Source organism: Sceloporus undulatus, chromosome 5 (genome assembly GCF_019175285.1).
Source record: "Sceloporus undulatus isolate JIND9_A2432 ecotype Alabama chromosome 5, SceUnd_v1.1, whole genome shotgun sequence".
Lineage (NCBI taxonomy): Eukaryota > Metazoa > Chordata > Lepidosauria > Squamata > Phrynosomatidae > Sceloporus > Sceloporus undulatus.
In genome coordinates this window covers 118,383,299-118,527,477 of record NC_056526.1, presented here as the reverse complement: position 1 = coordinate 118,527,477, position 144,179 = coordinate 118,383,299, and the positions used below count along the sequence as shown (strand labels likewise).

Below are 144,179 nucleotides of genomic sequence, written 5' to 3'. Positions count from 1 at the left end.
CTGTTCTGGACCCCCCACCCCCCGCATAAAAAAACGCCTATGCTCGAGCCCCATTGCAAGTAATGGGGTTTGTGCATGCGGTGGCGGAGCGGTGGCAAGGTGGCATGGTGGCGCATCAGTGCACATGCACCTCAGGTGCACCCCATTCATCTAAATGGGATGGGCCGCCCCTTGCGCCTCGTGCGGCTCCCCTAAGACTCCCTCGCGGCTTTCAGCGTATGCTGAAAGCCATGTACAGTGAGTCCGCGTATAACGCAGGCGCACTGTATATGAATTTTCAGGGACTTTTCCACCTCTGGGCAGCCTTTCCCAATAACACTCAGCCTAAATGTCCCCAATTAAACTTGTGCATAGAAAGCATGGTTGCCATAGACACAAGCAACGGGCTATATTTTCCCCTGCGGCTGAGAAAGGTTATATGACACTTCATTATGACAAGATGATAAGTTTTACTAGAGTTTCATAATGAAGTTCAGATACATTAGAATGTACTAAAGTGTGAAGAAGGATCGTTTTGTTGCCATAGCAGCATGAGAATTTTGGATAGTTATCAAGGTCGTTCCTTTCTTCCTTTTGTTATTTTGGCCGCCATGTACCTGGAAGGGGGAAAGAATATTTGGCTATCTGTAGAAGGAGGCTAATGTCCAGAGAGACTATAAGGCTTCTAAACTAGATCAAAACTGAGGTGTTCTCATCATTGAGGCAGTTTAATGTATTAATTCAGTTCTTCTTGGCACCTGGTGTATATACTTACAGAAAGGGGATATGCACTGATCTTTCAGAGTCATTTCAATCAAGAATTCAAACTATAATAACACTTCCTTCATTACGTTTTGCTTGTGTGATATGCAGAACAAATCCCCTGTGTCCATCTGAATCATTTTTTTCCACACAGAGTAGTACAGATTGTACTTTAGAGCCAATTTAAATATGGTGAGCTAGAAAAAGGATGTACAATTGATTAGGGTTTCATGTTCACCACCATTTGGACTCATCCTAGACTGATCTTGTGCATTTCCGCCAATGGGGGAGATAAATCCTGAACCCACACATGAATGATGAGGGAAGTTAAATGAACTGTGTTTCCTATTTCCCTCCATATTTAGAGCTCTTTGAAATACTTTAAAATTTCATGACATGCTGATTATAAAAAACCTCTGAATATGAATTTGCTTGGTTTCCTCCCACTCCTCATCCCTTTTTCCTTTTATGTTGTAAACTTGTGGGTAGAACTATCTTGTTTTGTTGATCTTGCATAAACCCTACTGGGTCCTTGTCATATAAAGACCAAGAATAAAATGCTTTAAATAAATAAGCAGACTTAATACCCAATCTCTTCCAAAAAATATGCTCCTTTGCTGCAAAATCCCACCAATTGGGGAGAGGGGCTTCACTACTGTACTGAACCCATGGATAAATCCACAGATAGAAAGCTACTGCCAGTGTACTTCCACTACATTAGCTGGTAAAAGATGTTCAAGATAAGGCATTTTGGCAGTGATCCTTAGTGCGGATGGTTTCAGATCCACTGGATCCCAAGCCCAAGCTTTTGAGATCTGTCAAACTGAAGGCCTAGTAAATGTAAACATGTGCACACACATACCTTCCACACCACCTTTCATGCTTTGGCAAGACTTTGAGAGAGAAAAGGATCTGCAACTTCATATTCCCCTTCCCATAGCCCCATTTAGGATTGCTTTCTATGGCGGGGTACAGACCGCCAGAAAGAGGCACCAGGGAGGCACCTCTCTTTGCTGTGCAGAAGCACCGCAGCATACAAATTGTGCAGCACTGCTGCACAGCAGAAAAGGAGCTCCAAAAAGCAGCTCCTTTTTGTGGTGCTGCAAAGCGCCAGAAATGGCGCGGTTACATCGCAGCTGCGCAGCGCCGTTTGGAGGCGGCACAACTGTGTAAGTGTGGTGCATGCACGATGTGCTAGGGTCACGGGGCATGTGCACATGCCACCCTGAGGCAACCCTAGCACATCGTGGACACACCGCAAAGGACCCATCTGTACAGGGCCTATGGGACCTAAAATGCAATATCTCAACAGTTCCAGAAAAACTTGTTACGAGGGCATTAGCAGAACTAAGAAAAAACATGTTAATTTTAACTTACTTGGTAACAAGTGCTGTAGGCAGTAAGAGTAGCGGTCAGTGCTGTAATCCATTACTTTTCAATGTAAGAATGTAATTGCGGTTTTGTCTGTTATTCATTAGTAAGTGTATTTTGACAACGTCTAAGCAATGAGAGGGAGATGAAGAAAGGTCATATGATGGCTACCTGGCTGCTTCTTTGTGGGCTGCTCTGTAGCTAGTGAGGAACAGAAGTTTGCAACAAGGAAGAAATGGGTGAGTGAGTGACCTGAGGAGACATTGAAATCATGAGCTATGCTAGAGACTCAGATTAGTTGGAAGAAAGAAAGAAAAGAATCAGTATGAGTTCATGCATGGGAAGAAGGCTGCCTTGCCAGGCTGGCTGTTCCAAATGGCAGCACAGGGCACACACTGTGCTGTGCAGACTTAGTTGATGTGAACTTTGAGAGACAATATAAAGGAGAAAGAGGCATTTCTTCCCATGCCTGAGGCTGACTATAGAGGAAGTGGCTGGATGAGAAGAAGATGAAGAAAGGAGAGGCATTGAATGGATGATTGCTTCCATATAGTTTCTCAAAGCATCTGCACATAGTGCACCTAGCAATGGTATGGTCCACTGGGATTAATTTGTGCAAGTGAATGGAGGGAGCAGGAGAATCCATTCGGGATTCTAATTTTCACAGATGGAAGTTAATGTACGGAGGTAAAGCATCATTGTCTCCCTTTCCAAGTGATTTTCCCTCCTCTTCATTTCCCTCCCTTACCCACCAAATCAACCTAAACATCCATAGAAAAACAAGGTTGGTTTGTTGTCATTTAATACTATAATGCTATGCGCACTGGGAATAGTAAATTACTCTCAATGAATTGAATTCAACTGAATTTACTTTTCTGTATACTTAGAACTATGGCTACACATAAGGCTGTGTGAAACAAATTTAGGTGCTTTGCTTAGATTCCAATACTTTATTACCTTGAACCTGATATAGGCAGAGATGAATGATTTTATACCTTTTGTTTCAATTTTCCTTCTCAATCTGAGCTGCAGCCTGAATGCAATTGAAATCTACATCTCCTGAAGAAATGTACATGTATGTGTAAAACTCCAGTCAACCTGGTACTTTTCTTTTTAAAATGTTGGGTTAAACATCCCATCCCATCTCCATTTGGCTTGCATGTGGTGGAAGACTGTAGTCCAAGGGATCTGAGCAAGAAGAAACAACTAGGGAAGGATCACTTTATAACTTTTTTTCATCTTTATAATTTGCATTTTTTTGGCATAATATCCAAATAATATCTGAATTAGCCATTTGGGGGAACCAGAGAGCATTTCCATGTATTTTCAATGGTGCACTCACAACAATAGTAGTAATGCATTAGTAATGAGTAATCCAGTGAGGCACTTTCTGAGCTGCAGTAACACTGTCAAGTAATTATCTGCTGATAGGTGATCAGAGTTTCAGCAAAGTAGCCTGTTCCTTTTTTAAAAATTACCAGCTGTGCTCCTTATTTGCTACTATAAAATCTTATTCTTCGCCCCTTGCTCTTATTCAATCCTAACCTATGTCTCAGTCTGTAACAAATGTCTCTCAACTACTTTTATGCTTCATTTGTGTTGATTATGCTTTTAGTCAAGCGCTACCACTCTGCGCCTGTTTTATCTTCTTGGTCTCTTTGACAGCAAACATATTGAGGCCAAGAAGATATATTTACAAATCAAATCTCTGAGGCAGCTCTTGCATTCCCAGCTCATGGCAGACACTGAAATCAATGTAATGAGTCAGAGACAGGGTCACTGCGCTGAATGAAGAGTAAAGGTACTGCAAAAAATAACAGTGGTGAGGGATAGTGGTGGAAAGAGATTTTTTCAATGAATAGGATCTGTTGCTAGACCAAAAGCACAGCTTTTCATGAATTTATTGAACAAAGGCAAAACCAATTGTGCTTTTAAAAAATTACTTTGATTTACTTCACTATAAATAACTGGCTAACTTAAAAGTGATGAGTTCTGTCAACAAATCAGTAATTACAGGAATCATATACTCAGCATGTTTTCAAAACACTGGACTAGACAAGTCTTTGGTCTGATCCAACCTGTCTTATTTGATTTGATTTTGTTGCTTCTAGTCACAAGAAGGGCAACAGTAGAAACTCAGTACCAACTCAGGTGGCTTGGAGATTTCAGTAGACATCAAACATGGCTCTTTCAATAAGGCCTAGAAATTTGTTCTATTTAAAATTAAGCCTGATTTCCCTCAGAATACTTCATCTAGTGCTGCACTTCTAGGCCCTTCTGCACAGAAGCACTGCCACATAGCTTAGACCACAGCTACTTAAAGGGGTGGTACCTGGATCAGTGCCTGTCCCTGAGCCATGACTGCTGGTCCTTGGCATGTTTCCTGGAAGAAGAAAAATAGTTGCATCCAATGGGCATAAATATAGTGCTGGTCCCTGTCACACCAGGAGAGGGGAAAAGAGCCTTTTCACACAATTCCACTTTAAATGCCAGGGCAATGTCTTATGCTATGGGATGAGCTATTTAGAATTGCAGTTTCAGAAGTGATTGAGGCTCTGCTTAGAAACGATACAAATCACATTTGTTGCCATCAAAAATGCCACAACTTTTTATTGGTTAAAGCTGTGTAAGGCTGGGCTCCAGCACGGGTGCAGATCCAGAAACTGGTCCATCTCTGTCTAGCTGCCAACCAATGAGAACCAATCATACCTGCTGGATATGGAAACCATCTCCCCCAGCCCACCTATGTGATAAGCCTTTGGAATATTACCCTCAAGATCCCATTACGAGAGCCACAACTGGGTCTGAGAGGAGCCCATGCCCTGTTTACCTCCCAGGTGGATCCAGGCCCATGTTAAAATACATCCAAAGTTGAGACAAAATTAAATATACTATAAAGATTCACATACACTACAAACAAAGCTTCAAAATGAACAGGTATACAGAGGGACAGAAGGAGTGCAAAGAGGAAGCTCTATGTTGACTGTTGAAGGAAACGCAGAAAGGGCCCTTAAGATTTGTTCTACAAACTACAATGATCAATCACAGCCAAATAATCCAGAAGTAGATACAGCAATCTTTCCTAATTCAATTGCATTACACTATTGGTGTTACAATGTGAACTATAATGACTTTTCATGGTTAATTACACAAAATAATAGCATATTGCATTTTGTTTATTAGGTAGTTGGCCTGGGATGTTCTTTACCTAACTAGTAATTTTTCAATCTGATTTGGAGCAAAAGAATTCATTTTTCAAAATTCGGATAATTATATAGTGACACTCATTTGGACAGCATTGCTTTTAGAAGGCTCAATTTTTCATTTCCACGGAAGGGGAGGAACACCCCCAGCATTATGAATGGGTGGGTCTCCAAAGAGATACATTTGTAGCAAAGACAAATGCCATCTGGCCAGAACTGCAGTGCGGTGTTAGTAGAGAACAGCTTTACAGGAACAGAGCTGATGCAAGCCAAGCTATGAGGAAAGGGAATATGTGCAGGGAGAAACCAAATCAAGCCAATGCCAAATAGCAGATCATTTTGCTAACTCAGATGATTGTGCTTACTCATAAATGTCTGCATCTCCTCTCCCCTCCATCTCTCAAAATTTAACACATAAAAACAACCCAACTTATTTGTGCTCGCAAGCAATTTTGTTATTAAGATACTGTTTTCCCCAAACATACTCTAGACTGGAACAGATGATGATGAGCACATTATCATGTGGGAAATAAATCATATTAAGACAAGTACTGGTGCCATTTCATATTCACTATCTCATACTGTAATGATCAGGAAATGTTCCTCCACTGGAACAATTCTGTCTTGCTCCTAAGATGTTATCTGGATATCATGCTATTGGGTCTTTGATATGTATCAAAGCATGAGGAAGTTACTTATTTAAACTACAGTACCTAGATGCCTCTATCTATGGCCGTTATACATATCAGAATGTTGCTAAGCTCTGATGCATACTATAAGGGAGCCTGCTGAGGAAACCATTTTTTCCTACCACTAGCTACAACTTTTTCTCCAAAATTATCCAGCTTCTTTGAGTCCAAGGCACTTAGAGAGGAAGTAACCCAAACCATGCTATAATATTGCAAGAATCAGTACTGCAAGAATCAGTACTCCATTTGCTGAGTGTAAATCTGGCCCCAGGATTAAGAACCTGGCTTCTGTAAAGTAAATGTCCTGGAAATACATTACATTGGATTTGCCATAATCAATAACACTGTTAGGGTTGAGCCATATGATAGCCAATGAGTCTCCCCCAAATGATCACTCAGAGACTGGTACATAATGGGAATATTAAATTGATTTAAATGGGTTTAAAATGTGAACGTGTGCATGCTTGGAACATTTACTTTTTATAAGGCTTAAGAAGCAGTGTTTTCTTTTGTTTTTTGTTGCATCATGTCAGGAGTGTAGAAACAGTAGTCAAACATGGCTTCCTAACGAAAGTAAAATGTGTGGCTGTCTAAACAGTGTGAGTGCACACGTGTGCGTGTGTGTGTGTGTGAGAGAGAGAGAGAGAGAGAGAAGACCACTGAATCCAGGGGCTAAAAATACCTGGTTAACACTACTGAATGGTATTGGTCTATTTTAATTCAAGGCATATTTCTTGACATCCCTTTCACTAAGTGTTGACAAGCAGGAAAAACCAGTCAAAGGCACTGAATTGTAGCTTTGCGGAATATTTGGGTTGATTTCTTGTGGCCAGATATCAAAAGATCAAAATAGGTTTTAAAGTGTAAGACTGGTTTAAGGTAACCTAGCTGATGTCAGCACTTGCATTAGGACAATAGTTTTCAACATTTGGTCCTCCAGATGTTTCAGACTTCAGAGCTTCTCACTCCACTTAAATAACCCAGTTTACCTCATCCAAATTCAAGCCTAAATTTGGAGGAAGCCGGGTGCTACCGCAAGGATTTTGCCACCGAAGCCACCAGGCGAGTACAGCCCAGCTGCAGCTCAAGTTCCAGGCAAGCTCTGGTGGCTTTATTTCAAAGCTGGGAGCTTTCCGACTTGGAAAAATGGTAGCTGGAGACCGCCTGGGATGCACTTCAGTGGCAAAATCCTTTTGTAGGACCTGGCTGCCTCCCGATTTAGTTTTGAATTCATATGAGGTAAACCACGTTATTTAAGTGGAGCAATAAGCTCCTTCAGTTTCCAGAAGCTCCAGCTGAGCATGAACCATGGTAAGAGAACTGAAGTCCAATGCATCCAGATGCCAAAGACTGAACCACTAATTTAGAACATAGTGTCAGGTAGTTGTCTTCTGGTTTGGTTATACAGTATGTTTATCAGTGATTTAACAAGGATCATATATATGTTAGTTTGACCAACACAGCAGTAATCCATCCAGATGTTAGTTGCAGTACTAAAATAACCCATGCACTAGAGTAGGGATGGGAATCATGTAGCCCTCCAGATGTTTATGAACTGCAAATCCCAGCAGACGCAGCCAATAGTGTGGAGTGCTAGGAAATGCCACCCAACAATATCTGGAGGGATCCATGATCCCCATCTGTGAACTAGAGAAAAGGAGGGAGGGAGGGAGGGAGGGAGAAATCACAAAACAATAGCACTGCAAATAAGAATATATACAAGAGATAAACAGAATTTTGCTTGGGGCTTATTTCTCTCTAATGAAGAACAGAGCAGACAATTTCCTGAGGTTTCTGGAGAAAACAATTCTAAGATATTGTCAGGCTCTTGGCAAGATTTACACAAGGCTTGGAGTGGAACGATAAGGGGAGCACTGCTTTATCCCTTTTGAATTATTAAACTGTATTGTCATCATGAAACCATATCAGCATTATATGAGAAATTGCTGGTGATCTTGATGGCCAGACTACAAGCCATTATGATAAAATCATAAAAATTCAAAATGAAACTCATGATTTCCTCTGTCTACAAAATAAAATATATGCATATTTGAGTACAAACTATCATCCTTTTCACAAGATCAGGGATATAGAAGACGTAAAAGGCCAGAACCCAAGAATGTGGGCTGAAACAGAAATATATCTTGCTCTAATAAACAACAAAGTCAGGGTGAATTAAAAAAAGAAGAAGAAGAAGAAGAATTCTTAGCAAAGTTTAAAAAAAAATGAAAGTACAGACCTTCCACAAGTACATAACAGCAGGGGAAGAAAGAAGACAAGGAGTGGCAATGAGGTAGGTCTTGTGGAATCCTGAGGTTTGCACATTAGTGAGAAACTACAGTTCTCTGACTGAGAATTCTAAATAACCCTTCCTAAACTGTAAATCACAGGAGTCCATAGGATGTTGTCATAGCCATAAAAGTGGAATCTTGGTTTTGTGTGCATTCAAATTGTTTTCAGCTTATGGTGACTCTAAGGTAATAATGAAAATAATAAAAATGCAAACCTGCACTCTAAGTTTACAACTCCTATTCCCAAAATGGATTTACAACCCCTGAAATCTCCATTATTTGGAAGTGAGGCAACTAATTACCCTTTGCTTCTCACACCACTGTCTTTGTCCTGTGTTTAACATATAGATAAGAAAGGGGGGGGGACTTCCTCCTTGATTTACAAGTGTTAATCTCTTATTTACATGTGTTAATTACGAAATTCCTTGTTTAAGTCACAGACACTTTGTTGTAAACCTCCAAAGTTCCTGTTGACAGAATTTTACATACTATTTACTTTGATAACCAGACTAGAACAAACACAGCCATCTCTGGGACACCCCAAAAATATTGATGAATGGTGGACAGAGAAGATGTGCTTTGATTTAAAAAGTTTACCAAGTTGTAAAAGGCAATAAAAGCTAGATGGTGAGAACTATTCAGTTGTCTCATTTTGGACCTTTCATGGTGGACCTATTACTTCAGAAATAATTCCCCTTCCCACATCTACTAAGAAACAACTTTCACTCTCATAGAATCATAATCTCATAATCTCAATAGAATAATAGAGTTGGAAGAGACCACAAGGGCCAACCAGCCCAACCCCCTGCCATGCAGCAACAAAGAATGGAAGCACCCCCAATAGATAGCCATCCAGCCTCTGTTTAAAAACCTCCAAAGAAGGAGACTCCACCACACTGTGTGTGCTGTCTTGTGACACCTATCACAGGGTTTTCTTGAAAAGATTTTAGAGTTTTGACATTGCCTTCCTTTGAGGATGAAAGAGTGTGACATGTCCAAGGTCACCCAATGGGTTTCCATGTCTTAGTGGGGACTCAAACCTTGGTCTCCCAGACCTCCAATCCAATATTGAAACCCCTGCACCATCCTGGCTTTCATAGAGTCAAGTTGCTATGATTGTGTAGTATCAAAGGGCCCCTGGAAAAAATGAGATATGTAAACCAAGAAATCTTTCATGCTGCTGCAGAAACTTTTGGACACAGTGCAAAGTAATAACAACAGTGGCATTGGGGTGGCATGCCCTTTGGCAGTCCTTAAAACCAAGACATGGTCACCTTCACAGTCCCTTGGAAACAGTCCCTCTAGGAACTCTACCTCTGAGAGAGCAGCTATGGAGCTCTGTCAGACAATTCCCTCTGCCTTCCCACTAATCTACAATTGTTTGTGAGCAATCATAAAAGTTAAACAAACTGGAACAAAGATAGTCATTTTCCACATGATGTACATACAGCATGGGTACAAGCTGTAGAATGTGTGTCCTACCAAGGTGAACATAGCTGTATATGACATCTCACAGAGTAACTCTATATCAGTTCTGGTCTCTACATCCACCATGTAAGGGACAGGGTAACTATCCCAAAGTACACCAATTAGCTTTATGGCTTAATAGTGACTGAAACCCAGGTCTCCCCGATCCAAGAGCTCCATCAGCCATACCACAATGGTTCCAGTCACATTGTTACTGGCCGGCTTGAACCATCAAAACAGAGGGGTTATCAAATGACTGGCAACCCAGAGAACATAACTGGTGCTTTATGTTGGCCTGGCACAGACATTCCTGTCAACTTTGTTTGCACTGTCTTCAAGCCTCCTTTAATCTTAGCTTTTCTAATGCATTTGTTTACCATTTTGTCCCCAACTGAAACGAGAAAATTCAATAGACTCAGGACTCCAATGAGCAGGCCATTTTTGTAGCCATATGTCTGGTAAATGTTACTGCTGTTTTAAAGTCTGTCAGACCAAATTGTCTTGGGTGCCTACCGCCCATTTATTTTAGTCAGCAGAAGGTCTGCGGGCGGATAGATTGCAAGACTGAATGGTGTAAAGAAAGCAGATAGTGTGTGTGGGAGGAAGGATCTCTCTAGACAAAAGAAAGCAGTTCTTCACACAAGAGCTAATAAATAGGTGGAATTTGCCACCTTGCAACAAGATGATGGCCATTTACTGTAATGGCTTCAGCACTGGCCCAAGACGTTTTGCTGCCTGAGGAAAGGGACAACATTAATTCTGCCAATCCCACATATAATAAAAATAATAAATAATTTTTAAAATTACATTTCCCACCTTTCCCAGGTGGATCGAGGCAGGATCACAAGCAAACCAGACTAGCTTCTGAATTTTGTTTCAACACTGGCATTAGGCCAGTGGCCTCCCCTTCCTCCTAGACCAACAAATTAGTTTAAGGCAGGAGGTGGGAATTGTGTTGCATGTGTGCCACATGCATCTATTGGAGGTTGTGTGATCCTTAGGAATCCCCCCCATTCCCTTCCAAAATGGCCCCAAAAATGAAAATAATAATAAGTCTTTTAATATATGTTTCTGGGGTCCACCACCCCAAAATAGCAAGAAACCCCCACCCAGTGCCTAAAAGGGTAAGCAAGAGTGAAACAGCATCACTTCTGTTCATCAAGATGATGGTTGCTATGACATGGCTGCGGTCCTCCAGACCTCTGAATGCAACAAAAACCAGTGGGCACAGCCCTCTGTACTCTGCCACTTCCCCTCCCTTAGTTTAGGGGGTGCCGGACAGGTTGTGTGCCACACACAGTTCTGTCCTCCAACGGAGGACCAAAGAAGATGGGAAGGAATAGTGGAGAGGGCTGCCACTGTTGCCACCCCGCACCCTCCACCTGAGACAGTTGCCTCATATGATAGGGCTGACCCTGAGTGACCTGAGAAAATTCTGAATGTGTAGCAATAAAACCATCACCTTTTTAAGAATTATGTTTGTGGGCGTCACCAAGAAGCATGATTTTCTCTTTAAAAGGTGTTTTGCACTCCCATGCTTTGTTTACATGTTTTTTAAATGTATTTTTGTGCCTGCTGCCAAATTTGCTATCGTAGTGCCAAACATCACTTTTTCGCATGTAAAGAAGAAGTGGGAAAACATTGTTTTTACTGAGAATCGTGCTTCCTGGAGGCTTCTGGGTGTTCAGATCTCCTTATAAACAAAGTTTGCAGTCCCCACATACCTTGCTTGCATCCCAAATAGCAATTTCACTGGGATTCACATCCAGTTATGCAGTGAGGGTTACCAGGACCCTGACAAGCTTCTTGTTGTGTCCTCTTCCCATGATATAGGATTGCACCTTTAGCAATGTATGATTCTATAGATTTCTGTTTTAAATGTTTGATGCTTTATTGCAATATAGTTTTGTAAGTTTAAAATAACTCATTTTAGGCTTTCAAATAGTACTAGTAATCATTTACTGATGCATATTCTCAGCAGTGATACAAACATCTCAATAGGGTTGCCAGATCTCAGGGCCTGGTGGCGAGTCTCCCATTTTCATAGGTCATGGGTGATGAGGGTGCAAATTCTCCAGTTTTGATGGGTTCAACTTAAAGCAAGAGGGAAGGACTGTTCGCAAATCTCCAACTTAGCTAGTAGAGCTAGCGCTTGCCCTAGTTCAAAAGGCTTAATTAGTTCATAGCTGCAACTTGCAAGTCTTCAGGGGATCTATGTATTTGTTTCCCTCATCTTGCCTAGTTGTGATGCCAGGCAGGGCTCATGCTCCTCTCTGCTCTGCATCCACCTTCTGGCTAGAAGCATGTAGACTAGGTTCATTTTTCCTTACCACATCTCTCAAAGTAAGTGAAAAGGCATAATCTCTTCATTTTATTTCATTATCGGCACATCCCTTTTAAGCTAAGATTTCTCTCTTAATTCCAAACATGTAAGGTGCATGTGTGTGTGTGTTTGAATGACCAGCTATGAACAATTATGATTCATACTTAATGCATAACACTTAGTGAAGTCACCAGGGGCTGTCACTAGCTGTCAAGCTTTGGGCTGGGAAACCTCAGAGCCTGGGACCATCCTGAGCTGGCAACCCTACATCAAAACTCTAAGATCTTGATGCTTGAATTTTAAGAACAATATAGCAGTCATTGACTTGGACTTAAATTAAACTCAGATCACTTCAGTAACTTGACTTGTACTTGACTTGGCAAAAATGACACATTGACTCGATGACTGGAGACTTGTATATTTTTCGTGACTGACTTGCTGGTGCAATTCACTTTGAGCAGCAGGCAAGACCCATCCCCAAAGTGAAGGGTGCATTTCTAGGAAGGTAACAGCAAATGAGCTTGAAGTGGAAAGATCCTTCTAAAGCTTTTCAAAGGCTTTAGAAGGCTTGTCTGATGTGCAGTGGGGACACGCTGCCAAGCAGATCTCAATTCCCGGCTCAAGACCATTGCCTAATATGCTTACTGTTCCCCTCAGAAAAATGCACCCTGCCTTCTTTTTTCTGTTAAAATTTGACTCCCAGACTTGACACTCGACTTGAAAATATCTTGCAAAGACATGAGACATGAGAGTTGAAAGTAGAGATGGAGACCTAACTTGAGACCTGGACTAAAAGATTTGACTACATCACTACAATATAGTGTAAAGTAACACCATTTTACACAGAAGGGAGTTGGGCACATTTTGGAAAACAGCAAATTCTCAAATCTTGCAGTGCTTTGGAGAGTGAAGTTGTTATAAAGATGCTGCTGTTGGATGAATTCTTAGTATTTGTGATCTATATAGGCAGTGGCCTGTGGCAGTGAAGCCAGTAGGGGTATGCTTGCCCCTTTTCCTTAGCTGCTGCCAGGCTTCCTCCTTAAGAGGGAGCCTAGCAGTGGCAAAGCTAAGAGGAATGTGGTTGCCCCTCCTCCTCACACTTCTTCTCTTGCCTGTAGGAACAACATACCCTGCCCTCCCTCCCTCCATGCTCACCCACTGCTTCACTCACTCACCTGGCTGCCATCCGCCCAGGGCTACCAGGGGTGCCAACGTGCAAGTAAGGCAGCAGAAGGAGACAAAAGAGTTTATACTGCCCCTCCTCCTCTTCCACTGTCTTGGCTTCCTTCTTGTAGAGAAAGCCAGGGCAGTGGAAAAATAGGGGCATGTGCAGCAGCAGCACACCCCACAGTGGGAAGAGGGCTTGGTGTCACCCAGTGCAGACTGCACCCATTACTCTACTAGTGGCACCACTGTATACAGGTATACCTCAGGTGATGAAGCAGATGTGTTCCTAGGCATTACCTCTTTAAGAGAAAATTTGGTACCTGAGGAAGAATTAACATGGAAAGATCAGAGATAAGAAGAAGAAAAGATCAGCAATTCAACATGTTTCAGGAAATTTTTTATTCAGAACTAATAATATGCACATGTGAAATAAAACAACCAGGTCTGGTAAACCTTATGTAAGATTTAAAATAATAATACTATTTTGATCCTTCTACAGAGCTATACATTTATTTATTTTTTTAGCTTGCTGGGGACAGCTGGTGGGACAGACTTTTCTAATTTCACCTTTGTCTCTGGTTTTCTCTTCACACATGCTTAGGAAGGGATTCTGGAGGCAGTGGCTATTTACTTTGCCTGTTGTAGGCAGCCACATGCAGCTACCATGGGATTAACTAGAGCAGAATCCCATTCTTTCCTTGTTTAAACTTTCTTGCATTGATTCATGCAAACATATTGCTACAACTTGATACTGAAAGTCTATGTTTCTCCTGCCTTACTTCACCATCCTCCCAGTATCAATGTTACTAAAAATCTTCCAGCTAGGCAGAGCACCAGGAGGAAAAGAAGGGTTGGGCTGGTTAATAAGACTTTATAAAAAGAAGCTTCTTTGTCAGAAGCTTTGTTAACTGAGGCCCAGTCCAGACAGACGGGATAGGATGCCCTTGTCACGTGTGACGGGCGGTGCTTCTAGACGCCCCTTGCCCCTCACATGTAACAAAGGCATCAAAATGGTGGCACCCTGTACAGATGGGAGCCGCCATTATTACGTGCTGGACGCACAGCGTCCGCATGTCACGGTGCCATTATGACATCATGACTGCGCCATTGGCGTACTGGCATCACAAGAAGAACCCGCTTTTTGCGGGTTCTTTTTGGTCCGCAGGGAAGTCCGAGGCTGGAGTCTGGAGGCGGCGGCTTCCCCGCGGACCGAAACTAGGTGCCGGGAGACCGTCCTTTTTGGACAGTCTGACCCACACCAGAGCCATGCCTATAAAGTTAAATCACTACCTAGAAGTAGAAGCAATAAGAAAATGTATTAAAGTTACAAAAATGGGTGTCTGTTGCCTAGCCATCTGTCTATATTCTTAGCAGCAACATGATGCAACTCGAAAAGCAAACAACTAATGCAGCTTCCCTGTTTTATAATTGCTTCATTTTATATAAGGATAGAAATATCCAAGCTTGGAAAAAATATATCAGGGCTTGGAAAAAATTACTTTTTCAACTAGAAATCCCATAACCATGCTGGCTTGGGGATTTGGGGGATTCTAGTATGAAACGTAACTTTCTTAAGTCTAGAATATAATAGGATAAAGGTAAGGTAAAGGTGGTCCCTTGACATTAATGTCTAGTCATAGGTGACTGTAGGGGCTGGTGCTCATCTCCGTTTCTAAGCCAGAGAGCCAGCGTTGTCTGAGAACTGCTCTGATGGGCATGTGGCCAGCATGACTGCACGAAACATTGTTACCTTCCCACTAAGTAGTGGTACCTATCTATCTACTTGCACTTGCATGCTTTTGAACTGCTAGGTTGTCAGAAGCTGGGACTAGTGATAGGAGCTCACCCCTTCGTGCAGCACCCGGGCCTCGAACTGCCAACCTTCTGATCTTCCGATCATCAGAATTGGCATCTTAACCACTAAGCCACTGCTGCCCCCATATATAATTGGATATATATATAGATAATACAGAATACTCTCTAGTTGTTCCAATTTGATAGAAACAGTCCCAGTTATTTTTCAGTCATTTTGCTCTTCCAGCTGTTTTACAATGTCCCACGTTTAAAATGTCTCATTTCTTTTCACTTTTCTCCTTTGTCTTCAGCTTAATCCAGGACTAACTTCAAAGTGCAGTAGTAGTTTGCACTCAGTTAATTCAAGATGGGGGTGGGGAGAGAAGAGAGTGGATTTTTCTCCTTCCCAGTAGGCTTAAACAAAAGCAAATTGTTGCAGCCTCTCCCAGCCTATGTGTTCTTCCTCATTAATAACTTTTGCTATGTTGAACACACTGAGGTTGCTTTGCCACATGTATCCCAGCTTTCATCTGTGAAATGTTGGAGGGTATGGGATAGATTGTGTGGAGGGATAAAATGATAATATTGCTCAAAGAAGCTGTCCTTTATGTTCACATACTTACCTTAAGCAATAACCTCAACAGTCACACTTTGCCAACATACACTGAAACTTTACAGTCACCAAGAGGCTAACAGATATAAATCCGAAGGTTGTTCTGTCTTTGTTGAGAGATCTAAAGTAAGTGGGGTACATATCATTTTAGGCAGAGAAGACCAATAAGTCTGTAAAAACGACCTTGAGAGGATTTTTTTAAATCCCATAGTAACAGGTTTATGTTGCCTTTGCTTTCCAAGCAGCTAATCAAAAGCTTCATTGATTTTCAGTGATTCATTAAGAGAGCTGTCAGTCTGAATGCTACATTACTATCAGCACTGGACACAAATCATATGAACAAAAGAAAAACCAAACGGAAGCATTAGTTTCCCTTTGTGACATAACACCAATTGCAGTGGGGCAGGGAGTGGGGGAGAGAGGTGAGTTTTTCATAGTTTCATCTCTCTCATTTTCCAAAAAGCTTACAGCAACATTCATGGGCTTTTCCTGTTTTATCTTCACCACAATGCAGTAGCATTGGAAGAGAAATAAGTGACTTTTCCAAGTCAGATTTGTGGGAGTGAAGAAACACGCAGAGGTCAGCATGCTGTAGTGCTGGACTTGCTGGAGAGACTCAGTGGAACACACTCCCTCGGAGTGTAGTGGAGTCTCCTTCCTTGGAGGTCTTTAAGCAGTGGCTAGATGGCCATCTGCTGGGGATGCTTTGATTTGGATTTCCTGCATGTCAGAGGGTTGGACTGGATGGCCCTTGTGGTCTCGTCCAACTCTATGATTCTATGATTCTAGGTTCAAATTCTGCTTCAGTTATGCAGCTTACTAGGTGACCTTTTGACTAGTCTGGATTTTTCTCAGCCTAACTTAATGTCACATTACACTTATGAGGTTAAAAGATGTACCCTCCAAAATTTTTGTAGATGAAAACCAGGATACGCATTGCCAAGAAAAATCAGCCTGTGATCAAGATGGGAAAAGTTATTAATGAGGAAAAAGAGACAAGCTAGGAAAAGCTGCAACAATTTGCATTTGGCAGAGCTTACTAGGAAGGACAAGATTCCACCCTTCCTCTTCTTCTTATAGAAATGACTTGAAGGTGTGCACATGTACACACACACACACACGCACAAAAGCAGCCAAGAAAGTGGTACAAAGGAGGATTAATAAGGACAGTTGGGTATGCCACCTGTACCATTAGGCAAACTGAGGCAGCTGCCTTGAGCACCCGAGGTGGGGTGTCACGAAAAAGCAGCAAATTGTTAATTAGTTAATTATCATATTTTACTGTGAAGAAGGGGGAAATCTGTGAGATTTTCTGCTTAAAATGCCAACAGTAGTGCCAACAGGATAGCATTTGGGGTCTCGCTGAGCAGAATGACCAGGTGGAACCCTACAAACAATAGGGCTGGATTTCCACATTTTGAAGCAACACACAATAGTATTTATGTGACAGAAGGCATTAAGTCCAGGGTCTAAAACAATCTAGCCATATCACTGGATATCAGAATGTGAACAACAAAGTCATTCTAGGCCATTAGCGCCCTGAATATATTTACAGAAAATAATGGCATTTAAATAAAGAAACAGCAAATTAAAAAAAAAACCTGGGAAATTATAATAACAATTTAGGGGCTGGACAGATGGGCAGAAAGGGGCGGTGAGATGACAATGCTTTCTGCCCCGGATGGAGGCCGCAGCAACCAAACACCCGCTCCCAGTGAATTCTTTTTAGGCCGTGTGTGGGGCGCCATTACCACACTTGTGCACCATGATGATGTCCACATGGATGACGCTGTTTGGGTGCTGCACCACACGGACATCATCATCGCACATCCCATCTATGCAGGGGCATGCCAACATGTTGAGCATGTGAACCCTCAGCCCCTGTGCACCCCTACTTTGGGCCCATCTGTCAATCCCCTTAGTTATCTATACTTTCTGACATATTTTTGTTTAATGTCACTTGCATACTTAGTTGTCAAACAATACATTTTGTTAACTGCTCTCTGAAGATGTGCAACTGGTTGACATCATCAGAAACAGCAACAATAATGACAGCAGTAGATGACGATGAACCTGGGAAAAGGGACCAAATGAAGGAGAGGATTTACTTGTCTTGGCTAAGATACATGTCTTTCATACTGTGTGGGAAAGTAGCATGCGAGGAGGAATATATGCTGACTGCTGAGTTATTGCTTTGATTGTTTTTTAAAAAAACATTTAGAGCTAATAATGTTTGAGTAATGGTTGAACTTGCCAGAGCTGAGAGTAAAACACAATGAGAGCCTATTGTGATTTACCAAGGGGGAAAGAAAGCATGCGTACAGCAATTCTGTAATTACCTTCACATTTAAATAATACATGGTTTGAGTAATCTCAGCACTGGTCGCTGTTTACTTTATTCATTTATTGGTTATGAAAGTTGTCAGGGGAAATAATGACATTTACTGAACTGCTGTCAAACATATTTTAGCACAATGGGATAAATGTAACTCTAATACAAGATTTATATTCCATATCATGGTCTGTAATAATCTCTGTTAACAATTGGAGATATTTTGAAGAGTGTCATCATTTCTGTCAAACAGATTTATTAGACAAGGCAAAAGAAGAAGAGAAAAAAGCTGTAATCCTATACTCATCTGAAAGTAAATTCCAGTGAATTCAATGAAATTGAATCAAATTGAATTCAGGAGGATTTACTATTGAGAAGATATACATAAGATCGCATTGTAACTTGCCTAATGATGATCATTAACATCATAATATTTTCTAGGACTACATTAGATGTCAGTCAGCTAGAATGAAGACAATTTTCTCCAAATCATACCGTGGTTGGTTTTTTATTTATTTATTTATTTATTCTTCTGAGATGCTATAGTTTGGATTATTTTATTAAATATTTCTCTCCCCTGCCTCCTTTTTTCAAAGATAGATAGATAGATAGATAGATAGATAGATAGATAGATAGATAGATAGATAGATAGATAGATAGATAATTGAAACAAGGAATCAAGCAGAAAAACCCATGTAACTTAAACTTTATTATAACTAATAAAAAGCCAAGTGTACCAACAAAGAATCAATGATCTTTTCTTTCTCTCTTGAATGCCATTAGATATGTTCTGATAGACATATTTCTTGGACATTATTCAACAATCCCAGGGTCATTATTCTATAACCAATTACATTCTACAACCTTGATGCTGTTAAATGTTGATCTTCTCTATTCTGTAACTCCCAATTTTATTTTATTTTTTTAGAAAAAATAAAATCTAATCCCTTTTCTAGTCTATTCTGTTTTGTTTTATTTCTGCATAGTTATTACTGAAAATATCCAGCTTCCTAGAGATGTCAACATTACCTTCAGCAATTATAACATATGACAACTGAGCATCTCATGGGGTGGGAAATATTTGAGTTGATGAGGTCACCAACGTAAGTGGACCTAAATCCATTAAAGTACCCTTCCTAGACTGCAAATTCCAAGTTGCCATGGCAGTTAAAGTGGAATCATGACACTATACCTGTATAAGGCAAAAGGCCTCTTATTTGAATGAAACATCTTTTTTTTTAAATATGGAGGAGCTCAGTAGCAAGTACTCCACATTAGTGAGATTTTTATTTTATTTTATTTTATTTACAAATCACTTTTGCAAATAATCAGAATATTCCAGGCAATTACACTTAGGACCACTTGATCTATGCACAAACTATTCATTTCCCATACTTGTTTCCCATAGTCAAAATGACATGACAGTTTTTAGTGTTTGGGGGGGAAATGCAGATTTATTTGTTCTGACTTAATTAATAACTGATTTAAAAGATTTAGATTTGTACAACATACACTTTACGTGTTGATTTACAAAAACAGAACATTAAAGTAAATAAATATACAATAACGTAAGATCATATGGCTGAAAAACCATTCTTCAAGGCCCAGCCTTTGGTGCTCTGTAAAGAGCCACAGCTCACTGGCAATGTTACATAAAATAAGGACAACAAGAACAATTCACTTACTTTTCTTTATAAACATCAAAGGGCATGCATTCAAGATGTCTCTGATCAGCACTCTATAGAGATGGCATGCTCTTTGATGATTCCCTTTATGGTAAATGCAAATCACAAGGTTCCATTAAAATTCACTCTGCACAATGTGTGTATTTTAGTGTTTCACTTAGTTCCAGACTAGTGTGCCCTTTGGGTTATAAAACATTTGGGAAGAATGTATTTTAAATCTTACAGAAACTGTCTTCATGGCACTGCTACTGTTAGTACAACTGATATTAGAAATAATCCTGGCTGCAACTGTCATTTTAATTAATTTTTTTCCTTTCATAGAAAGGAAGATTTTGTGCTTGCATACAGAAGGAAACAATCGTATTCTGGATGCACTTGACAAAATGTTTATAGCTAATAAAATACATGTAGACGTGTTCAGGATCTGTGAAGCCAGTACATTCCAGTAGATTAGATTAAAAGAAAAGTGTGGATGCTTTGTAGCACAAAGATGCTTTAGACATAAGATGGTAATAGCTTTGGGGACAATGCCACACTTTATTTTAGTATTCTGAAAATGCAGGCTGTGTTCAGCCCAGATTTTAAATTAGGCCTCCAGATATTGAACTGGTTTGCAGAAATGGGATTTTGCAAACTGCCTACATCCCAGGGGCCATGAGTGGAAAACAACAGACCCTTTCTGTCACAGATTGTAAAAATTCTGAGATTTAAAAGCCTCAATGCATGAATTATAGACAGTATGCAAAGGGATCTTGTAGCTGCTTTCAGACTAACTGAGAGAAAGATGTTGGAAGCATAAGCTTTCAAAGTAGACTTACACACAAGAAACCTTATGCTACCAGCTTCTTTTTCTCAGGAGATTATCACACAAGGTCTCTACAGCACAGAAATTAGATTTTTGAAACAGATACATACCAGCATTGAAGAAATTTTTGCACCTTTGCTTCAGTACCTATGGATGCTACTATCCTACCATGTTCCACATTTTACCCTCATGTGATAATCTCCTCAGGACTTTTACCACATGAGAAAAGAAACTGGTTAGGGCATAGTTTTCTCCATGGCGCTCCACTTGCCTTCATAACACTTTTGTTTTCCTGTCCAGCAAAAGGCACACTTTGACAATTGCCTCTCCTAGGGAAGAGAATGGAACTGCTATGACATCATGAAGAGCGGTAAGGAGAAATTGTTACACTCCCAATTGGTTTCGCCTTTTTTTCCTCATGTGGTAAAACCCTTTGTCTCAGAGGTGCTACAAGATCCCTTTATGTACTGATCCAGACTAACACAGCTGTGTCTTTAAACTGTAGACAGTTCAGTACGTTGTTCAGAACTTTAAAAGCAGTACAATAAACTATTCAGAGTGTGGTTTATCAGCTGAAGTGGACTAATGTGAAAAGGAGGGGAGGGTCCATTTGCCACAACTATAACTGTGTCCCAGTCCAAAATACATGTGGGCACGTCTCATTTTAAATCAATCAAATTTCTTTTCAACTATGCAGATGTCAGTGAGTTATAAAAATTACTTTAAAGTATCATCCTCTACAGGTCTACTCAACATCCACTGAGTTCAATAGGGCTTACATCCAGATAAGAGATATAGGATACCAGAAGCTATTGGAGATGGGAGAGAATGTTTCTGCCTCTCAGTTTCTTGCAAAGTCTTCCATTGCTTCTCTGTTCCCCTAGTCATGTAGCTTCATGTTAGTTTTGCTTTAGCTGCTAAGCTAGAATAATATACAGCAAAAGTGAAGACAGCAGAGGTTACCGGCACAGGATTTTAAAATGTTCCATGGATGTCTCTCCACAGTAGCTGTTGTGGTCTTCCTAATGTTATTAGTCTATGACTCAGAGGGATTTGTTGCATTAGTGAATTTTGGCACGTAGTGCGGCCCCAAGGATTTCCACAGTGAGAAAAACTACTCTTGCAAAAGAAACAATGGGGAACACTATGAATCTGCCAGACAAAAAACAGCCCATAATGCATATTGCAGAAGCCATTTTGCAAGATTAGTGTCATTTTGAAACCTGCAGATGCATACACTGTAGAACAAGTGGGTTTGAATGTGTTTAGGCACTCTTCTGTGCATTACAGTTAAAATAATGTATATGTAACTGGTCTGAGAAGTTTGGGGGAAGGAATAGAATTGTTGCATAGAATTCAGCTTGTATGCTTGAAAGCTCTTGCACTGATACTTTTTCCTAACAGTAGTTTGTATGCTTCATGGGAAAATAACCAAACCAGTAAGAATTACATTGGGTTCCTGCCACATTTTTTGTTCCATCAAAATGCTATTGGCGGCTCACCCACTGGTGGAATATTTCTCATGCAACATGTTTCCCAATTTCAAATTTGGTCTTCAGGACCAAAATGTTCCCCATCCTTATACTCCTTCTGCAAATCTACATTCATCACTAAAACTGACGAAGGACCAACAAATATTTCCATTAGAGGTCTATACAAAGGAGGCAGATGCTAAGATCTCAAAGATTTCCAAAGAGCTCAGCTGAGCTTCACATTCCCCATCTAGCCACAGTAGAGTAGCTTTTTTTTCTTTAGAAGTCAGCTTAACATTGCATTTTACATTTTATTACAACTCTTATACAGTACAAATTATGCTAACAACTTATGGATATCATAAATCATTTTTCCAGGTACCTAACTCAGTACATTTAAGGTTTTTTGCAAAAGATTTATGTGTCAAGTTAGTAGAAAAGTGGTGCCATCTTTTATTTATGTACAGTTTAAATTGGGTTGACCTGTATAGTTTCTTAGAGGAAGCTTTCAACTCTATGGATCTCAGTTTATACAATTATTTGATTATGTCCAGGTGATCCTAGTCATGTTGGTCATGATGACCTATAGATCCCTGTACAGCTTAGGTCCAAGCTATTCATCCTCACAAAAACCCATTCCAGGTACCTTTATTTCAGATCACACCACATACATTTAAATATTGAATTAACAATAGATATATGAAGGTTAATAATACTGATGGCTCATATAACTCCAGTATTTAAATGACGGGGGAATCAATCCAGTTTGAACTATCAATTTTAGCTTATCTGTGCTTTTATAGTTATTCCTTATGTCCCTAAATTTCTCAGTGAGGGCAATGAGAGGACATGGTTTTCTTAACAAAAACTCCACAAAAAAAGAATTGTATGTAGGGGCCTAATCAAAGGCCAGTCTGTCCCTAGATCACTGAAATCTTTGTACTCTTAATTTGTCTGGACTGTACTGTAGCATGTGTATACTACTACAACACATTCTTCTATTATTCTAGAAAAACAATAATAATTCCAGCTGGACCTTGTTATAGGCAACATAATGAAACAGAGACCTCATTCATAGATTATGGTTTCCCGATGGAATCCAGTCATATTAATTTAGAACAAATAAACTATGAGATGCAAGTAAAGAATCCCAAGTGAAATGTGTATGCTTAGCCTATATGGGGAAAAACAGATTCAGATGGCTGGCACATAAAAGTGAAAGACTCTTGCTAATATCAGCTAGAGCAGATGATACATTCATAGAGTTTATTAACTAATGCAATACTGTGAAAACAACAGTAACCCAATAGTACTGTGAGCACAACACTTAGAGTTTAATACAGGTTATGACAGTGACCCCTGCAACAATTTATTCATATTTTGATCCAGCCATGCAGAGGGAATAAATTTTGTACACTATGTATAAATATAACACTCAACACTGAAAAAGTCTTGATAAGGCTATATATCACTGCTGAGCAGCACCAGTATTATGTGAGTACTGAAGGGCACAGTATTTCCAAAACACAAAGAGGCTTTATCTTCCTTCCTCTCTCAAAAGGAAAAAGAGAGAGGGAATGCCATGATCTTTGACAAATGATTGATTGAAGAAGCTAAGAGCTTGCTAGGCTAACAAAAGTCTTGGCTTGGCAAGAGAGAAGCCCACACACTTAGGAATTTGTTTGAAATGATATGATTATGCTTACAGCTATCAAAAAAGCACAGCTGAGTTACTGTGAGTCAGGGACCAGTAAATGATACTGCATCCCCGATTGGGGGCTATCAGGATGAAACTGGCTTGACCTTATTGCACCATATTGAGCTGACTTGCCACATAAAACTCAGAGGGAGTTTGGAGAGAAAGGAGGATGTTCAAAGGGGAATGTGAGGCCCAGATGACTTGCATTTTCAGTATATGGAAAATTTTAATGGATGCAATGACTTCCTCCCATGCTATACAGGTCCTAACAAAGCCAGGTGCCATGCATCTTAGTACCATGTAATAAGCAACCACAAAGCAGTATAACATTTGCATGATGTCATTACTCACTCTCAATGAGAAAAGAAAGAGGACAAGGCTGTTCAAACAAAGAGGCATTAAAATGTGGATAGGGATGCCATAACCCGGTGGCCGCCGGGAAAAGCACGCTTTTGGTTTGGCCCCCAGCAATGCATTGGTCCTGGCCCCACGCACAGGCCTCTGAAGCAGGAGCTCGTCCCCTGCTTTGTTGCCAGCCGGCCATTGGCCAGCTGGCCAAAGGAGACGGGCTCCTCTGCGCACGCCTCCCAGGTGTCAGCAGGGGCCAGGGGCAGCCATCACGGCCGGCCCCCGCGTGCCTTCCTGGCCTTTAAGGAGGCCTGGGACTCCTTAAAGGCCAGGGAAGAAGAAGGAAGCCGGCGGCGATTGCAGCCGGCTCTCCCTCTCTTTCCTGGCTTCTAAGGAGGCTGGAGCCTCCTTAAAGGCCAGGGAAGAAGAAGGAAGCTGGCGGCGATTGCACCCGGCTCTCCCTCTCTTTCCTGGCTTCTAAGGAGGCCTTGGTCTCCTCAGAGGCCAGGAAGGAGGGACACTTTTTTATGTAGGACACTTTTTTATTAAATGGAGGACGCCCCGTGCCCCTTCCTGGCCTATAAGGAGGTCTCGGTCTCCTTGGAGGCCGGGAAGAGGCATGGGGTGTCCTCCATTTTTTAAAAAAAGGAGAAAAAAAGTGTCCAACATTTGAAAACGTTGTCCTACATTTGTCCCGGTCTGGTGGTCCTGAGGTATGGCAAACCTAAATGTGGAGCAACAAAGGGTTCAGCCAGATTGCATAAAAGCATGGAGGATTTCCAGTTCTTTTTGTTTTGGTTATACCTGCATGTTCAAAGGTTTTCCTGCCCCAGCATTCAGTCCTTTATAATATCTGGGGTTTCCTTTCTCCCGCCTCCTTATGTCCCTCTCCTTCCCATTTCCCACTGATCATGTGGCACATCTACTATTGTGCAACGTATCAAACTGATTTTCACCTGCTTCCACTGAGTTGCTGCTGCTGGTGTTTTTGTTATTTCTTTTTTTCAAGATAATAGCTAAAGTGCTATACAGTAGTGCTAAAGTGAAATAGCAATATTACACTAGTCAAGTTCAAACATTCTGCTTTCCCTCACTTGATTTCTATTGAATCTTGTCCTGGAAACAATAACTATCTTTAATGACAGCCATCTTTATTGGGCCCAACACACAGGCAAAATTAATTTCATTTCATTTTGGAACAAACTACATTAAAAATAAACCTATCAGGAGAGTGGGAATAAAAATCCTTCAATAATACGTGGAGTTCATTGCAAATATGTTGGAACAAGCAAAAGGCAATCTGGATATCAGAAATAAAACTGAGTTATACAGGAACAAAACCCAGCATTCCCTTGAACTTTTCCCTTATCTGGAGGGGCTTAAAGAGAAATTAAACAAGAACACTTCAACATAATCAGTTTCAGTTGTGTAGACTCAAGACTAGGTGACATTCACAAAGAGAAACTGGTCAAAATCCAAACAGGGACAACACCAAAGTATCCAGGGGATTATTTTGCCTCAGGATTAGGTGACCAATTATCTCTGTTGCTGAGGTATATATTTGGTAGCCAAGAACAATGAATATTTGAGGATTATCCCTTTTGTCTACTAAATTGTTATAGTTGATAATCCTGTAGGCAACATAATAATACTAATATGCAAAGGACTCTTGTAGCATTTGTGAAATGACAAAGTGAGAATAGGTGTAGCATAATCTTTTGTAGACATCAGCCTGAAACACACAAGCCAAAAGAAGTGGTTTCTGGCCGCCTTGGGGTCTTGGTGTTTAGATGGCGCATGCTCCCAAGGCGGCCCGAAGTTGCTCCAACACCGTGCTCCAGTTCTTTGGACCAGAGTAAAAAGGAATCAATTTAAACTGACTCGTGATGGTGCAGCTTGAGACCTGCAGTGGTGGCATGCTTTGGGATAGGGCCATCCAGTGACTGTGGTTCCAGCCCAATCACGGTCAGAGGCTGATCCTTCCCAGCTATCTTCTTCGCCACATCATCTACTTTCTAAGATGCATGGAGTGAACTAGTCAGTAATGCATTACAGAATACAACTGAGGTGTATACTTTCTGTTTTTGTGATTTGGAATTTTGTTCTGGTTAAGTATAATACTAACCTGTTACTTATATAATTTCCCTTTGTCAATAGTGGAGACATGTCAATGAAAGAATAGCCAATGAATTCCTTCTAAAATAACGTGCTTACTTTTCTGCAAGGAATGTAGTAATAGACAAAGAGGAAATCCAAACAGGTGGTTTACTTTGCTGTATGGCTATCTTGAGCAGATGGATACCTTGAGATGATGCACATGTTGCTCTGTGGTGTGCTTGAATACTTCCCATTCTTCCTTGGGTTATTTTGCCCCAGAAATAATCCAGCTAGTAAATCTATTACTATGAAATATTTGAAATTTAATAAAGAAATGTATTTTGTTTTGTTTTGTTGTAAAAGAGCCACATGGGACAGGGAAAGGAGAGGGACTGCAAGGCCCTCAAACACAGGGTGCTGAAAGGGTGGCCATTTAGCACTTGTAGATATTGGCTCATGAAATGGAATATCAACTGTTTCTCTGATTGGATATTGCAAGTGGCTTGAACCACTATGTTGTGGATAAAATCTGATTTCAAATAAATATGAAATGGCAGGTGAAAAACAACTGCCATCTAGACTTCCTCAAAGAGTGTTAATTATGAACTTGAAGGCTGGTATATCCTCAAAGCCTCAGTCAACCTTTTGCAATGATTTGTTTTACAATTTACAAGTTTTGTGTGACTGCAACCTACACAATTTATTCTAGGTTTAAGACTAGTGCACATCTTTAAAGCCACAAATCCCAGATTCCTGCTTTGTTCCAGGCCACATTTTGTCAGTTTCCAGTCTCTGCACTTTGCACTCCTTTTATTTTTCAGAGGAACAATTAAAATAAAAGCAAAGTGATAACATCTCTATTAACACCCAACTATTCTTAACTATTCTTGGCAGGGATAATCAGAATGTAATTCCAAATCTCTGCTTGAATAGGCAGTGAAGTTGCCTCCCCTTTTCCTGTTGGATTCTATTTCTGTATCAGGGAGGGAAAGAAGGGGTTAAAAATAAATAAAGGCAAGTTTGGTTTTGTGAAGTTCAACTGAGACAGGGGGGTTGTATAAGGAGGGGGAAAGGAAGGAAAGAAAGAAAGAGAAGAAAAAAGAGGTGTAAACATGAAATATCCACTTCTCTACACAGTATAAGTAAATATATTGGTCCAAAACACATTGCAAAGATAGTCCAGTTTGAGACCGCTTTAACTGTCATGGCTCAATGCTAGAGAATTCTGGGGATTGTAGTTTTGTGAGACATTCAGCTTTCTCTGCCAGAGAGCTCTGATGCCACAGCAAACTACAAATCCCAGGATTCTATAGCACTAAGCAGGGCCGTTAAAGTAGTGTCAAATTGCATTTTTTCTACAGTGTGTTTTGGACACTCCTGTTATCTTCAGTTCAGGTGGCTTAATTTATGGGATGGTGTTTTGGATTTTTGGATGAAGAATAGCAGCGATGGGGGGAATCCTCAAAAGAGGTAGAGACAAGAATCCGGGGGACGGGGGAATACTTCGGGACAAGTCTGTCACCTGATTTTTGACACTGTCTATCTCCCTCCAGAATGAGCAAATGAATAAATACACCACAAACCTACATAGGTCTACTGAGTTTGCTAGGATTGGCCTTTGAGGATGGCATTGGCAATCCCCTTCTGAAGAAACTTGTCAAGAAAACCCTATGAGAGGTTTGCCTTAGGGATTTGGATCTCTCTGTTCCAAGTCCAGCATTTTAACAATGGTTTGTACTGTTTCTGTGAGACCAGTTCTAACTTTTAAAATGGTACAAATGATTAAACATTGCAAAAGAAAAAAATGCAACCATTCATGTGCTGAATTTTTCATAATTAGAATGTAAATGACAATGATTTGCATAATTAGAATATTTTCATTATATGCAAATTAAGTGCCCCGATTTTAAGAAGTGGAATATGGCAACTTTAGTACATGATAACTTTCAGTATTATATAAATGAAGAACTGCACATAGTTACAAAAGAGCAAACTCTATGGAACTGTTAATGATGTTCAGAAACTGATGGCCTCTAAGCATCAGCAGAAATCATTAGGTAGAACATTTAAAAGAAGGGGCTGGGAACAATAGTTTAAATCCATTAAATCACATTTCCCAGTACGTACATCAGAATTTGTACAATATGCCATGTTTACAGAGAACCAGTCTAGTGTAGTGGTTTGAATACTGGCCAAAACTCTGGGGATCAGGGTTCAAATTCCCACTTGACCATGAAAGCCCACTGGGTGCTCCTTGGGCAAGCCACATTCTCTCAGTCTCAGAAGGAAGCAAAGGCAAATCCCCTCTGAACAAACCTTGACAATAAAACCCTGTAATAGGTTTGCCTTAGGATCACCATAAGTCAACTTGAAAGCACACAATAGCAACAAGAAGCCATGTCTACATGGAGAGGAACTTTTTGTTCTTGTCATAAACAAGCTTGAGAAAGCCAATGAAAATGTTTGATCCACTGCACTTCATACCATTTCTTTAAATTATGTGACAGAAAAAAATATAACTTTTGCAGTAGAGGTATCAAAGGACATTATATCACATATTTGAAGATCTATTTAATATGCTCAGTAACTAGATTTCCTGTTTTGCCATTGAAGATGAGTATAAAAAAATTAATTAGCTATATAGTGATTCACAGTATTCCGCTGATTAAATTAATGGACGTTGCCAAGATGCTGATAAAATACCATGCTTACTGGATGATGCAGGCAGCCAAATTAACTATTTGCATTCTTGCAGCATAAATCATCACTGGGTACTTCAAAAATATTCTCAGCAGTAATAGGATTTACCTTAGCTCAACTGGGAAATTTGCCAGTTCAGTAGTTTCTCTAAACAGCTGCCACTGGGAAGGTTTTAAAATTAGAAATAAAAACAGTTCTTGCAGATGTGCTATTGCTCAGATGTTGCTGACAGGTATAATGTGACCAAATACAGGTTTTTCCTACAAATGTGGAATCATCAGTACTTGGAAAAGTTACTTTTATCTACAGTTACAAGAATCCTGCATCCAGTATTCCCACTGAACAAACTGACCGGGGCATTTGCGGAACTTTCATTGGAATGAATAATCTAATAATAGTTTAATGTTTAGGAAGCAGGGTGCTCACAACTATCAGAAGGCCATCTAGTGCAATACTTCTGAAACATCACATTTCTTTCCCCTGTTCTCTGTTTCTGGGAGAAACATAAGTAAATCATATTAGTTTATGTTCTTTTCACACTTGGGTATCTTTTTCTTATTTCCCATTAAGGATTTGAACAGAAAGTCATATGCAATGTCGAGCTCCATAGACTAACTAGACACAGAATACAAAATACAGCAGACTAATAATGCAGGAAAGAATTTATTACAGTTCTTCCTCCATTCTCACGTTTTGAAATTTGTTTACCTTGCTTATGCGCAAGGGACAAACGGAGGGAGAAACAATAAGGCGCGTGCCTGGGGTACCTGCCTGTGCGCTCCTGCGGTGGAGCGCTTAAGCGAAACTCTGTTTTCGCGAGGGGGTCCGAATGGATCCCCCACAAAAAAGAGGGGTGACTGTATTTCCTAGCAATAGGCTATTAACAGGTTTTCTGGCTCAAGGCCTGGGTGGAATTCACTTTTGTCTCTAAACCATGAATCTGCATTTCATACTCTGTAGCACAAAAGTTCTCCCTTCGTGATATCTAGAGATTATTTTTTAAACAAATCCTGAGCCTCCAAAACCATTCTCAGTATAATCTTTCCCTGCACACAGCAAGCCAAATCAGTTTCCTTAGTTGATTACGAGGTGAGTTAAAATTACATTTATTAAAAGGTATTCCCTTCACCAGTTAAAAAGAACACACAATATATCTCTTACATCTGGTACTGCAGCTGAGTTTCTGTCACAAAGTACATTTAATTTATTCTGTCAAGCAAAACATTTCATATTGTTTGTGCAAACGAAACAAGATTAATTTATGAAGGTCACAGTGTCAGCCTTTGTAGGGCATAACTAAGTAAGTGAGATCAGGTTCTCTCGGACAAAAGATGCATTATTTGTTTTATTTGTTCGGTTTTGTAGAAGCAGCCAAAACAGTCACTGCCTTATCTGTATAGCTGCTGAGCACCACAGCATCAATAAGCTCTGCAGTATGAAAATTTTAAATTACCCTAGCCCTCACTGCTTGAATTGTAAAGGTTTTATTTTATGCCTCTGACATTATGAATCTGCTTTTCTTTGCCTATTAAATATCCTATACCTTGTCAGTCAAAGTAAGTTGGAAAACAAAAGGTTGCTACTGCATTTTCACCCTGGAACAAGCTACAGCCTGAACCTCCTTTTTTAATCAACCCACAGGGGAAGAGTGGGTGGGTTTTAATTTCACACAGATGTGGACTTGTCAAATGTGACAGTTTTGTGTTTTTTAATGTGATACTTTTGAAAACACAGATGATATAAACTAATGAAGCAGATTAACTTACACAAGCATAGTACTGAATAAAATGTAGTTTTAAAACCTCATTTGGACTAAACTCTTAACATTATACTGTACATTATACATCTAATTGAAAAGCAGGCCAATGAAAAATAATTTTACTGCCTAAGAAATTTGAATTTTCATTTCCCTCATTTCTTTTTGAATTAAGGTAGATTGCAGCTTATTTTTTTTAAAGCTGTCACCTAACTTCAACAGAGTGATTGTACTAGCGCAAGGTATGTTTCACTAGCAGAAATGAATTTCTAGGGTAGTCCAAGGGAGGTACCTAACATAGGCAGGATACAGACCACCTTTTGGGGCAGCTTGCACCTGCCCCTTTCCCTGCCGGATTGGGGCCTGAGCAGCCCCAGAGGCCCCAATCCACCGCTTTTCCAGGCCTTGGGGAAGCGGCAAAATGTCGCTTTCCCCCCCCCCTCAGCCAGGAAAGGGGTGTCCTTGGGGCTTCATGCCCCAGGACACCCCAGGGAGCCGCTGCCAGGAGAGAAAGGGGCCACTCGGCCCCTTTCCCTCCGGCTTCGTTCCCGCAGCAGTTTGGTGGCTGTGGTAACAAGGTGCTCCCCAGGAAAGAGCTCCGTTTCAGAGCTCCTTCCAGCATCACAAATAGGGCACCCTAAGCGCCCTGTCTACTCTTCTGAAGTGCAGTGCTGGAGAAGAATTCTACAGATAGCATGGACTACTAAAAACACAAATAAATGGATACTAGAGCAAATCAAGCCTAAACTCTCTCTAGAAGCTAAGATGGCTAAACTGAGACTGCTGTACTTTGGATATATCATGAGAAGACATGAATCACTAGAAAAGATAATAATGCTTAGTAAGAGGAAGACTGAATTCCATATGGATAGACTCAATCAAGAAAGCAACGGTATTGAGTATGGAAGACCTGAGTGGGCCTGTTGCTGAAAGGGTGACTTGTAGGTAGGGAGGTAAACTGCTGTCACAATTCTTTTCGTACCTGGAGAAGGGCATGAAATATATTTCCTGTTCTCCCTGAAGGTGAAGCGTAAGAAAGTTAAAATGTTTCCGCTCTCTCACACAGGGCAGAGCTCACCCATTTCAACTGGTGGTAGAAATTCCCATTTGAAATTCAATGTTCTGGATGGTTTTATGGTTTTATTGCCCCAGCATTAGTTGAGAAGTTAAACCGCACGGGTTCTCTTGAATCTATCTGTCTACCAGGGTCCAGCTTTGTTGTTGTTGTTGTTGATGATGATGATGATGATGATGTGTACCTTCAAGTAATTTCTGACTTATGACAATCCTAAGGCAAACCTATCACAGGTTTTACTTGGCAACAATTGCTCAGAGGGGGGTTGCCATTGCATTCCTCTGAGGCTGAGAGAGTGTGACTTGCCCAAGCTCTCTCAGTGGATTTCTGTGGTCTAGCTTGCCTGGTGCTTTTCTTGCCCAGTTAATTCATTTGCAAATGAATCATTTGAAGATTCTCACACCTGGCCAAGAAGGTGGCAAATTTCTCATCTCGTAAATAAAAATTTAAAGAGGGCAAGAAAACAAAAATTCATGTTTGCTGAACTGCAATGAAAGATTGTTACAACCCTACTTGTAGGTCTTTCACTCATAGGGTAGCCATACGTTGGAGTCACCTTGATGGCAAGCAACAACACAAACTGTTTTTAATTTAATTTTAGCATGGAATTTGTTTTAACTATTGTAGTAATTTAATTCTATTTTAATATACTGTTTTTGTATGTTTTGTTTTTTAATTTTGTAAGCCACCTTGAGTCCCAGCCCTGGGAGAAGGGCAGGATATAAATAAATACAACAACAACAACAACAAATTAAAAACAGTTTGTGTTTTTGGATGGATGGATTGATGGATGGAAGGAAGGAAGGAAGGAACACTTCACAGATTAAAACTGTGATGTGTGTGATCAAGCCGGTTGGTCGACTGACCAAACCCAATGGCTTCTCTTTATCCTGGAGAAAAGTGAGCAGTGGGGTGCCACAGAGTTCTGTCCTGGGCCCAGTGCTATTCAACATCTTTATCAATGATTCAGATAAAGGTATAGAGGGCATGATTATAAAATTTGCAGATGATACTGAATTAGGAAAGACAGGATTGAATGTGAATCAGCAAACTGATGCAGCAATTAAGAAAGGCAGTGCAGTTCTAGGCTGCATCAATAGGAGTACAGTGTCAAGTTCAAGGGAAGTACAGTCCACCCGCGCCAACCATGGACTTGCCATCCCCAGATTAGAGCTTCTGTGGTCGGAAAACCTCAGCTTTTTAAATGGGCATGCGTGCATGTGGCCACACATGTGTGCACATGTGCCCATTGAAAATAATGGGACTTAAGGTCCCATATTTTTTGCTATCTGGAGGTGATGGTGGTGGTACAGAACAGATTCCCTGCAGATAACAAGGGACTGCTGTAATAGTACCTTTCCATGTTGCATTGGTCAGACCACACCTGGAATGCTGTGTCCATTTCTGGGCACCACAATTAAGAAGGATGTGGACAAGCTGGAATATGCTTAGAAGAGGACAACCAAAATGGTGAAAGGTCTGAAAACCATGTCCTTTGAGGAACTGCTTAGGGAGCTGGGTAAATTTATCCTGGAGAAGTTTAAGATATGACATGGTACATATTTAAATATTTGAAATGGTGTCATCTTGAGGATGGAACAAACCTGTTTTCTGTTGCTATAGAGACTAGGACACAGAACAATGGATTAAAGCTACAGAAAAAGATTCCACCTAAATTGGGAAGAACTTCCTGACAGTAAGTGCTGTTCAACAGAGGAATATGCTTCCTTGGACACCAGTGGAGTCTCCTTCTTTGGAAGTTGTTAAACAGAAGCTGGATGGCCATCTGTCTGGAGTGCTTTGATTGTGTGTTCCTGCATGGTTGGGGGTTGAACTGGATGGTCCTTGGGGTCTCTTCCAACTCTATGATTCTAATCAACACCGGTGTGGTCAAAATGGCATCAATTATCAGTGGGGAAGAACCCGCAATCACACCCCACCTCTGGCTGCTCCTGGTGGGCCATCTGCTTTGCCCCATTGACTACAGTTGTGTGTACTCCTACTTAGTTAGGCATAACCATTTTGAAACAAAAGAGACCTACTTTTGAGTAAGCACACATAGGATTGCATTATGTGTTAGTTCATTGAGTAAAAGGATTTAATAACTAACAGAGTTAAGTTTTAAGTGGACACTATTCATGATTTAGTAAGAACTTGGTTTTTTTTTAATCTGTTACATTTAATGGGAATAGCCTAATGCAGAGCAGGGCTATAACTAGGGAGTTGCAGGGGATGTGGACAACACAAGCCGATGCCTCAGTGTGGGTGATGCCCAGTCAGGCCATCTACCTATTGCAGCTGCTGCTGGGGGTGAGGTGTTCATGCCACCTGGCAATCCCTTCCAGGTCTGGCAGTGCTACTGGCCATCAGGAAAGGGAGGTGCTGGTAATGGCAGTAGCAGTAGCACCATGCACTTCTCCTTTCCTCCCCATTTCCCTTCTTAACCACTGCCACCACCACCTCATGAGTGGTGCATGAGTTTTTGGTGTATGTTGCTATGATGTACTAGGATCATGGTTTTTTTGTAGGAAAAAATGTTTATGCAAAAATTGGGGGGGGGAGGTGCAAGCTTTTTTTTGTATTGTATTGTATTGTATTGTAGAAAAGTCCTGAAATGCAAACATTTTGCTCGGTCAGCAGAGTAGGTTTGCATCCACAGTGCCTTATTGGAAAAATGCTACATCAGGACCCAGAGTCACGGTTTCCAGAGGCATTGTATGAAACACATGGCAAGTTGCACTGGCCCTTCAAATTTCAAAGTTCATACCTGCCATTTGAAGTCATACAGCTCAAATATATGGTAATTTATGTACCTTCAGGAAAAACAAAGAGCTGTGAGTGCATAGTTCATCATGAAATATGTCCGCTTTATTTGATTTTTGTTTCATTCTCCAGTAAAATGCAAGTGTAAAAGGAAGAAGGAAAAACACATCCAGAATTTTCTTGTCTTACCTGTTATGCTGATGCTTGTAGGCACAACATCTGGGAGCAAGCCAAAATTTTGTGGTTTCATTAATTAGAGCTTGCGTATTCAGGATCAAAGTTCAAAGAGAAGAAAATATAACAATCAGGCATATGAAATTACTTTCAGAGGGGGGAAAATCATTCTATGAATTATTTTTCAATGAGGTAAGTTGAAAAGATTTTAATTCTTTTTCTGATATAATGAAACTGCATCTAAAATCATACATAATTTATAAAAGCAAATAATATTTTTTCCCTGTTTCATGTAATCTGGAATCTGGAAGGTTGCCCTATAAAATTGATGAGCAGCATATTTAAAACCAACAAAAGGAAACTTTTCCCCACCCATACAATGGTTTTTCCCCCCAGACTGAGGCTGCTGCGACAACTAATTATGGCTAGGATTTAGCAATAATTTGATCAATAGGAAATAATGGAGAACTAATGTAAAATCTGGTTAGTTAGACTAACGGGAAAAAGAGCCCAAGAAGGGAAGGAGTCTTTTGAAAATGAGTTACTAATGGCATTATATACAGTTCCAATGAGAAAGAAAGAAAGAAAGAAAGAAAGAAAGAAAGAAAGAAAGAAGAGAGAGATCTATATTAGCCAATGCAGCTGTACAAAAGATTTAGCAAGGAGCTGGAAATAATTTTACAAGGACATTTAAAAATAAATGAGGTTTAGGGACATCAAGGGCAAAGCACAAATGAGTTGCTCAGACTTGTAGGGATGTCAGAAAAGCTAAATCTCATAAGACTAAATTCTAAAGCAAAAGGTAATACTGTACCATCAAAGATACAAAGAAGTTCTTTGGGTGATATGCATGATGAAAGAGGAATTGAAGGAAACAGTTGCCACAGTGAGGATAGCCAGCCATTAACAGGTGACAAAGGACTTTATCACATGGGGGAAATCAGGGGAAATTGGAGATTTAAACAATTAATTTCCCAGGAAAGTCATGCAATTGCGGTGGAGATTTTAACCTGACATCACAATTAAAGAGGACTTATCCCCAGAATAACGAGAGAATAACCAGCAACAAATCATTCACAGGGAAATCCCATGAATGATTTGTTGCTGGTTATTCCCTGGTTATTCTTGGGATAAATAATCTCTAATTGTGATGTGTGAGAAAATCTTCACTGCAATTGCTTGATTTTCCTGGGGAAATTATTGTTTAAACCCCTGATTTTCCTCACGTGTGAAAAACTCCAAAGAACTGGTGGAATTGTTCAACAAGTCTTATTTTGAAGCTCCCTTCTCACCAAAGAGGAACTATGTGTTCAACTTCACAAAAGAAGTGTGGCTGAGGCAGGAGAACCAAGGAGCAAGTGTAAGGAAGGTGACTGTCTGTCACTGACACAAGAGCCCCCAGCTTATGGGGGTGAGTGCAGGAGGAATCCAAGGATTCTTCCTCCTCTTAACCCTCAAAGCAGAATACTGTTATTGGAATGGGAGGCAGCAACTTTCAGCTTCAGGAGTGAGGTGCAGTAGGATTCCAGGGATTCTTCCACCTCTTAACTCTGAAAGAGGAAAGCTATTGCGTCAGTTCTGCTTCCTGATTCAGAAGCTTGAGGCTGCTGTCTCCCATTGACACACCAGCCTCTTGCTTTAGGAGTTAAGAGGAGGAGGAATCCCTGGATTTCCATTGCCCCCCACTGCTGAAGCTGGAGGCTGCTGTCTCCCATTCCAACAACAGACTTCTGCTTTGGGAGTTAAGAGGAGCAAGAATCCCCACCACCATGGGCTCTCCAGTTAGTTAATCTGTCTCAAAATGGCACCGCTCCAAGACACCGAAGTGATGCGCTGCCTCCAAGCTTCATGAGAATGTCCCAATTGCCACTATCTATCGTGTACTGTATATTGGTGCTATTTTAACATGTAAGCCACTTTGATTGTCCTGCAGCAGAAAAGCACGATACAAATAAAAGTTTTATTTATTATTATTATTATTATTATTATTAATGAAAGGCATAGCTTGGAGTGAGCACCAAGGAGGTAAAAAGTGAGGAGGTAAAAAGTGGGAGGCACCAACACAAGAAGCAATCAGCTAGGCTTTGAGGGATCCTCAAAAGAAGTTTCATGCAAACCCCATCCTCACAATGGTTCTAAAAGCAGCTGCTTCCCTTTGTATTTCTTGTGCACCAATACTTTGACTGAAAGTGCCCTTGCCACCCCTTTTTCGCTTCACCACCCGCTGGATCTTTCCAGTGCCCCCAGGGTGGGCCTACTGCCCACTTTGGGAATATGTGTGCCTTCAGGTTGTTTCCGACTCATGGTGAACCATATATACATACACACATATAAACACACACAAATATACTTCACACACACACAACCGTCTGTTATCCCCTCTGTTGTAAACTGCCTGGATTCCCAGTGATTGGGCGGTATATAAATAAATCCTATTATTATTATTATTATCATATACACATGTTGTTGTTGTTGTTGTGTGTCTTCAGGTTGTTTGCGACTCCTGGCGACCCATACATACATACACATATACACACAAATATATTTCATATGCTTCCTACTTTTGGCTGTAATACTGCATGTTAGATGATGTTTTTATTTTCCTAAAATGTATTTTTAAGTGATGATATTTTATTGTAATCTAGATGTTATTGTGGTTTTATGTTTGTAATACCGCTTCTATCCATTGGGAGAGGCGGGAAGTAGAAATAAAATTATATATATACATATATATATATATACACACACACACACACATGCTGTTGTTTTGTCTTTAGGTTGTTTGCAATTCCTGGTGACCCGTACATACATATACACGTGCAAATATATTGCACACACACACACAAACATATATGCTTCATATTATATATGTATATGTTGTCCTTGTTGTGTGCCTTTAGGTCATTTCTGACTCATGGTGACTCATGCATACATGCACACATACACACACATGAATATATTTCTCATATATATGTGTATAGATAGATAGATAGATAGATAGATAGATAGATAGATATAGTATGAAATATATGTTTATGTGCGTGCACGTGTGTATGGGTCATCAGTCGCCATGAGTCGGAAACACATATATAACACGTGTGTGTGTGTGTGTATACTGTAATATTAAACATATATACCTGTGTGTGTGTATAATATGAAGCATATATGTGTGTGTGTGTGTTTCTGACTCATAGTGAGTTTAAGTAGAGGGACGTTAGAGGATGCAGCCGTCGTCGGTTAACCTAGGAAAGAAACCGACAACCCTGCGGTGAGCTTTGCAGTGTGAAGTTTCTTAAGTGTTTAAACGTCGGGAACTGAGGCGACGACGACATCTGCCTCTTTCCTTCCTATGTGCCCCCCCCCCCCTCTGACTCAGTGACAAATTGCTCTTTCCCGCCTCCTATTGTCAAGTCGAAGCGAAGGCCCGCCTACTGAGTGTTGGTGGCACGTCCCATTCTCATTCCCCATGGGGGAGGCCGTTGTCTGTGTGGGCATATATCTGTGAAGAAGAAGAAATAAAAAACAAAACCCAAACAAACAGCCATTTTAACGACCTTGGTTCTGTCATGTGATTCAAGGGACGCAAAAGAGGACTTGGGAGTGGCGATTGGAGGGGGGAAGTACAGTTGGTACAGTCCAAGGTGGGCAGAGGAGGGAGGGGCAGTCGGAGGAGGGGTGCGCGAGCCCTGGCACTCGGTCGCGCGCCTCCTCCTCCTGCTGCTGCTGCTGTCAGTTGGCCCTAGCAGCGGCGGCGGTGGCGGCGGCGCGAGGATCCCTGTCTCTGCTGCTGCTGGTGCTGCAGCTGAAGGGCCAGTGCAGCCCCAGACACAGCCCTCTTTCTCCTGCCTCTCCTCCGGGGACGATCGGAGGGTTTCTTATTCTGTGTGTAGAAGGAAGCCTCCGTCAAACCCGCCTCTGCTTTCACCGACAGAGAGAGAGAGAGAGCCCAGGAGGCAGCTGCGAAGTGGAAGGCACGGATTTGGCCGCCGCAGCTGAAGAGGCGACATGCCCGCGGTGCAGAAAACCGTGTCCGAGTTGCGGTTCCGGGCGGAGGGTGAGTCAGTGCAGGAGGAAGGGGAAGGGGAAGGGAGACGCTTCCAGGTCCTGACACTTCGCTGAGAGGGGGAAAGGGGTCGCTTTCAGGCCCTCCCTTGGGAGGAAGGAGGGTTATAATAATAATAACAATAATACAGTATTGTTATTGTTATTATTGTTGTTGTTATTCAAGGCGAAGGGAGTGTGAAGGGCCCTGGCCAGGAACCCCAATAATAATAACAACAACAATAATAATACAATATATAATTATAACTACATTATATATATATATATATATGAGATAATAATAATAATACATTATTATTATTATTTATTGAAGGTGATGGAGGCGTGAAGGGCGCTGGCCAGAAACCCTAATGATAATAATAATAATACATTATTATTATTATTATTATTATTGAAGGCAAAGGGAGTGTGAAGGGTGCTGACCAGGAACATTATTATTAGTAGTAGTAGTAGTAGTAGTAGAATTATTGCGGTTCCTGGCCCCAATTCTACTACTAGTAGTAATAATGTATTATTATTATTATTATTATTATTATGGGGTTTCCTGGTCAGCCCCCTTCACGCTCCCTTTGCCTCCCTCCCTTCTTCCCTTCCTTACTTCCTTCCTTTCTTTGGAGCTTTCCTTTCCTGTGAGTGACACTCCCTCTTCCTTCTTCCTCATCTTCAGTGCTGACCAGCCACCATCGCAGTCGCCTTTGGGCCCACTGTCAAACACCCCCTCCATCTTCCCTGGTGCCTCTTCCCCCTGCCCCACTTCCCTCTTTCCTTGAGGGCAGCAAGGCCTGAGTGGAGGGGGATGACGGTTCTACCATGCCGTGAATCTACACTGTAGAAATAATGCAGTTTGACACCCCTTTAAGTGCTGTGGCTCCATCCCATGGGAATCCTGAGATTGGTATTTTTATAAGGTCTGTAGCCCCCTCTGCCAAAGAGTGCTGCAGCCTCACTAAACTACACATACCCTAATTCTAGTTAAGGTGGGGTGAGACAGCACTATTTCTACAATGTAGAAATGCATATTTCTTAATACATAGAGACTCGTCTCTCCACGTTGACTTTGACTTTTGCAGATTTGATTATTCACGGATTTTGTCAATATGTTCTCTCTAGGCATTTCTATGTGCTCCAGGGCAACTCTGTGGCTAACTTTAATTGAAAGTCGCACTGAATGACCTAGGGCTTCATAGAAAGGACACTCCACTTGGCATTGGTAGATCTTCCGGCACAATTGTATGGTCGGTGTCTGTTGGACGTTGGCCACAGAGTTGCACTGGAGGACCTAGAGATTCCTAGAGTTGGGTTCTCCCAGGTAAAAACATAGTGTTTTTGTTATTTGTGTTTTTCCCACATTCACAAGGGTCCTGTGCCCATAACCCCAGCAAATGTATTTCAAAACTGAGCGGTGAAGAGATCCCCCCCTCCTGCCCACTCCTTGGACATCCATGTCATTCTCTCATTTTCGCCTTGCTCCTCCTGTCCCTTGCCTTTCACTTGCTCTTTCCTTTTATGGCCCCTTTATGACCTGGTCTCCACACTTGTACTTTGGCCACACCATGAGGAAAAATGAAGTTAGGAAAGGCAATGATGCTAGGAAAGGTAGAAGGCAGCAGAAAGGGAGGAACACAACATGCCAAATGGAGAAACTCAGGCAGGGAGGTCAAGGCCTGAACCTGCAGGGTCTGAGCAGAGAGGTTGAGGAGGGGGTGGGTCTTGGAGATGTCTCATCCACAGGGTCAACATGAGATGAAGTCCACTGGACATAGTTAACAACAACAATCCACTCATTGACAATTGAGTTTTCAGTTGTCCCTCTCTCCCCCTTACTTGGGTTGTCTTCCACAGTCATCTCACTGCCTTCCACATGGAAACAACAACACGTGACCAGTGGTCCCACACCACTGACACAATGGTAGATGTCCTTCTGTGGATTATTTAAGATCCCACTGGCTTTCTACAACTTTAGTTCTTTGCCACATCTGGTGGCAAGAAACAAAATTACAACATGGGTAGGAGAAATTAAAACCCAAAAGTCATTGATAGAACGATGAGTGTGCTTATTGACCACCGGGACTCATGGAGAGTAGGTGCGCATTGTGAGAGATTGGCCTCTTCAAGCCTTGAACAGTAAACAGTATAATGAAAAGGTGTAATAATAATAATAATAATAATAATAATTCAGGAGGGGATATTAGGGTTGCAGGATATGCAGCTGCCCCTTCCTACTCCCTTGAATCCAAAAGAATCCAGGAAGGCGAGAATATAACAGAAGTGAATAATGTCAGCAGATGCCAAAAGCCACTTTTGCACCTCCCCAGCCCCAACACAGGCTGCCCCCAAATTACCTCAGATAAAAAGCAGAACAAAAACTAGTGGGTTTGTTGTTGTTGTTGTTGTTGTTGTTAAAAGGGGGGGGGGCTTGCAATATTTTTTAAATGATAGAAATAGGAATTCAAGAAGCCAGTAAGAAATGAAAATCAAAATCTTTCTTATAAAGAAAAGGGAGGGAAACTTCCTGGAAGTTTCCAAGGGAAGCCATTCACTTTTTGTTTAGTCTCTAGAAAAAGGAAGATTTGGGGGAGTCTAAGGGTACTGTGTAAGATTAGAGTAGGGGGTGGTATTGTGTAGCTTTCCAAATGTTGTTGAACTGTAATTCCCAGCAGCGGCAGTATGGTCAATGTTGAGGCATTATGGGAGTTGCAATCTAGCAGCATCTACAATTCCTACACCAGGTTTAACAGGAAAGACATCTCTTCCTACCACTGAAGGGAGCAGAGTCTAAAAAGCCACAATTAAAAGATTTAAAAATAGGGTAAGCCTTGTGAAGCTGCGTCTTTCAACCCAAAGTCCCCATGCTCACCAGTCCATTAAAATTGGAAGGGGAAGTGGAAATGCCCCATTCTCATCTTCTATATCGCTTTAGTTTGGGACTAGATGAACAGCTTGCTCCAGACCGCAGCATGCAGTGCTGTAAAACAATTGCATGACTACAGTATCAGAGTGATGTGGTTCAGGGCTAGATGAGATGGAAGCTGCTTATCTGGCAGTTAAGCGATGATGCTGCACTAAGATGACAATTTCCCATTAAGTCATTCGATCCTAAATGGTCCTCACCTTGTATAGATTATATTATAGGAACTGGACACTGCTTTTAACAGTCAGCTCCGTAACAGCAAAACCACAGGGAAGAAATACATTCTCACATTCATTAGGTAATTTAGACTGAGTTTTTGTATTTTGTTGTGTTGGGAGCAGTTTGTAAAAGTACCATTATTTGTTTCTGTTAACACTGATGCAGTAAAGGAAACAACCTACAAATAATCTCACCCATTGTTTGCTAATAAGAATAAGGAACTGATATTGAAAAATGAAAGTAATGTTTGGTTTCATTTTGGTTTTCTGTGTACACTTTATACCCTAGCTATGGTTGTTACAATTTTACCTAGAGGCACCATATACTGTACTGTACACTTTATTGTCCAAATGACAAAATTATTGGAGTAAAAGCTTATATTGTGCTCTGATTAAATGCTTCTGGTGCATCACTTCTTCTGCATAGAAAAATGGATGTTTGTCAGTACTAAGCAGATAAAAGCAGTCACAATAAATATCACTTAATTTTTTTATCTAGGAAGTCTGAGGATAGATTTATAAAACAGTTTGTGATGGAAGTATATGAAGCCAACGACTGGCTGAAAATATTATGTTAATATTTCAAAATCCGATTGGGTTCCTGAGCCACTTGGTCTGGTAAATACTGAAGGAACTAATTTGTGGTAATAATTATAAAATATAGATTTCATTTAAAAACCAATTGATTATTTGGATATTCATATGGGGTCAAGAATGGAAGGGTTATTGTGCAAGGAACAACCCTGAATGAATGACAGTTTGTCTTTCATTTTTATCTGCCAGGTTTCTTTTTCATTTTGTGAGTATGCTTAGATATCATCATATTGGCAAACAGTTTTAGATAATTTTGTTCTAGACTTTGATAGGTCATAGAAAAGAACATTTGTCTGTCTACTGAACATAAAACACACAATAATTTCATTTCTTTGTTTTAAAGGTTATGTTCAGAATGATATTTTGGAAGATAGAACCGATATCTCAAAAACGATTATCTTCTCTCTTAGAGGAGTGAGGCTGATTGAGATTGTTTTCTTTGGAAGAAATGAGAAAGAAACTATGCTATGAAAGAGGATAGAAACATTCTCCCAGTTTGTTTGTTTGTTTGTTTCTTGTCAGAAAGCTGAGATGAGAATGATTGCTGTGACAATAGTCCAAAACACGCTGCAGAAATAATCCAGTTTGAAACCGCTTTAACTGCCCTGGCTCAATACTAGGGGATTCTGGGAAGTGTAGTTTTGTGAGACATTTAGCCTTCTCTGTCAGAAAGCTATGGTGCCACAATAAACTACAATTCCCAGAATATCCTAACACAGAGCCAGGGCAGTTAAAGAAGTCTCAAACTGGATTAATTCTGCAGTGTGTTTTGGACCTAGGATGGGAAAATGATGCCTGATTTTTCAAAAACAAAAATTCTGTGAAAGTTATTTTTCCTAGAAATGACATCTCTCTGTTCATAAAGACAAATATCCATGATAGAACTGATACTCAAATAAAGATACCATGAGTAAGTGGGCTAGGAAATAAATGGGGAAATGTTGTGGAGGGTGTATCCACACTGCAAAATTAAAGCAGATTGATACCATTTTAGCTGCCACGACTCTATCCTACAGAATTCTGGTACTTGTAGTTTGGTGAGGTATTCAGCCTGGTCTGGCAAAGAGCTTTGGGGCCTCACCAAACTATAGATCCCAGGATTGTGTAGGATAGGGTCATGGCAGTTAAAGTGGGGTCAAACTGCTTTAATTCTGCAGTGTGAATACAACTAGTGTTTAGCTTATTATGGTATGGAGATTGGACATTCAGGAAATGATTTTGTAATATCTCTAACATTGTAATTCCTCCCAGCTTCCTACTCTTTTTTATACTATATTGGAGACATTGTCTTTCACCTAAACTGAGGGTTGTAAGGAAAGAAAATGTTGTTTCCATTAGACAGATGGGCTAAAATGAACACCAAGATATTGATGGTAAAGGTTTTAAAATCTGATGACTACTGATCGCTTATAAAAGCACATAGAGGTGCAATTTTGGAATAATTAATAATATAGTGGGTATAAATAATACACTTTAAAAATGGATAGCCTTTGTAGAACCACATTAGTAGAAAATAATACTGTATTGTCAGCACATAGAATGATCAGCACTTTATACTGTAATTGTAAACCAAGATGGTAGTGAAATCAGGTCTAAAATATTATTTGATCACTTTATTAATGCAAATGTTGAAAAGAAAAGGGCCAGAAAGTAAATTTGTGCAATACCTCTGGAGCCAGGGTTCAGTTCCCTGCTTGGCCTTGAAACCAACTGGGTGACCTTGGGCAAGTCACATGCTCTCAGCCTCAGGGAAGGCAATGAAAAACCTCTTCTGAACAAATCTTTCCAAGAAAATCCCATGATAAAATCCCATAAGCTGAAGACATCAGTACTGAATAGTGGAATCCTGCTTTTTAAATGCAGCTTTCCAAGCTCTGAACTACTCTACAACAATGAATTTGTTGAAACAGGTGCACTGTAACTGAAAAGCACTTTATATAATTAGGTGGATCATTTCTAAGAAGACGTTTCATACTCTGCCACTGCAAAAAAGGCCCTGTCACCTGTACTTTGCAAAACATCTAAAAGTGAACAGAAACCAATACTACAAATGTTGATCTTCAAGCTCAGGCAGATTCATAAGTGACTAGAGAGTGTGTGTTCAGGGATGAAAAGGTCAAAATCAGTGAATCAGAACAAATGAACTTTGATTTATAATAATCCTACAACTTTCTTAGATTTAAAATTTGTAATATTTTCTTGGGGAAAAAGTCTTCAGCTCTCTACTGTGGTCTCTTAGATCACTTGAATGTATCCTTCAGGCCAGAAATCTTATCAATAAATACTCTTCATGTGGCACTCTTTCTAAAATTATTAATCATAATTTTATTATTTGCTTTAAAACTGCCAATCTAAAACAAATTAATAATAGAGTCTGATTTCAGTTTTTCTATTTTAGTCACACTTTCATCCTGGACTTTTGTAAGTAATAAAAATATTTTTGAAATATGAAGAACACCCTATCTTAAATACATGGCATCAGAGTCGATCTTTTGTTTCAGTGAAAGGTAAGGACTCAGGATATCTGTTGAGGGTTGGTAACAAAAGTGAGTTGTGATAGTGTAAATCCCACTTATGCCATCATAATTCACTAGCAGGATGACAGCCAAAATGGGAAAGTAATATGTTCTATCTATTTTATTTGTTGTTGTTTTTCATTTTAAAAGTTCATTAAGCCATATTGTTTCATACATGATCCTTTAGAAGTTGCCCAATCTAAGAAATAAACATATAAAAACTCTGGTAATGTCTCAGATGTTAAAGGAAAGCAGAACTTGTTCAGTTTTAAGGCTTTACTATCTTGCACATCTCTCCAGTACTGAATAGACTTAATAGTTGTCTTGGGAATACCTAACACTATAGCAGTGGGGTCACTTAGGCAGACAATTGAGTGGAAAAATACTAGATTTACCATATATGGGTCTACATTGAGCTTTCAAAACAAAAATGATATAAAACTTAAAATAGCTCATGTATTCCCTTGTTTTGAGGTCACATCCTTCATCTATTTTCTTCTTGCTGAAAATCAGACGTATTCCATAGGCCATGCACTGGTCAAAGGTTGGGAAACTATAATGTAAACAGTACTGTAACAATGTTCCTTGAATTCTCTTGCTTTACAGGAAACTCATGCATTTAATTTTAATTTGCAAACTTATAACTGGCTTTTTGGAATCCGTTGACATAATGGGAAATACATATGTGTAGACAATTGCTGGACTTTATCTTGTTTCCCTGTCATTTAGAAAATTAATCCCCCGATTAAAAAGGACCACATTAACGTGCCTTAAAGTTATCTCTAACTTATGGTGACTGTAAGGTGAATCTATCACAAGGTTTTCTTGGCAAGATTTGTTCAGACGTTTGAATTTGCCTTCCCCTGAAGCAAAGAGAATGTGACTTGCCAAAAGTCACCCCAGTGGGTTTCCATGGCTGATCAGGGATTCGATCCCTGATCTCCAGAGTCAAGGTCCAATGCTCAAATCACTATACCATGCTAGCTCTATATAGCATATATTGGCTTAGTTGCTACTTCTAGTGAGAATATACCCATTGAATCAATGAAATTTACATAAGTGTTGATGTTTGAGGGTCTTAGAGGTTTCTCATTCATATGGTCACTGTAAGTCAAAGACCTTGTCTGCACTGGTCAATACTCCAGAATCAGCCCAGAGTATCCTGGCCTTGCAACTGCCCCAACCGGCCCCCATTACATCCTCAATTTTTGGGCTCCAGCAACTGTCTGCACAGGTGTTCTGCTGGCCTCCCAGTGCATCCACCACCACTGCAGATCGCTTGCTTCTGGGGTTAGAATGAAAATGGTTACATGCTGAATGCCTCATTCTGCCTTCAAAACAAGCGACTCATGGTGGCCATGGACATGCTGGGTGGCCCAGCAGGACGCTTGTGGAGACAGCCACTGCTGTGTGCAAATGTGGCTCCGGATCTTCCTGGAATATTCTGAGCAACAGGTAAGTCATTTATTTCACAGTAGCCTTGCTAGGCCCCGATTCTGGTGCAGGGCATGCCAGATGCTGTTAGAACTGACCACACTAGAACCAGGGTTCAAGCCATGCATTGTTGAATAGGAGGACACCAGAATGCAGGGGGTTGGGGGACTGCCCTTTAGACCCATGCAGACACAACCACTGTTGATTTGATAGGAAACAGCAACAACAAAGTTCAATCAGTCAGTCCACTCTAGCTGGGATGTAAGCAGTTAGATGTAAATTTACAAGAGTCGTTGTTCCTGTGCCCTCTGCCATTAAACAAGGAAGAAATCCTCTGTGATGATTCAGCAGTTGATCCAGTGGGTGTACTGCAGTTGGCACTAGCAATTGAATTTAAGCCAGAGTCTTTGTTTTTCTATTATTATTATTTTCAAAATAGTATTTAAAGGATAAAATGGTAGAAAGTTTTCTGTCTCTAATAATGATCAGTCATTTTCAAAATTCTGTGTACTGTTTCATTAGAAACTACTCCAGTACTCAGGTCACAAGAGGTGCTATTTTGAAAATGTTAAACACATCAGCAAGTATGTCTTAATTTGTATTATTTTTAATTGAAGACCTAGATTTTCAAGAACTTTTATATTCTTCACAACAGCTGGAATAATTTGTCCCGAATCTAACAGTTAATCCTAACTAGAATAAATTTTATTGAATCAGTAGGCTCTACATATGTGTTGACTTACCAGGTTGTCATCATTGGGGCTAATAATTGGGTTTACACCTTTCTTTTTTAACAAGAAGTAGAATCAGCTAAAGTAATTTTGATTGTACAACATAGGTTTTGTATCTTTGACAAATAGCATCCTCTATATCTTTTAGAAAATAAGACGAGATGTTTTCTGGTTTTTATCATACAGGAAAGCAAGACCAGGAGATCATAACCCTTTGGACATAGAGACACACATATATATGTATTGCTCCTTCTCTCTCTCTCTCTCTCAATTGGGGTTGGCACCTGCAGGGAGGCTGGAGATCAATTGTTTCTCCTGCCCTTGACAGGCACACATATTGCCTCAAGAATGTTCAAACACGCCTTTTCTATCAGCGATATCTAAGCCAGAATAGCCACTGGAAATGATATTGTGTCACTTCTAGTCACCATTTTGGCCAGGATACAGCAAAAATAGATGGTATTTGGAAGTGGTGGAATGGTATGGTGATGACTTTGGAGAGGTGTGTTTTTGTTGCAGGCGTGCATTTGAGTATGGCTGGAGTAGTGGTAGGCTGCCCCAAACTTGTTCCATTTAAAAGGGGGGGGTGAAGGGGCTTTGAGTGACTGGCAGGTTTCTGGAGATGCAAAAGTGGGGGCCAGGGTTGCACGTTCCCTGCCCCCACTCTAGACATGCCTATATTTGCATGGCATACACCCACACTCATATTATTGATAAATAAAATTTTCTTATCTATTTATGTTGTTTTTATTTGCTGTCATTTCCTACTTATGATAACCTAAGGCAATGGTATCATAGGGTTGAGAGTGTGTGACTCGTCCAAGCTCACCATGGCCGAGAGGGAACCACTACACCACACTGGCTCTTCTATTTATATCCCAACCATATCCGAGATATCCAAAATAGCTAAATCCAGATCCATAATCCTGAAAGTCTTCCAATTAGCCAGCAAAATATCAATTTCTAATTGCAGAAATGGCAAATTAGGATTTGATGAAACTAGCTTGCCCAGACACCAGGCTTTGATCCTGGTTTGAAGGATTTGATTTGTTTATGATTTGAGCAAATGTCAGTTTACTACATTTTCAATCAGTGGTAAACCAGAGGAAGAGCCTAATAAATTTATTTACATAACACCAAAAAGCAATTTGGTTGCATAGTGGCCAAAGTATGTACCGTATGTATGGAAATCAAAATTGGAGATAATGAATATTTAGAAGTGGTTTTGCCAGTTACTTCCTCTGAAATATAGCCTGCATCACCTGGTATTTGTTGGCAATGCCCCATCCAGTTGCATCATTCTTTTCTAGAAAGTCTCCAAGAACCACAGTGAATGGCTGTGGACCAGTACTTGTCCATGGACTTCCACCTTGAGTAGCACTGTTCTCTAAAAGAACCCCTACATACATGTATACTCAGAAAGTGTATGTACCTGATAACAGTCATGGAATAGGAAGGAAAATGTATTAAATTCTGGAGAAGATGGGAGGGGGGGCTTTTGCAGGACTGTGTCCAATAGAAATTGCAAATGAAGTTTTGGAAGTATAAGTTAAATCTCCCTTATCCAAAATGCTTGGAACTAGATGTCCTTTGGATTTTTTAAGATTTTGGAATATTTGCATAAAGAGCTATCTTGGAGATGGGACCCAAATCTAGACATGGAAATCCTTTATGTTTCATATGTCCCTTATACACATATACACTGAAGGTAATTTTATACATCATATTTTAAATAATTTTGTGCATGAAACAGTTTGTGTGCACTGAACCATCACAAAGCAAAGATGTCACTATCTACAAAAAAGCAAGCAGAATTCAGTGACATTTATAAATACCCCCCCCCCAAAAAAACCCAATTAAAACTAAGATGTGTAACACTGGCCAAAAACAGATTGCCCAAAAGCTCTGTGCTGCCCCTTTGCTCGCCAAATTGGGGCTGCAGCAACCACATGCCACGGCCCTGATCCAGTGTTTTTGCAGCCCCAAAAGAAGTGGCAAAATGCTACTCCTTTTGGGGGTGGAAAAAAGCCACCTTTGCCACTGTGGCAACAGCTCTTCTGCATTTCTTTGGTGCAGCGTGTGTAAACACTGCAATACAGAAACATTGTGATGCCACCCGCTGTCTCGACGGGTGGGCGACGTGACATCGCTTTGGGAGAGAAGTCAGGACTTGCGGCATGTGGTCACCACACCCCACTCCACTCTGACGCTAGTGTTTCTTGCTGGTCTGTGCAGCCCCATTGTTAAAAATTGCCCTTGTAGAGCAAAGATGTCTAATGTGAGTTTCTATGTTCAGAAATAGAATGCTTCTGAGAACCAGATGCTGGAGGTAAATAGCAAAACATCTTCATAACCTGCTTATGAGCTTCTAAGAGTAGCTGGTTGAAGTGGAAGCAGAATGTTAGACTTTGAATCCATACACTCTTACATATACCTTCTTGTTTAGAATAATAATAGCCACAGGAATATTTTTATTGTTCGTTAGCTATTGGGGTGTGGGCAGGAGAAGGGAGAGGTTAGTAATCATTCTTACACTGAGCAAAGTATAGCCTAACACAACCAGGGATGTTGAAGAAAAAGCATTTCTTTCATTTAGTAACTAATATAATCTCATGTCAGAATAATCAACAATTTCCTTCTACTAGAGATATCCCAGTAAAGAAGATCACATGCATAGAATGGATCCTGACAAAAATGCTAATTGCAGGCTTATTGCTAATATCTGTCATCTTTTTATTCCAAGTATAACCTCTTGAATATAAGCCATCCTTTCATCACTTCTCTCTCCACTTTTGGTGTGCACATAGTTTTTTTTTTTCTTTAGATGTAATAGTATATGTGTGTGTGTACATGCTTTCTTTGTATGAGTTCTTTATGAGGAGATAGCATTACAGGTGTGTAGACAAAAGCAGAATACGAATGCTCAGTTTTTCCCTAAAGATTCGAAAACCAGACTGTATGGAGATTTGATTATGGTAGTTAGGAGTACATCTTTAATCTTCATGTTCAAGTTAGTTTTTATATTCAAGAACTAGTTATCATGCTTCTTCTTCCTCTTGTATTTTATTCTTCTAAATAAAAAAGTGTGCAGTGAAATGTATAAATGTTCTATTTAATCATGTTAATACTTTAATCAGTATCTTTCAAGTTGTCTGTGTCTTAGGCTAAACAATGCTGTCAGTTGTGTTGTGCTCAAAGTATCAGGAAAACCCTTTCAATTGTGTGCTTTTATGAAGCAAAGCACATAACCAGAATAATCACGAAGTTCAGCTTTTTTGGTTGCACCATTTCAGAATTCACTTGAGGCATTTTGTGAATTAATAGTACACCATATGACAATATTTCCTCTACATTAAAAACTAGTAAATCAAGGGAGCAGGCTCTGGCCTAGATTTGTCTATGACATGTGACATTTATATGAGTTTTTTTATTTTTAATGTAAACATAGTACAATAGATGTCTTAGCAACAGATACATCACATGCGCCTGTCTGTGACAGCAATCTAATTGGACACATACATGGTGTCTTCAGCTGCAGTGGGATGGTGACAAACAGAAGAATTAAATCAGACTCCTCCTTTCCAACTGATAGGTGTAGTTAGCAGGATTTTGACGAGGCTCTGTTTTGCAAGAAAATGGCCTGGAAATATGCAACCTATGTAGAGCACATATTTCCATAGACTGATCCTCATACAGTTAGACTCCATATCCACGGATTCTGCATCCAAAGAATCACATCCACAGCTTGAAAATATCCCCTCCCAAAATTACAAAAAGCAGTTTTAACAATGGTCATTGGTGGACAAAGGCAGCAAGGGAGCTGTTGCCTGCAGTTAAGGAGAGTACGTAGATGAATGTGGGAAACAGAGAGGAATGTGATGAACAGAGCAAGAGTTCCCTCATGAGGATGGGGGTTAGATAGTGTTGAAATGTGTGTTGTGTGCCAGGAATTTATCCACAGACTACAGTCCATCAGCAATGGGTTGAACAAACATAATGGTTGCCTGGTAAATGAACCTATCCCAGGATTTTCTTGGCAAGATTTTTTTTTAGAAGAGGTTGCCATTGCTTTCCTCCAAGGCTAAGTAGAGCTGTTAAAATCAATAGGATAGAAATTAGTCATGATTAAGTCCCATTGTTTTCTGTGGGTACACTCTATGTATGACTAACTTAGGAGCCAGTCTGGTGTAGTGGGCTGAGCGTCGGACTATGACTCAGGAGACCAGGGTTCAAATCTTCACTAACCCATGGAAATCCACTGGGTGACCTTGGGCAAGCCACATGCTCTCAGCCTCAGAAAACCTTGTGATAGGGGTGCTATAAGTCAGAAACAACTTGAGGACACAAAACAGCAACAGATGACTAACTCTGGATTTAATCCTTTGTCTTTAATATCACTATCAGATATTAATTTTGAAATGGAATATTGATAATAGTAAAGTTGTTGTATGATTAAAACTGTTGGCTACATCTTTGATAGAAATAAAAGCTCACAATTTCACCACTTGTATTTCTTGACATCAAACATTCCATTCTGCAAAATACACTGTAAGAGTGTATTGCTACTTCTGTCTGTCTGAAATATACTGGAATAATTGTAGAGGTTCTATCAGATTTTTATAGGCTGGTGATGAAAATCCCTACCCTGTCACACAGTCTGGATGCAATCCAACATCTTTTCAACATAGTGTAAATATCTGCATGTGGAGATACACTGTAACTCCAATGCAGACAAGGAACATTACAAAACACATTTAATGACTGGTCGTCGTTATGCAATGTGCAGTGTGTAAACACAATGTGCACCATTGTTGTATGCACAACTCCACTTCCACTTCTGCCAGCAGAATATGCCAGTAAAATAATTTACCTTGTGATGTGACTTACAAGTGCATATGCCATTAACAAAATGCCATCTCCTTTTTAGTAAAATGTTTGGATAAATACACTCCTCCTCACCCTTTAAGCCTCTCTTTGAGGGTTTGTTATGTCAAGATGTCTAACTCTTTGAAGTGTAACAATCTCAAAAATACGAAATAGATATATGGAACATAAAGAAGAGAGCATGTAAGAAAATCAGTAGAAACTATACATGTGAAGTGACAAATCTGTTTTTGGCTTGGCCAAATTTGTTTTGAGCAAGCATGTCAGTGGCTGTGTGCCAGTAATGGACAGGATCACAACTCAGAAGCAGTGTAGCAGATCAGAGATAAACCTGATCTAAAGTCAAAGTGTACATTGTTGAGTTGCCTCCCTAAGATATCAGCAGTGCAAGAGTGTTTGGGGAAGGGCTCAGTGCACTTGCAGCTCAAATGGAGCTGCACCCAGCTAATCTCACTGAATACTCAGCAGCTCTAAATAACACTGGCAGCAAATACTCTTGAGATCTGGGAGCAACATCTGTCACTTAGTGTGAAAGACACTCAAACCAGCCCAGAGACTGCCTCATTTTATTGAAACTTGGAATGGGATCGTGACTACACTTTTACATGTCCCTTTGTTGTGGTTGACTGATTCCTCACCCCCTTGATTTCTGGACTGCTAATTACCCATACAGCTTTTCTCTCTCCTCAAAGTGAATTACATCAGTTTGCTATGCTGTAAAATTTACAGGTACATAAGTAAAAATATTTTTAAAATTTCTTTGAATATAACACTGAAGCCACACTTAATTGGCCAATACTGAATTGCCCCCCTCCCACCAAATATTTCAGCTCAACTGCAAGCAAGTCTCAGTTTACACAGGGGTTGTGCTCTTCCACTTTTGATTTAAATTGAAACTGAATGGGGGGAGCCAGTTTCATAGGGAATCAGTGTAAACCAGAGAGAATGCATTCTGGTGGAGATGAACTGACTACAAAAGTCAGTGATTTTACTCAGCCAGTCACCAGCTTTAAAGACATTTAAAGCATAAAACCTCACACAGTACCTTTTCCAGGCTATAGAATTGTGCATATGTTATCCAGGGGGACCAGACGAGGCAAGGGCAATAACAAGGCTAGCGTGGATTGGCTTGCCATTAGACCACAGTTCCTCTTCAAAGGAGCACATGGGCAGAGAATAACTGGTATGAAAAACTGTGTTTTTCTGCTATATCTTCACCCATAGGGTTTCCATAAGGAAGAGAAAGAGAGGTAGCACTTCTCTTGCTGTGACTTCAGCAGCTGGTGCAGAGGGCATATGAGGAGGAGAGGCATTACATCTCATGCTGTGTCCTCTCCAGCAGACTTGACAAATGAAGAAAACACATCAGAAGTCAAGAGACAGCACATGTTCCTCTTCAGCAGAGTCAGGACTGGCAAAAAAATAATGACAGGATTCAAGTCTTTTCTTCTCCACTCCTCTAAGCAAGCAAAGAAATCCCCCTGTAACCAATAAGACTATTTGTTTTCTCTCTCTACCACTCTCCCAACTCAGGGGTTGTCCACATAAACCAAATTGCCTGTCTTCATGTTGTCTAGCTTAGATTAAGCAGACCTAAATACCTGGGGTAGGATCGGGCCTGATCCTGTCTGTTTAGACACAGATCCTGAGGATCTGGCCAATCCTGGGTAGATAGGCTTTATCCTGGGATAAAAAAAGACCTGGTTTTGCATAGGGTTTCACTGTTTACACCCCCACCAGTCCTCCTTACCTTAATACTCAGTGATCCATCTGAGAAGCCCCCCAGTCACTGTGTCTGATATGGAAATGGGGCCCCAGGCCATGTAGGTGCAGCTAGGTGTCCTGTTTTCACGTCATATTGGCAACTGGGTGCTTCTCAGATAGACTGCTGAGCATTAAGGTAAGGAGCGGCATGCCAGTCCAAGATCTCTGGGTCAACGTGGAGCCAGGTGTCTGAACAGCTGCCCATCCCCATGCTGACCCATGAACCAAACCAGGTGAGCACCAGGGCCAGGATAGCACGGGTTCAGCCCATGCTATCCTTCCCATTTGCTGAGGCCCTTAGGCAAGGAAAAGCAACCTTTTCTTACTGCTCAAAACTCCAGACAGCCTCGCCCTCTCACCTCACCTTTCAGCTTTCCCATCTTGCCTATCTGCACAGGTGTGATGGGAGAGTTGTAGGTTTGTTGTAGGAAACTTTGTTGTAGGAGAAATGTTGTAAATATAAAATATCTTAAACGAGGGAATACAAATTATGACTCATTTGTACTTTTGGTAATTGGGGGGAAAGGACAAAATAAGTACTGTGAAATCAGTTTAAAGGAATATGTTCTTTGATCTATGGGGAGCCAGTAAAGGGAAGGCTCATATCTACTGTACTTTAATTTGTGGAATTATAATGTATGATAGGACTTATACTCCTAATGAATGAGCTTTCATGGAAGGTGTGTGTGAAGAACTATAACACAGTTGAAGTGTAACTGAAGTCATTGAGCGAACTGAAACAAAGTCAATTTGTAACGAGTGAAGTGATGTACACACTGTAACCACAGGCTTTGAGAACCAACTACCAAAAGAGTAGAAGAGAAAAATTATTTTCTTCTTGCTCACAAAAGAGTGGCTTGAAGTGATTTATAACTAACAACATTAAAACACACTAACAAGCATATTTATTAAAAACACTTGATAAAAGGAAATTGAAAAAGTAGGAAGACCTAGGATTAGAGAAATAGTTCTGAGGGAATAAAAGCCTCAAACTATTTAGGAAAAGTCAGGAGAGGAATCCTGTGTAACCCAGTGGTCACACCTGTTGAGCAGATTGTCATGGTCAGAACACTTCTTCTATAGTTGTAATGCTCCCTACTGGTGTGGGGGACTCATTAAAATCATACACCTCTGGAGAGCTATGAAATTCATAGTATAATGGGATTATCCAGATACTCAGTTATTCCGTTGAGGCCTTGGTCTTACTATGGCATGGTGAGATGTAATGGATTATCAATATAATTGCTCCCAAACAACATAAAATTATATTAATTAATTTACTAATATTTTACAGGATATGAGAAGACAGATGATGTTTCAGAGAAGACTTCGTTAGCTGATCAGGAAGAAGTGAGAACTATATTTATAAATCAACCCCAGTTCTCTAAATTTTGTAACAATCATGTCAGGTATTTATAACTTCTTTATAACTTTTTAATGTGAGTAATTATAATTTAAGAAGAGAAGTTATTTGTGTACAGTTTTAGTAAACAGTGTCCAATTTGGTTTCAAAGAAAAATCTGGTAGGAACTATTGTGTTCAAAGAAGCATTTTATTTACTCTTGTCAAAAGATTTATGTATCAATTCACCTACTAAGAATTATTAAATCCTGAAAAGGTATTTATGTTAAATTCTGAAATATATGCATTCTTAATATTTGTCAGGTAAAGTAAGAAACTGTAGAGAGACAGATTGTACAGGTTGGTCTTGTTTAATCCTCTTAGTACAAGGCACCAGTGTGAAAACATTTTCCTAATTACAGCAGTTCCCTCTAATCATATACAGTACATTATTGTTATGTGATACTTGTGTAGATCAGATTAAAGACTATTGAAACATGATATAAAAGCTCTGGCCTGTAAGGCTGATTTATCCTGCCAGGCCTCTTCATTGATCCCCTGGATAGAATCCCCATCCACTCAGAGACAGTTGAGCTGGAAGGAAGTCAGCTTGGTCAAGAGTGCCTTCTTAAAGACACCTTGAAGTGCTGGTTCCTGAAGACTTAACATGCCACTAGCATTTCTGGTCAGGAGGAATGAGGAAAGAGAGAAGCTGACTTATTGGAAGTCATTTCATGGTTCCTGGCATGCTTGAAGCAGTGATTCCTGAAAGCTGCCTTGGCATTTCTGGTAATCCTAGAGCACCTTGAAAGTACAGTTCGTGGAGGAGCAAAGACAGAGCAGCTCTGGTCGTTCTGGGGGCGGGGGCGTATATGTGTGTGTATAAATGGGGATGTATTCATTTATATGAATGGAGCTGGAAGAGATATAGGGGCTGAACAGACAGGCCAGAAAAGCCGGCTTCCAGGCAGCTTGGAGGCATGGTGTTTTGATGGAGCATGCCTCCAAGACATCCAGAAGTTGCGCTGGGCAGTCACACAGGGTCAGCTTACAGCTGTTCCGGAGGCATGTCATTTTGATGACACCTGCGCCCGGAGCAGCTAGAAGCCATCCTGGGGTTGTGCTGGGACCACCTAAGGTGGCCCAAGACTAGCCCAAAAAGGAGCAGATCTTTTCCATTCTTATTTGGGCTGGCGGCAAGGTGGATTGGAGCCACAGCATGTACTTGCTGCAGCTTTGGGGCAAGAAGCTCTGGGGTGGTCCCAATCCGCCCTTTTGGGGCACTCTATTTCGCGCCATAGTCTCATTTTCCTTGTGCAACAATGTAGAGATGGTTGGAAGAAACAAGACTTCCTTTTTTTCTCCCCTAGCTTGCTGAGTGAGACAGCATTCCTTGGACTGCTTAATAAGCATAAAGAAATAAAGAGAGTTTTATCAAAAGTGGTTCAGATTCTTTCCAACCTGCAGTATAAGAGTACAGAGGCTGCTGAAAATCCTCCTTGCTAGAAGGTCTGGGGCATTTGTTCCAACAAGCTAGCAGGTTAAATTGTGGATACCTTGTTCAGGGGGGCAGTGTCTGAATTTTTCCTTACAACCTAAGTCTGCAATCTGCAATATACTGCCACCATCTACTGGAGCTTGGAAAAATAGCAGAAATAAAGATTCTGGGATACACATTTGGCTAAGAGCAAATAAGAGAAAATGCAATAGACTTTTTCAGACACCTCCAAAAATGAGAAAAATATCTGGCCTCATCTAAGCACTTTGGAGGTTGTAGAACAGAATTATCTAGAGTGATAATAAATTAACAGCCCTGAAACCTCTCTATTTCAAAGAGCATAAAGCATAAGGACAAACTGAGATTTTTGTGATTGTGTTGTTATTTTGTTAATTTTCTTTTAATATAAAACAAGTTTCTTTTTGTTTCACTCTTTCATGAAGGAAATAAAGTACTTAAGGAGATGAATAAGAATGGAATCAAAAGAATTGTGACTTTGTAGCTCTGTGTACAAAAGCAACTTTGGGCCTGTGGATTTTGGAGTATTTGCACATACATGAGAAGATACCTTGGAGATGGGATCCAAGCATAAACTTGAAATTCATGTTTGTTCTGTATGCTCCTTGTAACTGGAGAGCCAGCATGGCATAGTGGTTTGAATGTTGGGAGATCTGGAGACCAGGATTTGACTCCCAGCTCAGCCATGGAAACCCATTGGGCGACCTTTGGCAAGTCACATGCATTCAGCCTCAGGGGAAGGCAATGGCAAACCCCCTCTAAACAAATCTTGCCAACAAAACCCCATGATAGGTTCGCCTTTTTGTTGTTGTTGTTGTTGTGTGTTTTCAAGTCATTTCCAACTTATGGTGACCCTAAGGACAACTTATTATAGGGTTTTTGTGGCAAGTTTCTTCATAGGGGGTTTGCCAGTGCCATTCTCTGAGGTTGAGAGAATGTGACTTGCCCAAGATCACCCAATGGGCTTCCATGGCTGAGCTTGGTTTTGAACCCTGTTATCCCAGTGTCCTAGTCCAATATTCAAACCATTACACCATGCTGGTCCCTAGGTCGTTATATGTCTGAAACAACATGAAGGCACACAGCCCAATGTTTACCCATGTAGAATATTTTCGATTTTGGAATATTTCAGATTTCAGAATTCCAGATAAGGAGACTCAATGTGTATGTAAATTATTGTTTTATTAATAGTAAAGTATGAAGCAATGAATTATTCTGTATTTTATTTGGTAGTTTACAACTAAAGTATGGCCTAATTGAGCATTATTTTCTTTTTTTAATTTAGATTCCTTACAAATATGTACAGTATATGTGTGTGTGTGCCCAAGTATCCCCTTTTCATATAATAATTAATTAAAAGGATCCATGACATTAACGCCAAAACACATAATACCTCTGACAGTAATAGTTGGCACATTTTTTAAAAAAAGGATCATATGAACTCATAAAACTAGAATCATTCCTCAAATGTGTCGAACTCTATGTACACAGTGGTTAGTAAATTCTGAATATATATATTGTGTGATTTTTATCTCTATTTCTTAACTTCATACAGTTTTAATCTCTGTCTCTTAGCACTGCAAAATACAACTTAATCACATTCCTGCCGAGGTTCCTCTATTCCCAGTTCAGAAGAGCTGCTAATGCTTTTTTTCTTTTCATTGCATTGCTTCAGGTAAGCTAGATGAGGTAAATATATATTTAAAATATTTACCATAATCATTACTGGTCACAAGGAAATTGACTGCTAACTATATAACACTTCAGAGAACCTTTCAGTAGAATTTCTTGTTCTACAGGAATTTTTTATTGTCATATTGTATAATTATAGCAATGTATTCAAGATCATGGATGACTGTTATGAAATCTATACTTAAACTCACTTTAAAAGTTGTACTTGTCATACTGCATAGGAAGATAAAATGGAGAATTGCTAAAAGAAAAGGGAATAGTTCTTGTATTTACTGTTGAGAAAGAGGTTTAGAACTAGTAGAGCAAATGGAGAATCTTTGAGTACTGTACAATTATGTGTATATGGAAATAAAATGTTGGCTTTCCTACCTTACATTTAAAATGGGTTTAATGCTGTTTTTATTTTTATTTTGTACTTTTGCTTATAATAATTACATAATACTTCAGTTGTAAAATGAAGTTTCTTCCCCCCTCTTTTGTTCCTTAGCAAATTCCAGATGTTTCTCCAACGGGACGTTATACAACCTTGGTTCCTCTGTTATTTATCTTAGTTGTAGCAGCAGTAAAAGAAATAATAGAAGATGTTGTAAGTACTAAATAAAATATTTTCTAATTATTAAGTTTTTGTACTTAATGTTCAAATATTTTTTTTCAAGTTAAACCAGTTTGCTGTAGTGGTGTCTATATGTAAATCACCTTTCCTGAATGGTACATGGAACGTTTACAATTTCTAAAACAATGACAGATTTTGTGCTTATTTCATTTTCTGTGCAGCAAGGAGGAAACATTGGGCTGTGAGACAGACATGTATTATTTTAAATATAAAATACAGTACTTGTGATAGTGGAATGTTTGCACACTAAGAGGAATAGGAGCAGAGCTGACACCAGTGATTCCATTATCTTCTGCTTGTTTACTACTTTTTTATAGTTTATAATTACAACAATTTCCTTCTTAATCAAAAGTCTGCTTTAGATAATTTTAAGAGTCACTCAAAATATGTCATTACTTCTGGGGATGACATTTAAATTACTTAGGGCCCTTTCAACTATAGCACTATGGTTCTACTAACTGCTATGTTGTGGAATTTTCACTTTAGGGATGGCTATTTAGAATTCTCAGCCAGACAGTTCTGGTACCTCATAGACATGCAAACCCCCACAATCCACAAGATGTTATTATGGCAGTTACAGTGGAATGATAAATATGTAGTGTAAAATGCACTTCCTTTTTGAATTGTTTGCTTTAAGGCAGACGATGCATAATATGTTTCAAAATGTGATTTGCGAAAAATAGTGTACAGTAGTTGCAAAAAATGTGTGAATTTGCCAATTCACTAAGATCACACATCTGTATTCTATCACCTCCCCCCACCCCGCCATCAAACTGGAAAGAAGTGTAGGAGGTTGCTCTGACTCCTGAAGAGGATGATAAAAAATAATGCATCTTGTTGCTTTCCAAATCCCTATAAAGTCCAGGAGAGCACATACCTTCTGTCAGGTTCAGAAGAAGGGTGAAGATACTGAAGCTTGAATACAGACCCCTCAGTGGATGGCTTTTACTTATAGTTTTCTTTTTATCCTGATTTGCACAGTGCTACCTACAGCAATCTAAGATCTAACGATTATTCAATTTTATTTCAGAAAAGACATAAAGCAGATAACGCTGTGAACAAGAAGCAGATACAAGGTAAGAACTAGGGCTGTAACGATCATTCGTTGCAGTTTGGTAAACAAGTGGATTTTTGTTTACTCAACTCTTTTAAATTTTTATTTATATTATTTATATTATTTATAAAAATTTAAGAGCCAAGAAATTTGGTACCTCTCCAGCCAGGTGTCAGAATCCTCAGATGGTTAATTTGCAAATAAAGTAACGGGGCAAGAATGTCATTGGAAATTTAATGTTCTGGATGATGTTATGATTTTATTGCCTCAGTACTAATTTGAGCAGTTAAACAGCAAGGGTGCAATTGAATCTGTCTCACACATGGGTCTACATTTGTTGTTGTTGTTGTGTGCTTTCAAGCAATTTCTGACTTATAACTCCTTCAGCTTAAGAGAGGAAGGCAAAGGCAAACCCATCTGAACAAATCTTGCCATGAAAACTTTGACATGTTGACCTTAGTACGGTCATAAGTCAGAAATGACTTGAAGTCACACAGCAACAACAACAGTTAGATTGTTCATTATGGTGGGTCTTACAATGAGAGTGAAGTCATGCAAACTGCACTGCTATTAAGGACATGAGCATCCACGGATTTTGGTATCTGTGGAGGGGGGGGTCTGGAACGGATACCCCGCAGATACCAAGGACCAACTGTCCTTATAATTCAAAACCTACAAATGTTGTCAGTTTGTTCCTTCTGTTTCTTGTAAATACCTCCAAATGGATTCCTCCCTTCTGCAAACTTGTCTATTGATTTATCTTTAAGTAACGAAGTTAACTTATCCATCTCGGCTAGTTCAAATGTTTTCACAATCCAGTCCTGGATCAACAGCATTTTTGTAGCCTTCCAGAATTGTGCATTCCTGCAGCCATAGTCAAATATTTTATCAATTTTCTGTGTATTCTCATAGAGTCATCTAATAAACCCTTGTTCACATTGTCTCCCAACTATTTAATTCAATGTTATGTCCCAACGTTTGAACCCATTCAATAATATACTCATTTATGTTTTCCTTTTCTAATTCTAATTCCAGCAACATACTATACATTTTCTGAATCAGATGTTCATCATTGGTGCATAACTGAGTCTCAATTTTTGTTCTTTTGGAGTTCACAACAGTACATTGTCATTGTGATATATTTAAAGTACAGCTTATTCTGAAAATTATTGCAAATTGATTTTGCATCTTAATATTTTATTTTATTTTTTACACATAGAGCTAAAATGCTTTGAATTGTAAGGAGCTTCTTTTGTTTTGAGAGCTGATGAGGAGCAAGTAAAAAACAAAACAAAACCAAATATAATCAAAAGAAATAATCAATTAGTAAAACAAAGGAAATTATTTTCTTGAATCCAGTCACAGAGCTAGGTGGACACAAGGTACTCATACCATTAAAAACTATTCAAAAAAGGAAGGGAATTGCAATGAACTGACATTGTACATTGACTTACATACAAATTTACCTGCAACATAGTTTTGAGAAATAATCTATGGGATGGAAGTATATGAACACTTACTTCATCTTAAACCTATTATTATTCTAAAAAAAAAAAATCATAAGCACTTCCCCCCAATTTTCTGGAGGGATGGGGACTGGGGGAGGAACCAGTTTGCCTTCTCCCAGGCCTTCACTTTTCTAGTAATTTTATATAGTTTACATTTTAGTTATTTCATCTGCTTCCCGTTATAATGGAATGTGTGGCTGTTTTTGTTATTTGTCAACAATTTAGTTAAGAGCATCAGTAAAATGTGCTTTTGTTTTATTTGAAATTTCAACTTCTGTTTTTTTCATTGTTTGCCTTTTACTTTTATAGTATTGAGAAATGGAGCTTGGGAAATTGTACACTGGGAAAAGGTATGTGACCTTTTTATTATTTTTTAAATTAAATATATATATAATGGCTTGGATCCAACAAACTGGGAACATATGGAAAATACTGACTGAGCAGTTCACCAGATTTTTGCACACACATGAGTTGAATATTTTTTTGATAGGTTTGTTGGTAGGTTTTATGCTGTTGAAGAGTGTGGAAAGGCTCTTGTGCGAATGGAAGAAAATCTTAGGATTTGCAGTCTTTCTGTGCAGCAATGTGGTATTAACTGTCAACACTTCTGCTCTGAGCAGAAGACAATGTGCATATGGAGGGCTTTTTGGATCCAAACTATTATGTTTGCCATGTTGATTTACTTTGGTTAAATTGCCTTTTACTGTTTAATATAAACATTTTTTTAAAAAAATTCATGGGTTACATAATGTCAGTGTAAATAATACCACTGACATATAATCCATTAGAAACAAAAAGCTGCTTTTATCTGTTAAAATTATCTGCAGTTATGCATGCAGAAGCAGTGGTGTATAGGAACTGGGGAGAAGAGTCCAATGCCTTTTAAAGAAACACTGGTGGGGGCAGGAGTGGCACCCTCTCAACTATTATTTCTGTACAGTCTAGTTATTTCCCACTTTTGGGCTACAGAATTTTGGGCCACTTGTCCTGTTACCTCTGAACTAACCTGCTGCCTCAGTGTGATGGAGAATTGGCATTCTCAGTACTGAAATAAGATTTAAATGTCAGCTCCTTGAAATGTAGATGGGCACTGTTTTTTATTGTAGTTGTTACCATCATCAAGTATCTTGGTCTGGCTTCTATAAGTATTAGTAGCCATCAGAACTCATTGATCAGCATTCGAAGAAACCCTTATACAATGTTGTTCATCTATACCTAGAGATGTAAAATTTCTGGAAATTTTGTAACCATGGGGGGAAAACGTGGCAGGTTTCGGTTGGAGGGGGCAGAAAAAATGGAAATTATCAGAAAAATTGAAAAAAGCAACATTACCCCTTTTTACATATTGAAAATTACTCTGTTACTTTAGGAACATAAAATATGATTATGTACACTTTGATTTTAAAAAATAAAAATTATTACAAATGATATATTTAAAGACAGTGTATTAATACAAACAGAATTTATTTATCAAATAGACATAAAGCACCCATTCCCATAATAAGAATTGAGGGGGGAGGAGTGTGTGGAAGGGAAGAGAATCTAATAGGCATGAAATTTAATCAAACTCATTTTCTGAGTTCTGGGCTGCATTTGCACTGCAGAAATACTTCAGTTTAACACCAGTTTAAGTGTCGTGGATCAATGCTAGGTAATTTAGGGAACTGTAATTTGTTGTGGCACCTGAGCTCTCTGATAGAGAAGACTAAATATCTCATAAAACCACAGTTCCCAGAATTCTATAGCATTGATACATGACTGTTAAAGTGCTGTCAAACTGGATTATTTCTGCAGTGCAGATGCAGCCCTGGTTATCAGTATCAGTTTCAGTATCTGCTTCTGCTTCGTTATGTTTGTCATCTTTACAGTTCTCATGAACTTCTAAAAACCAACATTTTACCCAAATTGAAACAAGCTTCTCTTGATCTAGTCTGAACATTTCCAAACATAGACCAGATTCTTTCAGTGCCCCGTAAAGGAAGAAATGCATATTGCTTTTGCATTGGAGCGTTCAGTTTGTAACCTAGGTCTGGCTTGTCCTCCTCATTCATTGCACAGAAATTAGAATAATCCGATAGTGTACATGATTTTTAGAAGTGATTTGGAAAATATATGAACTCCTTGTCTTAAAGATTTTATTCATCATGCTAAAATAAAACATTCCACAATTGATTTTCTTCCTTTTTTCAATTTTTTCAATTTTTTGGAAAAAAACAAAAAAGCCTTCAGGAAAGGAACGGGAAAAACCTCAATTTTTCCCCATTTTTTCCATTTTTTTCCTGGGCCTTCACATCTCTAACTGTATCAGAAATTTCCATAGCAAAATGAATTCCTACAGACCTTCAGCTCAGTATAAAGATTATCTGAAAGGATTTTTCTCTGTATTACTGAAGGAACATTGTGCTAGTAAAACATCTTAATTTAGTAGCAATGCCTCTCTTAGGGGTGGAACAGATGGCTCCTTTGCAGTGGCTTCCTGGCAGCTTTGGGACATGTCATTTAGATGACACACATCCCCAAGCTGGCAGGAAACCGCCGTGAAGTCTCCTGCCTGACCACACGGTGGACAACTTTGCAGTATGGTGTTTATACGCTGCATGCCACAGGTGTGCCGCAAAGCCGCCACAGCGACAGAAAAGCTGGCTATTTGCCAGCTCAAAAAAGGAGTGACTTTCTGCCACTTCTTTTTGGGCCGGCAAAATGCCGGATCGGATCCTCAACATATGATTGCCATGGCCCCAATCCAGCTTTCTCAGGGGTGGCTTGAAACCTCCCCTTCAGGGCCGTCTCTTTTGGCCCTTACTTATCAAGCATAACTGTTTTAACTGACCTGGTGCAAACCTCTCTCTGATTTGGCTGTTCATTAAATTAACCGTGAATCTGTATTGCAGGGTTTTGTTATGAGTAAATAAACTGTAGGCATCAGGAATGCAAAATTCGGTTTATATATTTTTAATTTTATTGAATATTATATGGTCAGTTTTACTTACAAGACAAAGATTAATTTGCCATTTAGAAATTTAATTAGATGGGTTTGTCTGTGTATGTGCCTTCAAGTTGCCTGTCAATGTGTGATGACCACATGGGTTTAATCATATGGTTTTCCCACCATATTAGCACCATTTTTAGCCAGCAAATGCTTTTCCAAACAGTGTCATTGTAGATCTCAGCACAATGATACTGCTGAGCAGAGCCATAATCCAGTTATAGAGTCCATGCTTTGTACACAGAAGGTCCTAGTTTAAGCAAGAGTAGGGTAATGCAGACCTCCATACTACTTATTGGACTATTATTCCTAGCATTCCTTGCCACTGCCTTTGCTGGCTATGACTGGTAGAAGTTGCAGTCCAACAGCTTCTGGGACTGCATGATTCCCATCCTGAATAAAAGAATAATAGATTTGAAACAGATGGGCCAAATAAAGAGGCTTCCAGCCTCTTCGGGAACATGGTGTTTACATGAAGCACACCCCTGAAGCTGTTGGAAGCTGCACCAAAGCCACAAGACCTGGTCCAAAAAGGAGCAGCCAAAAACTACTCCTGCTGGTGGCCCAAAGAAGACAACTGCGGCAGCCTGCTTCAGGAATAGGCCATCCAGTCACTGTGGTCCCAGCCTGATCAGGGCCAGAGTGGCCTTTGGGCTCTCCTTGTTGGTAGTCTGCTTCACTCCATAGTTTCTAGATATAAGAAAGATCTTTGTCTCAGGCTTTGGAGAACTGTTGCTTATCAGAGCAGACAATACTAATCTAAATAATAGATCTGAGGTCTGACTTGTTACAAAGTAGCTTCATAAATTCATATCACCAGACTTTGTTCAGGCATACTTTTGTCTCTATGAACACTATATTTCATTGTTCAGAAAATCAAGGCAGATATTGAGTTTGTCAAATATAAGTAGAATATAGGCTGATGTATCTTCATCTCAAACAAAATCGAGTGAAATGCAGGTGCCTTTTCAATGCTTTGCAGATTTCAGCCTAAATAGTTTCCCTTTGTTTTTAGATAATGCATATTTAAGTAGATTAAACAGTTCAAAGGCTGTTCTGTTAGTTTCATATTATTAACCAATTCCCAGTTTTCTTTCAGGTAGATGTTGGAGATGTAGTGTTAATAAAAGGGAAAGAATATATACCAGCTGACACTGTACTTCTCTCATCAAGGTAGAGATGCTCATCAATGCTTCCAGTATAGGGGCTTTCTCCTCCTGCCTTGACTTTATAATTAGTCCAAGGAAATAAAGAATAATCAGAAGTACTGTTTACCCCTAATCCCAATTGTAGGTAAAAAACAAATTTTTACTGAAAAATTACTGCATAATATTTAAAATAAATTAACTATTATGAATGGATAAAATCCTTTGGGATAGGGGCTACCAATGTGTTTAATGATAATATCTTATTTCTCCTAATTATTCATAATATCAACATGCAAAATACTACATTGACTATTCTAAATATTTAATATTAGTAGTTGCATATCTGTATTTCCTTGGATAATGTGATTTACAAGTCCATAGTGAATATATAGAAGCATTTTTTTTCAAAATCTATTTGATTGGGTCATTATCAGGGTTTGAATGGGCTACTTTAATAATCTTAAATGTTTTAAGTGAACAATTCACAACTTTTCATTACTATCAGATGAAAATGAGACATCCATTACTTGAGACTATATTTGAATAAGGCATTGAAATAAATTCTTTACCATATGAAATGGATTCTAGATCGATATATAGAAACCTTTATGTCTTAAATGGCATGTTTTCAGCATGAGTGTCAGTATTTCCAATGTACATCACAAGTCTTATAAAATATTCCATTGTGGCAATTCCAAATTTTACAACAGACAAGAATGAATATCAGTCAAATACAGAGCCAGAGAGATTTTTAAAAGTAGTGTGTCATAATTTTAGGTTTATATAATTGTTTTCTTTCTTTGCTTAGTGCAGTTGTGGGTAACTATGATGGGCCAGTTTTTGTCCCTGAGTCCCAGTGGGTGACATAAACTGGCAAAGATGCCAAAAAGCCCCACTAGAAATAAAGACAGGAAGCAGCTAGAAGTTCACTTCTGATCTTGCAAAATACATGTTTTTCTTAATGTTAGAAAGTGAAGGAAGCCTGTGCAACCTCTTTAAAAGATTAATTGCTGCTCATGGGCACTTCCACAAGAAGCAAGTCACTCTTGTTTGGGCAGAGAAAGGGCAGTCTGGCCACATAAGGAGCCTAGCATATGAGTCACATACCTATACTGTATTTTCCCAGCTCCTGTTGTCATGGGTACATGCTCCTCTTGTGTAAAAATCTTCTCCTTTCTTTTCATTGGAACCTGCAGTTTACAGTTACATCCCTCTATATGTAGGTAGTCCTGCTAGCATTGAGGATCTGTAAGCAAGGTGGAGTTTAATGTGCATACTGGATTTTCTCACAGAGACTGCTAGGTCAAGGAGCATGGCTATACAGCTTGCATTATTCCCTGAACTATATTTTTCTCTTAGACAGGGAAGTGAAGGGTCTGGAAACCATGCCTTATGAGGAAAGACTTAGGGAGCTGGGTATGTTTAGCCTGGAGAAGAGAAGTTTAAGAGGTGATATGATAGTCCTATTTAAGTATTTGAAGGGGCATCATATTGAGGATGAAGCAGGCTTGTTTTGTGCTGCTCCAGAGAATAGGACACGGAACAATGAATGCAAGCTACAGAAAAAGAGATTCCACCTCAGCATTAGGAAGAAAACATCCTGATAGTAAGAGTTGTTTAACAGTGGAACACACTCCATTGGAAAGCGGTGGAGTCTGCTTCTTTGGAGGTTTTGAAATAGAGGCTGAATGGCTAACAGCTTTGATTGTGAGTTCCTGCATGGCGGAGGGATGGACCTGATGGCCCTTGTGTTCTCATCCTACTCTATGATTCTATAAATGTAAATGTCGTTTGCACACTTACCTGCGAATAAACCCCATTAAACACTGTGAGGTTTACTTAAGAGTAAATATGCATAAGATTGTATTGCAAGCAACATTTAGCTAAAAATAAATTGTCCTGAAAAAAAGCACAAATTTGTTGTAAAAAATATAATAGGATTAGAAGAAATAAAAGTATAAACTAGTGGAAACAATCAGTCATTTTTATTTTAAATCAGTCATTGTTAATTTAAATCAGTTACCATCAAGTTCCAAATACCCATTTTATATAATTTTTATTAACCATCTAAATGTGCTCATACAAACAAGTTTTAATTAAAAGAAAATGTTTATTTGGAGACACTAGGAAGGGATTATTTTTTTTAACCATTAAGGTCTTTTTTAAAAAAGGAATTCTTAAAATGTAGGTGATCAAAAAGCAATGAATTCTAGGAGTTATTGGTTCTGCTCTTAAAAAACATAAATGAAACCTCTATCTGGAAAAGAAACCAACAGAAGTATAAATATTACTCATTTTCTGTCCTTGCAAAAAATAATTTCCAGTCTACAGTATCTGACTTGTAATTGTACATTTTAAATATCTAGATGCTTGCATTTTAACTATTTACTTATATATTTTTGATCCTTGTGTCTGAAAAAAAATAATATATTGATTGTAACCATATTTTTTCCTGGTCTGATTTAAATAGATTTTGAAAAAAAGCAGTCAAATCATTTATTAATATTATTGTATAGTAATTTCCAACTTTCTCTTTTTCTCTTGTCCATTTGGTTTCCCTTCTACTCCATTTTCTTGTTGTTCTGTTACAATCATTTTAAAATTGGGTGATATAGGTTGCTGTTGGGGAAATAGTGAAAGTGACCAATGGGGAGCATCTCCCAGCTGATCTCATCAGTCTGTCAACAAGGTTAGAATGAAACGGCCTCAGAAGTAATGTGTATGTGGGTCCTCATGCACCAAATTAAGATACAAAAAAAAAGGATTTCTTACAAAAATCCTTTACAACACGACTATATACAAATTAATTATAGAAAGAATGCTTTATTAGAAGAGGATGGGAGTAAAAGAGAATTTTGCTTGTGCTGAAGCAATAGCAGTACATTGATCTCAGTTAAAGATCTTGTAGAGGCTGTTGAGGTTGTCATCCTATACAGACTTACAATTACATAACTACTGATTTCAGTGGACTATACCTCTGAGCTTAAATGCATAGGATTACGCTGAAATTAGTAAAAACATAAGCATATTCAAATACGCAATATTTGTTTTTCTTGTTTTCCTGTTATGCATACATAAATACTATGCTTATTAAGAGACATTATTATAAACTAAATTGAAACATTTCTGTGAAGACTATATTTGAATTTTAACTAATGTGCATATTTATACTTTAGAGTCTAGAGAATCTCTTGTTTTCAGTAACTTTATATAGCACCCCAAATATTAGCTATTACCATATTTTAAGACTTGTAGAGGACCCTCTGCACTATTTAAATATCATTCTCATTGTATTGCATGCTGTTGGGAAACAGTCATATTTTTGCTCACAGAAATATTGCATGATACTTCAGATTTTGAATAGTCCTTGTGCTGTGATTGCAACTGACTTTGATTTTACTAATCAAAGAGCCTGATTTATCTGAGAAGTGAATATCATCAGTACCTCTAAGAATGTCTGTAATGGAGCATGTTACTTTGCTTTTATGTTTTTGCTGCCTTGTTTATTTTAAGAATCCCACAAAATATGCAGCACAATGCTATGCATGTTCACTCAGCCGACTCTGATCAATGGGATTTAATCTTATCTAAATATGCACACAGTTGTTTCCTTACAGTGCAATTTTATACATGCCTGTGGAGATGTAAGCCCCACTGAGTTCAGTGGGACTTACTCCTGGCCATACCTATAAAAGCTTACAGCTTCAGTGTTATTAAAATATGAAAAAATTGTTGAAATTTATGGTCAAAATATTGTCCTTAGTTCTAACTAGAATACACCATTTGAATTACTGGAATTTCAACAGGTCTATTCTGGTTGAGACTAAGGAGTTTATCACATGGGGGACAATTGGAAGTATAAATGGTGATTAACATGTGATAATCCCACAATTGCACTAATGGTTTTCACATGACATTGTGTTCAAAGTGCTATTATCCCATGAATAAACTGTGATAATCCCGAAAATGCACTAATGGTTTTCACACGACATCAAGATGAAACATGATTAAAGTGCCATTATACCGTGAATAACTGTCACAACCAACAGGCCAAGACTTGGAGAGCCAAGAAAATATCACAGTGAATTTGACTGATGGTTTATTTGGATTCCAATACTGTACAGAGATTCATGTACGGATGAGTTAGTGTCAAATCTGGTTTGTGCCCACAAGCATCCCACCTTTAAGGATTCTCTTCCCACGCCCCCCCCTTTGTCCAGCTCACACTCTTGCTATCATATCAAAGAGTCCTTTAAACATGCCAATCCAACTCCCTATCCCCTATCAATCCACCTCTTCCCTGAAAGAATGCATTGCTTTGTTGACCATTAAAAACCTTCTTCAGAAACAGTAGGGCCATATACTCTAATTTCCTCAGTAACTGCCCATCTGGTCCTGTTTTGCATTTGAATCCAATTACATACTACCATTCCCTTTGGCTATTTGCCTCTCTCTTCGCTCCAGAACACTGTTAACCAGAACGCTGTTTTTCCCATCACCTACCGTATCTACTTTACCATTTCAAAATATTACCTGATTGCCATACGCGGCTTCCAGCATACACTGGAAGCCACAATGGAAAAAATCCTCCCACGCCCCAGAAGAAGACATGGGGTGCACACTCACGGTGCACACCCTGCGACACACCATGGGCACAAGCCTCATTACTTCTAATAGGGCTCAAGCATATGCTTATTTTCCCTTATGCGGGGAGTCCAGAACAGATCCCCGCGTAAGGGAAGGGCGCGCTGTAACTATATCAGCATGCTAATATATATTACCCATCATGACATATCTATATTCTTTTGGATTCTGACAATAACCAAGCAAGAAAAAACAGCAAATCATTCACAAGATTTTCTTGTGAATGACTTTTTGCCGTTTATTGCCTGATTATTGCCTGGTTATTCACAGGAAAATGGCTCTTGTGTTAATCTCATTTTAATCGTGTTTTAATGTCAATTGTGGTATTTTTCACGGATTAATCACTGTTTAAACTCCACATTTTCCCTGTGTGATAAACTCCTAACAATCAAATGTAGGTCTTAATATGTATCAAATAACTAATATACTGAAATAGTTTCTAAGCAGCAGTCAGTCATTTACATTTACAGAAAATATAGCCATAAAAAATAATTTATTGTAAAATAGAGAGGTTTCCTGTCTAAGCATGGAAATATTTTTGATTCTGTTAAATAATATATACAGCTATATCAAAATAAATGATATTATATTATAAACCTTTAGGAAGCTTTAAGAGTTCAGTAACAACTGTGTTATAAGCTGCTACATTCCAGGATTTTAAGTTTTGTATTGATTTTCAAAAGTAAAAGTTAGATTAAAATTATTATGCAGTGAATTCAGATTAGATGTATGCAACTAGTAGCAGTGGGTTTTCCCATCCCTTCTCCCCATGGAAGCCCCTACAGCTCCCTTAGAATTCTACATGAAGGTTCAGAAAATCTTGCTGAATGAAAGATGCCCCTATCTGAGTTTCAGGATGCCCTGCATCACATCTTAAGCCAGTCATTTTAGAATAACCAAACATTTGATTGAATGAAATTATTTTCAACTCTCCTCTGATATCTGATATTTTGACAATCTTAGGAACTAGAACTCTGAAACGTATGGAATAACTGCATCCATGGAGCCCTTTTTATGTGTAGCTGCTTTTATTATGAGAAAAGATCATAATTAAAGAAGTATAGATAGAACTAATATTCTGTAAAATTTAAATAATTTGATTGTAATCTAAAGAACCTGTCCATCAAGAAATCACTAATTTCTGCATTTCTTTACCTAAGAAACTTGGGTAAAACTGAAACAACACAACATAAACTGTGTATTGTTTTTCCCATTTATTCTCTGGATGGCATGGAGCAGCAATCCACATACTATTGGGTTGTCCTTTGTTCAAACATTTTTAACCTAGACAGGGAAGTATTAGATAATCAAAAATGGAAAATATACAAAAGAAAAGGAAAGCTTCTGATTAGGCCTCTGATGGTGGTGATGGACATCTCCTACATCGCGCCACCCATCTGCCTGTCCATCACTTGTTCTCTGTCCTCATGCAAACTTGCAAATAATCATATCTGCGATAGTTAAATCCACAAGCGTGGAGGGTCAACTAATGACTTATTTGCGTCTGGCAAGAAATTCAAATTTAAAACACTCTTCTAAGAAAGAAAAGTAGTTGAAATTTCTACCTTTTGAATAGGGTTGTTTTTATTTTAAACAGTGTAGGTGGATGCAACCCATATTGTTGCTCCTGGATACTTTTAACAGAGGCAATTCTCCCTTTGTTTTTTTGCCAGAAAAAGAGTAGCCTTGGAGGGATTGAGGGATGAGACATACATGGGGGCAATCTATTTTATTTGTAAGCTGCTCTCAGAGCCTTTCTTGCTGAAGTGCAGAGTTTAGATACAACGAATAAATACATACAAATCAGCCTCTAGCTTCAGGAACACACTTTGCCCACTGCTGACCTATAGTTTGTTAGAGTTAGCTTATAAGAAACTGACTGTATTTTGTAACACTGATGTCATAAATCATGGCTTGATCTTCAGTTTTCAGCTTGAATTTTCTGCCTCTGTATGCAGTTTAAGGTTTAACTAGATTTTCCTAATGGGTTTCCTGTTGCACAAGGAATTGCATTTCTCTCTGCAAAATAATTTTGTGTTCTGTGGTCCTGGAGACCTGACTTTTCTTTGAGTAACATAGGGACTCGACAAATGGGTGGCTAAATGCCGCCCCTATTTGCCCCAGATCGTTGCCGTGGCAACTGCACACTGCAGCAACGATCTGTTCCCTCTTGGGAGGCAAAAGTATTTGCTGTAAGCAGCTTCCTGGAAGGGGTGCCATAGTGGCACTGACGTGCCATCATGATGCTCCTTCTGGCCAGTGCCGTTTGGGTGCTGTGACGTACATGCACATCATGGCTTGCCCCATATAGAGGGGCGCACACCAAGATGGCGCCCAGGGAATGCGGTAGGGTTTGGGAGCGTGTGAACGCTCCGTCCTACTGCAGCCCTAGTTTGCAGTCAGGCCGGCACAAAGTGCTGGTCTGTACCACCCCATACTTCATCACAAACTTTGCAGGGAGACTCATAAGGTTTCAAACATTCTTGTTGTTTAAAATGTATTAGTGAATGAATGTTTCTGCTGCTTAAATTTTAGCATACTTCATAATAATAAAAGTAATTTTGGCAATTATTTTCTGGACATGTAAATGACTTTTTGCACATTTTTAAAAATGTACCAATAGCATACTAGGGAATGGTGTTATATATCAATGTGTGTATCTTCTAAAGTGATTAACTTTTTTAAAATGAATCTTCCCTTTATTGTAAGTGAACCACAAGCTATGTGCTACATCGAAACATCAAATTTAGATGGTGAAACTAATCTAAAAATAAGACAGGTAAGAAACAAGGTACTCCCAGTCAATGAAATATAATTATCTTGTATAGAGTATTACTTTTGTGTTATTCCTAGGTAATGGACAGTGAACAGAAAATAAGATGAAGTAATGTGTTACAAGGAGATGGATGTGTAGGGGAGGGGAATAGTTATTTAGAATCAGTGGTTTGTAGGTAGAGCCTTTACACTGCATGCATACTACTGAATAGGTATGAAGTATTGATGCTGTCTTTTGTAAAGCAGTTTTCATCAGGTGAGGGACTATAAAGAGACTGATATTAGGTATCTGCTTTTATTATTCTCCCAGTAGATTAACACTGTGAAAGTGGCTACTACTGGAAGATTTTTTGCATTCTCTTTCCCCCTCCTTAGGTAGATAGGGATTTCCTGCATGCAAACTCCACCTCTCTCTCTCATATTCAAACTAACCATGTGATTTAGGTCACACCTCCTTTAAGACTAACATACATTCTCTAAAGATTTTCTCCTGACTTGTGGGGTCCTCCATCTTCCTTCACCATCAACTTTCTTTGAAAGATGGAGAGATAAATATTTCTTTTTTACCTTAATTATTTACTAGCTGGATTAGGATATAGCCTCTGTGTATATATAGATTAAATCCATTAGTAAACTTTTGTTTGAACTACAAGCTACTTGCATTGTTTTTCGAGTCAGTCTCAGTTCTTAGAGAAGCATAATTGGACAAGAGCACATTTCTGATTCTCTGCTAATTTATAGTTAGACCCTAACAGGCTTGGCTTTGGTATTTTTGATATTTAAATATTTTTGTTTCCTTACCAAAGGCTGAAGCCTTAGGAAATTTAAAGTGCCATACAGCTGCTACAAGATCAGGATTTGTTAGGAAAGGCACATGCTGTGCCAGATGTTTCACATATAACCTTGGATTTAGCTATGTGTACTTTATTTTATCAACTTGTATTAGTTAAAAAAAAGATGTCTTATAGTACAGTCTTTCCCTCTATGTTTAAATGCAGAGCAGGTTCATTGAATGTTTTTATTGTTTCAGGGAATTAGTGTTTTTACAAGATGGGTACAGATTATCATTTATTGATTATCTGGAAAAGTATTTTGGAGATAACCCTAAAATCAAAGAATTGAATCCAGTTTGATAAATTGCACCATTGTAAACTCTAATGATAATTATGGAAATTCTGTATTACTGTGATAATCTTCACAAATTAAGAAGAATCCTTTTCTAAAGATCAATAGGCTTTCAGTTAACAATTCCATTTCTTGTGAAGTAGAATGATGTATAAATTAGAGAAACAAGTAATACATTATAGTAAGGGTAAGTGAATTTAGGCCTAAGGGGTGCCCTCCATCAAGTCCCTTTGTATTGCTGAAGTGAGGACTCAATCACAGCAAGTATTATATTGTCTTTATTAGTCTTTCCCTCATTACTTCAGAGGAAGTTGTTTTTCAGATATACAAGCAACATTGGTAGTTTCAGGTCCAGCAGTCTAGTGGAAAATTCCACAGATCAGTACCCTTTAGAAGATTGTAACTCAAGAGATCAGTTAAGTTTATAAGTCAGCTCCTAATTTCTTCTTTTCATAAGCCTCTATCTCATTTGTGCTGTGTTTAGAGTTCCTGGTGAGCTCTAGTTCCTGGTGTCTAACCTGGTAGCTGATTGTTGGTAGCTCTGACGTTGTTTCTACGGGGCTCCTTTGCTTAGCTTATATTTTTCTCTCAAGGCTTTGCCCTTCACTCTCTTGCCCCACTCTCCACTTTCCTCTGTTAAACCTTCCCAATCCTTCCTTTTTGGTGACACTTCTATTTTCTACTCTTTCCTCTTGAATTCCTTCATTGGCATGTACCAAGCAGCTTTGGCCTGCTCCTTGTTCCATTCTTTCTCTGGTTCTGACATGCTCTTCCCCTCTTCATCGCCTCTCTACTTTTTAATTGCCCTGTGTCCCTCCGGTCAAATTATTACCTGATCAAGAGAGTGCCACCAGTTAATGAAGCAAAAAGGCCACTTTTTTCACACATGGATATTGACTGTTGAATCCATTATGAATAAGTAAACATTGAAAAACCCTCATGTTTGTCATTTATTTAATAGGATTATTTGTTCTCCATGTTATGGAGTTAGATTATGCTCTAGTAACATTTTGAAAATAGGTGAACAAAGAGTTCACAGACTTCTTCTGCCTAGTGTATAAATTACAGTATAAATTGCTTGTGTTCACATAGACAAATGTGAGCACATATTCTACTCACAAGCGGAAGCTGAGTTATATTTCAGTTTAGAGATGTTTAGTAAATCATTAGCAATCCAAATATTTTAGTAAATGAGCAGCACACCTGTACAATTCAGATGTACCTATACTCACTGCTAGGCTGTGCATATTACACTGTCAGAATGAGAAAGAGAGATTGTTACACAAAACTAGCAATTGAAGCCCCTATGAAAACAAGCATTTCCTATAGGTTAATTCTTATTCAACCTCTGAAATACTCTTGCTTTAGCTTCTGTTCCTATAGAAGCTAATATTTAGAATTACCTTTAAAAACTGATTATAAATAGCTTAATACTTTTTATTCCCTCCCGCTCCATAATAAAAATATAAAGTAACCATAGGCCCTTTACAGACCGCCCGAAAAGGGGTTCCCTCGCGGAGCAGAAAGAAGCCACTAAAAGTGGCTTTTTTGTGCTGTGGAAATGACACCGCAAGGCACCAATGGCGCACTCACGGCATCATTTCCGCCGCACAACATCAAAATGGCGGTGCCCGTGTAGAACGGGCGCCGCCATTTTGTATGCGCTCAGCGCGTACTAGGGTTAGGGGCGTCCAGAAAGGACGCCCCTTTCTAACCCTAGTACGTGCCGAGCACGTACTAGGGTGCCCGTCTGTAATGGGCCATAGTTCCTTTTCCTTGTAGTATACAAATTGTGAGTTTGTGATTTATAAGAAAGGAATCTTTCTTATAAGAAATAAATCCAGTTGGGTTTATATTTGTCAAGACTATAAGACATAGTCTGATAAAAAAAATTCAAAAGAGTTTGGCACAATTTAACTACAGTTTGGTTAAACTGATCAGCATTTTCCTCCCGTTAATGTATTTACTTCATATAGGGATTGCCGTTAACATCAGATATAAAGGACATTGACAACTTGATGGGACTTTCAGGAAGAATTGAGTGTGAAAGTCCTAACAGACATCTCTATGACTTTGTTGGAAATATCCGACTAGAAGGACATGGGTATGTAATTTCCTGAATAAGAATTATATTAGTTCATCATGCATTTATAACTTGTAGTGATGAAATAGAAATGATTTTTAATACATATAAAGTAAACTTTGTGATTCAATAAATTATCTGTATTTCATGAAAAAAAGTTGTTTCTTATTGAGAAGGTCTGAGTTTCTGTACAGGAATCTGGTTACTGTATGTTGCCTTTTAAGGAAACTGAATACAGGTATACCACAGTTAACAAAGTAGATGGTTTCCTGGGCATTCCTTCTTTAACAAATCATCTTGTACCAGAGGCAGAAATAAATGTGAAGAATAGGGATAGGTATATACACCACTAAAAAAGATTAGCATGTCAACATGTTTTGGCAGACTTTTAATTCTAAATTAGCATTATGCACATGTGAAGTGAAACATGAGCCTGAGCACCTTGAAACTGCCTCGGTTTTGAAACGGCTTTCCCCTAATGCCTCTCTTCAAGTAATTGAAGTGCAGGTTGGCTCTGCTTCTGAGGGTGAGAGCGTGGAACCTCTGGTTTGTGTGGCTTCCCCACCTCAGGGCTTTCCACCTCCTCCACCTTTTACAAATTGAAAGTGCCCAGCCTGGAAGAGGACTCGGAGGAGGAGCCAGAGCCTCCCCTGGGACCTGAACCTGCAGCTGTGGAGCCTAAGCTCGGCCCTAGGTCTACTGTGCCTGCTCCAGCAGAGCCTGTGGCCTCTCAGGAGGCTCAGCAGCCAAGTATCCCGGTGGCAGAGTCTTTGGACATGGAGGAGAATCACAGGATTGTGCCTACCTTCAGTCAGCGTCAAGTCAAAAGGGAGTGCCTTCGAAGGTTGCAGAGGCTTTATCAAAAATGCTCTGGCAATCAAATGCACCTGAATGCCTGCAGCATGCTCATATAAGCAGCTGCAGGACGCCTGTCTTGGTGCCAGGGATTGTCTGACTTTCTTGGGTAAAGTACTCTGGATCTCTGGATCCCATTGCACTTTGGACTGAAGCCTTGTTTCTTGGACTGCTGACTTGACTTTCTGGAACCCTTGACCTTTGGATTGCCTTATTGACTTGCCTATCTGATACCCTGGATCACGGACTTCTTGACAAATCTCCTGGTAAAACCTCTAGGCTGTGTCAGCGCCAAAATTAGGGTTGCAGAGCGTGCGGCAACTGCATGCTCTGGAACTCTAATATGTATGGATGGCGCCATCTTTACGGGGCACTGTCCATATGTGGCACGCGTTGATGGCATCATGTACATGCCGAATCCAAATAGCGCAGCACCTGTGTGATGTCTCCTCACCGCCCCGGCAGCTTATGGTGACCTGGTGGCATTGCCGCAAGGAGCTCCAAAAAGGCGCTCCTTTTGGTAGCAGATCATTCCTGCTGCAACTGCACAGCCGCGAGAATGATCCTGAGGAGAAAGGGGCTGCCTCTTTCTCCTCTTTAGCACTGGGGTGCAGTAGGTGCCTAAGGTGCAAGGGCACCCCTTTTTCAGGCCAAAGAGAATTACCATTTTGCCACTTCTCTTTGGCCTGGAAAAATGCTGGATTGGGGCCACAGGGCTGCCTGTGAGGTTGCCCTGGCCCCAATCCAGCATGAAAAGGAGCGGCTGCAGGCTGCCCCTTTGGGGCAGTCTGTGCTGTTCCTTAGTCTGCTGCCTCACACTGGCTCTGCAAGCCAGTTGTTTGTTTGGGAACTGAGCTGGTCTTATCAGCCATTTGGCTGCTTTGCTGGACAGAAAGTCATTCTGTTACTTTAAGAACATAAAATATGACTAAGTACATTTTGATTTGGCATGAAATTATCACAACTGGTATATTAAATACCGTGTATTCAAACAATTATTACAAACAGAATGTACTTTTATTTATTTATCTTTAATTTTATTTGTAACTTATTGAGTAAAAATCTTGTGAACTGTATGAAACCTCTTTGGTTTTGCTAGTTTATGTGGAGCAAGCAATATATATATATATATAAATAGATAAGAAACCATCAACATTAGTAACAAAGAAAAAATATTTATATTTCTTTTTCACAGTATCAAATAGACATAAAGCACTGATTCCCATAAAAAGAATGGGGGGGGGGGGTGTGAAAGGAAGGAGGGACTATGATTCAATGAATAGGCATGAAATTTAATCGGACTCATTTTCTGAGCTCTGGGCTGTATCGGCACTGCAGACATACTCCAGTTTAGAACTCCACTTTTATTATCATGGTGCGGTACTAGGGAATTTTGGGAATTGTAGTTGTGGCACCAGAGCTCTCTGAAAGAAAAATATAAACAATTCCCAGAATTCCATAGTGTTGATACATGGCAGTTAAAGTGGTGTCAAACTGGATTATTTCTGCAGGGCAGATGCAGCCCTGGTTATCAATATCAGTTTCAGTCTCTTCTGCTGCTTTGTTATGTTTGTCATCTTTACAGTTCTCATCGACTTCTAAAAAACGAAGTCTAATCTGGATTGAAACAAAGCTTCTCTACCCTTTCACTTGTCAGTTTATTTCTTGATTTAATGGGAGTGTTTCCAAACATAGACCAGATGCTTCCAGTGCCCCTAAAGAAAGAAGTATATCTTTCTCTTGCATTGGAGAGTTCAGTTTGTAACCTAGGCTTGTCCTCCTCATTCAGTGCACAGAAAATAGAATAATCTGATAGTGTGCACGGTTTTCAGAAATGATTTGGAAAATATATGAACTCGTTGTCTTAAAGATTTTATTCATTATGCTAAAATAAAACATTCCATAATTGATTTTCTTCCTTTTTTTCAATTTTTCTTATTTTGGGGGGGAGAAAAAACAAAAAAAAAGGCTTCAGGAAAAGAATGGGGAAAAAGGTTTTTCCCCCAAATTTTTCTGGGTTTTTTTTTCCAGCCTTCACATCTCTAGTCCCAAGGCTTGCCTTCAGAAATAACCTATCTCTCCTTGCATTAATGAAACTTAACTGTGTGATTTGCAAATGTGAAAACAGCAGAACATCGTAAGTTCATTTTCCAATGGAGATTCACTTTGCACTAATTGCATCAATGTGCGTGCTGTTTGCAAAGGGAGTTGAGAGGGAGGAAAGCCAACTACAGAGGCTTGCTTGAGACTGAGTGAGCATGCCTTGGTGCCTTTTTCCCCCTTCTCCCTCTGAGTGTGCACCATCTTTGCTCCTTCAATCTGCAGTCAATCTGTAGAGCTTCTGGGACTGCAGCCAGTGTGTCTCTTACAGTATTACTTTGCAGTATTTGTTCTTATAATACAGTATACAGTATAATATAAAATATACAGTAATATGATAATATATAGAGTAATATACAGAGCAGAGCAGAATAGTAAAAGTAAAGTTTTGTTCATTTTGCTTTGTGTGTGTGTTTGTGTGTGTGTAGTGCTTTATTTAGCTTTTGCATGGATTCATAAGTGATATACAGTGTATTATTTTCAGAAGCCAAAATGCATTTGCAAACTAAAAAAAACAAAACCCTGGGTTCCACTTTTCAACGAATTACACTTTCTGACAACCCTCCAGTCTGTAATCCATCAGATAAGTGGAGACTTCCTATACTGAAAAGAAAATGAGGGCATTGAGTGTCTTTCTCAGTTTCTATAAACATTCTAGTATTTCATTCATAATAAATGGTATTATCATGGGGAACTGGAATGCTGAAGATCTCAAGATACGCATAGGATACTCACATTTGCCTAGAATTGATAAGTAATTCTTATCAATGGGCTGGTACAGGCTGGCGTGAAATGCCGGCTTCCAGCCAGCTTGGAGGCATGGCGTTCGCATGATACACACCCCCATGGCGCACGGAAGGCAGCTTCACACCACCCAGCTGCCCATACAGCAGCCGGCTTCTGGGTGCTCTAGCAACATGGTGTTTAGATGCCGCGTGGAAGCCAAAGTGCCTTAAAGCTGCATCGAGGTGGGAAAAGCTGGCTTTTTGCCAGCTGAAAAAGGACCAGCATTTTGTAGCTTCTTTTTGGGCCGGCAAATTGGGGGCGCGATGTGCACTTGCCGTAGCCCCAATACGGCTTTCTCAGGGGCAGCTTCAAGACGCCCTGATGCGATGGTCTATTCTGCTCTAATATCTTTCTTTTTTTGTAATTCTTCCTATGAATTTTTTCATCTACTAATATCTGTACGGCCCCCTAAATATCCTGAAGGCACCAGATCCAATCTGAACTCGGAACCTATGCAGGATCAGGCTTTGTTAGTTTTTGAATGGAATGACCAGAGAATACCAGATGTTGCAGTCTGTATTTAGAAGGCAATAGCAAAGCAGTTCTGAGTACTCCTTCCCTTGAGAAACCCCAATATAATTAATGATGTCTCCATAAATTGACTGGCAACTTGAAGACTCATACAGTACATTATGTTGCATATAAATAGTAATTTATATGTTTGCCGTAGAGCAGATAATTTTGTATCAGTTTTGATTATTCTAAAATAACCAAACTCTCATATCAAACATTTTTATATAGAAGCAAGTCCCATTTCATTTTCAGCATGATTTCCATGATTTTTTTTTATTGGAACCTACCAAGTCAAATGTTTTGGGAAGAAATGCTCTTGATTTGCCAGAATTTATTTTCTAGTAAGGGTATATAGAGCAGAAATCATTATTACATGCTCTACATTTTATTTGGTTGTATACAGACACACTTTCCACTCTTCTTATTGCATAGTGCTATAAATATTTTAAATTTCATAGTAATTCTATAAATATTGTTCCTTCTATCAGTTACTTCAATTTCTGTATTTTGGGGCTTTGAGGAGGATTTTATTCCTCTACATATTACAAGTAATTACTTTAAATATTCTGATCTATATGTATTTGCTGGTTTCTTGCAGATGAATTCCTCGAACTTTTCAGTCGCAAGAGTGTGGATCTATTATAATTCTACTGTACTTCTCGTTAAAGAAGAGAAAAACACTTACTGTAATTCTTCTCTAAAGGTAATAATTATAATAGATCCACACATCTGTTTCTTTTTAGGAAACTATGTTTTTCAATTTTTCAAAATTAATTTAAATTATAGTTAAGGACATAGGTTCTCCCCCCCCCCCTCCCCCCCCCCTTGTAGATTTAGATATTCCTAGATGGGTTAGGTTAAATCTTAAGGGTACTAAAACAGAGCTGAAAAAGTGACTTGGGTATGAATTGCCACCATACTATCTGACACAAGGATACAGTATTTGTTCAGGGCTTCTTGCAGCTCTGATTTTAAAAAAGTAGGCAGAAAGAAAAGAGGAAGGAAATTGATAGTTATCCTCTGTTCTGACTCCCTTTTTCTCTCTCTAATATCAATTTGGTTTTCCAGAGGAATTGGTTTTGTATACATTCTGTCTCCAGGGAAACTTGTCGTCTTCCCATGAATAGAGATATTCTGTCTGTCTTGATAGTTTCTTAAATTCCCATAGTTTCTGATGTCTTGTCCTTGGTTTTCCATTCAGGATAATGGGTCCTGCCATTTATAGCATCCTGATCTCTTTATTACATTTCTTGTTTGAAAACTGGTCTCTGTTTTTAGCTTTTTCATTTGTTCACAGTTTTTCTTTTTGCCTGATTACTTAGCCATCTTGGAACCTGATGGGAAGCTGCCACTGAATAAGGAGTATCTTTTTCAACCCTTCTTTCTCAGTCTTGAGGGCAGGGCCTAAACCATCTAGGGGCATCGCTCTATCCTTGAGAAGGACAGACATTTATCAGGTTGAAACCTTTTAAAAAATTAATATGCCAATTTGAAGTTTTCTCCCAGTTTCCACTCAACTTTTCTCTCAATGAGCATTTAGAGTCTGGTATTATAATGTAATCATTGGGATGGTAGCTGCAAAGCATCAACTGCCTTAAAAGAGATAAATTAAGGTATTTTGGGGTCTGAAGATCTAGTTTGTAGTAAAACTACTGCTTTATACACAAACAGCATGGTAGATATGACATGCATTAGCTAATAAAGTGATGTGTTTAAACTATTTCTGTATTTTGGAGCTTAAATAGAGACCTCAAGAGTCACTAGCATAGTTTACATATAAAGAATAGTTGATTGTATTAATAAGAATAATATCAATCCTTGTTAGAGCAATAAAGGAGAAAGAAATGTTTCAATAGTGCCATTTTGATATTCACTTCAAGAGTCTTGTTTTGATTCATTAGCAATCCACAAATTCAGAAAATAATAATAATTGTTCTCCCTCCACCTTAAGTACTGGAGGGTGGATGGCCATCTGTTAGGGGTGCTTTGATTGTGAGTTCCTGCATGGCAGGGGTTTGAACTGGATGGCCCTTGAAGTCTCTTCCAGCTCTACAATTCTATGATCTTGTATGAGGTAGTGCAGACCTTTTCCTGCAAAACTTTAAGTAGTAGATTCTGAATTTTGCCTATTATCAACAAATTTTTATATTGGCAGCGGAAATTATCTGCAAATGGCTTCCCTGGGTGCTTATAGTTGGGCACCATCTACCTACACCTGACGTAAGTGAGAAAACCTGCAATAATTTTAACACAGATACATTCTACACAAAATTATTTCTCAAACAAGTTAACAATAACTAGATAGTGTCTTAATATAATTAACAATACATCATAATATATGTGAACAGTACACCAGTCAAATTATGTATCAGATCTGACCTGCTTTTACAGCCAAAAATTAAGTGTACTGACAGACGATAGAGTAATTTCCCCTCAGTGATGTGTTTGCTGTGGAGGTACTAGACTACAGAAGTCTTTTTGCTTACTGACCTAGTGTTCAGCAGCAGTGATTTAAGATATTTCATCAAGGAAAATATAAAATTGTCAGATTTGAGAAGAACCAGAAATGGAAGCAGCAGTCAAACGTTTGACCTTATTTGACCTATGATGAACCGTTCAACTTCCATCACAATACTACAACACACAGTATATGGACACCTTCCTGATTTTCTCACTAATGCAATCAGATGTTAGGGAGAACAAATTTTGTACCCATAATAGCCGCATAAAAATTGAATTTTGATGCAGATAAATACTTAAAGATAATAAAAGTTCAGCTAACACCTATTTCCTATGCACAGTTATCATTGCCTTCTTGTTACTCTTTTCTTTATATCTTTAATTTTTAAAAAATGAGCAAAAAGAAAATGGTAGTGATGGCACTGCTCTGACTTACTGCGTGATACCATTTGTGGGCAGAGACCTAACAGCTAATGACTAGGGCATTGGGCAATTTAGGTATAATAGCAATAAAGAAAAATTAGTATGAAGCAATGGAGAAGCTACAGTTGGAATCCTGTATATTGTATGATCAACCTTGATTAAAGGGTATTTATGCTGTATCAGATGCAGTGAAGAGCATAATAATGAAATAATTCCAAAAATAGAAATAAAAGAGCTTAGTTTAGTTTAAAAATTAGTAAGTAAGAAGAAATGTTATATAATTTTTGTACCTTACTGCAGGTGGTTGGTGGGGGAGTGCATAAAAAGTTTTAAACCCCCCAAAACAATTTTTGGGTTGAAATCATTTTTAATTTTAAAAAGTATTTTTGCATTAATGTGTAAGACACCCCAATATAGGACTAAATCAGAAAATTAACTAGCAAAATTCAGTTTAGATGTTATAGCCACTAGCTTAAATAATAATTATTTTTTTAAAGTTGCTCTTTTAAAGCATGTTGTTTTGGTTGAATTTGTATTGATTGAAGGATTTGTTTCTGAACTGCATAATTATTGCACTATAAAATAAAGTGATTATGGCCCGAAACAGGTGGGCTTAAATAGCCAGCTTCCACACAGCTTGGGGGCATGATGATTATATGATGTGTGTCCCCAACCTGCACGGAAGCTGTGCCAATGCTGCACTGGGGCCTCCTAAGGTGGCCCCAAAAAAGCACATCTTCTTGCCACGGTCCATTTGGGACCATGGCAGCAGGCACCCTCAGGGCTGCAGCATGTGGTCACTGTGATCCTTCTGGAATCAGGGCAGGAGTGGCTTCTGACTACTCCTTTTGTCCCGTCTGTTTCTATTTCTCTCCAGTTAAAATACCTTTGAAAGGCTGTATCTGGTATAAAGAAGCCTTCTGTCATTTCTTCAAACCCACAGATTCTCTGTCTGAAAAGGAAATATATAATTTCCTTCTACTTCTGTATTTTTCCATTAATTGCAAACTGATATCTCAAGATGAGAAAAAGTCAGAAACAGAAAAAGTATGTTAATATTAAATAATATTTTCATTAAATCAGTTTTTTTACTTTGAATTCTGCTTAACTTTCATTTCATTCATTTTAGCACTGTTCCACTGGGACCTGATCAAATTCTTCTACGTGGAGCTCAGTTAAGAAATACACAGTGGGTTCATGGTATAGTTGTCTACACAGGGCATGACACAAAACTCATGCAGGTTTGTTTTTCAATTATGAACAACTTTTACATAATTTTGTTTATATACCCTAGTAATATGTACTTGCTTAAGTACAGCCAGCCAGTGTTTATGATATTCCTAGACAGGAGCAAGTAGAGCCATGTGCCTGATTGTTATACAGATTTAATCACTACCTTCCTTTCAGTGCAGTGCTATTGCATGCTCAATAAAGTTGGAGCCAACAACATCACAAATCACAGATGGCCATGCATGCTTTGGACTTGGTTGAGCATACACTTGGCAAAAACTCTGATGGTCTCTGCTCAGCATGTATAATTACATCATTTCAAATATGTCAACAGATATAATTCTAGCTTTTTTTTTTTTTTACTTTACCATCTTATGAACTGATGTTTAAAATTTACTTTATCTGTTTCACAGAAAAATGTACGTTTTTGGTTCAAATGTACCACATTGGCAAATGACTTTTTTCATTTCTGAAACAGGGTAGATGTGTATTTGTATCTTTTTATAGAAAAAAATATATGAAAATGTGGTTTTAAATCAGAAAATCAAAATTAAAGGTGTTTGTTCTTACTTGTGAATCTCTCTTTATTTCAACTACAGAATTCAACAAGCCCACCTCTTAAACTATCCAATGTGGAAAGAATTACAAATATCCAAATTTTGTTTTTATTCTGCATTCTTATTGCTATATCTTTGATTTGTTCCATTGGGTCAGCTATATGGAATCAAAAACATGAGGAGAAAGACTGGTATATCAATCTAAACTGTAAGCAACAAATACAATTGTGTCATTTGTTACCAAACTGTTATTTAAATTTAATTAAATTCACAAAATAAAATAACTGTTACAACCCTGTTTTATTAATGTCAGATGACAGTATGTTTCTTCATACTGACTCATGATTTTATATCCACATATATTGATCACTTGTAAGATGGGGTATATACATATGGCAGTGTATATTTGTGTCTACTACTGTTAATACCTTTGTTAATTCAACCAAAAAGGCACAAAATATTATCTGCAAACTTTTGAAACCACATCTTTCTCCATCAAAGATGTTTTTTTTAAAAAAAATATGCAGGAGAAAAGTAGAAAGTGAATATGTTAGAGCCACGTCTGCACATTGTTTTGAGATGGAAGTAGGCTACCTGACCAACCCTCCAATTCCCACAAGTTAACTGGGAATACAAGGCAATAAAACAAACTCAAAATGTAGATTCTTCACTAGATAATACAAAAGTCTTTGAAAATTCAAAGTTGTCCCTATCCATGAGTAAAACTCATCAGCCCTTTTGTAGAAGAACAGTGACCTCCTAAAGAAGTCTCTATATTTTCAGGCTAGCGTTAAATGTAGATGCTGGATCAGACACAGTATCTCAATAAGAGCCAAACTGGATAGCTTTAACTGTTGGAAGAAATAAATCCTGAAAAAAATCAATTCCCAAAACTTTGTTTTCTCCCCTGCTTCCAGAACCCATTGTTGTCAAGCTACATTTGGTATTCCTTAGTTCCAAAGTCCATATTGTGGTAATATATTTTAGGACATTCAAAAATGAAGAAAAAAATAGTTCTGTAATTTTGAAGCCACATGTTTCTGCATCTTTCAAAGGTGGTAAAAATGCATAACTTATATTTGCTGTATCTTATTTCCTAGGTCATATGTGAAATGCATACTGCATTTCTGTGTGGGGCAAAAATGGGCAATAGATAGAAAAATTTGGGACCACAACATATGAGAAGATGGGTTTACCCCTTTCCACCCACACCATACCAGCAAAAAGCTGATATTGGAGTGGAAATAACCTTCAGTTAGAATTCCTAGTATACTCTCTCCAAAGAAAAATATCCACTTCTAGAGAATTATTTTTGTTGGGGTTATGTGAGGAAAAATTTTGGAAGTTGGTTTTACATTTTTTTTAAAGTTTTCAGAATGATAACTTGAGATGTATTTTGACAGTAGTGTTGTTGATTTCAAACCTTTGTACATATTCTTACCTTACACATTTTTCCTTTTTCCCTAATAGATGGTGGTGCTAATAATTTTGGACTGAATTTCTTGACATTTATAATTCTCTTCAATAATCTAATTCCAATCAGCTTGTTAGTTACATTAGAAGTAGTGAAATTTATCCAAGCATATTTTATAAATTGGGTAAGTATGAGCATTGCCATGCTATTCACAGATCTTTTAATTAGCAATTTAAAGAATAAATTTTTCCCTGATGACTTTTGGAGAATCCCTTGATTTCATATAGTTTTCTTAGGCTAGAAATACTTAAAGTCATTGCTTTCTTCTGAATACAGTCTGTAGTGCTTTGTATTCCCTGGTCATCTCCCTTCCATATACTAAAACCTGCTTAGAATCAGAAAGAGGCTGGCATCCTGTTGGTTAGTTCCATCTAGTGTAATTCATTAAATCAGTTGTTGAATGGTGAGACATCACATTAGTAAATCTCATTGATGCAATGGTTTACTCTAGTCAGGACTAACAATAGGATTCAGGCGATGACATTTAGGTTTTTATGCACCAGATGTATAAAAACTTTATAATGGTAAGTCATGACAAGATAAAATACTTTGTAAACTCTAAATTTGAATGGTATTCTGTATATACTCGACTATAAGTCGACCTCATGTATAAGTCGAGGGCAGGTTTTAGGGCCAAAATTATGGATTTTGATATGACCCGTGGATAAGTCAAGGGTAAAACATAGGGGTATGTAACAAAGGATGTAAAGGATGATGCAAAGGAAAATGATCCCAAAGAACTTAGAAAATTCTGGCAGGCATAACTGTGTTCATCCTAAAGGCTGGATGGATGAGAGAGTACAGTGGTGCCTCGGGTTACGAAATTAATTCGTTCCGCGGCTAATTTCGTAACCCGAAAAGCCTTCGTAAGCCGAAAACCCATAGGCGCTAATGGGGAAAAAAGCCGCGGCTCTGCCGCGGCTCCATTTAAAACAGCGCTGGAGTTTTTTCGTAACCCGAAAAAACTTTCGTAACCGAACCCATAAATCCCTATGGATTTATCGTATCCCGAAAAATTCGTAGCTGGGTATTTCGTATCCCGAGGTACCACTGTAGAGGGGATCCATGCTTCTTTTTGTGCTACCAGAATGGCTAAGCTCTTGTCTTTTATTCAGAGAAAGCGGATGGCTCCTTTTATATATATTATATTATATATATATATATTATATATATATATATATATTATATATATATAATTGATGTACAGCGCTGTGTAAACTTACGCGCTTTATAAATAAAGGTTAATAATAATAATAATAATAATAATAAATATAATAATAATAATATATAAGAGTTAAAGTACAGTACTTACATTGACCTGTGGATAAGTCGACCCAGGTTTTTTGGTCAATTTTTGACTAAAATTCTAGACTTTACATGAGTATTTACAGTATCTCTTCTGCTTCCAGAACCCATTGTTATCTAGCTACATTTGGTATTCCTCAGTGATATAAATGTAGGGTATTTATATTGACTGTAAGAGAATATTGACCATAAGACAAGTTTCAAAATTCATTGCATTGTTCTTCTTGTTTAATTCCATTGATTTTAAAATGTCCCTTATAATGCAACCTTATGTGTTACTATGTTGAGGCAGCAGCATACAGGATCTTGCTTACTTGCTGGCATTTTTTCACTGTGCTATGGAATCTGAATTCAGCTTATGAATACTGTGGAAAGGAACAGGCTCGGTTCTAACAGTCTGTAATATATGTAGCTGTATTAAGACGACCTGTGTCCTTTGCATATACTCAGTTTGTGAAAGAGAAAGGAGAATGTGACTTGCCCCTAACATTCATATGTTGAGTGGAATGTTGACATGGAGAGTTTATGCAATATACTGTTGCCTTGTATTCTCAGAAGAGGTGAAGGACTTTATGATCAGTGAGTTAATCCCTGGTGCCAGCTCATTGAGGCCAGAGTTATAATTCATTTCAACCTGGGTCCTGTCTCTTCCTTGGTCCAAACACACTGCAGAAATAATCCAGTTTGAGACCGCTTTAACTGCCCTTGTTCAATGCTAGGGAAGTCTGGGAACTGTAGCTTTGTGAGACATGTAGCCTTCCCTGTCAGAGAGCTCTACTGCCACAATAAACTATAATTCCCAGGATTCCCTAGTGATAAAAGCAGGCATGTGAAAAGTAAGTTCTATGTGAAAGTAAGTTCCATTGAAAATAGTGAGAATCATATTAATGTGATATGCATAAAAACACGTTAATTTTCCTTCAGCTTTTAAAAAAGCAACCCTTTCTTTTCTTAGGATATTGACATGCATTATGAACCTACTGACACTGCTGCAATGGCTCGTACATCCAATCTCAATGAAGAACTTGGTCAGGTAGATTGTTTTTCCTAATTCTGAGCATGTAAATTCTTCACTACTGTACTTCGAATTCATACCATTTTTGTAAGGTTTTTTTTAATTATGAGAAATAGATAGGTTCTAGGGAAAAATCCTATATTGTAAATAGGGTGCTTTGTTTAGAAGACAAATGACTTAAACATTTGCTTTGGTTTAACAATGTGCTATGTATCAAACTACTTTCTTTCTTTCTTTTTCTTTTTTTTTCTTTTCTTTTTTGCATCTTAAGAGTCACTTATCACACAGTAGTTCTGATTTTTATTAGTAGAAGGTGTATGCTGGAGAAACAGTTCTGCTTTGGTCTAAAGGCATACGTGCCTTCAAAATGTCCAAGTTTCAGTTACTTACCTGCATGAGGACACACATGACAGACATAGATACTGGTACTGGTACAAAGTCTTGTCACAAACCCAGATACCAATTCTGTCCACACAGCTATTCAGGAAATGTTATCATAGGAGCTAATGACATCACCCATATTCTTGGGATGGCGCCATATGCAGGCATCTTTTGTGCAGCTTTAAGCTTATGTTGACAAATGGCGCACGCACCATGCACGAGCCCCATTATTTTCAATGGGGTTCGAGTATACGTGCAATTTGCCTGATGCGGAGGGGCCTGGAACAGATCCCCACATAAGGCAAGGGCGCACTGTATTATGTCAGAACTCTATGACAGAGGAAAGTGGATCAGCTTATATTTGCATGACACCCGTAGAATGTTTGTATACATACACCTATCTCACAGAGCATAAAGCAAAACTGGAGTACAAGTGCTAAATGAATGTAATGACAAGGAAAGCAATACAGTGGAACCTTGTTATACACTGAGGTTTGGTTCCAAGATCCCCATGGATAACAAAATCCGTGGATGCTCAAGTCTCATTAAATATAATGACATAGCAAAATGGTGTCCCTTATAAAAAATGGAAAATCAAGGTTTGATATTTGAAATTTATACTTTTTTTAACATTTTCAAACCATGCATGCTTGAATCCGTGTATAAAAAATCTATGTATAAGAAGGAAATGCTATCCATCTAACCAATAGTGGAAATGCTTTTCTTTCTAAGATTATCCTTTTTGATATATTTTATCCATACAGTTTGCTAAAATGTTTACTAGCTTATCCATGTGCAACTAACTATAACAAATGGCTTAAATGTAGTGTTAATTTGTACCTAGATCAGATACATTTAAGTGTTGACAAGTTGCCATTGGTTCAGTGGGTCTGCTGTAAATGGGACTAACATTTGGATTTAGATGACTATGTTAAAAATCATATTAATGGACACATGAAAAACGTTAATGAACTTTACTTTTGTTTAGGTTAAATACATATTTTCTGACAAAACTGGCACCCTGACATGCAACGTAATGCAATTCAAGAAGTGTACTATTGCAGGAATAGCTTATGGGTAAGTCTTATACTGGAGCCACTGAGGACTCTTCCAGAATGTTCTGGAGACGTGTGTCTTCTTGCAGTAAAGCTCCTTGGGTTTTGCTAGTTGTGACCTCCATATGTGCTCATTCCATTATTTTGGATGACTGTTTGTACTGGTTACTTCAATCTGCACAAAGACTCTTCAAGTTTTTCTTTCTTTTTAAGACTAGGGTATACTATGCTGAGATCGTTCTTTGGTCTGAAGGGAAAAAAATTATCCCAAATTTTTTTGGAGGGGAAAATTTCCTGAATTTTTTTAATGTGTCTTTTTGCATGCCTGGGGCATACCCCAAGTTTTCAGAGATGTTTAGCTTAGAGTAAGGGTGCCTCTGTTTCATTGCCCAGCCAACCACCCTTTGTGTTTAAAAGAATATGTCCTAAATGCACAAAACTGGGTTTTGTAAGAAAGCAAAGGTTTACTCATTTCTTGACAACTAGTGTAACACCAATCAACATTATCTGGCTGGCTGTCCAGTTCCTTTGTTTTTGTCATATCTGAGCTAATTCCAGTGAAAATAATGTGTTCCCTCTCCAAGTAAAATTATTAATATATAATCATATGCTTTCTTCCTTGGACTTTTTAAATCTATTTACATGTCATGTTCTAGGCACACTTTTGATGCAGAGAGCTTGTACTGTCTACAAAGATTCTGTCCATGATGCAGAATCCTGAGAATTGCATTTTGCGTTATACTTTGACAATAAGACAGTAAGAGCTGTTCGACAGTGGAACATGCCCCCTCTGAGTGTGGTGGAATCTCCTTTGGAGGTTATTTTAAAAAAATAAATGTTCTGAAATGAACACATAAAAGATTACACATACACAGCCATACATAATCATACAAAACATATACATTCCACACATTACTGTATATACTCATCTATAAGTCTAAAAATGTATGCTGGAAGCCATGGAAGTGAAGACTGCATATGGCTCGGGCTCTCTGTACATCCATTGGAGTTTTTACACTTTCATATCTTTGCTTTGCCACAGCCCCGCATTCAGGTCAGGGCATTTATATGCTGGCATGAAGATGCACATTTTCCGCCTTGAGTCAGACTGTCCTGGCTTCTTTTTGCTCCAGTTTCAAGCCGCTTTCGAAGCATGCATCATCTGAACTTCAAAAGTGGCTAGAAACTACTTTATTTTGGCTCTTTGGCATAAGCATTTGTGCACTTCATCCCATTTCATTAGGTTTCTACAAGGGAGAAGGTCATCTTATTCTTTGCAAGTCAGATTTAATTAGCAAAATCTTGTGTGTGACCATTTGCATCATAGGCACTATCATGATATTGTTTATATGTGCATTGATAGTATGGTATGCAAACATGGAAAGACCAGGAGACAGACATTTTTCTCTCAATGCTGTATGTCAGGGTCGCCTAGTGACATTGTGCTAGATTCAGAACAAACAGAAGAAAGAATGCGGCTCAAATAGTCTATTTTTTCCTCCAAAGCTAGTAGCTGTGACATTAAATGGAAACTTCTATGTTCAGTGGCATCACTAGGGTTGGCATCAATTGGTGTGGTAACTCATGGTGTCAGACTGGCCTCCTCCCATACCACACCATACAGCAGGGTGGGGAACTTCCAGGTTTTGATGAACTACATTCCCATTGTGCCTCACCACCAACTAAGCTGAAGGAAATTTTAAGTCAGGCTCATGAGGGCTCATGTAACATCACTATAAGGAGATAGGATCCCCACCCCTGCTGTACAGTCTTTAGTGTTTTTTAGGCTTTACGTCCTTAGGTTTTTTTAAATTATTATTAATGTTATTCTTTGAGACCACTTTAATTGTCCTGTCTCAGTATTAGGGAATCCTGGGAATTATAGTTTATTGTAGCACCAGAGCTCTCTGATAGAGAAGACTAAATATCTCACAAAACTGCAGTTCTCAGAATTCCTTAGCATTTAGCCAGAGCAGTTCAAGCGGTCTCAAAGTGGATTATTTCTGCAGTCTGTTTTGAACCATAAATGGTAATTCCCATATATCACTGAATGTAATGGCAATATTTGTGACATAATCAACTAGCAAAATTAAAATTATACCTTTAAATTACAATATCATATGCATGTCTTAAAAGTATTTTCATGTACATAGTTTCCTGTGGTTAAAGTGAAAAATTGGTAAAATGTGGGTTTTTTTTTAAAAAAAAAGAATATTAGAAAAGATTTTTTTAAAAAGATTTTTTGTAAAAATGGCCTTATTTTAAAAGCTCAGGGTTTTGTTTTGTTTTGTTTTTTTGCTTGTTTCTTACTAGCACAGTTTGTGGCACCCTCACTTTTAGGAACATTTGATATTTATGCTTCCTCCCACTGGTCACTACAGGCACTGATGCTCTTTTTCTTCTGACAAATCCTCTAATAGCATTCTGACCTTGTTTTATTTCATTTTCCTTGGTATGCACTCTAAACTTGAAACCTTTCTTAACTTTTTAACTTTCTTAACTATGTTCCTTTTTCTCTACCTCCTTTCTTTTTCATTTAGTCATTCTCCTGAATCAGAGGATTATGGCTTTTCCATAGATGATTGGTAAGCCCTAATCTTCAATAAGTGTGTTTGTTAAAAAAAAAAATTATGTTGTATGCTCATTATTAACTGTAGAGCAACTTTTAATACTGCATATTGAACCCAGTATCTGGCACATATGAGAGAAACAGCTTGTGACTCTGAAAGTGAGCAGTTCCAAACAATGTCAGACTTTGGAGCTTATCACTCCTCTTTTAAGCTGGCTCCAACCTCCTGGGCTGGAGCTGGGATGTGGGATGGAGATGGGGATTATCTGACATCTAAAAAGTGCTGGCAGAGCGCAGCTGGGACCTGGCTTGGACTCAGGCTGATGGTGGTTTGGCAGCGATTTAGCAAGTGATAATCCCTGTCTCCATCCCCCGTCCCAGCTCCAGCCCAGGAGCCTGGAGCCGATATAAAAAGCTCCTTTGATTTTCAGAAGCACACATGTCTTTTCAGGGAGAAGGTAAAATCTTTCTTGGTTATAATGTACTGACAAGACATGATTGAGTTATAAGCATCAATAGATTAAATGCATATGTAATCTAGCTAGAAATTGCAAAATTGTCATTGAGGTTTTTTGCAGGGGATGGATGTGTGTGTATCAGTCTTATCACTAACCTGCTTAATGTTCAGTTTCTTGTGTAGATGTTAACTAGTTCAGCTACATAGCTACTAGTTAACTAATTCAACTATATTAATAAATTCTCAAATAAAGAATAATCAAAATTTCAATAATTAAATACACACAATAAATATATATTTCATTCTTGGATATGTATCAATTCCAAACTGAATAATTATAAAGTGCTAATTTGTCTGTGAGTCTACATGACCTGTGGTTATAAATTAAACATTATGCTATATTTTCATTTCACATATCTTTTTTAGGCAAAGTTCACAAAGCAAAGAAGACAAACCATTTAATGATCCAGCATTACTAGAAAATCTCCAAAATAAACATGTAAGTTACAAAAATAATAATAGTTTTTTTTCAAAGCAGCAGAGATGTTTAGCAAAATAGAAGTTACATATAATGAACAGGAAACTATATCTCAGATATCAGTCATCACATGTGTTAGGAATAAAGCATAATTAAATTAAATAAAGTTTAATTGAACTCGTAAATACAGTGGACCCTTGTTATACTCTGGGGTTTGGTTCCAAGATCCCCCGTGTATAACAAAATCTGTGGATGCTCAAGTCCCATTAAATATAATGACATAGCAAAATGGTGTCCCTTATAAAAAATGGAAAATCAAGGTTTGATATTGGAAATTTATACTTTTTTTGGAACATTTTCAAACCGTGGATGCTTGAATCCATGTATAAGAAGGGCTGACTGTAAAAGTTACAGGCAAGCATGTATTTTTTAAAGAGCTCAGATAGCCACTTCTATTACAGAAGGATATAATTCAGAGCAGAGAAGGAATGCTAGAAGGAATACCTAATGCTTTCTCTTTTATAGCTTTTTTCCTTTGCAACATCCAATCCTCAAGGAGATACTATTTTCATTGAGATTTGCAAGTTTATATGGGTCCTACAACCATACATTTGGAAGATTTCAGGGGGTGGGAATGGAGCATCTGAGAGGTGATGTTTCAGTATAAAATAAAGGAAAAGTGTGAAACATGGTAATTTGTAGGATCTAAATGGGGGGAACCTACTGATGTTGCTTGGTCCTTTAGCCATTACGTTTTTGACTGCAATGGGAGAGGAACAAAAGAGACAACACAGATTTGTGTTGGAAAGAAGAGCCACAACTCATACAAAACCTTTTGCTTTTGCATGAGAACTGGGTTGCTGTTATCAGTTGGCATGCCTAGCAACCAGTGCTCAACCCAGACCAGTCCACCTGCAGGACAAACAGGAATGCCAGAATTGTTGGGTCTGTAAGCACAGAATGAATGATTGATTGATTGATTGATTGCCAGAAATGATGAGTCTTTCTACAATCTGGACTGCTGAACCCTGAACTGAGCTGATGTTTCCTGGTCTCATTCCTAAAGCCTGCATACCTTAGATCCAGTCCAGTGCCCAAACATACCACAAAGAGACAGACACTTGTCTTTCTGTCAGAACTGTTACTGAGGCTGCAGCCAATCCAAGATGCCATTCCAAATGCCTTACAGCCAGAATTTGTGTCCCTATTCTGGCAAATGGACCTAACTAGATGATAGTGGCATCACTAGGGTTGGTGTCACCCAGTGCAGTAACTCATAGTAACACACCCCCCCCCATTGACTTGCTCTCATACCACAATGTTTTTTGTACTACAGTGGACCCTTGCCTTCCGCGGGGGATCCATTCCATACCCCCCCCCACGTAAAGCAAATAATGCGTATACTCAAGCTCCATTGAATATAATGAGGCTTGGGCACACGCACCATTGATTGTATTGCAGCACATCTTCAGCATAAGCTGAAAGCCACATATAGTGCACCTGCATATGGCTCAGACACACTGTATTTTACTTACAAATAATTATTCTCATATAACAGTGAATGTTGTGATATAAACAACTAGCAAAATTATGATAGCATACACACAGAATAAATGTGTTTACATATACATAGTTTTATGTGTTTGAAGTGAAAATTTGGTAAACTGATGTTTTTAAAGATTTTTTTAAAAAATAACATTTAATTTTTTTAAAAATTAAAAATTAACATTATTTGAAATTGTAATTTTGCAAAAACCCTGATGCCACTGTCCCACTCACACTGTCTGTTCAACATTTTAAAAAAATACCAGCAACTGCAATAGCTCATTTCTGGTTAGTCCCAACTACAGTGGACTCAGTGAAACAGTGGGATTGAGATATGTGTTTCTTATGTTCATAGTTAGATTCAGTGGGATATACTTTAGTTGGGCTAGCAGTTGGACTTAGGGCAAGTTTTTTACCTTTTAAACTTTATATAGCTACTATATATATAGATATTTTTGGCATATTCATCATGCAATCTTCTATTATTATGATTATTTTTTGTGGCGCAGTGGTTAAATGCCTATATTGCAGCCACTCACTCAAAACCATAAGGTTGCGAGTTCAATACCAGCAAAAGGGCTCAAGCTTGACTCTGGCTTGCATCTTTCCGAGGTCACTAAAATAAGTACCCAGATTGTTGGGGGCAATTAGCTTACAGTTGTAAACCGCTTAGACACTATTAATTCAGTATGAAACAGTATATAAATGAAGCTGTTTGTTTTTTGTTGTTTGTTTGCTTGCTTGTTTGCTTGTTTTGCTTTAGCCAACTGCACCAATCATTTGTGAATTTTTGACAATGATGGCAGTGTGCCATACAGCAGTTCCAGAAAGAGAAGATGATAAGATAATTTATCAAGCAGCATCACCAGGTAAGGGTTATATAATTGCACTGAAATCTGTACAAATATTAATTTTAAGGAAAATGACTAAACTGTGTAAAGGTTCTTTCTAAAATATTTTGAGGATTTTTTAAAATTCTAAATCTGAATTCAATTCAGATTTAGGCATGTTCAATTGCGCTGGCAGAAGTGGACTTCCCTGTTCCCTCTTTCTCAAAGAAACCCATCCAACACCCACACACATCCCTCCCTGCACGCTAATAATATTGTGCATAAAGGTGAACTATAGTATGTGGGAGAGCCAAAGCTCCCACATAATTGGGCAGGGGGATCTTTTTAGTGGAATCTTCTATTAACAGAATGCAATCCCTTGATCTTATTCAGTGCTTTAAAGTTGCCGGTATGTTTTGAAACAGATGGGCCAAAAAGTGGGCTTCCGGCTGCTTCAGGGGCATGGTGTGCAGATAATACATGCCCGCGACCTGGCCGGAAGCTGCTCTGAGGCCACCTAAGGCAGCCCAAGGCTGCCAGCAAAGGAGCTGATCAGGGCTTGATTGTAGACGGAGCAACCAGAGGCTGCTCCTCCATGCTTGTCTGTTTTGGCCCCAAGTTGTGAGTTTGGAAGGAAAACTAAGACTAGCAAATCTTTTGATCATATCTCATACAATGGAGCTGTTACAGCTACAAGAAGCATGCTATACCTAGACAGTATGGGTTTATCTGGTCTTTTAGAGATATTTTCTAACCAGACCACCAGGTATTCAATAAAAGACAGTAGATTTTTATATGCAAGATAACTTGAATAGAATGTACAGATTGATACAAATGCATTAGTACAAATGCAAATCAGCAAAGTATATATATACACACTTAACCTTATACATCATGTTATCACAACGAAAAACTGCTGTGGGCAGCATCTCCCACCGCAATGTGTGTTACTGGTGTTTCTTGGGGATGTGGAAGTAGACATCAACTATATTTCATAAAGCTCCCCAGGCTTGACCCTATTTTACATTTCAGTGTTGACAGTGCTGATTACTCTCTATGCAAGGTTGCCTGGTAAGAGAAATTGTGCAGCTATTTAGTCTGTTCCTCATTGATGCATATTTTCTGGGGGGAAAGGAACAGCAGAAATAGTGCAAAGAAAAGTGAGGTTACCCTGGAAGTCAATGATATCTCCATACACTCACACATATACCTGAAAATGTGCAAATATGGAATTCTCTATCACAGACTACATTGCATAACTGTATGCATACTTATCTATATAGCAAAGATGCTAAGGAACCCTGCTAATGAATTGTGAATATGTGCAATGGGACACTGACAAAAATGTTCCAGTGTGCATCAGGTTCTACCAGTGTGCCTTGACACTCCTTAGCTAGCGTTCCTATGCACATTGGGTCCCGTTGTGCATCAGTCCTGAAGCGCAGTGGCCACTGGTCGCTGGTTCTCCTACTAGTAACATAATAGCAACCTCTTGCTGAGTATGGATGTTGTGAAACTAGTCAGTTCTATTTCCTCCAAACATAAATCCACTTATGAAGAAATAAGTTCACAAGTTAATTCCAGCCATACTTTTATTACTTTAAGACATCACTGTCGAGTATGGAAAAATACTTAAAAGAAAACTTTTATTTTTATTGTTTCACTCTTTACTCACTCTGTTATGTGCACAAAATAATGGGATGTTTTGTTACAGATGAAGGAGCTTTGGTTAGAGCAGCGAAGCATCTTCATTTTGTTTTTACTGGAAGAACACCGAACTCTGTAATTATAGAATCTGTAAGTTCATCCAAAATAGTTATGATCCACTTGTTATTAATAATCATTAAAATAGAAAATATCACTAAAACATTTTAAAAGAATAATCAGTATCTCATTTTTTCCTAGCTTGGACAGGAAGAAAGATATGAATTGCTGAATGTGCTAGAATTCACAAGGTAAGTATACACGTGATTTTTTAAAGCTGTTATCTCCTTGGTCTGGGAAAATGTACACTCAAAAGAAAAATAGTGGAACAGACAGGCATACAGAGGCAGCTTGAAACTGTCCCACCCAAGGTGTCTTGGGGCTGCGGCACACACACGCCATGACCCCAATCAGTCAGGAATCCAGCCCAAATAGAAGCAGAAAATGTCTGTTCCTATTTGGGCTGGCTTTAAGCCACTCCGCCACAGTTTCAGGGCAGCTTCCGGGTATGTGGCATCTGAACGCCACACCCCCAAGATGCCTTGAAGCCATGACCCCAAGACGCCTTGAAGCCATGACCCCAAGCCACTGAGAAGCTGGCTTTTAGAGCCAGTCTGTGCCAACCCCAGGTCACTTCAACTCTATTTCCAATGGTATGTGCCTCTTTTTCAGTTCTAGGAAAAGAATGTCTGTCATTGTCCGCACACCAACAGGAAAATTAAGACTGTACTGCAAAGGCGCTGTAAGTAATTTTAATAATACCTTTTAATAAATTAATGCATTTGTTATTTAACATCATTTCTTAATTAAGGAAACTGACTGTTTTGGTGGGAAGATACTGTGCAGAGACAGAAATAATACTCTAAGGCTCTATCTTAAGTTCTTCGTCGTGGCCTCTGTGAATCACACAAATGGGTTTTCCTGCACCTGTGCAGAGATATTTGGAACAGTCTAGAATCACTAGGGAAGACTTTTTGGTGGTAGTTCCACCTACTCTATATATACCTCTAGCTTTCCCACTCTTTTTCTTCAGTTCCTTTTTGTCCGCCACACTAACAGCATCAAAGGAACTGATTCTTAGAATAGCTCTTCATTTCAAAATCAGCTTTAGATCTTGGTTTTGGCTTTGGATTTTGACTTCTCTACTCGGTATTGGCTTCAGCATTATGTTATTTCTGGTTTTTGACTCCTTTTGACCTCTGCTTTGTGATTTTCTTCACGGATGGCCTCCCAATCTATGTCTTTTAAGAGATGCAATGAGTGTGGTGCAAAAATCCCCTGGCAAGACAACCACTCTACCTGGGTGGGAGGCACAATACATAGACCTGCACCCACTGCAGGGCCTTTATGCCTCAGGACAGAAGAAAATCGGCTCTCCTACCTTCAATTGTTATTGTATGAGTGGGCCTTGAAACCTCATATGTCCCTGAGTGCTACTGTCTCAGTTTCTCTGCCATCTCCATCTCATAAAAGGCCTTTAACAATGGTTTCTGACCGTCAGGATGATGGTGGGCTCCTCAAGGTCAAGCCATAAGTTCTGAACAGATTAATTCTGCCTGCCATTCTGTGGATTGCATTCAAAGGTGCTTTCGGGTTCGATTGCTCTCCATCTTCATGCCTGAATACAAGCCTCGGACCTATCACATCAAGCCCGGGCTACCATGGAGGACATGCCCTCCAATGATTTCAGACTCTTTAATAAGGAAACAGATGAGAAGCTAGATTATAACCATAAAATGAAAACCACTGTGAAGAAATATAGGAACTCCTGTTGATGGGGTTGGCAGCGACCAGCCTATACTCAGTCTAGGTCATACAGCCCTTTGGGATCAAGGAGGCAAATGTTTCCCTCCCAATCTTCCTCCTCCTCTGGTAAATGCAATACCACCCAACCTCGGTACCGCCAGTCCTTCAAAAAGAAGGACAAACAAGGTAAAAAGCATCTGTGCCTTTCCACTTGTGAGCACTTCCTTCCCCAGCCTTTCTATGATTTTAGACGTTTCCAGTATCTCGATGCTTGGGCTGTCATAACATCTAATTTGTGAGTACTCACCATCATTGCTGAAGGATATGCCCTTGAGTTTGAAGAACTACCCCATCCGGGGACTTTACTACCCAACCATGTGCTAATTCTACACACAATAAATATCCAATTACAGCATGTTCTACATAGAAAACAGTGTTTTCTGTACAAGAATTCGTACTTCTGCACTGAAATAATATTTTGCATGTAGAAGTATTGTTTCCTACATAGATTTTGCACAAAACAACCATATGCACATTTTGCACAGAATAACTTCTGAATTGTAAATAGCCTTCAAAAACTGTGTGGTTTTCAAAGACTTTCTCACAGCAGGAAGAAAACTGCTGAAATTACTCATTGCTAACTTCAAGAAGAAACTTAGTAAAGAAATACATCACTAGAGTGAACTTAAAACTCAGGCAGGCTCATATGAGGAGATACAGTGTTTAAATATAATGTAGATCCAATTGGTACAGAACTTTCAGGTTATAACCAGCAGTTTAAATTATGTCTGGAAACACACCATTAGCCAGTGAAATTGTTTAAACAAGAGAGTTATGTGTTCTCTGTAACCAGCTCTGCTGCAGCATTTTGGAATTGCTGGATTGCACAACTGGTTGCCTCTAAGGAATATCATGGACCTATACAGTATGTGCAACAGTGGCATTTCCAGCTGGGTTGTCACCCAGTGTGTGGGGCTTCCAGGGGTTAGGGCTTATGAAGGTGGAGCCAAAAGTGCAGCCTCCCCCCCCCCTCCAGCTTCCAGGTCTATGGAGGACTTGGAAGGCAGCCTTTTTCTCTCTTTCCCATGCCTTCTGAGTCCTCACTGGACTCAGAAGGCAGGCTCCCTCCCCGCCCTTACCTTCTGAGTCCATGCTGGACCCGGAAGGCAGCTAGTGGAGGGCATCAGCAGCATAGTGGCCCTTCTCCTCTATCCTAGGGTTTCTCCCTGAGAGGAAGTCCTGGACAGAGCAACCTGGAAGGGCATGTGTGCGCTCCACCTGCCACAAAGGGGGTGGAGGGCCCAACCAGGTATCACCCCGCTTCTGGGTATCACCCGGTGCGGTCTTCACCCCAGTGATATACAAAGCATTATGCTCTGTCCCTTTGGTACATAACCATAGCCACATTCTTTTACCCACTCCCCCCCTTTTTTTTCAGTACTATTAAAAAGCAGTCATATCTTAGTATGTTATATGTCATTACAGGACACAGTAATTTATGATCGCCTGGCTGAAAATTCAAGATACAAGGAAATTACATTGAAACATTTGGAACTCTTTGCTACAGAAGGTGAGAACTGTTATTTAACATAATGACTGTAAATAGCCATTAAGATAATAATAACACAGTGAAAGTTTACCAATTGATGACTACTGTAAAATGCACATAATGCACATCATCATATAGTTAGTATGTTATAATCAAGTGGTTTTCTTTATGATGACTAAGAAATCTTTCCCATATTACTTGATTTTTTATATCATATCATCATATAAAGAAGACATACTATGTGAATAAGTACTATGTCTTTGATACAGCTCAAAATGTAAGCAGTGCTTTGTTTTTAATTGTATGTTATTTTTGTATTTTGTTAATAAATAAAAAAATGTAAGCAGTGACAATTTAAACATACAGTTATTCACTATATCTGAAGCAATGAGCTATTCTGTTACACCGGAGAGTTTTCTTTGTAAGTAGCAAACTGATGATAGCTGCATGTGATTATGAGTTCAGAGCTCTTCTCTGAGAGGTACATCATTTGTGTGTGATGGCAGGGTCACATTATTTTGATTTAATTATACCATATCATTTTTCATCAATTGTGCCAATTTGATTGATTTTATGTTCTAAGCAATTTTCCTTAAATGACCTTTATTTTTTATAATTAATTATTTTGTCCTGTGTTGTTCCAAACATTTTGCCTTTGTTCATTATTGTGCTACTTTTGGGCGAGTTGTGTGGTTAGAAAGCTATGGCATTTTCATGTGTTATCTGTCGATCTTTATCAAAATTGGATAGTATCAAGGGAAAACTGTGACAGCATTGAATCAAGAGTGCTGACATAAATATTTTTTTTAAAAAACTTCATGTCCACTCCACATGCTACTTTTTTATGTTTACCAGATATGTCTACCTCTCTCAATATCAGCATGTAATAGAATGGTTGCAGCTTTTGTGGATGATTCAGAAGTCATATATCTGTCCCAGTTCTTAATCCTGCTGCATATTCAGATTTTTTTAAAAGTTGTTTTTGTTTTTGCTTTGAGATGCCTTGTGAATCCAAAATTAAAAGGGATTATAAATGGATATTTATTGAACATTATTTGCATTTATTTCTTTAGGCTTGAGAACACTTTGTTTTGCTGTAGCTGAGATTTCAGAAAGTGACTATCAAGAGTGGCTAAGTGTTTATCAAAGAGCTGCAACTTCTGTACAGAACAGAGCACTAAAACTTGAAGAAAGTTATGAACTAATTGAAAAAGTAGGTAATGCTTGAATATATTCTTTTTGTATCATCATTTATTGAAATTTGCGCTAATAAAAAGTTGGCATGTATTACATTTACTATCAGAATTTGGAATTGACCAGATAGTTTTAAAAGAAAGACATTAGCTCTGAAGTGGTCTAATTTTATTTTGAGAAACAAAAATTTGGTGTGAACATTAAAGGTAGACATCTTCAGTTTTAAATGCTAAACATCATCAAATGAACAGAATTTTATATGCTTTGATGTCTGATCCTGGATGCTGTGGTTTTCATTTTTACCTGTATAAAAAGTATAACCCAGACAGCCCTGAGACAAGGATAAAGACTTTTGCAACCTAGGGAAGCCCATTCCTTGCCTTTATTCTTGAAAATATCACTACTGGCGAAAGACCCTACGTGTCTTTAAGATACTGTATTAATTTCCAGAAAAAGCCAGCAGATTTCCTTGTACAGTACTTCTCATTCATATGATATTAGTCTCGAAAAGAATAAGTTCAAGGAAAAATAGTAACAAGGATCAAAGGTAGTAGTCCTATAGCAACTCTATGAATGAGAGATCTCCAAGAGGTTCTGTTATTCTCCTTCAGCAGCTCATTTCAAATTAGTTGGTTTCCTTCCTATCAACTTTCTTCACTTCAAGATTTTGCCTCCATACACAGAAATCAGAAATATTATGATACAGATGTTTCTGACTTTGGTATTTGAGTATATATAGCTGCATGTTAAGATCTGTTGTAGTTCCAAGTGCTTGTGGGTGCAGTCCAGTAATGGCCAGAGACCAAGGCTAAAAATTGGACCAAAAATACTAGCATATTTTAACTTAAAGTTCTTACTGCCAGTAACTAATGATTAGAAGAAATATTTAAACTTTTTAGATTAGGAAAAGCCTCTTAAAAAAATGAATCATTGCCAAAGTGCAGTAGGATGAATTGTATGTTGCCATCTGGGTAATCGCTCAGGGGTTAATTTAACACCAGGGCTTGAAGTCCTCATCTCCACTTTAAGATATATTAACTCCAGTCCTTGTTCTTATATATTATTACTCTTGCAATGCCCTATTTGGGATCAATATTACAATTTTTAAGAGGTAATGCTCTGTGCTCTTTTCAAAGAATCTTCAATTACTTGGAGCTACAGCCATAGAAGATAAGTTACAAGACCAAGTGCCTGAAACAATAGAAACTCTCATGAAAGCAGATATCAAAATTTGGATCCTTACTGGAGACAAGCAAGAGACTGCTATTAACATAGGTAATGTAGTAAGCATAAGTCTGGTTGTAACATTTTTAACTGTCAAACAGTTTTTCTTTTAAATTGAAACAAAGATGTAAATTTGGTTAGGCTTTGGTGTTCATTTTTTTTTTTTTCCTAATTTAGTTCAAGATTCTTCCAGCATATCAGATATGCCAGGGTATTTTGATGTCCCAGGGTGTCAAAAGATTTTCACTTCTTAAATACACAGCAAGAGTCCTGCAGCTCCTAGCCATCGTCATCGCTTCTGCTGAGGTCACAACAGGGTGCCCAACCACGTGATCAACAAAGAGAGGGTCTCTCTACCTCCTCTTTGTGGATAGCATGGGCATCCCATTCTGACCTCACCAGAAATGATGGCTAGGCTCTTGCAGGAAGCTCCTTGCTCAACAAGACCACAGTGGCAGAGGCACAAAAAGGAGTAAGCCAGTGATGACACAGTGTCACCCAAAAGGCCGTATGGATATGTCTGGCCAGCATTATGTCAACCTGGGGCAGCTCTGGAGCATAATACACTGGATTAAGGAGGACAGTATATATATGACCATCAGAAGAGGGATTAAATAGTGTCTCTGCCTAGCTATAAAGTAAAATTGCTACCCATGCTACCTCAGAAAAAGATTGCTTGTAAAGATAAGGGACAGGGAGGCTTTTCATGACGGTTTTATTCTAAAGTCATACACACTTAGTTTTTCTAAACGGAGTTCCTGCATAGCTTCTATCACTGAATTGGCACATAATATCAAAGCTACTATACAGTAGTACATTTGGTATTTAGTTAGAGAAATTTGGGGCTCATTTGCATAGTAATTGAGAGAATACCAGAACTTCATTTCAGCACAATATTCTTATCTTTTAGTGAGGATACTGTGATATCGCTACTTGGTTCATACCTAGATACTAGTCCCCCTCTTTTGAGATATTGATGAATATTTCTTTTAATAGGACACTCATGTAAACTCTTAAGAAAGAACATGGGGCTACTTGTCATAAATGAAGGCTCTCTTGATGTAAGTATAATCTAATACTTCTATTGATGTCTATACGGTTTTGTCTGTAATGCTTACATTCTGCATACATTTAAAAGAAGTTCCTACTTTCCAGGAGCCCCATTTTATCTACTATGCAAAGTGTGGGAGGAGAGTAGTGGCCAAACTTCCCTTTTTGTACTATGGCTGATAGTCAAGAATATCATGGGATAGGCCAGGAGCAGCCCAAGACCAATCAGTATTGCTTGGTCCTGAGGCAGTCTTGAAGGGGATGGCTCTGGGAAGTATTTTAATCTGATTTGTTTCTGGGACATAGGAAGAAGTCCGTTGCATAACTTCAGCTATTGCTTCTCTGCTTTTCCTGCTCATGATTTCCTACTCATGCTTTTCATTGCTATGGATACAGTTTAACAGCTTGCTGAGGGAGGATTAATTAGAAATAATCTGAGAGTAGATACAATAAAGATGGGGATTGCCCCCCCACAAAGAGGATTAATGGTATATGGAAGTATAATTTCAACAGTTGAGCAAATCTTTCTGTACCCACCAGAGGGCACTATTGAGTTTTACAGAATTTCATTGATAAAGAAGCGTAAGGACCAGAAATGCGTACTTTAAAAAAAACCTTTAAAACAGGATTAATGTGGTAAATTATGCAAAATAAAGAAAGAATATAGAGAAATGGCTAATTAAAATGAGACCAAGTGTTATCTCAGTTACATGGTCTTGGGAAGTAATTATTATCTTAGATTCACCTTTCTTCTCCAATCTGGTATATAGGGAAAATACTTATAACACACCTTTCTCCCAAAATTACATCCAAGGCATCTTGCAATAGATTAAAAAAAACAATTTAAACAGTGATTACAAAAATTAAAAAAGAATTAAACATCACTACAGTCAGCCCTCCATATTCTACTCAACAAGTTTATTGATTAGTCAGCTGACCATATCAATAGAATACTTAATACAGTTACAAAATTACAGCATATAAAATACAAGATAAAAATATCAGAGTGTCCAAGTATAAATAATTATCCTGACTTTCATGATGGTTGTAAAGATTATTGAGGTAAGTATGAAGCACTTCAAACACTTAAACACTCTGTAATGGTATTATTATGGTACAGCCATTGCTGTAATATTATTAGTATTGTTGTTGGACAGATAAAAGTGTAAAGCAGCGCTTCTCAAGCTGTCACATATGGTGACTCACGTTTATTTTCTTCTAATGTCCCAAAGATTTGTACCATATTTGTGCCATGTTATTATCAAATGTATAGGTCTCCTGGAAATTGGTTGTGAAGTAGCAGCTGATGCACATGGATCGGCACTAATCCCCTGATTATCACTTTGAATAGCACTGATGTAAGGAAAGGGGAAAGAAATCCATCTCAGGAGAAAGCAGGATATAAAATAAATAAGATGGATGTACAATACATTAATTAAAATGCCAGAATTCTGTAGATTTCCATAAGCAGTAAAATGACATCTTTCTTATTAGTGAGATTCCTTTCTTCCTTCCTGTCCAGTGTGTTTCCCAGTATGGGACCCCTAGCAGTTTTAATGAATTAATTACTCTGGGAACCATTAAAGTGAAATGCTGTAGTTTATAACAAAGGGGAATTTGATCAGCACATGGGAACAAAAGATGCAAATGGATGCAAATACTGAGAAAATTTTAAATCAATTTGGCCCTCTCTATGCTGAATAGTAACATTCAGTGCAGCAGGGGAGGAGGAACGATGACAAGAGGAAAACAGTGGATATTAGCTATAAGGGAAACCAGATCACTTGGAAATGAACTAAGGTCTTAAAGATTACATACAGTGATAGAATAAAGTAACAATAGCAAGATTGCTCTAAACAGTATTTTATACTCCCTTCAGATACACATACACACACATACCACGACCTGTCTTCTATTGCCAACTGCAAAACTTGGACAGTTGCTTAACATTGATAGCTATACTAATAAAGTGGCATTGAAAACATTCAGTTAAATTAACTATTACATGCATGTAAAATTATTCAAAAGAAAGTAAAGTGCATTTTTGGTTATTATATTTTACAGGCAACAAGAGAGACATTAAGCCATCACTGCAGCATTCTTGGTGATGCTTTGAGAAAGGAAAATGATTTTGCTCTTATTATTGATGGTAAAACATTGAAGTATGCCTTGACATTTGGTGTAAGACAGTATTTTCTGGACTTGTCTCTGTCTTGTAAAGCTGTTATTTGTTGCAGGTAAACCTTTTTCTTCTTCAGTATAAAATATTAATACAATCTTGTGTAGTCTTTCTCTCCCAAAATATAAGACAACAGAACTTCTCTGAAGATGCCAGCCACAGATGCTAGTGAAACGTCAGAAAGAAACTCTGCTAGAACATGGCCACATAGCCCGAAAAACCCACAAAAAATTATGGATGCCAGCCATGAAAGCCTTCGACTTCACAACAGAACTTCTAATTGAGATTTCTCAAAAGTGGTCTAAAGAAAGGGGGGGAGGAAGCATATTTTAGCCAGGTTGTCATTTCGCTATCTTGGAACAAACATACCTGCCCTGTCTCTCCGTACCAATTGTTATCATAGTACCCTGGTTCCTTTGGACATCTTTGTCTCGAGGTGTCATTCTGGTGAGGTGGCTGTGTTTCTATTCGCTGCCTGCAGCCCTGATAAAACTTTTTGCATTCTTCCTGTGCTGCATGGGATTCCTTCCCCCAAAAGGGAAGCCTATGTTCTCCTGAGTCGCTATGCCCTGACATCACACTTGTTCAGGGATGTCTGATAGCTGCTACTATAGTAATCCCATTGCATTCCAGTTGTTCTTTTGCCATGTTTTTGGCAATGTGTGGTCTTTGTTACAGTCCTCTTGCAAATGGACTGTCTCTTTTTTTTTTTTTTTGATGGCCTGCTTTAACTTGTCCCTAGCCCTTTGAGACCAACATATAAAGCAGGATGATATCCCTTACATATCACATTGTGCTTCATTTACGCTCCTCACATCTATACATATGATAGGGGTTTTGTGGCACTATTGTATGGTCCCTAAAGCTCTTATGCTCATGCTGGCCATGATGCAATGGATTCAGATGCACCTATGGATGCTCCATCTAAACATTAGGAGGAACTTCCTGACAGCAAGATTTGTTCAATAATGCAACGCACCTTTTCCCAGTGTGGTGGCCATCTATCTTTGGAGATATTTGGGGCGAGGTTGTACGACCTTCTGTCAGGCTGCTTGATGTTCTATTCCTGCATGGCAAGGAGTTGGACTTCATGGCTTTGAGGTCTATTTCAACTCTATGATTTTTTGTTTCTTTGATTCCATGATTCATGCATAATTCCAGAAATTGTTACTGGTGTCCTTTTCCAGATCGATGCTGTCTAGACTTTCTCTGGATGGGATGGACTGTCCATACTTTCAAGTACTCATTTCTGGTGTGGACAATTCTTCCCTGGTTTCTTTTCTGATGGTACTTAGCCATCTCGTTACTGAACTCAGTTTTCGTTCGCTTCACTCTCTATGCAGAAAAGGACATTTAGTTGTTGGTGTACTTTTGGTTTCGAAGGATCTGTTTATTGATGTCACCCTATCTCATATAATGACCTCTAGTGGCTTTATCGTGTGACTGCTCCTATTTTACATTGAATATCCCTTTATCCTCACTTTTAAAGAGGGCTTGCTGAGCCCCTTGTTGATTACTGAAGCCATAACTTGCACACTTTCACATGGCTGCAGGGTTCTTTTGCCCTTCAGGTTGTGGTGTATTTTTCTTATTGGATCAAGAAGCAATTGTATAACATACCTTCTTGTTTTCAGTATTTTTCTACTAGTTCAGTACCACTTGCATTTGATATCTTCTTCTGCCTTCACATCACATACCTACTGGATAGCTTTCTGTTGGCGATCGCCATTGCTAGCAAACCTGTGCTTCTGCTTGTCTAGGCCAGAGTTTTCTTTTCTTGATGGTCTTGTTTCTGCCAAATGAATCACCCCTGGTGGCACAGGAGTTAAATGCTAGTACTGAAGGCACATAGCTATAAGTTCACAGCATTGTAAATTCAAGCCTAGAGTTACACCTTGCAGACTGCTCATAGGCTGCTTAGTTCACTGTGGAAACTCACACAGATCTCTTTTTGTATCCAGGTGTGCAATTCCAGTTTCTCTCATACACACACAGATATTTTAATATTTATTTTATTATGTTTTATATGCCTTTTTACCAAATGTGTGTTTCAAGCTGAAGATTTTATGGTTTAATGACTGCAAATAAAGATTATTTATTGCCTCCTGGCATTTTAGTCTGACCTAGGATTTAAGGTCAGTATTTCTTCCATCTAAATCTGCTATATCTGCCCACTTTTTGCCCAAAACCTTTTTTTTACTCACTTTAAAAGAAGTGACAGATATATGTTTGATGAACTGTAAAAATGTATTTGAAAAGAACAAAAAACCTTAGGCATACTGAGGCAATATTTCAGTCAGTCCATGTGCATTAGGAAACAGAGTTTCAAAGCAAATTATATCAAGATGGACTTTCCTGTGTTATGATGCTACTAATGTTCCTGGATCTCATCAGGTTATGGCACATTCAACAAGATTACATCCTTGGAAGAAATTTATACAGCATTAGCTTAGAGGGAACCAAATGCTTCCATTCAACTTTATGAGATAGATTATTTTCATTCATTAGAGGTGGCTTTGAGTAATAAAAATATGGGGTAGTAGTAATGATAGCACAGGTGTGGTGGCTTAGTGGTTAAGGTGCCAGTTCTGATGTTCGGAAGATCGGAAGGTTGGCAGTTCGAGGCCCGAGTGCTGCATGATGGGGTGAACTCCCCATCACTAGTCCCAGCTTCTACCAGTCTAGCAGTTTGAAGGCATGCAAATGCAAATAGATAAATAGGTACCACTTAAGTGGGAAGGTAACAGCATTCTGTGCAGTCATGCTGGCCACATGACCACCAGAGCAGTCCTCAGACAACGTTGGTTCTTTGGCTTAGAAATGGAGATGAGCACTGCCTCCTACAGTCAGTTATGACTAGACATACTACCTTTACCTTTACCTTTAGAAATGACAGCCACGCCTACAAAGTAATCAAAGGTTTGGGTATGTCCCATATGATCATGCATTGTTCCTTTGCATCATCCAGATGAGATATTGGTATTAACTGTGAAGAGCCATTCCTGGATGTGCAGAGGAGCAAGCCACCCCATCCTGGAGACTTGGCTGCAACAATTTTTACATAGGGGTGAGAACCAATTTTGGTTAATTTCTTTCATAAGCTTTTTCTGCTCTGTCTCTCTCATGACTACTTTTAACTTAAGGCAAAGATATATATAATGAAATAGAGAAGATAAGAGTGAATGGACAAAACAATATTTGAATAATTCTTGCCTCTGAAGCTACTGCAAGAGATACAAACCTTGTGATAATGAATTGCTCTTCTGCACATCCAGTATCTTATCCCTATCTTCTTGATTCTTGATTGTTTCAGTGCAGCTTTTAGAAGGTGCCTCCAAATCTTTCTTTGCAAATATTTGGATTTCAGAACTATGTGGTCAAGAAAAGCCAAAATGGCAATTTTGATTTCTTGTTTTACTTCTGCAAAAATATATATTTAATAATAATAATAAACTTGAAATGTGTCTCTCCCCCCCCCTCCATTTTCCTAGGGTTTCACCTCTTCAGAAGTCTGAAGTTGTGGAAATGGTTAAAAAACAAGTAAAGGTAGTAACATTAGCAATTGGTGATGGAGCAAATGATGTTAGTATGATACAAACAGCACATGTTGGTATTGGTATAAGTGGAAATGAAGGGCTACAAGCAGCTAATTCGTCAGATTATTCGATAGCTCAGGTAAACCTTTCTACTGATAAACAATATTTTTAAAATATCATTTTAAGGGCCTTATATAGCTCTATCTAAAGTGGTTTTTCCCATTATCACTTGTAGTTCAAGTATTTGAAGAATTTACTTTTGGTCCATGGTGCCTGGAACTACAGCAGAATTGCTAAATGCATCTTATACTGCTTCTACAAGAATATTGTCCTTTACATTATTGAGGTAATGCCAGAATAAATGTTTTTTAAAAAATTGCCAAACTGAAGAGTGTGCAATTCTTTACACTGTCAAAATGAATGCTGTATATCATTTAACGCATTCCTTTCCATTTTGATTTGTAAAACCCTATTCATTATGGTTGTACTGATTGATTACTAATGTGAAAAGCAATTAGCCATTATATTTGGTTGGATGGTTGGTTGGTTGGTTGGTTACATAAAATGAGTAGAATACATATAATAATTAAAACAAGACTTCTTGATTTCATAATATCAAGATATATATAAACAGGAAATTAGGCCTTGAAGTATTTAACCATACCTATTACTCCAAAAGATAAGAAATAAATTCCAGTGTTATATTTATCTTTATAATTTTTTTCTTTTCTTTTTTCCTTTTTGCCTGCTGATAGCAGTGCAGTTTATGTTCTTTGTTGTTTCAGTGACTCGCATATATGAATGTTCACAGAGCTATGATCAGAATACTATAGAACTGAGTAGAGGAGGGATCTTCACTCCTAAATTCTGCATGACAGTCAGACCCACTGATCACTGCTGGTCCCTAAGCAAAGGCCTTTCCAGCCACAACAAAACAAATCATAGCATCATAGAATAATAGAGTTGGAAGAGGCCGCAAGGGCCATCCAGTCCAACCCCCTGCCATGCAGGAAATCTCAATCAGAGCATCCCCGGCAGATGGCCATCCAGCCTCTGCTTAAAGACCTCCAAGGAAGGAGACTCCACTACACTCCAAGGGAGTGTGTTCCACTGTTGAACAGCCCTTACTGTCACGAAGTTCCTCCTAATGGTGGAATCTCTTTTCCTGGAGCTTGCATCCATTGTTCCTAATCTCTGGAGCAGCAGAAAATAAGCTTGCTCCCTCCTCAATATGACATCCCTACAAATATTTAAACAAAGCTATCATATCACCTCTTAACCTTCTCTTCTCCAGGTTAACATCCCCATCCCCCATAAATTATGGGATAATAATTTATGCTTGCCCACCTGGGAGCTACACCTCATCCACCCCTGGTCTAGAGAATGAACTGATTTGAATCCCAAGAGCAGTGGGACCTGACAAATCTTCCACTAGGTAGCAAAGGAGTTGGTGTTCTTTTAGAATGTTTGGTCATTTTTCAGTTCATTGTCAGCTTCTTTCCAGTTCCAAGACCAAAAATCCATAGACCTTTTTTGGGGGGGTAGTCACATTTTGAATTTTGAGAAAGCGTCATGTGGCCACGTTTAGAATTTAGACAAAATGCCATGGGTAGCCTCACAAAATGGTTGCCTTAAGGGCTGCCCATTCATAAAATGGTTCCTATCATTAAACTGCTGTCATAGAAAGGCAAACTAATGCAGATAAAAAGCCAGTAATGTGCCAAATAAAAGATAATGTTAAGTTATATATCAGACAGACAAAACTATTCCTTTGAACCCAAACAACTTTCAAAAGAGGAAAAAGTAGGTTCCCTATCTAACACAGAATACTCCCTCTCTCACTCATTCTCATTCCATATTACAAACAGAAGTACAGTACAAACATACATACTGCACCACTCTGTCCATACACAGACATGCAATCATGCACCATATTTATCCACAGCAATACATTGGTTCCTTCTCTACCACACTGTCTCAGTACCCTCCCCAGACAACTGATCAGCTGCACTCCTTTTCAGTCAAAAAAAGATTGCCTTGCACATTTTTCTGCTAGCCAAACAGGTCATGCTGCAGCCCTTTCCAACACTACACATCTCACCTTGAGTCACTCTGTTGCCCCACAGACTTACATAGTAGGGAGGGAGTAGCAGAATTAATTTCCTTACTCCTCCTTTTTTCTCATTTTTGCATTTTGTAAAAAAAAAAAATTTGAGAGGCTTAGTGCACAGCCTGACTTGTACTTTGCAAGGTGGCCTGCAGCATTCCTTCATTATGCCTATGCGACTAAGAAACATATTAGGCAGCTGCAAGCAAGACATATTGTTTTACAGTTGCACAAAGTAAAAAATAATAGTTGTCGTCTTTTTTAATACAAGTAAAACTGAAAATTTGTTCAAGTTTAGTAAAATATTGTAAGATTTAACTGCCAATATGTCTAAATAGAACTGAATATGTTCATCATCTGTTCTCCAGATATGGTTTGCATTTGTTAATGGATTTTCTGGACAAATTCTATTTGAAAGATGGTGCATAGGACTTTACAATGTGGTAAGGTTATTATGTTATTTCTTTTGATATTTTAAATTATTGTAAAATATTGAAATTCTTTATCAAACTAATCTTGTGGTATATTTTATTTATACATTAGATGTTTACAGCAATGCCCCCATTGACACTTGGAATATTTGAGAGATCCTGCCGCAAAGAAAATATGTTAAAATACCCTGAATTATACAAGACTTCTCAAAATGCCTTGGATTTTAATTCAAAGGTAGAAAAGATTTTGCTCAGTTTTAGTATTTATATTAGGTCTATGGGATTAAAAAGAGTGCTGTTAAAATTATGAATGAAACTTCTACATCACTGCCAGGCTATAGTAATTGAATATAATTACCAGGATCTAAATGTCTATGGAGATTATCAGATGGAAGGGAAAAGCTGGGAGTAAAAGGCACGTTCCTAGGAAGGTCGCACAATAGCACTGAAGATTTTCAGGCACTTTGCGCTTATCCAAGACTTAACCCATGAAGATCCAGGAATGTTCCAGCAACAAACCATTAATGGGGAAGTCCTGAGAATGTTTTGTTGCTGGAGCATTCCTGGAGCTTCATGGGTTAAGTCCTGAATAAGCACGACGTCGTTTTAAAATTGTCAGTGCAATCGCACAACTTTGCCAGGAGTATGCATTTTTCTTTCCCCATTTTTCCTCCATCTGGTAGTCTCTTATGTGTGGAAGCTATATCCACAGTGTGACTTTCCAGCCCTTCATTCAAACTACAGTCCTTTGTTCTCCTGAAAAGCTGTTCCTGAATATTGGGGAAACTCCAGAGCAAGATATTACTTGATGGAAAGTAGATGAAAGAGAATTTCATTGTACATCCTCGAGGTTGCAAAAGTATGTTCTGCTTACCCATAGGGCTAACTCTGGATCCAAACTTTTTATCAGTATAAATGATTTGCCTCCTTAATATTAATGCTTTTCTGGAAATACGTTTTAAACAAATATGAATGCCATGCATAAATCTTCCAAATTAAAACTGAAGTATGACCTAAAAATATTAAGGTGGAATAATTTTAGATTCCACACTTATTGTGGTTAGTCTGTATTCTGTAAATATTCTATCAATATTCATAATATTGTCTACATTCTGTAAAGCTACAGATACATTGAAACACTACATGAATACATAACTATTAATAAAAGTATTAATAAATAAGTTTGTACAGTAGCCCTTCCGTTTTTGCAGGGAATTCATTCTGGACCTCCCCACGTGAAAACAGAAAATCGCCTATTGTATTCGAGCCCCATTGGCTTGAATGGTGGCATGCCCCCCATTTTGTCCCCCTCCGTTTGCGAGGGATGTGCGTTCAAAGTCCACAAAAATGGAGGGGCAACTGTATATGCATGTAATCACAAGAATCAAATAATAGAACTCAGGTGCTTTCACCAGAATTATTAATATTATCCTAAATCTTACAGTTGGTTCTGTGTACTAAAACCTGTTAGGAAGTTTCCTCTAGTGTAAGTGTTTGGTGCCATAGAAACCTGGAGGAAGACAAGAAGTGAAAGAAGGTGACAGTTACCCTGGCACTGGAAAACTAATTAGATTGTTAGCTCTTGCCTGTAATTTTCACAGAAAGACATAACTAACATTTCTATTTGGCCTTGGTTTCATCAGACTGTATACAAATTCAAAATAAGAGTTCAAGAGGAATTAATATTTCATGACTGAACACCAGAGTTTTAAATTCTAGAAGAATTTCAAGACAGTATATAGCAAAAATATATTCAAAAGAACACACACACTTTTTTTTCAAATTTTACGTTTTAATTATTACATTAGCTTTTTTCTCACTTATCCATTGCCCCATAGACTCTATTAATCAAAACAGTCTTATAGAGTAAACCCATAAATTATATAGATCAAAATAATTATATATGAAATAACCATATTTCGTCTATAAGTCGTTGAACAAGTATGGATAGTTTAATATAGCAATTTCAGAATTTTCATTGAATTCAGATTAGAAGATTATATTGCTATAGTGTGTATGTTTTTTTTTTTAAAAAAAAGCTTTTTTCAAATGGTGTGAACATGTTCTGATCATGTCTGGTTTTAAGTACATATGGCTTGTTTATTTGATTGTGTTTATTTAAGTAGATTTTGTGTATAAATGGTTTTAAACTACATGTGAAGGCAGAATGGCTGAGACAGATTTGATGTGCAGAATATCTAGGATCATTCTTGCACTGAATGATGATGTGTATATTTGTTATGGTAAAAAGGGTCAGGGTTCATGGGGCCATGACGAGGGTTAAAGGATTAGCATGTAACAATAAGTATTGGTCAGGAAAATGGAAAAGCAGATCGAATTTTCTTGCACCCACCTGTGCTTTCTGTCAAATAAAACTTGTGGCAATGACACAGCAAGGAGGAGAGACAAAGGTTAATGAGTAACACAAGTTGAAAAATGTGCACAGTATTGTGGCGTAAATTGGATCATAAAACCTTATGTAGTTGGATAAAATAACAAAGAAGTTAAAGACGTGGTGGAACATTTTTTTGAGGCAGGCAACTTAATTTTTATTATTTGAACAACTTAAAAGTTTTTGTGGGCTTCAATTTAGCATAATAAAGATACTCTGTAAAAGATTACATAATATAGAACATAGTTGTTTTTTATAGGGTGTCCACAGCTCTTTTCTTACCTGGTTCTCATATAGTGCACAGAGTGCTGGATTTGAATATTTACATATATTAACTATATACACTTTTGAATGTAAGTTTTTAAATGTTTAGTAAAAAAAGAAACAATCATAGAAATGTGTGTTTAGTGAAGAAATCTGATGCACATTGACATCCCAATTTATTTGCTGTTTTAAAATTGAAATAGTTGTGTTAAATTATATCTCTGTCCTCTGTTCATTAGGAAAATAAAGCCACAAACATCTGGGGATAGTATTTATTACATCTTAATGTTAGCACTGCACATAGCAAAGGTTGTTTTTCATTGGGATTTGGCTTTTTAGTTTAACAGGCTTTTTTCCCATTTTTGTTAAAGAAATTAAAAGTGAAAGATCATGAACCTCTTTTGATAAACATAAAAATAAATAAATGACCCATTAAGAGCTGTGAGGCAGAAAATGCCTTGGTTATATTAGTTCTTGAAGGTGGCCTTTTGAAAAACACATTTTCTGAATCTTTCTAAAAGATAAAAAGAAGGTTAGAGTTCACAGAGTTAGTTTTATCACAAATGGTTCTCATGAATGTTTGTTTTCCTTTAGGTTTTCTGGGTTCATTGTTTAAATGGCCTCTTCCACTCAGTAATTCTGTTCTGGTTTCCACTAAAAGCCATCCAATATGGTAAGTAAATGAATGAAATACAAAACTGAAAAGTAATGTATATATTTAAAATGGCTGTGCCCAGAATTATACCTGGGCAAGGTCCATAATGTAACAGCTTAAATAACAATGTTTTGAATAACAGCTGTACTTGTTCTTTGTGTGTGTGTGTGTGGTTTTTTTTTTGTGTGTGTGTCATGAATTAAAATATTTTAAAATCAAATATATTGTAATTAGGGGTATGACAGTTATTTAATAACATAAAAACACATATGTGTTCTCCACAGTATGTGATTTGAGAGCCAGAGCTCTGATTAAGTGATAGAAATGAATTTGAAAGTACAGTCATCCCTCCATTTTCATGAGGGATCAGTTGCGGACCTCCCTGCAAAAATGGAAATTTGCAAATATTCAAGCCTCATTGGCTTGAATGGCAGCACACTCCTGTTTGCGGCTCTGTGCATGCACCGTGGGCACACAGGCCATTTCAACCCTTGCCGGTCCGTGACTCAAAGCTCATGAAAGTGGACTCAAAGCCCATGAAAATAGAGGGACAACTGTATTTCCAAATGAAGAGTATACAGGCCTCTACTTTTAAAATCTTTCATTATCTGCAGAGGATTAAATATATATATAAACTTTTAAAAAAAGATTAATAGGTCAAATGCTTCAGCCTTTCTACCAGTTTGTACTTGGAAGAGACAAATATTTCTGCAGAGTAAAAATTGTTGGTTTCAGTTCACGGGTAGGCAACAATCTTTTGTTTGTTTTACCACCAAATGTGGTAAATAAATTGAATAATTAAATAATAAGGTTCACTATCACTCCCAAAGTCTATGAGGGAACTGTCTGTACCGGGTCTCAGTACCAGTCATGAAGGCCAATCTCATTGGTACTAGCTGAAGACAAACAAGGAATGCAGCTCCACCACTCATATCTAGTTCAGCATCATAAAATCTGATCTGAAAACAAACTTTCCATAGTATACAGATGACTGCCAAGATTAAGAAAAAGAAGGATAAAAACAATGCAAAGTATAAGTACCGGAAACAGCTTTCATCAACTACAGTGACTAACAATAACTGCAGTTAGTATTGCAGTGACAGCAGATCTGACCTCAGTACCAGATCTTTCCATTCCAGCTCTTCTAGTCGTGATCAAGAGTCAGTTGGAAGAAGTTGTGCTCACTGTAGCTACTGATGTGAGTGGGGTAATGAAGAATATATTGGTCATGACATAAAACCAGTTATCATTACAGAGAACCCATTGCCTAATTTTGCTATGTGAAATGACATTCAAGGGTTAAACAGCTTTACCAACATCTTCACCATGCCCCTGTAGCTGTCCCTCTTCTACACACCACTGGAGATTATTTTCCATATATCACTGTGATACTCCAGGAAAATAGCAACATGCTTTGGGGTTGATTGAGATATCAATCGGACAAGATCTTCAATCTGAGAGGAATATTTCAAAACTCACCAAATGAGAATCATCAGACTTGAAAGAGACAATACCAAGAATGCTCCATGATGTCTTGTAAATGTCTCAAGTCAACTGAAGGAAACTGCCATATGCATATTTATTTATTTTTTTCTCCTGGAGAGTATTACCACCAATCATATTGACTTCATTGGTATTGATCCTGATATTACTAGAAGCTGATTTTGATCTCTAAAGAAAATTGTCTCCAGACTGCTGCTGTGCTTCTTTGAGGAACTAAAATATCATTAGAACTCTTACTGTGGTATGTAAATCTCCTGAGGTGGCATCTCCCTTAAGATAAAGAAAGCTCAAGCTGGTTATAGTTTCAGTACAGAAAACACTAGCACCAGTCCTATCACATTATTGGAGGCACTTGCTGGTAGAAAAGCCAGATATTCAATGGGCCTTTCCATTACAAGAAGGAGAAAGGGTTCAGGCTATCTCACAATGCTAATCAAATGAAAAGTATAATTCCAAATCCTCCTCTCCACAGTTCACTATTAATGTCTTCCCCAAAATATTTTGTAACAGATAACAAAATACAGTCTTTCCTGGCTTTTTCTTTATATCGACAGCTTAAGCAAAATGTTATCAGAGCCTGAAGTTGCGTTTTCTAGGTCCCTCTGAATCACTAACAAAGCTTTATGAACAGTTCTTATTTGATGCATTTTGAAGAAAACCTGCTTTGATTTAAACACCTCTTGAATCTTTCTGAATCACTCTAATTTGATTCTGGATCTGTTCAGATCTGAAGATCAATCCCTACTTGGAAGACTTCTTCAAAGCCATTTAGGTCAAAATACAGTGGGGCCTCGGTATCCATGGATTTGGTATCTGCACATTTCAGCATCCACAGACTGAAATTAAGATTTTGTTTTTATCTGTGATTGATGCCAGCCAGGCTGAGAAGCAGTCTCAGGGCAGGAAGGGAGATTGAGGTGGAAGGATTTGGGCACTAGGGATTAATTCTTCCTGCTTCTGGTGCAGTTTGACTCTAAAGGAGTAGCTGGCATGCTCCCAGGAAGAATGTAGGCATGGTGCTTTGGGTTTGCCTTCCCCTCCCATTTGGCTTATTGAAATCCCTGTCTCCTGTCTGATTGAAATCAATACCACAAAAGAGTTTAAAAAAGCAGTAAGTGTCTGGCTCTGGGCACTTGGCCTTGCCAGTGCTGCCTTTCAACCCTTCGTTCCCCCACTGTTTCTAACTGAAAGCAGTCCCATGAAGGAATTTAAAAGAGAGGAAGAAGCAATAAGGTCTGGGAGCCTGGCTTTGCCAGTGTTGCCTTCCAACCCCTGATCCACCCCATTTTTAATTGAAAGCAACCCCATGAAGTAGTTTAAAAGAGATCAAGAAGCAGTAAGTGCCTGCTCTAGTAGCTTGGCCTTGCTGGTGCTGCCTTCTAACCCCTGAGACTGAACTCAACCCCAAGAAGGAGGACACTGGGGGGATGTTGGAAGGCAGCACCGGTAAGGCCAAGCTCCCAGAGGTAGGCACTTACTGAGATAGGCACTTACTGCTTCTTGATCTCTTTTAAACTCCTTTGTAGGACTGATTTCAATCAGAAATCAATAAGCCAAGAGGGAAGGGAGCCATGCCCCAAGCTATGCCTTCATTCTTCCTGCGAGCATGCCAGCTGCCCCTTCAGAGCTAAATTGCAGCAGAAGCAGAAAGATGTTCCTGCCCTAAGACTGCTTCTCAGACTGGCTGCTACCTATCGCTGGTAAATTTAAATTTTAAATCTTGACTTAAGCATTCACAAAGGGTTTTTCTTTTTTATCCTGGAACCATCTCTCTGCAGATACTAAAGGGCCACTATATAATTGGTAAGGAACATATCCTGCCAGCTCTTAAAGAGCTACATGGAATGCCATCCATTTCCAACAACAAAACAGAATACTGGTAAAACTGTATTTTGTAAAATTATGGGTGTTTAGGTATCTTGACAACCACCTTCTCCCACATCAGTCTGCCCAAATGTTGGGAGTCTTCATGGGAGGGTTTCCTTTAGGTTCCTTTTTCTGATGTTAAGCACATAGTTCCCTGTGAAAGTGTCTTTTCAACTATGGCACCTCATGTGTGTGTGTAATGTTCATCTAGGGAGGTTTGCCTGGTGCCAATCCAGTCATTTTAACCCCTTTTATCTGCACAAGGCTTCTAGCATGTAATCTAACACAGTGCTACTCATAGCGGTACTCCCTGAACTGCTCCTTATCCCTAGCAAATTTCTAGGAAAGAAAAAACAGTTGTGGCTAATGGATGCGAATGCAGTACTGGTCCCTGGCACCTTGGAAAAAAATAATTGTTGCTCCTGCACATCAAATAGCCTGAGAAGCACTGATCCAGCTGGTTTTTGGTGATGATTTTTAGTGCTTTTACTGCATTTTGAGCTACATTTAATTGTTTCATTGTGCCAGTTTTTTTTAAATTGTTAATTGTACAGTTGTTTGTTTGTATTCCTAGCAGTAGACAGAGCAATCCAATTGTTTGGGGGTGGAAGGAATCCATAGTGGAGAAGCATCAGTTCCTGAGCCCTCTTGTGCTTGTGCTTTGTGTTGCCCAAGAACAAAAACTTAGGAGGGCTGCTTCCTTTTTTATGCTTTTGTCATCCTTCCTTAATTTTTACTCCTGTGGATTTCTTTTTCCTTAAGTTTTCCCTAAGGAACAAAGATATTTCACAGAAATTCTTTCCATAAATGATTGCAGTTGTAATATTTCCAATGATGTTATCTTGCAGATACTGTATTTGCCAGTGGTAGAACCTCAGACTACTTACTCTTGGGGAACACAGTATATACAGTAAGTATTGCTACTGTTATATTAGCTTATACAGTCGCCCCTCCAAATCCACGGACTTGAAATCCACTGACTTGAAAATCTCTGGAGGGTGACCGCCATTAACCTTAATGGGGCACATGCCCATGGTGCGTGCCCTGCATGCACACACCCCATTCAGGTCTATGGGGCTTGAATATGTGCAAGATTTGAAACTTGCGGGGAGGGGGGTCCAGGATGGATCCCCCACGAGTTCCAAGGGGCGACTATGTTCAAATCAGAAGATAATGATGGAGATTTGATAACAAGATTTTTTGCTCATAATATAAAATATGTGTTTAGTTTTCTTTGTTCTTTTGCAAAGATAGAAAGACTAGCATTCAGAGGGTTACTTTTGGCTTTTCCAAGTGATCTGCAACAGTTTTGGAGTATAGAACTTGTTTCTTTGAGCAACCACCCATACCATATAAAATATCCTTAAGTTCAAAACTTAAATTTGCTCACAGAACTAGTTCTACATTTCTGTGGATGCTGGCTACAAGCCTCTAAAATTGTATCAACAGACCTACAATACAGTAGGTCAAATTGGTAGTTCCAACTATAGTGATCGCAGTGAATCAAAGGCCACATTGACACTAGCATTTTTGTGCCAAGTAGTTCAAGTGATTAAGACGCTGACTCTGTTGATTGCAAGACCGGCAGGTTGGCAGTTTGAGGTCCGGGTGCTGCATGATGGGGTGAACTCCTGTCACTAGTCCCAGCTTCTGCCAACCTAGCAGTTGAAAGCATGCAAATACAAGTAGATAGATAGGTACCACTTCTCACTGGGAAGGTAACAGCATTTGGTGGAGTCATGCTGGTCACATGACCATCAGAGCAGTCCTTGGACAACGCTGGTTCTTTGGCTTAGAAACAGAGATGAGCACTGTCCCCTACAGTCAGTTATGACTAGACATTCATGTCAAGGGATTACTTTTACCTTTACCTACATCAGGGGAGATTCGATGGTGCAATACCGAATCAGAGTTCCCACTACATTTACTCCAATCAAATCTCTCTGTGGCAATTTAATGCTGTTGAAGTTCACATTATCATTTGTATTGATTTAAAATTGAGCCGAATTTCAATCATTCTTGGGGGGGGGGGTTAACTGTCAATCAAATGATGTGCATCTACATCACACTGTCTGGGCAAATCCACGCACACACACACACACACGTCAGCCTTAGGGTATGGCAATGGCAAGCCCCACAGAACAACTCTTAGCTCTAGGTCAGCCAAGAAACCCTTGTGGGTTTAAATGTGGGGTATACATGTAATATAATATGTGTGCGAGAGCTTTAGTTTGCACCAACTTGGGAGCAGAGTCTGTTGTGGTTTTATTTCTTGACCTCTAACCTCCAGCCCCACTGATAGGGTTGTTTAAAATGTCAAGCAAATCATGCACACCTTTGTCATACTGATGATGCGAGTATTTAAAGGTGCTATCTACTGTGGTCATGCAACAGCAAATATGTGCATAAGCTGTTAATTTTTTTAAAAAGTACACCGTCTAATGATGTTCCCAGGAAACCCCCCCCCCCCCGTCTTTGGCTTTGGCTGGCAGGGAGAGAACAAAGGGGTGGGCATTAAACCCTCCCGTCCTGTGCTCCGAATTGAATCAACAACAAGTTCCCATTGATGGCTGGTAAAAAAAAGATGGGTTCCAAAAGAACGAAGTTAAGGAGGATTTGTGCTCACCCCAGAATTCAGGTGTGGGAAAACTGTGTGTACACTTCCCTTTAAAATTAGTTTGCAATTGGGTTTATAATGTAGTGTGAATAATCCCAGAGAGAACTCTGAGCTAATACTTACATAAATTCCTCTTATTTAATGTGTGTACTCTAGTTGGGACTAACAGTTGGCTTGCCCTGTAACAGTTTTAAAATATTAAGCTACAAAATTGAATATTTAATGTTCAATATATCCTTTTACATGAAACTTTTTAGATAATTTAGAATTTACACACTATTATTTCTATTATCTCTTTTAGAAAAGTAACTAATTTCTATCTTTTATTTTAGTTTGTAGTAATAACTGTATGTTTAAAAGCTGGATTAGAGACTTCATATTGGACTTTGGTAAGAAATCCTTTTTAAATAAGATCATACTGTAATACAATGCAATAAAGTGACAGATTAAATTCGTTGTAATTTATGTAAGAGAGTATTCACTGTTATAATTAGTGGTCAGCATGTTGTATGATAATTTAAATATTTTTAAATATTTTGCTCTAAACAACTCTGCACAAATAGTTTCTGCAAGCCAAGTCACGAGCAAAGAGAAAAGAAGGGATACAGTGCGCCCTTTCTTTACGCGGGGGATCCGTTCTGAACTCCTCCATTTGAAGCGAATTCCGCCTATGCTTGAGCCCCATTTAAATGAATGGGGCTTGTGCACGCAGCAGCACACACACACCATGGGTGTGCGCCCCATTGTTCCCTATGGGATACACCGCCCCGTCTCCCTATGCAGCTTTCAGCATATGCTGAAAGCCGCATAAAGCACACTCGTGTATGACACAGGCGCACTGTATAACTGAGGTTAGGAGCAATAGCCAGTAATATAAAATCCTTACTTCAAGTGAACATAATAACTTGTGTGTGTACAATGTGATGCTTTTTGTTTGTACAGTAATTTCTGTACCATATTACAATCTCTTTTTAAACTCTCCGTTTAAAAATGACTTAACAGGTATAATTGGTATAAAGACACCACACATCTGTAGAAGCTGGGTAGTACAGTGATGCAATTATAATTGAAAAATTATGTGAACAATATATGTGTTTGACAAGTGGAAATCGAAGTTACTGCATAGGGCTGAGTTTCAACAGAGTGCAGGGTTTTTAAAAATATGAAGACACTATACATATAATTTGTAAAGTGTTAGGGGTTGTGCAGCCTACCTCTACACACTTCCAGGTTGGTTTTTAAGCCTCTGGAGCCTTCCAAAAACAGTTTTTCCCAGCATGTTTTTAACAAAGAGAAGCTTACTTTCAAGAAATCTGATTTTCTCTAAACAAGGAGTAGATGCTTCTTTTACACATCTCCATACATGCCTTGTTATAGCAAAAAAATCAGAGTATTCTGTAATTGTGGATTTAAGAAAACAGCCGTGTTTAGTCTCTTCTGATTTAATTTGGAGTTGCTAGTGTGGCTGCTGAAGCATCCTGGGGTTAGAGTTATGGCCCACGGGTGCCCAGAACTTGTTGTCCCACCCCTGCTGCAAACAGTGTAAATAGAGTGACTTTTGCACACGAGCCAGCCTGAGTCAAGCATTTTTTAAAAGACAGCATACTGTTGTTTGGAATATTGTTGTATATGTGTCATTAGCCTCCTTGGATAGTAAGTAGTGACAGAATAATACACATTGTCATGTTTACATTGTAATTTTTGCATCAGTTTTTAAATGTTTTCTTCTTTTTTTTTCCTCATGGAAGTATGCATCTAGACCAGTGATTCTCAAATGTTGGTCCTCCAGGTGTTTTGGAATTCTGGGAGCTGAAGTCCAAAACATTTGGAGGACCAAAGTTTGGGAATCACTGATCTAGACTTATGTAAAACAAAACACAAAAGATAATAACATTACTCTCCTACTACAACAAAATGATGTGCATATAAAGCAATTATGTGGAATAGCAATAGCAGCTTCATTTATATACCGCTTCATACCACATTAAGCAGTCTCTAAGTGGTTTACAATGAGTAAGCTAATTGCCCCCAACAAGCTGGGTACTTAACAAAGCAGATGTATTATTTCTTTAACAGAAAATTTGATACCATAGTCAATCAATCAATCAATCAATACAATTTATTGAGTAGCCCAAGGGCCGTTTCAAAATACTAGTAACATAATAAAAAGCAGTATCACACAGCTATATATAAAATGTAAATACAGTGCACTATGTGCAATAAACCTGATACCATAGTCAGAATCTTTTATTCAAAACAAACAATATATATTATATGAAATGAAACACCCAGGTCAGGTAAGCCCTGCATAAGTAAACAAAAACATTTTGAAACTTCTAGAGACCACTTGAAGGCTTCCTCTAAAATACCTCGAAGGATTACTTCCTCTTCCATCAGCCTCATTTTCTTATGATCTCCGTTTTGGTGGCCAAACATATGGAACTATGTTTTTAGAATGCTCTAGGTAGTTTATGAGGCAGGCTTATCTGATGGCCCCCCTTTCACTCTGTTTTGCTGTTCATGCATGTTCAGTAAAGCATCTTGGGGGCAGCTGCTGTTTATCTTACCTGTTTTAAGAGCTACAATAGGATTTGTTAGAGTAGAATACCAGACATGCTAGTGCAACCTGAAATTTTTTTCTCCCGTCCTTGCATCCACCATGTTTCCAATGCCAATGCTGCTTTAAAAAACCTTCTAGATAGCCAGAGACAAGGAGGAAAAAAGAGGTCTGGGCAGATGTTAAAAGAAGCCTCTGTAAAAAGAAGCCTCACTTTCAGAGGCTTTCTTAATTGAGGAATGCCTGCGTTCCATAAAAAATAAAATAAATCAATCATAGTCTTTCATATGTTGTAGTTTCAGTTGCTTTAGAATACCCATTTAAAAAATATTCAATATTTCACACCACTATTCCTTCAGTAGAATTGAACATAGAGTTCAATATGACTGTAGCTACATCGATGCTACTTTTTCTTTAAAATGTCTGTTCATGTGGTAAACATAAAATGGTTGGCTGCAAGTTATGTTATTTTTGCTTAGTTCCCATTGAAATCAATTAAATGTAAACGTCAATCAGGGAAACATTTCTCATTGATTTCAAAGAAGCCAAATAGCAGCTAACTAAAATCTGTTGTTTTAAAGACCCTAAATTAAACAAGGGTGTATCCTAATAAGTATGACTATTTAGCAGACATTCATGAAATAACTGAATTTGTATTTTATATTCTTTCTTTTTCCAGTTTAGCCATGTAGCCATATGGGGCAGCATTGCACTATGGGTGGTATTTTTTGGAATCTACTCTTCTTTGTGGCCTCTCATTCCTATGGCACCTGATATGTCAGGAGAGGTATGTTTATCTTTTAATTAATTTCCAAACCTGTGTGCAAAATTATATTTTCCTTTTTGTTTGAAACCAGATTAAGCTGTGGTTGCTGCTTTACAGCTGATCAAAATGTTACTTGTTATCAGCAAGCTAATAGAAAAATATAGGAAAGAGATGGCTGCATGTCATTTGAACCCATTAAAACAAAGAGAAAGAAAGAAAGAGAAAATAATGTAAAAATCAAAAGTATATTGAGGACACCATGCATTTTAAAAAAGGAAGGTGATTGCAGCAATGAGATATACAGCAAAGGACTCATCCATGCCTAGGTTATGCATTCTTCTCACTCCTTTTATTCTAATAGTCTAATAGTATTATTTGGCCTTTTCCAGATGGGCCTTCAAGTACATCCTGACGACGTACTAGGGTTGCCTCGGGACGTTGCTTATATATGCCCTGCAACGCTAGTACGTCACCAGGACGTCAAAATGGCAGTGCCCTGTCTACATGGTCGCCGCCATTTTGACGTAACAGCCGCACCGTGTCTAAACGGCGCAGTGCGGCTGTTATGTCTTGGCGCCACTGCAGGGCGCTTGTGGCGCCCTTTCAGCGGCGCCAGAAGGAGCTCTGTTTTGGAGCTCCTTCCACCGTGCATATTGCTGGTGTGGCCTTTAAACAGCCACACCAGTGATACAGAAAGAAAGGAGCCGAGTGGCCCCTTTCTCCCTTTCCCCACTGCTGTCAGGGTGTCCTTGGGGCATGAAGCCCCAAGGACACCCCTTTCCAGGCTGTGGGGAAACAGCATTTTGCCGCTTCCCCAAGGTCAGGAAAAGCAGCAGATCAGGGCCTTTGGGGGCTGCCGCTGTGGCAGCTGAGGCCCCAATCCGTCGGGGAAAGGGGTGGGTGCAGACCGCCCCAAAGGGGCGGTTGTATCCTGCCTTTCAGATCATTCCATTGCCTGTTTTTAAAATTAAATTCTCAATCACTCTCTTGACATATTTTTAAATTTTGTTTCCTTTATGCTTGCTTTTCCTTCCTGATATTGATTCCAGTGACCCTGTTGGGAAAATCTATTTCAAAATCTTACTAGCTACCCTTAGAAGGAGTTCAGAAATCTCTGGTTCGGCATGTTAAAATACTGAAGGATGCATGTGTGGTTCCCACAGTCTCCTTTGTAACTATGCAAAGCCATTTTTTCCATCACCGTTTCTACCAGTATCCTCAGCCATGTAAACCAATAGAGTGTACAAATCACACTCTCTCAGGATGTCAATTGGCAAACCCCATCCTTGCCAAGAAAACCCCATTATAGGATCGCCTTAAGGTTGCTGTAAGTCAGAAATGACTTTAAGGCACACAACAGCAACAACAACAAAAACATGTGGAAGGGTGGCACTAAACTTGTATCTACTGGCCCTGGCCTCCATGTTTTCAAAGGTACTGTTTGCACAGATGTTCCATAGGTACCATGGTATGTAGTGCCCTGGCATATGGAGAGCTGCAGATCTTGGTACAAATGCCTGAAACTGCCTGTGTTAATTATATTAATGTAAATGCAGGGCAGCCACGATCCAGTTAATTCCTCTCTGTGCTTTCATTTGAATACAAATGAAAATTGGAGGAAAAGCCTAAGAGGGTAAGCACACATAATGCACATATGCATGTTTATAATATGCATAATAAAACACATACCATTCCTAAACAAAGTGAATTCATAGAATCATAGAATCATAGAGTTGGAAGAGACCACAGGGGCCATCCAGTCCAACCCCCCGCCATGCAGGAAATCACAATCAAAGCATCCCCGACAGATGGCCATCCAGCCTCTGCTTGAAGACCTCCAAGGAAGGAGACTCCACTACACTCCGAGGGAGTTTGTTCCACTGTCGAACAGCCCTTACTGTCAGGAAGTTCCTCCTAATATTGAGGTGGAATCTCTTTTCCTGCAGTTTGCATCCATTGTTCCGGGTCCTAGTCTCTGGAGCAGCAGAAAACAAGCTTGCTCCCTCCTCAATATGACATCCCTTCAAATATTTGAACAGGGCTATCATATCACCTCTTAACCTTCTTTTCTCCAGGCTAAACATCCCCAGCTCCCTAAGTCGTTCCTCATAGGGCATGGTTTCCAGACCTTTCACCATTTTAGTCGCCCTCCTTTGGACACGCTCCAGTTTCTCAATGTCCTTTTTGAATTGTGGCGCCCAGAACTGGACACAATATTCCAGGTGGGGCCTGACCAGAGCAGAATAGAGTGGCACTATTACTTCCCTTGATCTAGACACTATACTTCTATTGATGCAGCCTAAAATCGCATTGGCCTTGTTAGCTGCCGCATCGCACTGTTGACTCATGTTCAACTTGTGGTCTACTTGGACTCCCAGATCCCTTTCACATGTTGTCTCCTTTAGCCAGGTGTCCCCCATCCTATATCTGTGCATTTCATTTTTTCGCCCTAAGTGCAGTACCTTACATTTCTCCCTGTTGAAGTTCATTCTGTTTGCTGTGGCCCAGCTTTCTAGTCTATTCAGGTCATTTTGAATGTTGATCCTGTCCTCTGGAGTATTAGCAATTCCTCCTAATTTGGTGTCATCTGCAAATTTGATAAGTATTCCCCCAATTTTTTCCTCCAAGTCATTGATAAAGATGTTGAACAGTACTGGGCCCAGGACAGAGCCCTGTGGGACCCCACTGGTCACTTCTCTCCAGGATGAAAAGGTGCCATTGTTGAGCACCCTTTGGGTTCGTCCGGTCAACCAGTTACAAATCCACTTAACAGTTGCCTTGTCTAGCCCACATTTTACAAGCTTGTTTGCAAGAATGTCATGGGGAACTTTGTCAAAGGCCTTACTGAAATCAAGATATACTATATCCACAGCATTCCCTTCATCTACCAAGCTGGTAATTTTATCAAAGAAAGAGATCAGATTTGTCTGGCATGACTTGTTTCTCTGAAACCCATGTTATGGCATTGGCTTCTAGATGTTCACAGATTCTCTGTTTAATGATCTGCTCCAGAATCTTTCCTAGTATTGATGTCAGACTAACTGGACGATAATTGTTGGGATCCTCTTTTTTCCCCTTTTTGAAGATGGGGACAACGTTTGCCCTCCTCCAGTCTGCTGGCACTTCTCCTGTTCTCCAGGAGTTTTCAAAGATGATTGCCAATGGCTCCGATATTACATTTGCCAGTTCTTTTAATATCCTTGGATGTAGCTCATCTGGTCCTGGAGACTTAAATTCATTTAGGTTAAACAGATATTCCTGTACTATCTCTTTACTTATTTTGTGCTGGAATTCCCCTATTCTGTCCTCTGCTCCATTATCCTCAGGTTGAGCACCCTTTGCCTTTTCTGAGAAGACGGAGGCAAAGAAAGTGTTGAGTAATTCTGCCTTTTCTCTGTCCTCTGTTTTTGCCATAGAGAAGAAAAAACAAACACAAAAATAAAAAAAGAATTATTAATATACCAGTATTGCAACAGCTGAAATAGTAAAGATATACAGTTACTTAGATAAACTCTGGAACAGCTTTCCTACTGTGTATTTTAGCTAATTTTAAATTACACTCTTCTGCTTAAAAAATGTTTCAATTGTACCTTTTACATTTTCAAAATTGTCTTAAAGAATATTTAGATATACTTTACTTATATGTAATTAATTAAATATGCCTTTTCAGCATTTTTGATGAGTTCTTTCATTGAATAGGTACATACTTCTACTTCTAACCAGCCTTTTTCTTCACAAGCTGGTAGAGGGGAGGCGTGCATTTTGGCTTGACGGTGTTACATTTTTAGCAAGTTCTAAAATATATAAAGACGTCTTTTATTTCTTTTTCTGTGATCAGTTAACACCAATTAATAGTAATTTATATTTTGCAGTTCTGGTTATATATTTCTCGAAACAACTTGTGCAGCGGATTCCGTTTGGTTTCCCCAGGCCAAATGGGGACAGGGAAAGGAAACTTGGCATAAACCATATATTTTATGCATTGGGATAAATTTTTAAATCGCAGAGGTGGATAAACTCCATTGCCAGTACAGGCTGCTCCTGTTAACACTATTGTTTAAAATGGATCAGTTTGCCATTTCCCAGCTGACATGCCAATGTGCAGAAAGATGTGAAAATTTAGAGACAAAAATGGTTCTACTGAGCAATGAGGGAGCTTTCTTGCACAGAAAGGAAGGAAATACCTCTGTAGGATTTTATTTTTCTCCCTCTTCAACCAATTATACAAAGAGGCCTTCTGTCTTTAATGTGAATGCCGGCTTTGGCTTTAAATCTTTTAGTTTTGGATTAACTCTGCAAAATAAAAAAAAATCTGACAGGCTTTCAAATATGATGCAGAAAAACTTTCTTTCCCTCAATTCATGTTGCTCATTTGTAAAGCCAAAGGCTGGATTGACTGAATAGTAGACTGCCAGTTGTTCCTTCATTCATAGTTAGCATTACAATGGTCAGAATTAACATCCTAAGACCTACATTATCACTTCTGCTGTTTCACTAAGGAACATTTAATAAAGAGTGGTTTACATAAGGAGAGCTCATTACTCTATTTCTTCAACATTAGAAAGTCCTTAAGAATAATTTTTAAAGGAAAAATCATACCATGTTTGCTTTTATTTTTTGTTCAGGACTCAAACATGTTTATGTTTATCGTTTATTACAAAAAGTTTACCACATGTTCTTTTTGTAAGACTTTTTAGGTTTTCTCTTTCAAAGATGTGATGTTATTAAACAATTATTCTGATTTTAGGATTTATAACTATATAACCTGCGTGCTTTTTAAAAATATTATGACCCTAATGATACATGTTTCCCTGTTTGCATGAGGACAATAATGAGTCCAAACAAGCTTGGCTTTCTCTCATACAAGTACCTTTTTGGTACTTGTGCCAAAAAGAAGCTTGCACCGATCCAGAGAATCAAAAGCTACTCTTTATATTAATATACTCTTTGTATTTGATAGAGCTTACGCTTGAGTAGAATGATTAAATTGTTGTTTGCCCTGAACCTTAATGCCAAGGTGAGCTTTAAATTTATAAATGAACATTGGTTTAGATCCAAAAGTTCCACAATGCATGGGAAATACATCTACTCGTGCATGAAGTGGGAACAATTCACTCTCCTCAGCCTTGCAAAATGCCCAGAGGATTCAGCATCTCTCTGTTATGGTACTTATTAGACACAGATTACAGTTGGACAGGATTAGCAGGAAATTGATCAGGAAACCCTTGTCACGTAGAAAATCTTAAAGTCCAAGCTAATGGCTTTTGATGTATTGAACAGTGTTGCCATTTAGTTGATGTTTTTAAAAGTAGTGTGCTTTATTCAAAAAACTTGGTTCCAGTGGTACTTGTGCATAGAATTTGAGATTAAACAATGCATATTAATTATCTGAAATTAATTCATTTTTTAAAAATTTTGAAAATCATTACAAGTATTTCCATGTCACCCAGAAATCTAAATGTTGGTACACATGTTCAACAATGAAACTACATAGAAAAGCATAGGTACCTCATTTGTTTGCCTTTTCTCCTTTGAAGGTAATAGAGTTATGAGATTTGGTCATGTGTAGTTTCACCCTAAGACCACTTAGTTATTTGAAACTTCTTGGAAAGGGGTTTATGTAAGCCTTTACCTTGAAATGGGAACATGATATGTATCCTTAAAGGTTATGTCACCCCCACTTATCTCTTACCTTGTAGAAAACAAGAATGAATTATGATGCCTAAATGGAGAGTAAACTATCAACTGATAGCTTTTTCCTCATCTCTTTAGAGAAAACAGACAGGTAGATTTTGTCCAGGAAAAACTATTACCAGCAGTGCATCCTTCTGCATCCCTGATGGAGATGAACTTATATACCTCCACCAACATTTTTATTGTTCTTCCCAAATCCTTTCCCAGGAAGTGAATCTGTGTATCACCACATTTCATCCATATTACTTAGCTTCATCTTAAATGTTTCAATTTCTTTAATGAATAATACTTTTGTTTAAATCCATATAGGCAGCTATGTTGTTCAGCTCTGGTGTCTTCTGGATGGGATTATTAAGTATTCCTTTGACAGCCTTGATATTCGATGTAGCATATAAAGTGTAAGTATAAGTTATAGGCATTATAGTTTACTAAATAATGTCCTGGATTTGTAGTTACTAATATATATATATATATATATATATATATATATATATATATATCAATTTGATCTGTGATTAATATAAAATGTTAAAGCAAAAGAGGGATGTTTCATTTATTAGTTAAAGTGCACAATTAGTTATGAACTAAATGTCTATTTGCAGAATCTGTTTCACACTTCCCTAGTTCCCTAAAACATTTTACAGTTCAGACTGTGTGAGAACCACTGAAGATTGCTGGTTTAGTGTCTTAGAAATTTAAGAACATAGACCTTTGGAATTACTTATCCAAGAGCATTTTTATTATTATTGCAGAGTGAAGAGAGCAGCATTTAAGACACTGGTTGATGAAGTCCAAGAGTTGGAAGCACAGTCACAAGATCCAGGAGATGTTGTTCATGGGAAAAGGTACCATTGTAAATATTTCCTGCCAGGAGAACTCCATCATACACTCATTTAGCAAGAACAACTTTTGAATGTAATTAGGAACTGTCAAATCATCCAGTCTTCAGTGCTTTAATTTTGGTACTAAAGGTCAGAGTTATTTGCGAGAATCTTTTCCTCTGAATTAATTGTGCTCCGAAGCTGAATAACATATTGGCAATGTGGATGAAGTTAGTCTTTTAGTCCCAAATTTTAAAGCCTTGTTCTGATAAGGTAATTTTATTTAGAATGGCAAGCATTTAAAGAACTAACAAGATCTGTATACAACAAATGTTGTATGTCTAGGGATACTTGTGGTTTGGGTTTTCAAACGGCAACTGTTCCTTTTATTGTATTGAGGAAAGCATTTTTGAAAATGAAGGAGCCACCAAAAGCAGATTATGGTAATATACTGGTAGAAATGTGTTTTCCAGATAAATAGCTAGGAGCTACATTCACTGTGATCAAATATTATTCCTCCCAAGTGAATGAAATGGTAAGGAATGCCATAGAAATCTGAATGTCTAGTACTTAGCCTGTTCTCCAATAGAAATTTCACTAAACAGTGGCATTTCACCTTATATGAAAAACTGGCCCATATAAAGTGACCATCTCTTCCAGTTATTTAGTTAGACATGTATATCTTTTGCCTGTAATATGTATAAATTCATAGTGGCACAGCAATTAAGGAAGAGAATTTTTGCCCTGATTTTAAACACACCTGGAATAGATACTCACATTACTTTTTGTTCAAAATAGCAATGTATCATATCAGATGTACGGTGGACATCCATGTAAAATTTTAGGTACTACTGTCTTTAGAAATCTTGGATACAGTGCCCAGATCAGAGTAGGGCATCACTCCAAGTGTTTTAAGAGGAAATTTGCCAGTGTGGAATTTGAAATCACTGTAATCAGTGGGGTTTATTTTCAAATTAAGCTGCTTGAGATGGGGCAAATAGTAAGCACCAAGCAGCGTCACTATCTCTACTCTACTGTTTTCAAAATATGATTCTGAAATATGTCTCATCTGTACCAATTGACTGATAGATTTTTCAGATATTTCCCTTGGACTGTAAACAATAGACAATGAAATAAATTAACTAAAATCCAGTTTTTAAAATCTGCCTTTGCCAAGTTGTGATAAGCCTCCCATGAATTTCACTTGCCCAATTAAGAGAGCAATTATTCAATTAATATCTTGTTCAGGTTGATAGGATGCTGGTGATATGCTGTTATTAAGTACTCTTGATCATTTGATTAACCATCATCCCCACCACCACAGTTCCTCATATGTCTAGAGTTATTCTTTTACATGTCTCCTTTTTCCTCTGCTAGATACTGTCAGCAGAGCAAGCAAAACTGGATATGACCCATAGAGATTAAAAACCATGCAGTTAGAATCTTCAATACTATACATACAGTATTTTTGGCATTGTAGCCTCAGCAAAAAATGGAAGGATACCCAGTGTAGAAGCTGTATAAATAGATATGAAAAAGCTGTTTTGTGTGTCAGGCTAAATTCAAAACTAAATGCACAACATTGTTTTATGTTACAATCTGAAGGGAAACATGGCATTAGATATTTCAAATTGTAATATTTTGAAAAATTGCTCTGTTCTTGCTTAATTATGACATATCAGAATTATGAAATGAACTCATTTAAGAGCAGTTGTTATTAGCATGTGATTCTATATATTCTCTCGCGTTTCTCATAAGTAGAAATTTGCACAGCTAGTATGAATAATTATATTTGCCAGTAAATTTACTTGCTAGATTCTGCTTAATAGCTGATACAGAATACTATTTCATACTGAAACCATACTGAATACTATTTCAGATATTAATGTATTTGTTCAATTTAAACTTTTCTTTTTAGCTTAACTGAAAGAGCACAGCTACTGAAAAGTGTCTTTAAGAAGAACCATGTCAACTTGTACCGCTCTGAATCTCTACAGCAAAATTTGTTGCGTAAGTATTTTTGAATTAAAAAAACAGCAGACTCATTAGATTGGATCCAGACTTGTCCTTGCACAAATAGAAAAGTTCTTCCCAAGCTGCCCTATGGCATCTTCAATATTTTTCCATACAACCCTCAACTTTCTCCTGACTAAACAGGATAAGGGGTAGGCAGCAAAAATTACCATTCTTGAGAATTTGAGCTTTGAATATGAGTTTGGTTTTCTTTTTATATGTTATATGTCTTTTATTTGGTCTGGCTTAATTACATGTTATTGCATTGCCCTAGGGGGTGAATGCACAGGCTAAAAGACCCATTTTCACCGTGGCCTGGTGTCATCCTATACGATTGACTGAGACCATTAGCCCAGGGCTAGGATTGGCCAGTCTGTGCATCAATCCCACAGTCACAGACGGACCTCAGCCCAAAGGACTCTTAATGTGGTTGAAAAGGACCAGCTCTTTGTGGTGGACTTTCTTGTGTAGCCGGTAAAGTACACAGACCCACGCACCCTTTACCTGCCACCACCATCACATCTGCTCAAAAGGCCCCTGCCACAGTCATTGACATTAGAAATGGGTGCCTGGCCAGGGGCCCAGTTTCCACCCTTACAGACCATGGTGGGGGTCTTTCAGAGTGCATGCAATGGTAGCGGCAGGTAGGAGATGCATAGCAGTGGCAGATTCACAGAGCACTGGTAGTTGGGCATGTGCACAATGATGCCTATCGCCACACTGGCCCAGATTCTGAACCAGGTTAGAATCACAGGTAGGGCCCATGGTGTCCTGCCTATCTGTCTAGGCCCATGGCCAAGTGAACCATGAATATTCTTTTTCTTTTAACTTTATCATTAGATTTTATTGATTTTGGACTGAGATTTTTTGAAGATCTCAGAATGGGAAAATGGGATATAATACAAATACATACAATAACTGTATTAAATTAAAAATGAAAATGAAGGAAACCAGTTTTAGGAGGTAACATAACTGAGTTGAATCCAAAGGTGTTCTGCATGGACAGAAGAACATCTAGCACAAGCTGCCCCATTCTCCCAATTCCACCTTACTATTGGAGTTCCCAACATTCCAGTGGAGCGTTTACTATTAAGAGCAAATGGAGGGCATAGGGGGCTGCAGTGGGGATGAGAGAGGAGGAAAATCCTGTTGCATGACCATTACTCTATTTATGGTCCAACTCTGGGTAAAGTGTCATGGAATTTTTATTCCTTCTAGTAGTTTCACTTAAGAAGAAAGAGCATATGGTATTATTTCATTGTTTTGCCACATTCATAGTATGTAAGCAAAATTTCAATATATTGTTTTACTTATAGAGATTACATTAGATATGACAAGTTAATCAATTTAAATATATAAATAAATTAAATTATTATTATTATTACTTTATTTTCTTATATCCCGCCTTTCTCCCAATATCAAGACTCAAGGCAGTGATAGGGTTTTCGTGAATGGCCTGAACACCTAATGTTTATTACTTATTTTACTTTCCTTCGTGGTTCTTTCTAAAATATTAGAGCTACTTAGCAAAATATTTATCAATTTTTTAAATTTAGTAATTGTTTTCAAAGAAAAAATGTGTAGAACTAGAATTGCACTTGTTTCTCATGTAATTTGCCTTTCTCTTTCCAGATGGTTATGCTTTTTCACAAGATGAAAATGGCATTGTTTCGCAGTCTGAAGTGATAAGGGCCTATGATACCACAAAGCAGAGACCCGATGAGTGGTGAAGAACAGTGTCACAGAGCTCTTATATTTGCCATAGTAAGGCAAACTAATATACATTTTCTGGGTCTGCTAACAAGGTCCAGTAACAGAAATTAGAGGAAGATGTATGTTGTTGCTCTTATTCCCCAAAATTTCAGTTAACACATTGAGTAGGCATAAGCACTGTACAACTATACTGTAATACACCATCTCTAAATTTTTCAGCAAGTGTTACTTGGATTTTGTAAACAGACATTGAAAATTAGCTTTAGTCTTTAAAGACTGACTATTTACAGCAAAGCTGAACAAGTGTTCCTATATGTATACTGGGAACATAACAAAGAACCAGATTGCACAACATAGCATACATTGACAACCACAGCCTTTGCAAAGGTTTACAAATAGCAAATTGTTTAAAGTAATGAGCCTTTGGTTTCAACAAGTGCTAAATAACATTTTTAAAGGATATGTATTCATCTGGGGAGTTAAGATTTCAAAACAAGGCATTTATACGGAATTGTGTCTAATTAGCCGAAGATGTTTGCCAAAGAAGTTCCACATTTCTCATTTAGTAATAATTTGCAGATAAATTTTAAAGGGTGGTGATGGCAATGTCAAGTATAATAGTAGGATTGCATGCTGGAAACTCTGTACTTGAATAGTTCCACAATAATGTGAACTTGATACAGATTGCTTTTTGTTGCATTTCTTTTCACATTTGTGCTCACTTTCAGCTTTGGCCTTATACTATCCTTTTCTTTTATCATTTATGTTCATTTAACAGAAATGTATAAATTCAACACAGCAGCCATTTTCTATGTAAGGGGCATGTATGTGGGACTTGACTGACTTACAGAGAAATACTGGATTGCCTTATACCTATTCCTTAGACCTAAGAATTATAGTACTTGTACTAAGAAATAACCTGTATGTAAAGATGTTCCCCTGCCACCGTATCCAAAAACGTCTGATCAGCACTGTAATTTCTAATGCAACTGATTAGTGGTTGGTGGTGAGTAAAGAGTGGTGCCTTCATTCAGTTTTCTTTCCCTCCAAACAAGTATAAAAATTGGTAGAGATGAAGGAGCCAACCATATCTTTGACTGTCCACGCATAGTGCAAGAGCACAGTGCATGCATCCCTTATGGGCTTCTTTCCCTATTGTTCAACTTCTTGTTCCAGATTTAAAATTGAAACCAGAATTATGTACCACACACAAAAATATTATTCCATGCACAGATTGTCTTTAATGGATTAGGGAGGAAGTGAATTTGGAAACTGTGGGGTTTATTTATAGTCATGAGAGTATTTGAGGCACAAAGTAATTCCTTCTGCAATTTTTGTTATCAACTTGGTATTACACTAGATTATCAGTTTGTATTATGTAACACTTTTTCTTCATTTCAAATATATTTGGTGAGTACAGTTCAGTTGGATTTAAATTAATGTACACCGTGATGTTTGAGAATTTCAGTCAGTTCTTTTTCTTTCTTCTTCTTAAATATAAATGTCCATGTATATCAGTTAAACAAAAAAATGTAAGAGATCTCTCCTTGCAACCAGAAATATCTAACTACTTTTAATATTTTCAGTTTGTAAAGATCAGAGACAGAGCCCAGTGTACTACAAATTATTTTTACTCTGCTATGAGTTTTAAAAGCCATTTCAATTTATTTATTTTTAAAACATATTTTATATAATAGGTTACACTTCTGACTTGAGTGTACAACTGTCCTACCTATCTAAAAACAAGTATAGATATTCTGATAAAAGCAAAGTTTGTGTGTAGCTGTTTCCACTGAGATCCTTTTTTTAAAAGTAATGCCAACTATTAATACTGAAAGAGCAGAACTCCTCCATAGTAACAAGAACACTTTTCCCCCCAATAATAATAATAATTGAAGAAAACAGCCCTGTTTTTCATTTTGTGGCCAGAAATTGCCTTCAGGAGAGATACATTCAGCATAGCTAACAAATGACTCAACAAGGAGAGACAGATCACTTCATCTGAAGCACAAAAATAATCATGGCACACCCTTCCTAAAATGTGGACTTAATTTATTTTGTCAAAAGGACAGATTCACATCAAACGATTTCCCAAATCAACAATTAAAAATTATAGTATTTTAGCATATTTATAATACAGTTTTAAGCAGTGCATGTTTCATTTTAGAATAAATTAGCCAAGTCAGTCACTAATTCAGCAGAAGCTATGAGCTCTTCACATACCCTGTTCTTTACTCCTGACCTTAATGCTGCCTCTACTCTCAGCCTTAATGCCACCTCTTATGACCTCTGGCAGAACTGCTAATCTCTAATGAGGAAAAAGGATGTCCTCAAGTCAGTTCCCAAATCTGAGTCAGAGTTGATGAGCACCATGTACATTTTGGGTACGGGATGCTGGTGTGTACGCCTACTATTTTCCCCACAGCATGAAACACTTGTTCGCATGGAAATAACCTTGGAGAATAATCTGCATGCAGAAACATATTTCAGCACACAGAGAATTCTGTTTCCTCATACAGATCGCCCTTGCTAGATCACAGTGAAGACATAATATTTACCATAGTTACCAGAAATGGCACATAATGGACATTTGTTTTCACTCTCTCCTTGCTGCCGAAAAGTAGGCCACTCTTAACACATTTCCTTATTCAGCAGATTTTTTAAAAATGAATGATTATGTTACATATTTTATTATTTTTTTCTTTGTAAGGTATTCCACATCTACATTTTCACAGACTATATATAAATTTGTCTAATAGCAGCCAATATTAGGAAATATGTTCTCTATAAAAATATAGCGGTGACAGTGTATTTGTACTGTCTTTATTTTTTAAAAATCTGATTATTACAATACTACTTAAGACTTTGAGTTCCTTAAGAAATATGCCCATGTCAACTAAATTTGTTTGACGAAAAGTCAGGCTAAACATAAATTTGTTATGTGCAAATTACATTTCATAAGTGGTTGTTACATGACAACATAGAAATATATACTGCAATTTAATATATTTGCGGTCATGAATTGGGTAGACATATATTTTAATAAAAATATTTTACTCAGTTTATAGTCACTAACTATACTGTTCTTGTTAGGACATTCTGAACTTTTACATTTCTCGAGTAAATCCATAAAGGAAGCTGTATTGTTTGTATGTAGTAAGTGTATTGTGAAAGTATTTCAAATTATTCTTAACAGTTATTTCAACAGTTGAATGAAAATGGTGCCATTCAGTTGAGAGAACTTCTACACCTATATTGTTTTTAATTACTTGTGAGAATGTAGTACCTAACCACAATATCACATAATTGGAAATACTTTGAGAAGCCATAAGTGGACTTGTTTTTCTTAGTGTTAGATTTATTTTTGCAAACAATTTTTGACAAATTTATAGTTGAACAACTTTCTAGTTGTATAAAAATAGATGAAATATTTAAAGAAATGTAATACAGTCTCACATGGGAAGACATCCTTTTTTCATCATTTAATTATTGTTAAATTACTTGCTAGATAATTGGACCATGTATTTAGCACTCCTCTTTTTCTACTGATTTATGTATTATGCAAAAGCAGTTGTTGCTTTGGTAAGTTTTATCAATCTGTCTGCATGAGTTTATATGTCACAGTATGAATCTGAACTGATGCATGCATGTTCTATAAAGCTCATTTTTCCTTTTCCTTCAGCTGAAACATGCATCACAATATATGTATTTAACAAGCAAAAGTAAGTGTTGAGTAAACAACTGAGTTAAACACTTCATTTTATTAGTATTGAGTGTAATTTCAGAAAATCATATATATGTTGCTAGTGTTACAAAATATGTGCAAAATCCAGTAACCTAACTGGGTTACTCAGTCTGTAGAATTATGGTGAAAAATGACACCATGGGGGCATCTTGTATTTTTCAGGTTATTTCAACACATACTTTTGCATCCATTCAATATTTTGTATTTGCAAAACTGTGACACAAATGTGTAAAAGTAAAATCATGTTTCAGTGTTTTTCCTGTTCAACAATTGAAGCCATAATGCATTAATATTGTTTTTCTACTGCAACTTGATATTCATGCTGCCATGAAAGGCAGGCACTATATAAAAGTCAAGACTGCATTCAAAGTACAGTAGGATTTCCAGCTCCACTAAACCATTACTGCTGAAACTGCTGTGGAAATTGTGAAGCTGCATGAATGGAGAGATTTTGACTCAGTGTTTATGGTAGTTTTCCTCAGGTTTAGTTTTAAATGGATGTTAAATGCACTGTTTTATAATGTTATTAAATTTTAGTAATATATTCAGTTTGATGCAGTGTTACATGTCATTGGCATTTTGTGAATGTGCATGTCCTGAACTGCAAATTTTAAATGTTTTGTCTAATTGTTTAAAAAAATAAAACCTTGCCATTAAATACAACAAACTTTTTGATATTTTGTCTCCACCTTAAACATACTGTTTCTCAGACATACATCTCATTAGTTGAATTTTGAGCTGAATTAAAATTATATAAATTAAAAAATCCCATAGATTGAAATTATTTTTTAATCTGTTAATCTGTTATTGTGTAGTTACTGTGCTATGATTAGAAATATATGTGGCATTCTGTTGCTGCCAAATCAGACACAGTTTTACAAAAACGTTTTCTTTAAAGAAAAACACTACATGGCTTTTTTTTTTAAGTGAACGCACTCTAAGAGAGTAATAAATTTAGTTAATATATGCTACATCCACAGCATTTCTTGCATCTACCAAGCTGGTAATGTTATCAAAAAAAGAGATCAGATTTGTCTGGTATGACTTGTTTCTCTGAAACCCATGTTGACTTTTTGTGATTATGGAATTTCCTTCTAAATGTTCACAGACTCTAATGATCTGCTCCAGAATCTTTCCTGGTATAGATGTCAGACTAACGGGACGATAATTGTTGGGATCCTCTTTTTCCCCCTTTTTGAAGATGGGGACGTTTGTCCTCCTCCAGTCTGCTGGCACTTTTCCTGTTCTCCAGGAGTTCTCAAACCTTATTGCCAGTGGCTCTGGGATTACTTCTTCCAGTTCTTTTAATACCCTTGGATGTATTAATATTATTTATTATTATTATATTTTATTTTATTTATTTGTTGTCTCATGGCAGTGTATGCATGTGGCCATGCCACGACTGAGGACAATGGAACTTAATGGCGGTGAGTCCATGTGCACGTGCTGCCACAGGTCAACTGGGGTTGTCCCTAATGGAGGTGCAGCTGCATGCACACACCATCATTGAGGACAACGTGGGGATGCCATCCACAGATGCTTGAATCCATGGATGGCAAGTCTGCAGGTACTGATGGCCAACTGTATCTTGCTATTACTGCATTCCAAGCATGGGACTCATCCCACCAAGTTTCAGTGATGCCTATTACACAGTATTTAATTTGCCGTGCTAGGAGTTAAAGTTCATTTTGTTTATATCCCATGTTCTCTGCATGAGTGTAGAGATATCTAAGACCATGGGGCTTCCCCCCCCTCTGCTGCGTATGTAAAGTTTTCTCCTCCCACTCTTGGGTCCTTGCACTAATTGCCTTGTTCTCTCTATAACCATTTGGCTATTATCTCTAGCCCTGGATGAACTCTTACCCTCTAGAATACTGTCTCCCTCCTGCACGTAACTCATCACTATGACCAGGGTCAGACAGAGGGGGAAAGCCGTCCTATCCCCAGGTTTTCCCAATTTGCTGGGAGAACCCACTGACAGCACCACCACCTCCCACAAAGGGCCGACAACCGATGGAGACTCTGCACCTTCCACCTCCCAATGTGAGGAAGGTCCTGCCAAAATGGAGCATTTGCAGCTATAAGTCTCACTGCAAGATTTTTTTCTGCATGCATATGGACACTCTGTCATCTCACCCAGTGGATGCCCTGTGCAATCGCCTGTTGTCCATATAGCAATCAGTGTGCCCAATGACACAGTGGTTCAGGACAATCATGGTGACCCCCTGTACATTTTAATCCTGCCACCCATGGCTGCCTGTTGGACCAGCCAGTTTATTAATGTTATTAAACCCATTGTTTGTTAATATTATGAAACCCATTGTTGGTAACCTGAAGTGTTTGTTATCATTTCACTCCATGGAGTGTGCAATGGGTCAGTGGTGCTACTGCCCACTCATATGCTTGTGCAATCGAATCGTGTGCGTGGCTTGCATTTGCATTCCTCCTATTTTGGCCACATGCATCATCTGAACTGGTAGGCTTTGAAACCGGGCAGGCCTGTTTGTTTTAGCCCATGTAGACAACTAAAGCTGCAACGAGTCCCAATTTCAGGCTATGGTCTTGCTTGGACAGTAATAGTTTATTAAGCAGTGTTGTTTGTGCATTCAGCCATTATGCTTGTCCCTTTGCAGAACTGGTGATGAAATCACAAGGTATCAAATCCTAGCTTCAGGTTTCATCCAAATGTTGGCCAGTTTTGGAATAAATCAGGATTTTAAACCATAATCTGAAGTAGTTTGAGGTCCTGTTTGCTCCAAAGTGGTTCACCACTTCAGACAAACAAGCAACTGGCTAGAGACTTCTCAGTTTAATGAGTTTGTTGAGAAAGGAATGAGGGACTGCATGCACATAACTGTATATCTTGGGTTAGTAAACTAATATGTGATTGAACAAACCCACTATGTTGTCTCTTCAGTAATGGCTAGTATTACCATATTAAGCAATTTTAATCTAACATAATACTCCATTTATATTATGACTAACAGGGCAATTTTGTAGCCATGTTGGTCATATAGCAAAGTACAATAATATCCAAAATCAACTGATACCTTTATTTTGCCAATCAAAATGCACAAAATACATGATGCAGGCTTTTGAAGTTCCACTGACTTGTCAGGCAAAGGTGTTAAAACCATACAGAACACTTTTTTTTAGTCACAGGCGACATTTGTCAAGGTGTTGTTGGCATTTTGCTCAGTGTTGAGACAGCGTGAAGAGATATCTACGCAGGCAGTCCCCTCTTCCTGGCCATGTGACACTGGGAACAAAGCATTCAAAAGTCCAGGAGATTAAATGTTCATTCTATTAGCAATACAAAAAGGTACTTCTTCTGAGATCCAAAATGTTTCCATCCTTTGTGAGGTCACAGCCCCTTTTATTAGGCAAAGAACATTGAATCCCTCAAAATAAACCTCCATGCTTTTGCAGTAGGAAATTTTTAGGTGCTGTTTTGGTAAAACATGCCAAATGTAGTCCCATTTTTTAAAAAATTGTCTTGGAGATAGAAACCTCAAACAGTAAAGTCCCAGTTCATTGGTTTCCTCTTTAGCATTCCCCTGTAGCAGCTAAAATGCAGTATCAGGAAACATATGCAGGGGTTGGCCAAATATAATAACATCCAAAATCCACAAAACAGTGATTTGGACATGAATTCACAAATGATCGTTATCTTTTATTTGGACAACCAAAATGCACAAAATACATGATGCAAGCTTTAGGACAATTTTGAGTAGTCAAAATTAATAATATTCTCGCATGCGTGCTATGTATGGTTATGAAAGCTATACAATTAAAATGTTGATAGGAAGAAATCTCATTTGAGATGTGGTGCTGAAGAAGAGATTTGCAAATACTATGGGCTTAACAAGACAAATGGATGGGTTCTAAAGCAAATCAGGTTTGAACTCTCCCTAGAAGCAAAGATGACTAAACGAGTTGTCATAATTTGGACATATAAGAAAGGACTCACTAGAAAATCTGATAATGCTTGGCAAAGTGGGAAAAGAAAAAGAGGAAGAGGAAGATCACATACCAGATGGTTAGATTCAATCAGAGAAGCCACAGCCATCAATCTGCAAGAGCTGAGCAGGGCAGTTGAGGATGGAGTGACTTGGAGGTCTATCATTCATAGAGTTACCATAGATTAACGTCAACTTGAAGGGAGTCAACAACATGCTTGAAATAAATATGTGTTGATGCACATAAAAACTGACAATAAAATGTGCTATTTGGAAATGCCAGAAACTCACTGTTTTGGGCTAAGTGCTAAATCAAGCATTCTGCTATCAGTCACAGCTAAACTTCCTTTGCTTCACACCCTCTGTACCATCTCAAAACTAGTTTTGGAGGGCTTTTCAACTTTTCAGAGCCTGTTTTTCGAGGTTCACGGGAGACTGCAATGGGAAGGGGGATTGTTTCTCCTACCAGTTCTGCTGGATCCTGCCATTCTGCCAGAAGAATGTAATTGTTATATACCGCCCTAAATCTGCTAGAATTCAGAGCCTGGTGTTCATCATCATCAAATATCAAATAAAGTGGACATCTCAAATGATAGCTTCTATTTTTATTACTAACCTACCACCCACCCATAAAAACCCCAGATTCCCTCTTCAGGATGAATGTAGCAATGGTGAGGGGGATGTCTTTCCTCTCAAT

At 38.5% G+C, this 144,179-nt stretch overlaps 1 protein-coding gene across 4 annotated transcripts; it reads left to right on the top strand.

Moving 5' to 3' along the window:
- The first annotated feature begins 38,294 nt into the window (after nt 1-38,294).
- ATP8A1 (ATPase phospholipid transporting 8A1) lies at nt 38,295-140,218 on the top strand. Of its 4 annotated transcripts, none has more exons than XM_042467494.1 (37): nt 38,295-38,619; nt 54,974-55,088; nt 58,112-58,211; nt 58,716-58,814; nt 59,872-59,917; nt 61,713-61,753; nt 68,153-68,226; nt 72,891-72,960; nt 76,058-76,185; nt 84,431-84,542; nt 85,131-85,296; nt 86,559-86,686; nt 88,823-88,900; nt 90,252-90,340; nt 92,859-92,903; nt 93,771-93,843; nt 96,131-96,236; nt 97,912-97,994; nt 98,103-98,152; nt 98,574-98,643; nt 101,133-101,217; nt 102,270-102,409; nt 103,527-103,665; nt 104,611-104,675; nt 106,729-106,901; nt 110,335-110,518; nt 110,615-110,725; nt 112,855-112,929; nt 113,030-113,152; nt 116,168-116,246; nt 120,446-120,507; nt 122,547-122,603; nt 125,451-125,558; nt 131,541-131,629; nt 131,984-132,076; nt 133,971-134,062; nt 135,698-140,218. In XM_042467494.1, the coding sequence occupies exons 1-37, from the start codon at nt 38,571-38,573 to the stop codon at nt 135,793-135,795; spliced, it is 3,495 nt and encodes a 1,164-aa protein (XP_042323428.1). In that variant the 5' UTR covers nt 38,295-38,570; the 3' UTR covers nt 135,796-140,218. The 4 variants fall into 4 exon arrangements, with proteins under 4 accessions (XP_042323428.1, XP_042323429.1, XP_042323430.1 ...); XM_042467495.1 differs by lacking the exon at nt 68,153-68,226 and adding an exon at nt 65,489-65,562; XM_042467496.1 differs by lacking the exons at nt 68,153-68,226; nt 92,859-92,903 and adding an exon at nt 65,489-65,562.
- The last annotated feature ends 3,961 nt before the right edge of the window (nt 140,219-144,179 follow it).

Bases quoted from the DNA above. Each gene is read 5' to 3' on its own strand.
- ATP8A1 (XM_042467494.1), top strand. From the start codon at position 38,571: ATGCCCGCGGTGCAGAAAACCGTGTCCGAGTTGCGGTTCCGGGCGGAG. The intron at 58,815-59,871 runs GTAAGTACTAAA...ATTTTATTTCAG, and splicing joins AAGAAATAATAGAAGATGTT to AAAAGACATAAAGCAGATAA. The intron at 68,227-72,890 runs GTTAGAATGAAA...CTTTATTGTAAG, and splicing joins CTCATCAGTCTGTCAACAAG to TGAACCACAAGCTATGTGCT.